This window comes from Coturnix japonica, chromosome 12 (genome assembly GCF_001577835.2).
Source record: "Coturnix japonica isolate 7356 chromosome 12, Coturnix japonica 2.1, whole genome shotgun sequence".
NCBI lineage: Eukaryota > Metazoa > Chordata > Aves > Galliformes > Phasianidae > Coturnix > Coturnix japonica.
This window is the reverse complement of record NC_029527.1, coordinates 14289607-14433785: the sequence shown is the minus strand read 5'-3', so window position 1 is coordinate 14433785 and position 144179 is coordinate 14289607. Positions and strand designations below refer to the sequence as shown.

The following is a 144179-nucleotide window of genomic DNA, read 5'->3' as shown; positions in this document are numbered from 1 at the left end:
TCAGTTTTGTTTTTTTCTGAAGAAAAGAAAAATGCTTAATGTGTATCCTCAGAGGCTCATACATGTTGCCAGCCTCAGGAGCCACCTGAGGTGGCAAAGTTTCCATTCTACTTCCACATCTTACTTAAGATCTCTCTGTAATGAAGGGAAAAGAAACTCCAGGAGCCTAATGGTCCCTGAGGAGCATTCCTCCCTCTCATTGACTTCTTGCCAATGAATTTGGGTTAAACAGTTCCATTTCATTTTCTTCTCTCTCACGTCTGATCCAACCCAATATCTGCTATTTAATTTTAACAGCCTCAAAGGCTATATAACTTTTCCTTTTAAAAAGATTGTTTTCTTGCAGAGCATTTCATTATGAGGTCTGAATCATTCAATCCTTTCATTTTGTTTCTTTTGCACTGCCTTTGCCTCTTCCCTTCTCTCCTGGATTGATAATAGAGAATAGAAAAGACATACACACACAAATATTAAAACAGAAATACTTCTTCCATTTGTGCCTCACTCAGGGCAATGCAGCTTCTTATTCCTTCTTCTGTGAAGTGTCCAGATGTCAGCTGAAAAGCCAGAAGTATAAATAAGAAGCTGTAGAGCTTCTTTTCAGACATTCTTGAAACAGGTGAGCTGTGGGCCCAGAAAAGCTGTAAACATCTGTATTGAAACTCGTGATCCACAAATCTGCTATTGCTGATTTTACTTTAGAGATAGAGGAAGCCAGAGAGGATGACTTCTTTTTCCTGGGAGATACTGGGAGAATTTTCCTCTCTGTCACAGAGCTGTTCAGCTACTCCAGTGATGAGCTCTGCACTAGACAGATGAGATAGGAATGCTGGCATTGGAGCACTGTGTTAAACAAGCTCTCTGATTACACTCGGCACAGTTCCTCTTTGAACTGAATGGAAAACTTTATATTGATGGGATGCCTGATTAATAGGGATTTATAATATAAGCTCTGTTAATGGCACGAATATATAATTCTCATGTACCTGTATGTGATGATGTCTTTACTAACTTATTTTTCGTTGGTTAAGTAGTGAATTCTAGTGGGGGAAGCTTTACTGAACAAAAACTCAATGGCCTGCAAAGAACACTGCACCACAATTTGCAGCTTTGTTAAATAGTTGCTTTAAAATTCCTTCAGATAAATAGCAGCTGCGGGAGAAATCAGATTAAAACACGTGTATATCCTCAGCATTGGAAAGCTTCAGAATTTGCAGCTTCACTAATAGCTTACAGTGACAAAGGGTTTCCTCCTGACATTAATGCAGTACCTGTTTCAACCTGAGTCTGTAAAGCCAGCTCAGGACGTGACACTGTGAAGTTCTTATGTCTTTTCTATACTTTTTCTGGGAGTGCATGCTGCCAAAGTTAAATGCTCCTGATTTAGCCACAGTGCCACCCTAGTGCTTGTACCCAAGGTATACCCATAGGAAAGCAAATTCACCACTGAGTGAACATTAACTGTTTCATTTTCTATTCCTTCCTGCCCTCTAGATCTTAAAGTCATTCTACTTTGATGAGGCTTACTAGAGCCCCTCTGCTTTGTGCCCCCAATAGGTGTACCCACAGGTATTTGAAAATACAGCTGACAGAATTCCAAAGGAAAAAAAGAAAAAAAGAGAAAAATCACATGCAAATTAGTCAGGTTTTCAATATTCAACTAATTACATATTTTATTGATAGGAACAGAAGGAATCTATGTTCCTGTTAAAGCTTTTTGGTCTGGTATATTGGGGTATTGATCATAGTTGCTGAGAGATGTGGTTGCCTTTGTGGGAGATTGCCTGAATAAAGATTTCAGTACTGGGTTTTCCAGCACTTAAAATGTTTCATTACTCAAGATCCTGGTGTATGAAGATTCTTTCAGTAGATGTGTTTTGCACTGAAATGTAATTGAAACATATATCCTGAGCAAGAGATGTCTTATGCTACAATGAAATAAATACATTACAAGTTAGACACCATTCATTTTGAAATAGGCAAATGGCTTGACTATTAAAACACGACGTATTAAATCAGGCACATCACTTGGAGCCCAAAGATTTAGGCACTGCATTGTCATAAATTTCTTTTAAAAAGACTATTTTGCACTGCAAAATTTAAAGCCGAAGTATTACTTACATTAGATACAGCATTTGGAGTATAGCATGACAGAACTGCCAAAGTGGATTCCTTCTAAATTACTGTATTCCTTCATTAAGGTTGAGTCTATGTTGGTGTTTTTTTTGGTCAGACAGTTTTGTGTGTGAAGCATGTAAGTGTAAGTCACAGTGTAGGAGGAAAAAGGGGTGACAGGGAATGAAATAAAGAAGGAAATGAATTCTCAATAACAAACTGAGTTTCATTAGTGAAAATATCTGTAGATTGTATTTTGGCATTTAGGTCCATTCTTAGAAACCTTTGTTTATTCCACTTTTGTAGTTCTTTATAATTGTAGAACAATTATTCCAAAAATAAATGCTTTTGTAATTAATACAGGCACAAAAGAGGAGGTGCTGTCTTAAAAACTAGAACCTCATATTTACTTCAAATGCTGATGTTTTAAAATCTGCACAAATCTGCAGACAGCTTTCATGCTTGGGCTTTAAACAGTACAGATAACTGTCTAAATTAATATCCATTATTTCTTTTAAGTACCGCTTAAACGAGGTGAGAGCAGTCTTAGGCAAACACTTGATTAAAATGGTTGTCTCCATGTCAGTCAAGGCTAGTGTGTTTGCAAAGAGATGAAGCAGCACGCTGATTTATTCACAAATATATCACAACAATCTTTTTTTCTTTTCTTTTTCCATTACTAGATAGTAGCGCGGTGCAATATTTTGTATGTCAAAATAAGAAAATGTTCTATCCACATTCCCTTCCCCAGGGTTTGAGTTTGCCTGTCAACAGACCAGAAGACAGAGCTGATAATGGTAAAGACAGAATTCACTTCTCTGAAAATAACTGCATATGAATTCTTCATGGGAACAGTCCTCAAAATACCCGCAGGCTGGGACCCCAGCCCAGCCCCGTACTTAGCAGTCTGGTTGTGACTTGAAGTTGTACCTTTGTTTCACTAGCCTCACTCATTAAAAAGAAAAAAAAAAGTAGATTTGTTTTCTTTCTAAAATTCATAGAAATGCAGCTCATAAAATTTCAAACACAGATTATTTTCATCTGTTCCGATGAAGACAGAAAGAGGTGCTGTTTTCTCTTTTAGTTGTTGGTTGTGTTTGGGTTATTTTGGCTTTGGAAATCAAATGGTGTACCAGCTGGACAAGGGATCAGTAAGGTCAGTAAGATCACTGATCCCTGCTCCCCTGACCACGGTTCCTGCATAGCCACACCAGCACCTCCCCACCATGTCATGCAGGGCAAGTCTTCATGCTGTGGGCATAGTACTGTTTGCAATTGCAAATACCTTTCCTTTCAATTTAAGGCCTCATTTGAAAAAGAGTATTACTGTTTCATTGTATAATTGCAAAGCAACCCTAAATCCAGAGAGAAATGGTAGTCTGGTGTTAGGAAGCATTTGGAGAATCTAACAGTCCCAAAGTGCAGTGTTTTTTGATGTCTTCCCTGATGATTAAGGTCTGAATTTGTGAGCAAAACAGTGAGTGTTTGACCCAGAGCTTCATGTTTGGATTTTCCCAAGTACTTGCTTGGGTCCTGCATTGTAAGACAGATGCTAGATGTCATGGAGAGAAATTCATGGTACTCAGAGAAAGCATCTGAATCATGAAAGCCAATGTTTGGATCTAATATTTATGTCCCCAGTGGGAGCTGTTTCTCTTGGAGCATTGCAAGCAGAGCACAATAGTGAGGTGAATTTGGGATAATGAGACAAGTGGAGTGCCTTCTGTCCCCTCTTGTGTGCTTGGTTGGCCCTTCTTTGCCACATAAATAAAGTGTTCTAGTGGAGTTACAAGGCCACGGGGATTGAACTTGGAGAGGTGGACTGCTGGTGGTGTCCCTCAACAAATATAGTGACGAAGGGTGGCAGCCTATCTGACTAATTGCATAGAGTTCCCAAAGATCTGTAATTAATAATGGTGATCAGTCAACTTGGATTCTTTATATTTTGTCTTTCCTTCCACATGTCCACGATAATGACATAATGAACCATTAAATAATATTAATTATTAGTTAATATTATTAATTAAATAAATAATAACCGTATCCTAGGACAGATTTATATTGGGTCAGATTATCATAGCTCCACCATAAATATTGACTCTGTGTCAGTAGGGGCTTCTTACACTATCTTACAGGCTCACATTTCTCATGCCTGTCTAAGAGCAAGCTCTCCTTCTGTGATGGGTTACGAAACTGTGATGGCAAACAACTCTTTGATCTAGCAGGAAAAGAGATATTAAAAATATCTTGCTGAAGTGAGGCTAATTCAGATTTGAAATTAACATTTTCAGCCATTAAAATAACTTATCTTGGAATTAAACTGACTTTCTTCTCTGTTATCCCCTTGAATCAAAAGCAGTCAACTTTGAGAAAGTACAGCCAAAGAGAATGGGCTTGATGAACAAATTACTGAGCGAGGCTGCTCAGCCCACATTATCCAGTGCGACAGACAGTGATTATAGTGGTTTGATCTGAAAATCAGAGGGTTTTATTATTCTCGCCTATATTCTATAATTTTGAAATTAGTTTTGGAGATGTTTAAAAGGGAAGTTACAACACGAATTCAAATATTATGTTTGAAATAAGCAGCAACTGGTCTTTGCTATGCTTTAGCATGTTACGAAGAGAATAAGAACTGGTTTTACTCCATTTTCAGTATCTGGAGAGAACGTGCAAGACAGTTGAGAAGAAAATGGTGATCTGAGAAAGAGAAATGATGGAAGCTTTCTTCTGGGAAGGAAACTGGAAGAAAAATACTAAAAGAAAATGGAAAAGAAACAGTAATAGGTAGCCCAATAGCATGACAGAATGGTCTGCTGGTTTTAGTGATTTCAAATTTTGCTGTAGTTTCATGCCTAAGAAGTCTTGAAATTTTTGTTCCATGCTCAGTTTTGCTTTTCATCATTAACACTGAAGGATAATTCCTGACTTTATTTTGTAAAGAGAATTAAGAAAAACTCTATAGCTCATGCTGGCTGAAAATCAATGACAGTTTTACTGCTGATTTCACTGGAAGTGGGATCAAAGTTTATAATTTATTTTGTTATTTATCTATTTTTTTCTGCAGCAAGATCCCTAAAATAGGCTAGGGAAGAACTTAGGGAAGGTGATATTGCCCTGCTCCCCCTGTGCAGTTGTAATAACATGGTACGAAAAGGTAAATCATGATTTTGGTACAAGTAACCATGATGTTGATAATTATCAACAACAGAAAGCAAGGCAGCCCACTCGCCTGTTGCTGCCAGTGCCTTCAGGGAGACCATTCAAAAAAGAACAGTCCACCAGTGCAAAAATACATAGTTGTGGTAATATAATGTCAGGATTGTATGAGTAAGACTGAGTAATCTGCTGGCTGGCTGGCTCTAGCCCCTAAGTTAGAGCTTACTGACTGCTTTAACTTGCACATCGAATTCTTTTCCCTAGGCTTGCTGGAAGCATTATACATGCAACTCATGCCACTGGTCTGGCTGTGGGTTTTCTTTTCCTTCTACTGCATCATTTCTCATATTCTTGGAAAGATTATTTTGAGATCCAAAACACATGACAGAAATCATTGTATGTTTCCCCCAGTCAGAGTAAGTGCCATCCTCTAGCACTAACACGTATTCAGTGTTTAAGCTTGTTTTTTTGCTCTACAAACTGGTGAAAATACCTGGGGGAGGTAATGCTGTTCTGTAATCATCAAGGTTGCTCGGAGACATAGTAGTTGGGCAGCCAGCACTCCCTCCTGGGATTCTTCTTTACTGCTCTTGATGTCCCCAGACAGAAACATCGCTTTCCATTGCTTTCTTCTTATTATTCAGTGGGCATCTTTTCAGGTACGAAATGTAAAGGGAATGCTTCTGTAGCTTATAACTCACTCCCAGACACAAAATTCTGTTTTTAACAGAATAGCTGTGAGATCCGTACAGTTTTATATGTGCCATGCAGATGTCAGACTCTTCATTATTTGTCATTCATGTTTAAATTTCTCTATTAATACCATCGCCAGAAGGACATGCTGTCACCAGCTGAATTCACTGAACTTTCAGTTTTTACCAGAATTTCTCTGAAGTTTGGGTCAGCTTCATGTTAGATCAGGATTTAACAGCTCTTTCCTAACCTGAACTTACCTCTGTGTAATTGTAAGTTGTGGCTGTTTGAAGTACTCAGGAAATTATTTATGCTCAATAGACGGGATTTCCTAAGAAACCGAAGAAAGGTGGGCATTAAAATCTAATCAGACTTTAATGGGAACCAGGTACTTCAACACAATGAATAGTTCAAACTTACAGAAAATCCTACAGACTGCAAACTAGGCTAACAGCTACAAAATGTGTGCATGGAGACTTCCGCATCTTTCTGCAGATGCCATTGAAAAGATTGAGGTTGTTTTCCAAAATACACAGTGGAGGAAAACAAGCGTATAAACATAATAATGGCAGTCTATGAAAAATATAGCAAGGGAAATTTCTTTTCACTTTATTCCCAGCAAATGGAGAGAGCGTCAGTCGCTTTTCCTGCAGCCCTTTGGGATGGAAATTTTGCAGAGCTTTTTTCAAAATGTTCTATTCTTTGGTCCTAAAGGAATTCTTAATCAAGCAAAAATGACACCTGGATTTACAGCTACTTCCCTCCCTCTTCCAGTCGCACTCGCTCTTCTTCCACTTCTTTTGTTAATGCTGAATTCATTCTGAGAAGCCTTAGAAGCAGAACTGCGCCTGATATTGGGATTTTTGTGGGTTTTCATAAAGCATACATTTTCCGAGAGTTAAGGAAGCACTGCAATGTTTGCTTGCATCTACAGTCAAGATGTATACAAAAATTAATCAAAATGGAAAGTATGACACATGCTGATGGTGATGGCAGTAGAAAGCTAAGGTCACTGAAGTCAGTTAGCAGAATGGCGGTATTTTTTGATTACCCTTAGAGTGAGGTATCATCTTAATTTCAAATGTGAAAGAGCAAACAGCAGTTACTGCGAAGGGTCTAGTTCTTGCTTGGTTAATGTCACTCCTTTGTTGACTGAAATCAGTTGATAATCTAGCTTGGGGATTCAGGGGAGAGATTCCCAATTTATATTAATTTAAATGAGAGGAGAATCATGCTCAAAGAGTGTTTGTGCAGCAAACGGTTTCTACAGATATATTTCTATTAATTTTGCTTGGAATAAGTGCTTGTGTGATAAAACATTGCTCGGGAGCTTTACTCACCTGCACATCTTTTCAGGGTTTGAAAAATAGTACCCTTCTATTTTCAAACAATATGCAGTAGTTCAATGGCAAAGACAAATGCACGCTGCAATGTTTAGACTTAAATTATGTGATTCTGGAGGTCTAAATGGAGGGAACATGCAGCATATTTCTCATTCATTGGAGATACGATCTGTGTGCATCCGTGCTGAATCTCTCATGAGTTTTTACTCACACCCTCCTGCCAGAGCATATTTTTACAGTAGGTTGGGTTAAGCCTTTGAACAAATTTTGTCTAAATCCTCAAATGAGGATTTTGATGCCCACTGAGGTGCTGCTGGAGGCAGAGATGGTGCTTTGGAGCAGCACACTCTGAAAGCAGAGACCTTGCAGCACCAAATCTCTCCATGGTGTTATTCAGTACAGCTACATGTAGGCACCGTGATTTGTGCCAGCTCAAGACCTCACATTTTAGTGTTCCTGACACTGGCCAAAAGCAAAGGCAACCTCACGTGCCCCCTTCTCAGCTCTTGGATTCCTTGGTGGTCCCTCCCTGCTTTTAAATTGACTGCTCATTTTTTGTTTGTTTCCTGAGGAGAGAAGCATCCATTTCCTTACACATGAAACATCCCAAGCACACCCCTAGGTCCCTTTCTGAGGCACTCAGTTCCTGAGCTCCTGGGTGCATCATGGGACTATAAGAGGAGAAAGCACAGAGCAAAATACAGAAAATGGCTCATGTGTGTCTGGGCAGGAATTGCAGGTGCACACCCCGGTGTCATCTGTTTCCTTCCTCTGTTCTGCTGAGTGTGATACTGCAGGTGCTGAAATATCATCAACTTCACACCCATTAACTGGTCTCCAAAATAACCAGTGAATTGTTTTGTTGTTGTTGTTGTTGTTGTTTTTAAAGACAACAGCAACTTGTATAGACTGTGTAACTGCAAAACCCAAATGCATTAACTCATTGGAGAAACTGGAATTATACACGTTTATTGCAGAACCCTTAAACGCTGCTTCTAATTTCATTCCAAATGTGTGTCTTCAAGTGCAATGCACAGCTTATGTAGTGCAAATACACAATATCACAAAGTGATGTTTATTTCCATAGTCCCCAGTCTGCAAACACTTACAAATACATTCAAGCTCAAATCTATGACTACTCCCACCAGTTTGTAAAATTAAGCGCACACATAAACTCTCCCAACATCAGAGCCTTAATTTGTGTTCCCTTGAACTGGCAAGGGGCCCATATTCTATGTAACTTTAATTCCACCAGACAGTTTCTGCGCTCAGAGAAACGCATTTTAAAAATGGAGTGTCTGTATTAACAAGCACTTCTATGAGCAATGAAACTAATGAAGCCTGCTTTCTTATGGTTTTGTGTCTTGTAGTTGGATTCTCTGGTGCCTAATAAAGTGAGAACTCCATCTGAAGTTTTTCACACAGCGGACACATTCATAACATCTTCCTGTACAGGAGAAAAGGGACGGGACAAATGAAGGTATTTTGCCTCTTTTTTATTAAAACAACTAAAACATGCAAACAATGTGAGTTCCTAATGCTGACTTTTCTTCATTTTTATTTGTGTGGAACTTGGAGAAATGTCATATTTTCAAGATGAGCATTGGTGGAAATTGATCATGCAGTTCAGAAGCTATCAGGAGGAGGAGAGGGCAGCATGATGAAGTTGATTCAATGGGTCTTGTATTTTCTTAGGCAAACAGGACTATAATTTTTAAATTCCAATACACCAGTTCCAAGGTGTACTAAGGTGGCAGTTTCGCACGAAAAGAACTACTCTATTACAGTATCAGTAATATACAGTTCTCACCTAAAATGAGTGTAAGCAAAGGAAAGAACTAAAAGCCTTTTTTAAGCATCATATCTAGATATTTCATATCAAATAACTTTCAAGTTTACTTTGGGTCATACAAAACTAAACTCTTGTGTTTGCTTTGTGGACAAGCTGAACTTCTTGGTTCCTTTCTCTGGTTATTCCCTTGGGGAGAAGTGTATATTATGAAAACACATGATTACAGAAAGCCGGGAAGGATTTTCAAATGGAGAATGCCCATATCGCTTGAGATTTCTGTTTCAAAATGCTCAGCAATAAGCCAAGACTGTTTGAGTTTGAAAAATGCTATTAGGCATATTCAATATTAACATCTCAGGCTCCGGCAGGAAGCCTACCATTGATAAATAGACACTTCATTTGAACTTGGCACAACCTTCAGTCAGCTCTGCGTAACTCTGGATGGTATAACAGATTGTGAACAGAGCAGAATACATTAAAAACAGATCAGGTGATAGCAATTCAGCATCTTGCTAATTTCAATATAAAATATTTCCCCACATACATGAGATCATGTTTACTCCAGAGATAAGTGCCATACCTGGAGGCTTTGTTATGTTTAAAGAGGCAATCAAAATGTAACCAAAGATCTCCCTGAAAAAAAGATATCTAAACCTTGTTTCTCCCCTTCCTGTAATATCTGTTAATACATTTCAAAATCATCCGATGTTTCTTATCTTCTTTACTTTGAAGGCTCTGTATGTCACAGAAAATTTCTCTCCTTGTACAAGTTAAAATGTCTGATGTATTTTAACTGTTGCAGTTGTAGTTTAACACAAAGGCCAGTGAAATCTTCCAGGCTGTACTGTAAAATGAATACTATTATTTAACATGCATATTTTAATAGCAGTGCAAAAGCATCTGAGAGAAACTAATAGGAATTAACAGCTTAAGCACAGTTTCAAAACCCTGGATTTGCATCTTCTCTTAAATCAGATTCTTCAAACTAAGCTGTAATTTGATTTCTAACCCAAGTCTGGTGGCTATAACATCTCACCTGTCTCTTTATTATTAAGATATTACACACTTGAAAAGCCAGTTTCATATCAAGTTCTAGCATATGGGAAAATGGAGAGGAATGCATAGGCCTTTTAAAAGATGCAGAGAGGAGAGGTTGTAAAAGGTGATGTTATCTATTAGAAGAACAAAGGAGGAGTGATAGCCCTGAGATGGCTGATGGAAAATCAATCCCGTAACATGCCATTAGTCTGTTAATATCAGACAACTTAAGCCTGGAATCCTTGCTGTGGGTATAATGCAATATTCAGCATTTGGAATACACCTATGCAGAAAGTAAATTAACTGACTTTTTTTTACATACATAAAAAAAGAATAACTATAGAAGATACAGCCTCAGCTGACCTCTCTATTGCAATCTGGGCATATCATTTTCAGAAACAAGGTACATAAAGGCAGAAGAATTTCATTCACGCTTTTTAGCCCATATAGTCCATGATCAGCAAGCATGTGGTAGAGAAAGGACTTCATGGCAGAGATATCTGTTGGTCTGTCAACAGACACTCAAAGCCATGAGTAGACCAATCCTGACACAGGTGACTATAAATCTTTGTTAGCAAAAATATTTCTGGATGGGAGAAATAAACCCTCCCAGACCTCCATAAAGCGCATAGTTCGACCTCTACTCACTTGCTGCTAAATTTACAGTTTTAGCAGAGCTAAATGCAATCTGTGGATGACAGTGTCTATAGTGGCAAAATATGGCTCTAATAACACTTGTAGCAGACAGACTGTACCCCACAGCCCCAGCGGCCACAGTAGCCAAGAACCCTCAAATCTTCCCAAACATTCCCAAAACTGTAGGGAATTCCCACTTTAGAACCAGTTGCCTATCTCCGGCAATGTTCCAACACAGACCAGCCAAAAAAAGCTGGCTCTTTCTTGATAGCCTTTCCAGCAAACACTTCTTTAACACAACCTGTGGATTTCAAGCCTTGGCTGTCTTGACTTCATTTCTCACTGCCACCCCCACACCTCTCTGTGTATTGCAATAAGTTTCATTTTTCCATCCTTCCCCACATCTCTCTGGAAAGGCAATTCATTTCCCAGGAACAGGTAATGGCTCTCTGAGCCCCAGCACACTGCAGCTGCTTGGAAAAATAGTCAAAATCATGACAAGTGAGCACCAAAATGGATGAAGGGTGATGCATCTTCTTTATGATAGAGATTAACATTCAGTCTGTCCCACATATACCATGTTTTCAAGAAGTCTACTGTGTGCAGTATCTCTATAAGACTCTTTCAAATGCATTTGCATGAAGCCAAATTGCACGTGTGGTGGTTCCTTCTGGTAAGTAGATTCTGTAGAGCATAAAATTCGTCTTCCAGAAAAACAAGCATTTTCTTAAGCTTCCTATATTTTAGCTAGAATGGCAAATTCTTCATCTTGCAGTTACAATATCACACTACCTGAAAGTTTTGCTTCTTTTTTTTTCCTTTTTCTTCTTTCTTTTTTTCTTTCTTTTTTTTTCTGGGGCAATAGAAAAGTAATTATGTTTTAGTGACCAAAAAGAGTATTTTTTTCATACGGTTTGTAAGTTCATGGAGGCTCTGACAGAAGCAGGGATGGAGTGCCTGGGAAAGGTCTGCCACAGTTCCGAGGGGACTCCATCAGGGTCTGTTTTTATTAAGTTTAACACCAACTATATTTCTTATGGAGTTATTTCCCTCTCTGAGGATAATTTGTCAGAATCAGACAGGCTATTCGTTTCTCCCCGCTTGTAAATACCTGGTGTGTGCTCCATCACCTGCACACTGTTCCAAACTACAAGGGGACTCATAAAAACATGCAAAGGTCTTATTAATAACTACAGAATACTGAGTTCAGGGTTTTTCATACTAATTTTGAAGTGAAAATTATTGGCTTCCTTTTTTTTTTTTTCTTTTTTTTTTTTTTTTTTCCATGCAAAGCATTTTCATGCCTAGTCATGCACTTTGTATGGCCCAATAATCTTCTGGATGCTTCGCAACAACCCAAAAAAGCCTACAAACTGGTTTTCATCTTCTGTTTCTCAATGAATTTTACTACCTAAGAGATATAGTCAAAACATTCTTGGAACACCAAATGTTCCTGCCCTCCAAGCAGGAATTAACGTGCTCTTGACTTAAACTGATAAATAACATACACATCTACCTTTCAGGTTTGTGTCTGTGGTTAGAACAGTGCTCTCTGCTGATGGAGACCACTGAGCTGTACTCCTGTAATGAACTGCCACCAATTTATGCTCGCCCAGGCTGTGGCTGAACAAAAAGAATTGGTATTTAATTTGATGTAATACTTGAGGTGAAATGCAGGTTGTGAATGCATAAGAAACAACATTAGTGAATGGTAGATTTAAAAAAATAAATCTTTAGTATTCAACTAAATTTGTTTTTACTATTAGTAGAAGGATAGGCTAGTCTTCATTTACAGAAAGCAAAGCTAAACAAAATTCCTTTGCCTCAAAATTCATTGAAAACATTGCTGTGGGACATAATTAAGCTTCTATACTTCAACTTTCAATACAGCCACATTTCTCAAGGCTTCAGTCCCACAGAAAATTTGTTCCTTCTTGGCTTTATGTAATGGATTGTTTGCTTGTCCTCATAAAACCAAAAAAAAAAACCAAAAAAAAAAAACCAAAAAAAAAAAAAAGAGAGAGAGAGAGAGAGAAATGAAAAATACCCTTTGCTTTCATTGAGTGTAATATTCACCTCTGCCTGCAAAGGAATGAAAAGTAAAAGTGTGCGTGTTTGTTTATGTCTTTGCGATATCAGTTTGAAGCGGGTGAACATCAGATCCAGAGCTGCAGATGACTGCTGTTATGATTAAAACTCCTTTTATGAACAGGATCACTTCAAACCAAGGCAACTGTTAGATTTGGGCCATATCTTTATTAAGGTGGGCTTAAATTGTCAGGGTCAAACAACTCGCATTTCTGCTGTTCATTTCCCTCTATCTCAACCCATCCTCCAATGGAAACGAAAGGGCAGCCTTCCAGGCAACTTATTTTTCAAAAAGCAACAAAAATAATTTAAAATCCTCTGCATAAAATTTACCCTTGAAAAATCACAGCTGGGTACATCAGTGTAAAGCAGCTTGGAAGCCAGGAGATTAATCCGGTCTGTAGATGCAGCCACGTGTTGGGATACTAGGAATAAAGTTGATGAGAAAACAGTAATTGTTTTTCTCAATTATAGGGGAGATCTGCCATTGAACTCAGTATACTCTGAAATCCACCCTAAATTTGCAACAGAACACAGGCTATAAGTGGTACAATATTAAAACGTCAGAACACAGGTCTGATTTGAATGCTCGATCCCTTTGTTTGCCCATCAAGCTCTAGGTAAACTGTAGCATTGAGGAAATAAATAATAAATTATGACAATTAATAATTGATTGTATTTCTTGATCTCACCGTTTCACATTCAGCGACCTACCTGGCCTCCTCTAAGACTACAAAGATTACCTGTCAGCAAATATCTTCTAATGGTTGCTTTTACCTCTTGTTTACTGCCATTGTTGACCCCATTCACATCCTATAATGTAATTTTAATGGTGCCTTTGTAATCAAGGAGTGCATGTGTCTAAAGGAACTGTAGCTAAGATTCAGAACAACTCCAAAGCTTACACAGCAGCTTTGCCTGAATGCATCCTTTTTCCCCTTACATTAGGAGTACAAATGGATTTAATATTAGTTGAAGTAGTAAACATGTTAAGCATACGGGAGTCATTGATTTCAATGGAATTCACTGCAATTCAATACTACTTTGGAAATTTACCCATATGTGCCCAGAAACTGGTTTACAGGAGGAGCCTTGTTCTGCTACTGTTGTGGGTGCAGGAGACATAATAGGATAGGCACCCAAGAAGCACATGCACTGAACCCACACCTGCCCTTAGGACATGGCTTAGGCACACAGATCAAATAGCCACAGCACATAGGATTAAGTTCAGAGATTTTTAGAATAAAGTCAGTAAGTAGCAAAGAAATGAACAAGAAAAACTTGTGTCATTTTCTTTTAAATAGCTCACAAAATTATCTCTAAAGTCAGTACACTGCAGCAATAAGCTCTTCTGAAATTAAATGATAGTCACTAAGAGAGAAATCTGCAGTAAAAACTATCCAGAAAGAAATTGATTCTGTATTTGACATGAAATTGCATTTGTGAATTTAATATTGCTGATAACATCTATTATGCTTGACAACTTGCTATGGTTCTTATAAAAATACAGTTAAGGGAAAATTTATAAGAAAACAAATACTGCGCATATTAGCAAACTGAAGTAAACTTTCTTCTGAAAGGAAATGTATGTTCACATATATATCTGTACATGTATAAGTGCACACACTGCTCATGCTCCCTGTCTGCATCCATGTAGCTAACTTGATTATTTATGCATGTATATCCTGAGCTTTTGCAAAAATGGAAGCCCATGGATTGTAGCAGATTCCACCACTGCTTAATGGATCTCTCTGATTAGAGGAAAATGAGAAATCAGGAGGAGGAGGCTCGGGGGGGGGAGGATTACCCAAAGCTACGTAGTTGCATAAAAATATTAACAAAGCTGGCAAAATTGGTTTCCAAATCCAAACAGCATCACAGGCCTGCAGAGCGGTGCTGACAGTGTTATATATGGGGTGTTCCGTGCTAATCATCTCAACACTATGTCCAACAACATCCACTTCTACAGATGCGTAGACAGCTATCTGGAAAATGACATTGGTGTTTTGGGAAGAATTAAATAATCTTGAGTATATGACCTGTATAATCCATGAATATACCAATGTATAATTAGGAAATATACAGAAGAGTTGTTACTTGTTTAGAAAAGAACAGATAGTGCTTACTCTCATCCTACATTCACTGAAAGTCTCCACAAGGAGCAATCTCCAAAAGAGACCCTTCCCCAGTGGTAGTCAGCTCTTAAATGGGGTCTAGGAGAGGTGGAGCTGGGCTCCACCCCTTCCAGTAGCACAGGAGAATTGCCTTCACCTGTGCTCCCAGGGCTGACTTATTGCTCACCTCAGGTGGTTAATCAGAGGTTCAGGCCGTGATTCAGCAGTTCCCATACACGATCCCACAGAAGGAAGTGCAGGGCTGAAATGAGGAAGCTCAGTTTTCTCCTAGCTCAGGGGTGTCTGAAATAGAGCTACAGCCCCCAGTCTATAATGATAGAAGCATTCATTTCTGCAATGCCTCCTAGGCTTTGTTGCAAGTCTTCTAATACAAACTTTTGCAATTTAAGCTATTGAACTGCTAGCAGTTAAAGATAGTCAAAGTGAAAGCAGCCATTTCCTTCTGCTACTTGTCATGCTGACCATTATTGTCTCATGGTTCCTTGGAAAAGGTCTGAATCCACCCCTGCATCTTCTTGTGTTGAATGGTTTTCCCTTTCCTAGCACAATGCCAATGAACAGCAAAAAAGAAAACTGAGCAATAGAGCACCACCATCTCTGGTAAAAAGGGATCAAGGAACATTGCCCTTTAACTACCTGCTTAGCAATTAGCAGAATAAAATTGCCTTTTCACTTGGGGGTTCAGCAGCTTCTAGAGCCTTCTAGCTCAGCTCCAGATGGATGAAGTGAGCAATAGTCGCTCTCAGGAGTGCTCCTTGGTCCGCAGTGACTGCAGTCTGCTTTGGGAAGCATGCCCAGGTCCCCCAGCAATGTGATTTAGCAGTTGGGAATGCGGTGCACACAATCTCTGCAGTTTAATTACAGTCAAATTAGTTAATTAATCGGGATATCAGCTTAAAATAGAAAAAAAAGAAAAAGAAAGCTGTATTTTCCTCTTCTCTACACCTCAAGACTCAACTGATGAATGCATAAAGTAGCAAGGTGATAATAGCTGTTAGCTCCTGCTGTGCACAGGCTTCATTAAGCTTTTGCTGAACTCTGTTGGTAAATCCCTTCATCCCATTCATCAGCAGATAGTATGAATCTGGCCTAGCTATTGATCAGCCTGTTACTCTGGTAGCTGAGCTAGTCAAAATCCCAGATATTCATCCTCACCATATGCCAGGAGAGAAGTGCTTTTCTACTTTCTTGCAGAACTGCTGAGCCAGAGACTTGCTGGCTTCTGATTCCAAACTGGTTACCTGAACATCACAGAAGATACAGGTGAAGACTAATGTCTGAAGTCAGATGTGCAGTTTATGATGGACTAGGGAAGAAACACAACCTTACTAGCCTCAGACCTGCATCCCAACCAGTGACCTGCCCTTCCCTCCTACTCAGGAGAGCAAAGTTTTAGCATGGAGATAAGGATGTTCTTCTGTTTTAGCCTCAGGGTCATAAATCACTGAAGCGGTTTGGAATGAACCAGTAACCCAAACAAAATTCAACATTGTATTTTCAATAACTTTCAAGCTAAAGAAGCTGAGATGCAACTCAGTTACAGAACAAACTCCCCCTGACTCACACAGAGATACTGTTCAGCTAACGCTTGTCCTACACTTGCCTTTAGCATCCCCAGAGGAAAGATTTCTTCCCTTTTTCACTAATCATGTCTGACGTGAAGTTGGCCAAGTGAGCTCTGTGACCATGTCAGGGGTATTCTGAATCAGCCTCTCCACACGCAGAGAAAAACAGATGGAGACCCAAAGACCTTCCTGCCTCGAGCAGTGGGTTGTTGTCCATGCTTCTGTTCAGTGCCTACAAAATGCTACCCTTCTGAGGCAGGTGTATTATTAAACACAATCTTCACAGGTGCAAATGATCATAGAAAGTGCAAAGCAGTGCCTGCATATGTAGCTGAACCTACTCTGGCTTGCTGCTGCTCAGAGGTGGAATATATGTTTCCTGCTTGACTTTATTACCTAAATTGCTTTCTCAGGTGAACCAAAACACAAAGGAGAGAAAAAAAAATAGATCAGGTCAAAATGATTTATTTTCATATTTACTGTTTCCCACCAGGGTGAAACACCCAGCCCAGTTCAGTTGTATGATGTGCATTGGAGAGGTAACACCCGCAGTGTGCTCTAGGAAGCATAACTGCTCTTCTCCCTGGTCTCTATTTAGGCTGTAGTTCAGCAGTTGCTTATGCAGAATAAGGAGAAACAAATTTTCAATTTCTTTTCCTCTCTGAAGAAATTTAAATCCAATCTCATGTCTGAGATTTCCCTAATCACCACCATCTGTGTCTCTCCAGTGCTTCCCTACTCTGTTTCTGCTCTTGATAATTAGGTAAATGGAGGCCGTAACAGCACTTGGAACCAGGTGGTGCACTCCTGATGGGGAAGTTGTACAGAAAAAGAGGCAGTAGTCCACATGCAGACTGCTGGGCACTTCTCCCTGCCTGCTGCCCTGTATCCAGACAAGAGAGCATTTTCTTTCAGTATGCAGTTAGGCTGCTGCTCGAACCCCACCTTCATTAATGGCAACATCATACGCTTCTCTTAGACAGAATCACCTTCCTGCCACCTTATTCCCTGCTCCCATTCTCTTTGGGCAGCATCCTGGTACAGCACTGAGGTAAAGCTTGGGCAGCAAGTGCTGGGCAGGCAGCTGGGAGAGGATCACTACTAAACACACCACAGCTGTGGGAACAGCCAAGCAGGAATGATCACATGTGTGTGCTCCAGAGCCTGATTACAGACTCCTGAGAAATAGTAAGGTGAAAATGAGGTTGGGATGTGACTGAAAATTGTTGTGTTGGAGCTGAGCAGACTCAATGCTGAGCCATGCGGCAGGCTGAATGGAGTCCTTCAGCAGTTTAGTACAAATCTTACTGTGATAGGATGAGATAATGGATTAAGAGAACCTGATTTACTCACTTTGCTTTTGGTGAAGCAGTCGTGGATATGCTTGTGTAATTTCATGTGCCAAGCAGAACACAGAGGTGCTTCTGAAAAAGTGAGTCTGACTGAGGCAGTCTGGATCCCCTTAGGTTTTGGTGTTTGGGGGTTTTTTTGTGGTTTTGGCCTTGTTTGAAAAAATAACTGTGTTATGAGCTCTATTGATCTTAGGAGCTCTTTGCAAACTGATCCAATCTGTGCTAGTGTGGTTGGGGTATGCTTGAGCTTTGCCCGGTCTGTGCTGGAGGAGCTGCCCTTGGTGCGGCTGGTGGGCAGATCTGAGTAGCTGGGCCTGTGGTGGGAGCCAGTGCTGGGTCTGTTATGCCTCTGGCTTCTTTCCTTACCTGCTGCATGGTGGGAAACATGCTATATCCTGCTGGTTTGGTATTATAGATGTTTTATTCCTCTTTCAGTTTTGCGTTGCTCTTATGCCTGTCTTGACCGCAGCAAAAGATATTGAGCAATGATAGCATGCAAAGGGCCTCCAGAAGCACAGGTGGAGGGCTTCTGCTGAACTGAGGAGAATTTTAATTAGCATTTCTCTCTGATTTTTTTTTTGGTACCGTGTATGTAAATTCCTGCCTGAGGAATCACACTGAGATCTCTCTGTGGTGACAGTGAACTCTCATCTTCCAAAGATATGACACAGAGACAAAACACAAAGCAAAAATCACTTGTCTGTTATCTGGTGTTTTTTTTTCCCAGCCCTCTGGTAAGAGAAAGATAAACTGTACTTTTCTGTGTTGTGGAGTGATAGGAGAGAGTGGTCATAATAAGCAGAAGGAACTGTGCAGCTTCAGTGCCATGGGAGCGCTGCCCATGTCCCTGGATTGTGCTGCTGGAGACCAGAGCCAGCCATCTCCTGAGGCACAGCTGCAGTCATGTTATCTGTTTCAATCTTGAAAAATCTATTTTTTCTCGGTCTTGTTTTGTGGTATTCAGCTAGTGCATAAATTCTGTCCTTTTTCTCCTGTTTTTATGTCGTGTAGGCTTAAAAAATAAGTTGCTGTGTAGCCAATATGGCCATTAAAGGTTGCACAGCAGCAGAAAGTGAGCAAGGAGAAAAATGGGAACACTAGAAAGGTATCAGCACATGAGAGGCTCTGCTGCTGTCTTCCTCTTTTTTTCCCTGTCTTCTTTTCAATCCTGAGAACTGTTGTCCAGAACCAGAATGAATCCTGTAATTTCCCAACCCAGTTGCGTGGATAGTGACTGGAGCCTGGAGATGATGCTTGACTTTGTCCATGGTGTTAGCATTTGTTTCTATGAATCCTGGAGTTCTGTTCTGATTCTTTAGCTGGCTAACCAGCTTTTCTATAAAATCTGACTTCAGAATCTTATTACCACTGTGATTGCGGCCATGTATTGCTGTCCCTTGAAGCAGTCTTTTTCTTCACTGGGAGCCAGGCTGAAAAAAGTGTGTTCCCATGGTGTTCCTCTGTACAAACTGCGCCTTTCCAGCCCAGGGATGCCCAGAAATTCTCCCCTGCTTGGCAGCAACATGCACTTCTAGAGGGACAGCTATGAAACATCACCAGCTGGCTTAATTGAGAAGGTTAATCCTCTGTTTCAATGTACCTTTAGCTTCAAAAACATTATGTAGATCTTCTTACTACACAGAAAAAGAAGTAGTAGTTTGCATAAACTAAACTGTGTACTTTCTTTAATGAACAGTGACAGTATGTATGAACTAGTAGCTCCAACAACAGATCAGAACGAGCAATATATGTGTTTTGCCTGAGAAATAAGTATGGGATGGATACAATCAAAACATACTGAACAGTATATGAATTTACTTGGAAAAGCTTTGTTGTAGGGTTGGGACAAAGGATAGGTGACATCTCCTAAATATAAAGTAACAATTTGAAATTTGAGTTCTGGAAGTTCTGGTTAAGTCTCTGTATTATACATGCTTCCTCATGGGACTTTCAGCTCTGGTGCTTAGTGTGCTGTAACAAAGCATACCTCGATTAGAACCAAAGGTTCTTCCAGCTTTAGCTCAATAGAGCCGTTCTCAGTTCTCCATGTGCTGGCCATCTGGATGGCAGCTGCCATACCCAGGCCTTACTTTTGTCCATTATCTTACACCTTACAATAAATATTTGCTGTATATTTGCCATTATTTTGCATATCTTCCCATATTTTACAACGTAAGTTTTCCATTGGTTGGATCTTCACTGTAAACACATTAATCATCCTAAATTCTTCACGGATCTAATTGCTGGGTATACGCTATTTTCTGGAATTAATGTGTATTCAGATATAGAAGTAGGGGGAAAAAAAAGTAAAAACGTTTAACTTTGATTAATTAAACTGTGTTAATTTAACAGATGGCGCGTTCTGACACCCACCAGGCTTAGGCTTAGATTTGTGGTACTTTAAAGAGGGATCTCTGCCCCTATTATTATATGAATTCTGAATCTCTACACAGCCCACAGATGTTCAGCTCAGGCTGGTTTTTGTTTTGCTGGCTTGTTTTTGTCTTCAGCTCATGGCTGGTAATGATCAATTCAGTTCCGGGTCTCACGAAGGTTTTATATTGCTGCTTTATAAATTGAATCCTTGCTATGGTACCACTGTATTGTTGTTCTCAGGCAGATCTTGTTTTTTAAGTACCATTATAGAAGAACTTAGTATTGAATCACCTTTCTACCAGTAAAGAATTAATTAGCCTGGTGAACCCCTGCTATACTTGGATTATTTTGAGAAGAACCTTTAGAGAGTTCAGACAAATTACAAAATTAATTTAGAAAGACGCAAGACTTTACAGGTTTTCTAGCTGGACTCTCCTAACAGCTGTTTTCTGAATGCTGCTCACGCTGACCAACCCCTGTGCTTGTGTTCTCAAATACTGTGGGGTAAATCATTTTACTTACAGGTGTATGCTTTTAATTATGTCCTATGCAAAAACAGCTGGTGTTGGACTCCTCTAGGGTGCACTGCTACACTAATACCCATATTCCTCATGGCCCCTGCAGCATTATTAAAAATGAGCATGTCCCCAGGTTTTATTTACTTCTAAGTTGCTCCTACTTTTCCAGTTGTTGTAGAACCATCCAGGAGCTGCCAATAATTTTGTGCTGTCAAGGCTATGCTTACACAGTCTGGAAATGCCAAAACAATCACCAGGGTTTCCAGGAAGCAGATTTGTAAGACAACGTGTTCCTTGCATGCTTTCTGGCCCACCCCTGACTAATGGATTCATTACCCATTTGTGTATATGTGACAGAAAAACAAATAATGAAATAACTTCATCACAAGGGAGAATGTAAGGGTAATGTAATGCATTTGCTTAAAACGATGGATTTGCAGTGAACAATGTTATACAAAGCAAAAATACATCAGGGACTCTCTTGAGCTTGCAGCTGTGAGCCTGCAAAGATTTCTCTGTACTGACACTGCTGTAGAGGGGCTGGTGTGACCTGCTCCTTGCTTGTCCACTTGGACACATCACATCCCTGCCTCCCCCCTACCTTCCGCCTCCCAGCTGGGCTCCCTGGGACAGTCTGTGAACTGTCCCTACTCTGGAGAAGTCCGTCTGTCAGCCCCATTAATTAGTCCTCTTCTACTCATAGGCTCCGGGCTGCTTCCCTTTGTTTTCTGGAGCTCTAAAAACTGGGTAGTGCTCTCAATACCTCTCATGATACATAAATTATATAAGCAGTACCAGCTTCTTTCAAGATTTATGACATTGAGCTTGCTTTGAGCTCTTTGCAGAGTTTACAAATGACATAAACACAACAAAAGAGAGATTTGTGAGCTGGGTTGTGCAATGCTCTACACATGCTCCTTTATATTTAGGAGAGCCCTTCAGGGCCCCCTTCTGTAAGCTGATCTTGTAGGTTGTATAGATCCTGTTGCAGGCAGCAAAGCTGCTGAAATGTAGACTAACCCTGTCCCCCAGAGCAGCTGAATTACTGCGAGTGGTTCCACAGACACAGCCCTGAGTACCGACCTCTGTGTTGAGATAAGCCAAGCTGTAACTCAAAAGCAATGCAGCTTGCAAATCATCTGGGCTCAGCACTGTGCAATAAAGCAGCAAACGTCACTTTTCTTACTTCTGAATTTCAACCAACATTTTGTAACTTATGTTCTGGAATGAATACATTTATGTGCAATAGTGAGGGCCTTTATTTGTTTTAAGCTTATGTTGCTTTGGAAGGCATGTCACCGAACTAAAAATGTTGCCTCTGTAAACCAGATTTACAGGAGGGCAATGGGACTCCGGGCTGCATAACATAAGCTAAATTCACAGAAATGGGATGATGGAGAATACAAATGCATGTATTCAATTTAGACTTTGGTGATTTCTCTTAGTGAAGTTCAAAGGTTGTTATCTAGTCTTGAAATCATCTGGTCCTTTTGTACTTGAACCCTAGTAGGGAAGAGGCCAGGGAAAACCAGTGTTGTGACATTGGTCGGATCAGAGGAAAAATATATATGGTGAAGGAGAGACAGGGAAAAGGGGTGTATCTTTTCTTTTACCAAAACTAGTACTTGAACACAAAGCAGATCTTGAATGAGGAGGAATTTATCTCTCTGTAGATTACTTAAACATACTGTAATTATTCAAAATCAATAAAAAAAATGATGTATAATGAAAACTCAGAAATACGCAAATAAATGCTTAAAATTTTAGGTCAGTGAAGCAATAACACTACTTAGGGTAGTTAGTCAGGAAGACTGATAGAAACTACATCATATTCTCATGAATTTTCTCTAAGCTAGACATAAAACAAGAGCTAATAGTTCATGTGACTCTGGGATAAGTTTGGGAATTGTAATTTCTTTGCTGAGTCCCATTCCATGCAGGTAGCTAAATCCTGCTGTGCTGATGACAAGCCCTTGTAGCACCGTGTTGTTGATTTGAAAAGCAACCCTTGCAGGATGCTCGACTGACAGAGATGCTGTGATGAGTCTGTGAGGAGGAAAAAGTGAAACTGTAGACTTAATTTAACTCTTTAAGATGCTATTTTGTGTTACATGCTCTGGGAGGGGGTATGTTTGGACCACTTCAGTGATTTTTATTTTGTTTCTTGTGTCAATATTGCTAATATTCCTGTTTTTATTAAGTTGCTCCAGATTTAGAAGGAACATAGATCATGTATCCCAGATGTGTGCATGCCTTTTGAACCAGGACTGTGCTCTGGGTCCACATGCAAATCAGTTTTCCCACGTTGGCTAGACATGTCAGGTCTCAGAGAATGTTGGTGCATTCAGCAGTTATAAGGGAAACTGTTAATCACAGCCTGAACCTCTGATTAACCATCTGAGGCAAGTGACAAGTCAGCTGTGGGAGCACAGGTGAAGGTAATTCAGCTGTGCTCCTGGAAGGGGTGGAGCTTGACTGCACCTCTCCTGTATCCCATTTAAGGGCTGACCACCACTAAGATAGTGTCTCTTTCTGGAGATTACTCCTTTGTGGAGTTTTTGTGGCAAGCCTTGACATCAGTGAGCATCCATCTCAACTGAAAGCCTCAGTATTGGTGAGTCTTTCCCTCTGACTATTTACTCTGTATTTACAACTATATACTTGTATAATTCCTACTATACAGTGGTTGTGGCATTTGGGGCTTCTTTTTGTTGGGCTCTTTTTAATCATCAAGAACATATTGAACACAATAGTCTGTGCTGTGGCAATGCAGTTTTAAGCTAGGGAGGCTTCATTACTATATCACTACACAAAAGCCTGGTTTTAAGCAGTTCTCTTAGTACAGCTATTATTTTGTCTCTGATATTTACATCATATTGCAATGTAAGCCCACAAAACTTCCACAATACAGATATAAAACCCTTGATTGCTAGGATTCCAAGCCAAGTTCCTGTTTGGCTAATGCATTCTGTCTGTTTAAAATTCACACTTCAGTTTCCAGTTTGTTGTTGATTGGGCTCTTCTTCACTTTCTTGCACTGAGCCATCTGTGTGTATTTAAGCATCCCCTGCGGCCCCTCCTCCAGAACTGCACTGGAGGGAACTCGCTATGTTAAGTCAAACTCTGTGCCCTGCTATCTTGGCAGCCACAGCTCGTGAAGTCATTTTGTCTGGTCCTGAGCCATGGTGGGCTATATTGCTCCCATTACTCCTACTGCAAAGCTCTTCCAGTCTCTCACTACTTTTGTGATGCAAACTGACCTCTGAAGGCTTGACTCGCTAAAGAGCTTGCTTACTTGCTTTTGGACCATCTCCACTTCTGTATTTTAATATTCCAGTAGAGCGTGCTTAACATGCATGTGAGCATTGCCACAAAAGCAATGCACAGTTTAAATGTCCCAGGCAGTGTGGTGAAAAGGTCCCTCAATACTCAGAGAAGGAAGTCATTAAGATACAGCTTTTTCCTTTATCCTGAACTTTCCATGGAGCTGTCAGCAAATGCTTTCCTCCATGTGATTCATTATATACAGGGGAGAGAAGTAAAATACAATTTCTGCTTCTTGCTGAATATGTTACTGACAAATAGTTTCTGAAAAGCTCCCATGCATGATTGCAAGATGCTGTCTTGGAGCTAACTGTAATTCATGTTCTGACTTCATGGTAAATCTCTAGGAGTATTGTTTGAGTCTTTCTTTTCCTTCCATGCTGGTTATGCTCACTAAGCATGGAGGAGAAATCCTCCTGTGTAAACTCTTCTGTATACTCTTCTTTATTGTAATTAACCCAAGTCAACAATACTGGTAGGAACCTACTCAAGCCATTCCTTACATGCTTAACTTTATTTATGTTGTCGCAATTTGAAGTCCTTTCTAAACAGAAGATAATTATCCAGAAAACAAATAGAACTAGAAATAGCAATGCTCTGCCCCTGTTACCTATCATTCTCTGCTGACCATCTGAAAGCTGCATCCCAGCTATGGCCTTTGAGTCTTCTGCTGCAGAATATGGCTCTCTTCCTGTTCTGCATCTCCAACAGCTTCCTTAGTGCTGAGCGAGTTGCCCACAATAAATGTCTTTCTCTGCCAGCTACACAGTTTATATTCTTAGACTAGATTAAAGCTAGCTCAGATATATTAGGTAGTTAATAGGAATGTAATTCATCATATGTAAGCTTCATTTGTGCTTAAAAATTGGTTCAGAATACTTTCTAATAGCAGGGTCTGTTTAGCAATCGAGGTGCTACAGTGTTTAAAGCTTTTAGTGTACGTAATTCACTAGTTTTCAAGTTCTTATTTAAAGAAGTGATCGAAATGAGGAATAGAAAGTAATACAATTCATTTCATGAGAAATTTTGAAATGTAGTCTGAAACAAAGCATCACTTGTTTTATCTCAGTAATAACAGGTGTGACACTGTCGGTGTCCTCTTTGTGATACCTGTGGAAGCAAGTGACATTCATAGCCAACTGTCAGCTCTCCTTTCCAGGACAGTTACTTGTTACCTGCTTTGACAGCATTTCTAGAAATAAATGAGTTTATGTATGAAAGAATTGTGCAGTAAGATGCAAAACAAAACAAACAAAAAAAAAACAAACAGATCTCAAAAGCAGAAAGGGAAGTAAGGATGACAAGCAGACCAGGAAAAACTGCTGGTAATAGTTTTAGCAACCAGTTTGTTGCTGAAGGAAGTTTCTAATCTCTTATCTCAACAGTGGAATGCAAAATAAGTATCACACCTTAGGAGCAGGTCAGTGTGGAGGGTGATGGTCAGCTGTCTATGAGAGCGGTTGAGATGGTTTTTATTGCTATTTTGTTAATTCCTGTTATTACCCTCATATGTGCAACATGCAATGCTTTTGCAGCCATGAGGAGGCTACTGAGAGGTTGCCAGTGATATCTGGAGGTGGTGGTCCTGCTGGAGCTGCTGTTCTGTGCTGCAAGAGAACCTGAACTCTCGTAAATGGATTTATAATTGGGCAGAGAATTACCACAAGACTGCTGGGGGAAGAAAATATAGTTGTGAAACGTGTGAGATTATCCCTGAAGTTTAGTTTTGCTCATTTAAGGAAAATAATAATGGGGGGAAAAGAGTGCAATTAATGGCTATGAAATAGTTCATTTAAGTTCAGGCTAGGCAAGAAATAACTGAGGAGAAAATGAAAGTTGGATTACTGTACGATCAGTACTTTGGTGCAAGGTAAAATTGTAATTAATGCCATTGCTAACTATCTGAAGTGTCATTTGGTGTCTTTTGCTGTGAACAAAACCCTTGAAAGACAATTCAAATGCTTGATACAGGAGGCAATCATAATTTCATCTGTAGGCTCAGTTAATAGCTTGCAGTGATTGTATGCATCTCTACAGTGATGAGAATGCTTGAGCAGTGTATACAGCCATTATAAAACCCAGGATGGAAGTAGAGGTTGGTTTGCAGTTGCAAAATGGTAACTCTTACTTGCTAAAGTGGCCAGAACAGGCAATGCCATTTATGAAATCTGACCTATCTGTAGAAATGGTCTCATAGTTGGTGCACCCTTTTGGGGAGCCTGCAGAGAACTTGGGAGGGAAGGTGTTGGTGGGGAGTGAAAAGGGAGAATATATTTAGTGTCAGTGACATGCTGGATTAAATTCTGTAAGGTTTAAATGCTGTTACGACTTTTTAAAGAGAATATCACTCCAGAGATATGTAAATAAAGAGAAAACTTCAGTTACTGCAAGGACTGTCTGAAATATTTAGTCAGCCAAGGAGCTAAGATAAAAGCAAATTACTCATTTGGTAATACTCATAGCTGAAATAAATAAAGTAGTTCTTAAAAACCATGTGGACAAATTCCTAAAAATAAAAGCAACAACGTGCTGAAAGCATTTATTCAATGTGTTATATCAGAAAGCTTTTTAGAGACTGAATGCTTGTAGGTGGGTTGATGTGGAAGATTACTGCTCTCTATTTTGAGCCTCCCCATAGCAAAAACACCAGTGAAGTAGAAAGAGACCAACAACAGCTAATAGTGGTTGGATTTTCTTTGTGGTAGATTTAGTTTGGAGCTCACACTGTGCAAACATCCAAACTACATCATGTGTTTATGGATAACTCAAATCTTATAACAGCACTGATCTGTAAGCATAAACATACTTGGAAAAATTTCACTTCCATTTGCCTGTTTTGGTATGTTGACTACACAAATAAAACAGGTGTGTGCTCATCCCTTACCCAAACTTAACATTTCTTCCATGAGAATGGGGGCTAAGTTCTCTAATGCAGTAACAGGGACTCTTATCTTCACCTAGCACTTATCTCTTCTTTCTATCTTGTTTTTTATGAAGTTGCTCTTTCATTGGGTGGAGGCAATGGAATGTGTCAAAAAGAGGACGGGTCCTACTAAGTCCTGTTGCTCGGTTTTATAACATCAACATGGAAGGAAATTTCCTTTTAAAAGTTCTTTTTTATTATGAGGAAGATCAGAGTATTGGAAATCTCCTGGTATTGTCAGCGCTCAATCCCATTGAATAGACCCTACAGACTTCTCTAATTATTCACAAAACATTTTGAGCAGATGTCCATAAAATGAATTATCTGCTGTCTGCCAAAAACTACTTCTGCCAGGCAGCATTGCAGGTAAATAGAGAGGTTGAAAACATGAATAAAACATGAATAGAAGAGCTTAGGGCATTTTGAATTCAAAAGCACCAGTGGAATCCATAGGGGTGTAGTAGGGAGCCTCTTGTAGGAAAATATGTAGAAAGGACTCCACCTTGGAGGAAACACTCTTAGTAAGTACTTCATCCTCTTGGTGGAGGCACTACTATGCCAGGTAACAAACAGCACTTTCAGGTACGGTATGGCAGTAGTTTTCTGTGTTTGCCATGGGACACCAAGAGTCTGAACTTCCAGCATCAGTCTGAGTCCTGTGACTCACTTGGGCCAGCAGCTTGGGTCACTAAATTCAGTAAAAGTTGCAAATTCTTGTAATTCTTCCTATTCTGTTGTTTGCAATGACATCCCCGTGTAATTTAGCCTTTGTTTCAGTAACCAATTAAAAAACTAAATCTCCAGAGTGTAATGCTTTCCTAATTAAGGCAAGCTGTTTTGTGTTGCTAGGATCACAAAAATGGAGCATCTACCGTATGAATAAGTTGAACACTGCAGCTACTAAAAAAATCTGTGAATAGAAACACCTTTAAAGAGGGGTATTTAAAGGAATCAACCTTATGCTAGCTTAGATAGCATGATTTCAGGCAGGTTATCTATAGAATAAAACCAAAGAAAATATCAAATGTTTTAGAGGAAGGCAGTTTCCAAAGGCTTAGTATCAAATTAAAAAGTACTGCATTCTGTACTGCTTTACAGAATAATAAAATAAGTAAAAAACACTGTAGTACTTCAGGGAAAAGTACTGTCCTACATCCAAAACAAAATCTTGTCTTGTTGGACAAAATGGTCTGGTTTTTTGTTTAATTTGTTGAAGGTTCATTAGCAAAGAAAGTAAATACAGGCATAAGATGTGAATGAATAATTCTGGCATATGGGAAAAGTTTCCACATAAGAAAGTGGAAGCATGAGAGGACAGAATGACGCAAATACTGTGAAAAGAAATAATAAGTAGGCAGGTAACTTCATAAATAACAGATCAGACAGGGTAATACTGGTGCCTTTAAAAGCAGTGATAAATTAAAGCCATGCAGAAGCCTGTTTCTTTGCAGTACTTCTGACCTATTCAGTGGAGCCATTGTACTTCCTAATTCATACAGGATTATACATAATTGGGATGTGCAATTATAACAGTTGGGGTTCAGAAATGACAACATTCTCTTTCCTTCGGGGATCTGTAATTTATTCCATCACCTTGAACTTACTTTATACAATATGCCAAAACAAAACCTGCAAATGTTCTCCTAAATCCTGCTATCTTTGGTTCATGCCGTATATGTAACAGAAACATGTTGAGAAGATTAAAAATATGGGGAAGAATTACCATTTTAATACTTGTCCGTAAGGAGACAATAGAAGGTTTTCAGCCTCAGTAAATCCACTTTAATTTATGTAAATAGTTCAGGCAAAAATGATTCTTTTGCATTGTCTTCGTGAAAGCAATAGCAGCTAGAAAGGTCAAGTTCCATTTATTTACCAAAATGGATCTGGTATAAGACAAGACAGATAGTATGAAAAATCATGGGGGTCGTGTTTTGTAGGGATGTCTTCCCATTCTTATCCACCAAAACATTTCCTTACAGTGTTAACTCATGTAGAGTCTTATGCAAAAACTGCTAGGTGAAATATCTGTGCTTGCAGTAGTGTGGCTGCTGCTGTTTCCCTGAGCTTTGAAATTTCCAGCTTGGAGACCAATCTTACATTTGACTAATGGTTTTCTCTTTGTGTTGTCTCTCCAAGCTGCTGAGATATTCTTTTCTTCAAACACTTATCCTAATAATCTATTTATACAGAATAAATAACCTGTTGCCATGGGCAACCTGAAGCTCTCAAAAGGAGGTTTCCTAAAATAGGAATTTCTTGGGCAGAGAGCGGCTTGTACAGGTTTGGTTCTTTCCAACTGTTCCTTTGTCACTGTCTTTGCTCGTGGCACTCCTCCCTATGTGATTCAAGGGAGGAATTATTTTCATATAGGTCTTCTGCTGCTATTAAAGGAGCAGAAACTGGAAAAATGTCTTGCTGGGGTGTTCCCTGAATGTTACAGAAGTTGGGCAAGAGCCATGTGAGCGGGAACATGAGAATCCAACTTATGTGAGAAGGTAACTCTAGAGTTAGCTTGTGTATGATGACATTAAAGTATGCTGGAGAGTTTTGTACAGGAGTGTTTGAGCTATGGGGCTACACAGTTATCTTAAAGAGAAGGTAATAGGAGGAAGATTATCTGGCTGGCTTGTTGGAAAATAGGGGAAAATTTTGTTTGTTTTCCCAAATAGCTTTATTTTCAGTACAACATTGCACGTGTTTCTTTGTACTTGAATGGTTTTGGCTACAGAACATGCAGGTATGCACATCTTATGTACTTTTCCAGGGTCAGGGGAGTGTACTAGTATATGTAATATATGGCACCATTGTCTTCTGATGCTACAATGAGCAGTGCCCCTTTCACATAAGGATCCAAAGAGGCACTGGGGTGCTTTCCTGCTGAGTTATGCAGGATTCCTCACATACGATCTGCCAGCCTTTAGTTTTTGTTCTGATGCTTTCTATCTTCCTACAAAGGCAACTTGGCTATGCTTTAGCCCAGTGCAAGGGCATGGCTTGCGCTGTTGTGCTTTTTATATGTCAAAAATCAAAGGTGTCAACTCCTAAGTCACTGGCTTGCCACTTTTTTTGCTCCATATGAATTCAGTTTACAATGAAATGCTTTGGAACAAAGCCAAAGATAACCTTGAATGTCAAAAATTGTATTTTTAAAGTGATTCTGGATGCATGGGCAGACAAAAAAGTTCCTCCCCTCTTCAAAGTCATGATGGGGAGTATGGTAATGTAGTTTGCATTGATTTCCTACCAGTTACTGACAGCTAGCAGGACTCTCTCTCTCTCTCTCTCTATATATATATATATACGCACAAGATTTTCCACAGTACCTGAAGAATAAAAAGTTCTCTACATTAAAATAAAGTTGTATTCTCATGCAGATGATCTGTCCTAAAAATAGTATCCATGTTATGTGTGTGTGATAAAACTCAATTTTGTATGCTTTAGGGCTATGGCAGGATTATAGTAAAAATGAAACTTACACATAAGCACATACATGATGCCATAGATTCTGATGCATGCTTAAGTGCTTCCTGGTTACTCTTTACTAATTAATTTATTATACAGAAGCAGCAGAAATGCTGACTTGCAATGTGATGACAGTAAGGTTGCTCTAGTTCCAAACTACCCTTGTGTAGTACCGGTGTGCAGGTGTATGATGAATGAGAGTTGACAAGCTTCTACAATGAATACTTGAAATACCAAAGCAAAGACTACTGAAGCGTAAAAGAAATACTGTACCTGGCTATAATTCAACCCGGCACTCCATTTACAAATGTAATAAGAGTAATAGAACAGATTAACTTTCATAGGAAATTACAGTTTGTGCATTTATACACATGGTTTTTTTACAAAGTTCGGTTTATTCTGGGCTTTGTTTCTACACTAAAGTTATCTAAATGATTTCAGACCATTGGTAATGCTGTGGAATTCTGTACACGGTGTTTATAATGCTGCTTTCTGCTGGGGACTTGGGTTTTGCAGTAATATCTGCCTTTTGGGCTTAACCATAATACAAGCAGTGTAAACTGCAGTGCGTGCTCATACCCTTAACGTCTGTAAAGCCTTTGGGGCTGTGCCTAGACAGTAGCTGTAGTCATATGCAGGGGTTTGCATGCTAGAGGAATATTCTCCAAAATCTGGTTCTATATGGAAGTGACTTAGATGCAATTCACTATTTGTTCGATACCATAATGTGAGCTGTCCTCCACAGCTGCTTATTTTATGAGGACTAAGTGATGTAAAATGAATCCTTCCCACAAATTGTGTGGTTCACTGAATAAAAGAATTGCTTGCATGCAGGAAGGTGTTTCACTTTCTCAGGCTACAGAAACAAGGGCAAGGACAGCTCACCCTTAGGATCCACTTCCGTCCTGTTACCCTGGACTCAAGCTGAACTGATATGTCAGTGGTGTGAAGACTGAAGCCCATATGCTGAGTCCCTGGGCAGTAACTGCAGCCCTTGGGGCTTCCTTTCTTCCTGGCCAAACCTCACAGACTTATTGCTCTATCAAAAGGCACAAACAAACCAACCCACCAAAACAAGATCAGTGAAGGGGCCGTATTATTCAAATGGTACTTAATCCAATATAACAAAATGTAATTAAGAAAGGAAAAGAGAGAAAACTAAATCTTTGTTCTGCTTCTTCCTTCCTCTCAGCTTCTGCTCCATGTTTGAATTCTACAGAGATTTAAAGTAACCCTCATTAAAAAGATACTATCAATCGTATCTCCAACAGCTTCATTATTTGTGTGGTCATAGCCTGTCAAAGCTGGAGCAAAACAGTGTATGAAATCCCCTTTGTTTCTTGTTGCAGATCCAGGAGCACAAAATACAGCTTGCTCTAGCTATAATTGCTGCCTTGGATTTCAATTGGCCACTTCCTAGCTTTATTCACAAGACAGCTTTATTGCATTTTGAGATCTGATTATTAACTGTCATGAAAGTCTTGCTGCCAAGGAGGACTGACATCCCCAGTACTAGACATGGGGAAACTGTCATCCAAAAATGACATAGTTCCCATGCTCAAATATCACAGCTGTTTATAATGCCACTGTGGTGGTCCATGGCCACATCAGTGCTAAGAGATGTCAGAGCCTTGACTGGAGCTGCATGGCCATGCACCTGCTGGTGAGGTGCCAGAGTGCATCCTTGAAGTAGGTTTAACTAGCTGCTGGCAGGAGAAGTGTTAGAGCTGCCTTGTACATCCAATGTGCCTCACAGGAGCTTCCTTGATTTCACATCTTCAACTTATAGCTGTGTGTGTCCTCATCCTTCATCAGTGGTGAGGAGTATTTTGCCTCGTATCACATAGTCTGTTTAGGACCACAGAAAAATACCAATACTACCTGTTAAAATAGTTTAGTGTTTCCTCAGACTTTCAAAGTATTTCATACAAATCTTCCTCTTCAAAACTTTCCCTTTCTTTTCCCTGAAAAGCCCTTGACTATCTATGACCCCGGTGTTTTCTAACTGTATGTGTGTTTATCTGTATATATACACATATAGATACCTATGCTTTTTTTTTATTGCTTGTAAAGCTGATACTTGTGTTTTGACTTACCTCGACTGAAAAGAGTGGGTGCATCAAAATTCATGTCACCTGCTTAAGGCTCTGTACCTTCCCTAGTTTTCTTCTATGTTTGTTCCTTGTAATGCTCAAAATGGGTACTCTGCCTTTTTTCTCCCAAATGGCTCCAGAGATAACATTGCAACAGGGCCGGGTTCTCTACCTGACTGCAAAATTGAATGCTTCATTTCCTTATATATTTGCCATCATTCAGCTCTGTTGTAAATTGTTCTGTGTACTCCAAGTAAACTTTGTACAGCTGAAGTGTACTTCAAAACCTGTTGATCTGAGCTTGCAAATATCCTGGTTCTGGAAGTCCGGCTCAGCTCCTGTGTGCTGAGCATGTGCATGACTTACACTCTAAACCGGAGGTCCTTAACACAATGAACCACATCTGTTGGGGGAAATGATGTTAAACATTATTGCTAGCCTCTGTGCTAAGTGCATTAACTCTGAGGATATGCTTATTAAGGCAAGGGAGGGTATTACCAGAAAGATTCATCCAATAGTCAAGATTTGGATTTTTATTCCATTATCTAACGCCTAGATTTCAGAGCTCTCGTAATTGAATTGGAAGTAGTGGAATCTAAGAGAAATGATTATAAATGTGAGTACACAGGCAATATACTGCTATTTAGTAGAATTGCAAGTGTTTTGGGAGAGTAACTAAACCAACACAAGAGGAGAGAATCCAAATATAATTAACTTTCATTGGAATGAGTGAAAAAGCTAATGAGGGAATTTTGAGAAAAGCTTTCAGGGGTTTAATCTGGATATCATGGGTAGGTGCATGAATAAATGAAGGAAGAACACATTGCTATCTAGAACTTAAAACCACCTGTAACCCTCTGTGTGTTTTGGTTGTTTTGTTTTATCAAGGAAAAAGAATTTAATGTCTGAAGTCAAAGTTAGTCTCAATCAATATGTTCAGGGCTCTTGAGAAATTTTGAAAATAGTTTCCTACTTGTAGTGATTTAGGGCAGTCAGGCATGTAAAAAGATTGATTTGGTTGTGAGAAATCAATGACCTCCCCTGCTAAGATTCCCAGCAAAATGAGAACTTGCCAATTACAATGGGAGTTTTGATAAGGCCAGCAGGAGGAGGATGCTCCAGACTCAAAGAAACAGCGCTGCAATGTAATAGCTATTATTTTTTGTGCTGTTAGGGTATGAGACAGAAGCTAAGAATGATATTCTGAGCATCTTATCTCAAAACTCCACAATCTTTCTCTTGTGGCAGATTAGCAGTGCTGATACAAAGCAAATAAGCAGAGCTTACACATGCGATAATCACCCTCCACCTACTGGCGATGTCTGCAGACCTCTGCTCAGCTGGTGATGGCAATGCTCTTTCACTGCAGCCCTTCAAACCTCTCATCAAAACTCCCTCTGGCCATAATGCTACGTAAAATATGATGGATGTGTCTGCTTCTGCTCCGAAACCACCATTTAACAGGAGTACTGATACTTTCTTACTCTTCCAGCACTGTGGTCTGTCCTGTGCAGTGCTGAGCACTGCTATGTGCCACCTACTGAAATGCCTGTTGTAAGGATGTTCCAAGGCTGGGCATGAAGCGTTGAGCCCTCAGTGTAATCAAAGGTAGAGCAGCGTGTGGGGATTGAGGACCCACCCCCCAAAAAAAAACTCGACTGCTGTGGCTTTATGTAGCACTCAGTGATTCATCCAGAAGGGAAAGCCCATTCCTTCATCCTTTTGCCTCCTGTGAGCAGCGTTTGAGAGGAAAGCCAAATAGCTGTGCCTACAGGATCTCACAGAGATTCCTAAAAGCTGATAATAAGGCTTGACAGTCATGTCATAATTGTTAACAATGGTACTGGAGATATGCCAGCAACCTCACACTCTTGCTGCTTCTCTGGATGAGAGGAATTGCTTCATAGCTCTAAGTCTGCAAACCAAGTTTGACATAGAGGGACATTTCTCACACAGGGAAATACAATGCAATGCATCTTATTGTGTTGTATTACACAATAGCTTTTAGGATAAAGTAATGAAGAAGAAGAGACTTCAGTGGGACTTCATTACTGTTCTCTATACATAGAAATACATTATACAGCTAAGAAAGCTTTTAGGAGTGTGGTAGAATGATCTGATGGAAGGTTTAGCAGCAGGTATTCGGTATGGTCCACTTATTTACCACCAGTAAAGCCAGGAGTGATTGATACAAGTTTGCTGATGAAATCTTACCCTTTGAAAAGCCATTGCTCATTCTCTGTTGCCAGCACCATGAAGAGAAAAGTTTCTTAAAGTGTAGTTGGGTGCTGTTTGTGCTGCTCTCCTGTACTGCCATTTGTCCTGGTTAACATGCACCCAATAATGTAGCTGTCAGAATAAATCATGGCAAACGATACTTTTTCGTATGGGTGTCATGAATTTCAAAGCTCAAGGCTCTGGGATTTTTTCAGGCCAAAGGAGAAGGTTAGTTCCTTCTGAAATTTGTTGACCCTCAGACAGCCATAACTCTTAGCGCCGTTCACTGAAAAAGGAATCAAAATACAAATCAACGCTATAAAAAGTGGCATATGAGAAAATGTCCTTTTTGCCTCTGTTTATAATGCCTTTTCAATGGCTTTATGAGAACTGATATAAGCAAGCTCATGCAGACTTCTGCAAAATTTGTTGATTATTATAGACTGTTGCTTACCTTATTGTGGAAGCTGTCAGTAGACTTATTTAATGGGTTCTTTGTCCTTGTCATGTGGATTTTTGATGAGCAGTTCATCAGGTCACACTCCAAATCACCGGGGGTCTCAGTAGAATTCTGGAAAATATATTGTGCATATGCTTATGCTTTCTCCTAAACTTGGATAATTTCTAGTCAAGAATTATTACATCAATTTCACAGCGCTGCAGATAGAGTCCTGACCACTCCAATTATCTGTCTACTCCCGAATATAGCAGCAGTAACTTCAAGCCATCATAAAAAAAGTTTATTAATTTAGCTCCACTGAGAGCCAACCGTTTTACTGCAGTGCAACAGAAATCTATCTACCACCATGTGAGAAACCCTTAGCTATTTTTCTCTAAGCTTGGCTCTCTGAAAGGACTTTCTAAAATTTGCAAGTATGAATAGTGGGACCTATACAGAATCTGCATGAAAGCCTTCCTAAATCCCTGCAAGAACAAACAAGCGTCTAAGGCTAGAAGCTGATATTTTCTTAGTCTCAGAACAGTGTTGGTTGGTTGGGAACTGCAGCAGAGTTTAGCTCTCTTTTTCTCATAATTTCTAAGGACTTTGAGTTTGTTTGTTGTTGTTTTTTTACACGCTTATTGGTGTGTGCTGTTTACCCTTTGAGCAAGTTTTTGCCAGTAACTCTGACAGCAGTAGCAGAATATAAACTTCCAAATTCACTCTTAACCACCTTCTTCTCAAGACTTTTCCATCTCAATATCTTAAATGCAGCTTTCTTTAAGGCCACATCCAGCACCTACGCTGTTTGGTATTCCATTGTGCTCCCAGATTGTACAGTTAGTTGGAATGCCAGGCAGGCTGGTGGAAAGATAAGGCAGCAGTGAGAAGGGATGCCACCAAACAGATAAATCTGAACATAGAATCACCCAGCTGGAAAAGATCTCAAAAATCATCAAGTCCAACCTCAGCCTAACCATAGTACCTTAACTGCAACAACCCTCTGCTAAATCATATCTCTGAGCACCACATCCAAATGGCTCATAAACACATTCAGGGATGGTGACTTGACCAACTCCCTGGGGAGCCTATTCCAGTGTTTAACTACCCTTTCTGTAAAGAAGTGCTTCCTAATGTCCAACCTAAACTTACTTTGGTGCAACTTGAGGCCATTTCCTTTCACCAGTGAGAAGAGATCTAATTCTAATTAGAAGCATCTAACAGCCAATGCAACACAGAGCCTTCCTTTGTAAAGGAGCTTCAAGCACCCAGATGAACTGCTGCAGTTCCAAAATTGATTTGGGTAAGAAACAGGAGGGGAAGTTCCTCACTTAGGCAAAATAGGATGCTCACCCCAATGGAAGCAAGTATCAGAGGCAGGGGGAGCTCTCAGAAGGCTTAAGTGGACTGAGCTGCCTCCAGCATGGTACTTGTTCTCTGCCTTTCTTATGCCAGAAATCCTACAGGGATTCTCTTTCCTTTGGCAGATAGGTGGGTCTGGAATGTGGTATCCTTTTTTGAAAGGATTGATTTGTTGACAGCAAGACTGATATTTTTCTGCTAGGGATATACTGACCAAAATGTTAAAGTAAAACAAAATTCCCTAGATTATGGAAAGTTGGCTGCAGCAGCAGAAACAGCCATTAAAACTAAGCTTTCTTTACAGTCTGATCCCCCCTAGTTATTTCAGATGTAGAGATTCTGATGTGCTCTTTGAAAATGTTAGTTGTCATGAGTATAGAGATGCAATTATACCAATAGCTTTTCACTTCACATTTTTTGCTGGTCCAGCATCTGAAACCTGGAATTTGAAGTCTGTCTCTGAATCATGTAAGACCACTGCCAGAAGTGGCAGCTCCATTGCCATAACTTCACCAGCTGTGCCTGGACCAAGGGGAGTACTCCAGTAGCATGATGCAGGATTGCTGTACCCAGAGCAGGGCTCTTGGGGTCTGCAAATCACCTTAATGTGCCTGCTGAGGGTGCGGAGCCTCATGTAGTGAATGTCAACTAATGAAAGGCAGGTGGGGTTTCCTCTACTGTTCTTAGGGGTTATGCATGAGCCCATCTAGCAGTCACAGAAACAAAACACAAAAGCACTGACCCAGATTAGCTGCTCAAAGTGGAAGATGAAAACAAGCAACTCCTGTCCATCACTCCCAGCGCTGCTGAAACTGATTTGAGAGACACGTACCCGAGCACATTGCCCAGAGTAAAGGCCATGCTCCATTTCACATTAATATCAAACTTATTTTGAGAAGTCAGAAGGTCTTCCTCTGAAGTGAAGATGAGCTATTGCAGCGCATGGACTATTACTAGTGCAGATGCTCCAGGTTATGGAAGTGCAAAGACAGATTCCTGGTGTTTAAGTAAAAATATAAGCAACGAGGCAAAATGGAAGCTAGAGAGGGGTAAAAACAAACATGTAAGAAGGAACTGATGTGAAGTAACAATCAAAGCCGCTTCAGTCAGTGAGTTTTCATTTTCCAGTTGTTTCAGTAGGCTTTTAATCAGGGTATTAAAGGAGACAAAAATAGACAAATGGAAATCAGAGGTGTAATCAAAATGTGTACATTAATTTAGAAATGGGATGTAAGATGGACATATGTACTTTACATGATGATTAATTTGACACTTTTGAAGATACTTTGAACAACAATCACACTTTAATTAGGAGAGAACATAATAATCTAATAGGCTTTGCAAATTTCTGTAGTAGGCTAACTATAAAATACGTTACCTATAAATTAAGGTTCAAAAGGTGGCATAGGCTCAGAATATTAAATACCATCATCTTTCCCTTAGTTGATCTACCAGTTATAGCAAAATTTATTGCCAATCTGGCTGCAACATCTGCATAACTGAGGGACTTGTTAAAGAAAAATGAAACTTGTCTTTCTGCCAAAGTTTGGAGAGGCTTAAACAGAAATTAATATCTGTAAGTTTTCCTGGAGCATTTTTGAGAAATGATCTGGCTGGCAATACTTGCTGCAATTTGAAGGGGGTTGAGGAAGACATATTTCACAGTGGGACTAAACTTGCTGCATAGAAATGGTGATGCTTTGATATGTTTACTTTCAGAGTTAGGTACTGTCGTTAAGGTGCTAATCAAATACCTTTAACAAAACTAATCTGATTTGCGGTCTATGAATCTATGAAAATGGACCGTAGTCATTGTGTTCTCACAAAACCTCTCACATGTTGATGCTAAATATAAAGCAGGTGGTTGATATTGCAAAGCCCATTGTTATGTGCAAGCATAAGGTTGTAATTTGGATAGCTCTCTCCTTTGCATCATACACTGTCTGTCTAGTATGGCTATTGGAGAAATACTGCAGGAGTAGGAATTCCATAGTTGAGATGGCCTTTGAGTGCACATGTGGTGCTTAAACATTAATAATTTGAAAAATCAACTATGACGATGTATGGAGATATTGAATTACAGTTTTCTTTCATGTTCCTGTCTATGAGGGGAGAAATGTGTTTGAATGTGTGCATGGCCCATTTTTCATAGAGTTCACTTTTCTTAAGAAAAGTCCAGCTTCAGAGGTGGATATTTGTTGAACAGCAAATCCAGAACTCATTCAAGTAGTGAAATTTGGCTGAAATTCTGTGTATGCGTGATATCTTAACTTTCACTTCCCAAACTTCCAATAAAGTCACAAAGGAATCTGTCTTTAAACAGCCTGGTACTCCTTCAAGGATGAGCATGAAGCAACCTGGACTGAATATGCTAAAATTCCCACCTTGACAGTTGACCACTTCCATTTTCTTTCAGAAAGAGATCCAGCTGCTTATAGTTAAACATGCTAATAGATCTCTTTCTGAAAATTTGGAACCCTCAAGTTCCTTTTAATTACTAGATTAAGAGACAAATAGCGTCAATTTATTTAGTCACTCGGTGGCATGCTGCTTCTCCTTTCATCACTGAAATATGATGCCTACAGTTTCTACTACTTGTGATAATAGATCCTGGAAAAGAAAATAATCTTTACTATTAGATTTTTTTTAAGTCTGAATTTGCTATTCTTAGTGCTCCTCACTGAGAACTGGGCTGTCCTTCATTAGCCATCAGGAGGCACATATTGCATTTACTGAGCAATATTAGACTTGCTAAGAGAGATGCTGGAACTCCAAGCTCAGAGTACAATTTCTGCACTGCACAGACTTTGGAGTCTTGAGCTTAAAATTGCAAGGGGCAGAGAAGAGAATCATTTAGAAGAGAGCAGTCAATGGTGCGAATTTAGATCCCAGCTGACAGTGCTGGGGATGGTTAAATGCTGAGATACTGAATTCATGACCTAGAAAAAGAAATGTTGATTAGCCAGTAGTTGGTGGAGCTCCAGCAACCATGTTGCTGAGCGCTTTTTTTATCTGATCAAATCATTCCATGGGCTGTAAAAGATAGAGCAGAGAGATGACTTGAATATCTCCAACAGTGTACAGACCACTTTTCATTCCTGTTCAAACTGTGGGAAACTCAATCACATAATTTGTGAACAGTCAGGACTGTGAACCATGGTTTCTGTTCATAAAGCTTTGGTTGTTATGACACCTTCTGGTTGTAAATTTCAGTTAATTAACAGTAATTATTTTATCCAGAGCATCTTTGAGGCAACAAGTAAAGGTACCATCACCTTCTTCTCATGCAAGTCCTTCTGTACATGCAAATCTGTCATGCCCATGAGGACAGGTCTTTTCTTCCTGACATACTGACATAGAACAGAACCAAGATGCTTTGTGGCTGTGGAGTTTCAAACTTACATAGTCTTCCAAGTGCCAGTCATGCAACTCCTTCATGCATATTTGATTTCTGCCTTGAGTGGTAATATCCTTGCTTTTAACGTATGTGCATGTTGTGCAGTTGCTGTGGGAACCATATCTTTGAGGCTTCATGATTTAAAAAAAAAAAAAAAAAGTATTTATAGGTTCTATTTATTTTGCTTATGAATCAACACGTTAATATTGATGCAATGGAAGAAGAAAGGAAAACAAACTTCTGAACAGAAAGCACAACATCAAACACAGATCTGTTTGTTTTTCTCTACAGCAGAGTTCCCACAACAGGAACAAACGCAGTGACAGAAAGGGAAAAAAATATGTATAAAACAAGAGAAGACAAAACAGGATAAAGCAAGCAGCAGATAGCTGAGTAGTTTAATTTAAGTTGTTAAGACCGTGTTTACTAGTCATGCGTTATGAGATTGCAAAGTATCATGGCATTTTCTGCTGGTTCTTACTGTGAGGCCCCAGGCTCTGAAGCTCACCGAAGATGTGAGGTCAGTGCAACAGTCTGCTTGGTGCTGGTGCCATGTTGATCCCTTGGGTGTGGGTGGTCACTGCAGGAGGTTCTGGGGTGGCCAGCCAGGCTTCAGGTTTTCCTGAGCTCCCCTGAAGGAGGACAGCAGAGGAAGGATCCTGTATGGTCCCTCTATGTATTGGGGTGTGAGGGGAGCTTAGCTGGGCTGGTTTAGCATTTCCTTCTCAGATGTGCTTTTTCTGTATTGTCATTGTGTGAACTACAGCTACAGGAGGTGTGTGATTTCAATGAAATGTGAAAGGAAAAGGGTACTTGTGCAGCTGAGGGGGGTTGGGTGCAAGCTTGGCAGGGCTGGGAAGCATTGGGGGGTGTGAATATGTATGAGACTCTAATTGGCTCCCACATGTAATCAAGGTGCCTACAGTTCTAGGAACATCACCTAATTGTTGAAACCAATTACCAAGTTGGAGTCTATTAGATCCCCACCGTCCCATGCAATTCATTCCAAGAGCTAGGAGAGGAATTGCCTGTGAGAGCTTCCTGCAGATGGGAGTGTCTGGGGCTCCTGGGCTCATGGTAGAGAAGGTCACACTGATGTCCCAGCATCGCCTCTTGATTTCCTTCGGGTCACATCCTGGCGTTGTCTCTTGGTGTTCTCATGATTCAATAGGTTGTGCTTCCCTGGTGCCAGGGCAGCCTGGTGTTGCTGTCAGGCCTGGCTGTGTTAGGAAGCACCCTGAGCAGCAATAGTTCATAGAACTATTACTTTTCCTGAGCTTGATGTGTTCATTACTACAACATTCGTGTGTTTGCCCAGGAAATGGTTGCCAGGCTGTGCTGGGGCTCTGTGGGCACATTAGGCCTGGCAGCGCCCAATTCTTTGTAGCATTTGAGCATGCATCCCTCCTCACCTTTCCTCTTCTCCACTGTTGCTGAATATAGGCTTGCTGGGTTTTGAAGTGTGCAGTCCCAGTGGTTTTGCCTGCCTCCTGTAACTATTTTAATCATTTCTCACTTCTTTTTTTAAATCCCAATTAAATTTTCCTTGTGGTTTCATGCAGAACATAAAGCTGCTTTTTTTTTCCCCTCCCTCTCTCCCCTCCCAGCATTTCAAGTCCCTTTACCTGCCTCTCTGATTGTTTCCCTCTGCCTGGTCCTCCTGTTTTCTCCACTGGGCCATTCCCAGTGCCATTACCCACCCATACTGCTGCATCTTTCCTTTTCACAGTAATTGAACTTCAAGGCAATAGAAACGTTTTTTATCTTTGACATATCATGCAATACATTTAAAAAAATGTTTTTCACTGATTCAGTGGAGATTTATAGTAGATTTTAAAATACTCCTTAACATGGAAAATTAAGGGACTTTTTATTATTTGTCCAGAACAGAAATAAAGCTATGTCTGTTTGGAATGCATAGCAATCCAGGGCAATGCTCATGTCTGACATAGTAGTATTTACTTCTATTGTAACAGACAAGTCAGCAGAGAGAACTCTGCTGTAAGCACAAGAGCCTACCCCCTGCTTCTGTGTATGATTACAGCTTACAGTGTGCTCTGACAACAGAGCACTTAATAGTGGACAAAGATTCCCAAAACCCCATGCTATTTGTCCCTACCTCATTTCCAGATTCAGTTATTTACGAATAAAGCCAGTTACAGGGTACATTAGAACTTAATTCTATGATTAATGATTTTGCTTCCGCTGGTAAATAAACTCCCTTTCTACTAGAGAGGGACAGTGTTGGAGCCAAAACAAGGGGCAAGAATATGTTGGCCTCTTCATCTGCTGATTATTAAGTTTTCTGGAAGGTAATTATTTTCCTTCCTCTCTAGATCTATGTAGATCTATAGAGTCTGATATCCATTTAATCTGTAGTCTGTAGCTACCACATCCTACAAAAGGCAGAAACACGAGGAACCTGAAATGACGTTTTTTCCCACTGGGGCTCAAAGAAAATTGTGGAGCAGACTTCCAGGCCGTTGCTGTTTTCCACACGGACGTTACAGCTATTTTAGATAAGATCGTTGTTGCCGCTGTATTGAATGGATTTTATATGATGGTATAAATATGTCAATTAGTATTTCAATTAGCATCCGTGACTAATCCTGCCCACGCTGGGAAGTTGCAGTATGCAAGTTTCTTACCAAAGGGTATATTTTTGCTCCTTTGTTATTCAACTCCAGTGTCAGTTGGTAACTTGAATAGTGGAGGATAGGACAGAAAATTGAGCTGTCTTTTTCATGGGAGGTGAAGGATTGGATAGAAATGTTTCAGGAGAGGGCGAGGTCCCAATTCTCCTGCACTGTATGAAATTCTATGTTCTATTACACATTGTGCATCAACTCCTACAGACTTTCTTTTAGATGGTTGAATGCTCTAAAGTTCCTATGAACTTTGTAAAGGATTTTGTCATCCACCTTTGTTCTCCTGCTCTCTGGCTGATTGCTTAGATCATTATAGTTTTGTTATATTGCTTATTATTAATGCCATAGACATACCATCCATGCCATCACCTTCATGTATGGCAAGGCCACCTTGTGTTGCCTTAACAGTGTAAATGGTCTTCTTTTAACATAAAATCTTGTGAGTAATTAATCTGCTGATGTTTCACAGTGAAAACAGCATAGTCTTCAAGTGTAAATAGAGCCAAAGCAACAAAAGGAAACAGGTGTCTATGGTGTTCTGTTCTGATACCCCTGGGAAGAAGGGCTTTCTCATTTTTCATTATTTCTATTTTGCCAGTAGAGGGCACAACTGCTTAAATCACACACTCAATACGCGGTGTGCTGTGCTAAAAGCAATTAAAAACATAAAGATATGTACATCTATTTCCAGTAATGAACACGTAGGAGAGTTTTGCTGTGTTATCAGGAACTGCTAACAGCACAAAATGTTAAAGGTTTAAAGGATGTTGTGTTCCAGAAGTGTGAGAGTGTTTGGGTTTTGCTGTGGTTTGCTGGCAGAAAGTGATGTTTGGGGCAATGCAAAGAAGGGAAAGAAGGATAAAGAGATAGCAGTGCACTGGTTATAATACAGTCTTACTGAATTACTTGAGAAATCATCAAACACAAATTAGCTGCTTGTGAATTCTGAGAATTAGAAGGCTGGGGATTTGTGTATTCCAATTTATATATAAAATTCGGCAAATTTTATTTAAAACAGCACTTCCGCAATGGGAAATCAATTCTTGGGGTAATTATTGCTTGTATTATTCTATCTATCCTTGGAATGGGAATGAGAGAGGAGGAAAAGCTGTGGGCTTAAAAATGCCAAAAGAAAGTTGAGCGTTGTATGCACATCTCCTGATAGTCTCAGCTCAGTGCTTCTTCCCCGGTTCAATAGATTAGTGGCTTACCTAGAATTGTAAAGGAACAATTAATTAACAGTTTAACAACATTCAGACACAGACGTAAGTTTCTTCTCCTTTCTGCCCAGTGTCTACAAAGTTTTGAAGATATCTCGTGCAATATTTAAAGCTTTTTTTTTGTCTTGTTGCTTGCTTTTGCTGATGTGCTGCAGCTGAGGAGCAGCTTTCCTTCTGTCTGCAGTTCCTCTTGCAATACTCTGTGTAACTAAACAGAGCAGCAGAATAACTTACAGCTAGCAATTGCTTACTTAATAAGCATGTGTTCCAACATCTCCAAATCCCTCTCAGTCTTCACACGGGGTGTCTCTATGAGGGTGCACTACAATGACTTTCCAATTGAAAACAAGGAGAAACAGCCGTCTGGGGACCTCTTCCTTCCTGGAATGTGTTTTATCAGTGCAGGGACACAGTGCAAACATAACTTAATGGCTTTGGGTGATTAAATATAATGTGAATTAGAAACTGCTTTTGTTGGACCTTGTAGCTGTGTGCATTACATATATGAAAAGAATGTTGATGATTTTAGAATAGTTATGCACAAATGCTAATTAAAAGCTCTGATTTCTGTATTTAGAATTGGATGCCGATGCATTCCTTAAGTATTTCCACTACAATCACCATAACCCATTTGGGCCCACTAGGCAACAAGATGAGCACCTGAATGCCCTCAGGATCTTCCTTTTTATATTAGAATTTTCTAAGGATCTTTTACAATTGGTTTCAGTATATACAAGTCTGCAACTGCCCTCATGTTGAGATGCAATGACATTTTGGTTGGAGGTCATTAATAATACTGTTTTCCTTATTGTTTCTGTTCAAAGTACGCTTGCACAGAGCTATTTGTATTCATTGCAGATGCAGTCTTCCCATCAGGGTATTTATAGATCTCAAAATTATTAGTGCTTGATTTAGGAAAGCATTCTTAAGCCAGACAGGAACTAAAGCATACGTTTTCATAGAGACAGAGGTAAATACTGGCTGAAATACTTCACTGAATTCAAGTTCCTGGGACACTTTCCATCTAGTTTACTGTTCAGGTATGCTGTTTTTCCTTTCATTTTATTTTTTCATATGTCTGTAGTATTTGCATTCTGGTTTTCCCTGCCTGCACTGGATCCTGCTGACAAAGCTTAGCATTAAGTGCACTTACTTATTTTCCTTCAGGCATGTTTGGGATGCCTGAGTAAACTCATTCATGAGACCATGTGATGCTAAAACCCAAACTTACTTCATCATGTTAAAATTAGAAGAGTCAGATGATTTTCAAGACCTACATAGAGATCTACACTGCTGGAGCACAGCTCCATGCTTGCACAGAGGATGCTATACAAGTAGCCGATGGGTGATGTGATGAAGATAATTCCTGCTATTTGGGTGTCATGATGACTGCCTTGAACTTCCCAGCTAGAACTGAAAGCTTTAAAGGTGACTAAAAGTCAGCATTGCATTTGGAAATAAATACTGCGTGTTACAGAAATGAAAATATGTATTCTTGTAACTTGTGCTGAGCATAATGAAAAATCATTCATGCTAAGAAGGGAAGGAGGAGTAGCCGACTGTTTCCTCCACTCCTCCATCATGATCACATTTCAGAATGCTTTTAAGGAGTATTTCTTCACTGCTCAAAAATTTACTAACCACATCTTTACTGGCAAGGGCTGTCTGTGCTTTGGTTTCTGTCTTCCACTCCTTAACTGTAAACTCCAAGTGGTGCTTTGGATGCATTTAAGCACTGGGTGTTCATCTCCCAGCATGAGATTGGAGTGGTTTCCCATCTTGTGAGAGCCCTCGTGCCAGGAGAGCTCCTCGGGATGCTGTGAACAAATACCCCGCTTCTCCACTGCATTCTTGGTGATATCAGATTTAGAAAACGTTCTATATTTAGCAAACTGCTGAACAGCGTGTGAGGCAGTTTGTTTGAACAAAGGATGGCAGGGGTTGTGGGAATATAATTTTGCATTTAATTCTATTTGATTAGGAAAGCTACCAGTCTGTCATTTAGCTTTCAGGACGGCCTTAAAACGTCTTTGCCGTCCACCGAGTCACTACTCAGGCCTCCAGGCATCAGGCTTGTTTCTGCTTAACATTTCAGCTCAAGGTTGTCGGTTAATACATAATGATAAGAACAGATCCATCGCATTTTAATAGATATCACAAAATCAGACAGAAGTACTGTGAGAATAACTTGATATATAGGGAAGTAATTCTATTTTAATGCCTAGTAGCTGGAGATGTTCAGATTACTGTAATGTTATTCAAATGAACAGCTATTAATAAACAAATATTTCAATGACACAAAAGTCTGCAACAAAAACAAAATTAAATTACCTGTTTATTGGAATTGGCCTTCAATCGCTTACTCATTTCTACCAGGAAAATGTCTGTACGCCTGCAAATATCATGCTCTCACTCTGTCCTCTTTCCCACAATTCGCAGATTACTTTTATGCCTCCATCGACCAATATGTAAAATCATTTCACCATTTTAATTTTCTCTCTCTGTGATTTCAAGATATTGTATATCAGTTTGCACTCACTGGGCACTTAACCTTCCTATTATCATTTTCTTTCTGTATCGTGCTCTGTAGTGTGATAACACAATTCACTTTCTTTTATCAGTTTTGTGTTAGTCACTGTGGTCTGATCTATGTTCTGGCTGCATTAAGGAAATTTGCATCCATATAGCAACACCGCTGTGGTTATCACCAGCGTAAACCTTTAATGCATACAGCTGGTGTCAGGGCAAAGCAAGGCTTTCAGTGCTGCCATTTAATCCAGTCACATAATTAATTTCCTTAATACAGACAGGGCTTCTTATTAGCCTCCCCCTCCCAGTCCTTCCCCCTGCTGCTCCAAACACCATTTGCACTCTGTTTATTAGCACCGACAGGAGCTCATGGAGACAGGGAAATGAAATTTTTAACATACTGGTGATTCAATCAATTGCATTTGATGCCAAAATAAGAGTTACCATTGACTCCACTGAAATCAGGCTAGACTGTTGTGGGATGCTTCTAAAAATATTCCTGGTGCCTCCTCGACATGTGGAGAGTAGTGTTATACAAAACAGTGGTAAAATGCAGATGGCTGTGGGGAGCACGTCCAGCACTGGTGTCAGTGTCACACTAATGCTGCTGCAGTGACTGGAACAAGGACAGAAGGGCATGCAGCTCATGGCCCAGCACAGCCACAGCAGGGAGTTCCTAGGCTGGAGGGGCTCATGGATTACCTTGTGACATACAGATTCAATGTAGCTACTGCATCTGATGTTGGCTGTTGAAGAAATGCAACATGTATTACTTGTCCCTGGAGAGCAAGACCTTGGGAAAGCAGGTATCAGTGTTGGCTTAGAAAGAGAAACATTTATTATAAGTGAGAATGATTGGATGTGCATTAGGCATTTGAGGTTCTGGGAGTACTGCTGGAGAAAGCAGGTTGTTATCTACCTTCAACTGCATCCAAAGCATCATATATTTTGTGTCTGTTATGATCGCTGACATTACTGTGCCTGAAAGTGTGATTGGAAGTTGAAGGCTATAAAAGCTCTTATACCCAAAAAGATGGAAAACTGTGCTTACACCTGCTTATTTAATTCTTAAAACTCTGTTGTCTGGTGGCCACTTCAGGCTCAAGGAACTGATCAGTCTGCTTCCAAAGAAACAGCTTAGTGGTGATTCCGGTCAGCGGTGATTGAAAGCAGAGCATCAGCCTGCTGGCTACGTATCCCATGCTGACTATAGAAGTCTTTTGCAAAGCAATTTGGTTTAAGCTCAGTTTAAGCTCGAGGTGACTTAGTTGGTATTTTTGCCAGTGGATTGGAGAGTTTTTGCAAGTGAAGGTTTCTAGGAGACAAGCTATGATTGATTTGTTTCCTGGAGGATATTCTGGTGGATCTGAGCCTACTTGTTACCGGTGACTAAATTCCCATCTAAAACTTGGAAAAAAAACAAGGTCTGTCAAAGCACATAGCAGACAACAGCAGTGCAGAATGCAGTTCTATAGACAACCTGTGTGCTGAAAACACAGGTGGAAAGCATAACCTGAAAGCACACATAGCAACTATGGCAGTTGGCAGAGCTGTGTGAGGGCTGCAATCAGCAGAGCAGGTGCTCTGATAGCTGCCACTGGTGCCAGCTGACACCAGGATGGAGGTGGTTAATTTGAGTTTCCCAACCAGATTATTAATTATTAACTGGCAAGTTTCTTAGCTGATTTACTTAAATATCATATTCATTTATCTGCTTATATCCATGCCACGCTCATAAATTAAAGTTCTTTTTTTCTATGTTGATCCTTAGGAAGCATTAATTAGACAACACTTCAGCAGAAGCATCGCTGTCCTTCTCATGTGATTTCTGTGACATGCTGACAGTGATGCCTGAATGACAGGTGGGAATGAAAATATCATTAGGCTGGAAGTAACGTGAGACGTTTAATTAAATTATTATTGAATGCCTGCATTAGAGTAGCATTCTGGAGATGGGGACGGCAGAAGGGCATCATGGTGTCAGGTACTGTGTGGAAAATGTGCCATCTAGCCCCAGTCTTCAGTCTGCAAATTGACTGTCCTCACAAGTATATGGGAATATAGTAAGTTTGCAGTGATTCCTGAAGTGAGTAATACAGCAAAAAAATACCCATCAAGTGACTATTTCTGACTATTACAAAATAAGTGAGGGGAAGACTGCTCTATTTTCTTCTCTCCCCAAAGGTTGGTCAGTTCTTTGACCTCACAATCTCATAAAGTGCTTGTCTGGCAAACTTCAGAAAACCGGCATCTTTTCTATGGGAACAACTTGCTACCTGTGATAGGGATTTGAAGTCCTTCATTTAAATAATTACTGAAACTGAAAAATGTATTAGTTGGCAGAGGCAGTCAAAAGGTGGGGCTGGGTGGGAGGCAGACAAGGGCACTGGGCACTGGGGAAGGCAAAGTGCAAAATGCGTTCTCAACATTTTCACTACTATGGTTGGTCAAGCATAAAAAATAGTAGCATAAAACTCCTGCGCTGGTCTGGCACAGCTGATGCTAATATTTCCACGTTGAAAGCCACGCCATAGGTCTGTGACCTTGCCAGCTCTCACATGCCCAAAAGAGCCAGGTGTAATGAATGTGAGCACACCAGGTGTGCAGAGCTGCCCACAGCATCCTGAGCTTTGCTCCTGGTGGACCCATGCACTGCAGAAGTGTTCACAGCTGCCATTGTACCACCTGTGCTGGGCTCTGCTGTGAAGCTGGAGCTTGGCCTTCGTCCTGTCCTGAGCTTAAAAAAGGCAAATTTATGCAAAAGCCCAAAGTGGATTTTAAGACATAGGATGGAGTTTCCATGCTTTAGGCCCTCAGCTGACAGGTAGCAACAGGCTGAGCTCCTGCTTGGTGCCAAAGCTGTGCTGAGCTGTATTAGTCTGCATCTCAGTGCTCAGCTCGTGAGTGGGGAGCTTGTTATATCATAGTTATTCCATCACCTCTATGAGCCCTACGTGATCGCTCTCTGCCCATTAGAAACGTCTGATAGTTTTTCAGAGATAATTTATTTTTTCGACGTCCCTTTCTCAGAGCGGTGCCACGTTTCATTACTGAAGCAATTGCATTTCAGTGTCGGACAGCCCTTAATTACAGCTGTAGACGTTCACAGAAAGGTAACGATGGTCTCTTCGGGTCCTCACAGTGCATGGGATCCCAGGAGCCGTGGCCAGCAGTTGGCACCTGCAACAGAATAGACATAAGGGGAAACGGGGGCAGCGTGTGCTTTGCTGCGCCGTGCATCGCCCAGCGCGGGGATCCTGGAAGGTAACGGGGTTTTGAGAAACGCACTGCTGGCTGTTGTACAGGAGTTGTGCTTAGCTTCATTACAGCTGCGCAGCTGTAACAGCGCGATCACCTGGAGCCAGGCTCAAGAAAACGCCCACCCGGCTCCTGCGCGGAGACCGACGTGAACCTTTGTGTCTGGGCTGGCAGCCCGGAGATCGGACCAAGTTTTTAATACGAGCTCAACACACGCCGGCATCGCGCTGTCCCCCCCCCTCTGCTCCCCCGGGCTCTGCCCGCCTCGCGGCCCCGGGCACAGCGGCGGCAGCGCGTGTGGGCGGGCAGCTCGTACCGATCCCGCCCCGCGCCTGGAGCTCGGCGCTCCCCGCTCCAGAAGAAGCGTCGGGCGCTGCGGGAGCCGCAGGATTTTACGGCGGGGCCGCTCGGCGGGTGCGTGGCTTCGCGTTCGGGCTGCGGGCGGAGCGGGCGGGCGCCTCGGTCCGAGAGACCCGGCCGCGGTCGTGCGGCTGTCGGCGGCGGCTCCGCTCTCGGCTCCGGGGTTATTCGCTGCGGTTACGGACGAGGAAAGGAGAAGCGGCGGTGCGGGCGCTCGGTGCGTGCCCGGGATCTCTCGCTGCCCGCCGGCTGCGGTCGCCCTTCCCAGCACGGTACGTTCCCCTCCCGCGCTGCTCGCTGCGTTTTAACGCGTTTGATTTCGGAGATGCCCCCGGGGCGCGGCGTGCGGCTCTTCCTGAGCGCAGCCCGAAGTTCGGAGCGGTTCTGCCTTAGGGCTGTGCTGTCCGGATTTGCTTTTGCAGGTAACTGTCTGAAATCGAGCGAGAGCGCGCTCTGCTTCTCCTCCTGTCTGGCGTCGGTGTGCAAGCTGGCAGCCCCGCTCTGCTTTTGCATCGCGGAGGGGCCGCTCCGTACCCACTGAATTCCGTCCAGAACTTTTGCAGCGGGTGCAGGAGGGGCTGCACGCGGTGCTCCGTGCCCGTCCCCGCAGCAGAGGGGCGCTGAGCAGAGCGAGGTGACCTTGTTGCTGCTCAGCGAGGTGCCTGGCTCTGATTAACCCAAATCCGAGAGCACACAGCCCGTTTCGGATGGGAAACGAGGCAGCCTCAGCCTCGGGTGCGAGCTGCTTGATCGAGATTGCTGTGCTAATGGCATTGCTGCTGATGTGTGCGTGACATACTCATCTTAGAGCGCTTGTTTGACACTAGAGGAAATATCGCGGGTCCCGGAGCAGCAAACTCTTTTAAACTATTGACTGATGCATTTTGCACGAGAAACTTGAACTCGCTGGAGCTGCGTGCTGGGTTTGCCCAGAGATGCACTCGTTGCTGCTTTAAACGTTAAACATCTGTGGGAAGTTGTGAACAAAATATTGAAACGAGGAGTGGAAATGCTGGGCTGGCTGGGAGTGTCTCAGCCCTCTGTGGGGTTATTCCTGGCAAGTTGGCAAGCGACTTTCCTCGGTAAGCCATGGCGTTTGGGAGACTATTTAAGGGAAAATGGTGCAGTAAACGCGTGTGGCTCTTAGCGGAGCGCTGCTGATCTGATGTCAGGACTGCGGTTAGACGTTGTGCTGTAAAGCTCCGCGAGCCCCGTACAACTCTACTGCTCACCAGTCACCTGCGGGCTCCGTAGGGTTTCTGCTTCTCTGCGTTCTCGATCCTAGCGCTGCCTTATGATGGGAGTAAGCTGCGCTGAGCCGAGGGCGTTGCAGCACGCAGCGGTGTAGCGCTGCTGTGGGTGCTGAGGGCTGCAGGACGGCACCGCCGCCTGTGCTTGGGGACGATCGGTCCCTGAGCTGAGCGTTGGGGTGGAGCTGCTCAGTGCAGCTGCGTGCTGTTGGGGCGGTGAGGTGGGACGAGCGCTGTGTCTCCGGCTCTGTACCTACAGAGCGTGGCCATGCGGTCCCGGGGCTGCACACCCGCACCTGGGGGTTCTGGGCCCGCAGAGCACCTCGTTGTCGGTGCTGGTGTAGAGCGAATTCGTGTAGGCACAAGCAACATCTACATACGTTGTAGCTACCTCCTGTAACGCTTCTGCAAGGGCTTGTACCCCAAACACACACCGGGGAACGTTTGTGCAAGTGGAACGTTTGGTTTCTTGGAGCAGAACTTGCTGTATTTCATACGTTCTGGTGGCAGTGCTGACATGGGAAGCTCCTGCACTTTGGTTTGAATTTTAGGTGTTTTTTTCCCTTTCTTTTCCTTTGTGGTAGAAACTGATTCTACAAGTGCCATAAGTAGTTTTGTATCAGTGTGGAGTTGGTCATTATGTTTTAGGTGCTACCCACAAACGTGGTTTTCCACTGTTCTGAACCAATGAGAAATGTGGTGTGTTGCTGTTATCGGTGAGGAGCCAGAAAGACTACAGAGAGAGGGGAGGAATCATCACTCGTGGGGAATGACTGCACTGAGTTTGCTTCTTGAATATGGGAAAGGCTTTGGATTATTTATAGGATTGACTGGAAACTGGGAAAAAATGGGTTGTCTGTTCATCTGTTGAGTTTCTTGTTGTCTATTTTGATTTGTAACCTTCTTGGTGCTGTCTGGGACTGTCATGTTCTGCTAACAAATATGTTATCTAATGGCTTGATTTTAGAAATTAACATGATGCTACGGTCATGTGAGATGCAAACATGAATGTGTTCAGGCTGAGTACTAGTAAAAGTACAGGTGTCTGTACAGAATGGCTTCTTCAAGAGCCTCTTGTAAATGAATGTGTTGCTTGAAGTCATGTTGTACATGGATGATGCCAAGATGGATTAAATGTCAAGGTACTCTGAAAGCAAGTTGTGCTTAAAGAAGTTTAGAAACTTGTTCTTTCAGGGTGGTTTCCATGGCACACTCAACCCCTGGAAATGAAGGGGCAGAAGACTCACTTTGGTGCTCATGCTGTGAGTGGTTGTGCTGTTGCTGCTGTCCTTAATGAAGCACCTGCAGTGGCAGGAAGTCTTTTTCAGCTCTTGTTTGCAGATCTACAGCTTAAATTCCTGTCAGAGGCAGCCTCTTGTAGCCAAAACAGGGACAGATCAGTCACTGATTTTGCCAATTAAAAACAATTAAAATGCAGAAGCATGAACTTGATAGAGCTGCAGTCTTGTCTAATGCTAACGTCTTCACTTTTGATTTAGTGAAGCTGTTCAGAGTCACAGCCGCTTCTTGATGCAGAATTGAGTATCCAGATTTTATAGCATGTGGTGTAGGAGAATGCATTGGAGGAGGAATTTAATGAATCATTGGTGATGCTTTGTCATGCGCCTTAACTCAAAAAAGGATTAGAGAGGGGCTGCAGGACTGCATGGAGTGAGATACATTCCTGTTTAAAGACCTTGATTTGGTGCTCAGGCAGCCACATCTCTCACATGTCCATTGACACAGATGAAAATCAGCCTCAAGCTGGTGGTGGTATTAGATGGCCTTTGCAGCAGGTGTTCTAGGAGGGTTTGGGTAACAAAAGTGGAGGGGAAAAGATATTTGACTGCAGTCATACAATCATTAACAGTCAGAAGGACCATCCGGATCATCTTGTCCAACTGCCAGCCCATCCCCAAGTCAATTAAAATCTTCTATCTGTGGATTTTTCAGTGTGTTGCATGATAGGAAGAGGTCCTGATACAGGCTGAAGGGAAAGGGCAGAAGTTGAGTAATTCCTCCAGATTCTTAGTCTTGTTCTTGGTCGAATGAAGAAAGAGAGGTGTTGGTTTGGAGTAATGAGGATGGTTGGTCCTTTTAGTGTCAAGCCAAAATGTGCAAGTTGAAATTTAGTCTGAGAAAAGGTTGATTAAAATTGAGCTCGTAATATATGTAGCAGTGGTTTCATTTGGAATAGCTGTTGATTTTACACTCTCGAAGAAGCACTTTTTAATGTATTAAAGTAAGATGTTATTCTTCAAAATCAGTGAGAGCTTTCATCTTGCATAGCTGATGTGTTGTTGTTTTTTTCCCAGCTATCACTTTTAAGTAATGGTCTCTTGAAGAATAAATAAATGGATCAATGTAAGGAATAATTAGCTGGCAGGGCTGCTGCGTTTCCAGCTGAGTGACGCAGCAGTTGTTGCTGCTGAAGTGCTCAGTGCTGACCCACGTCCCATCTGAAACCTGTTTGTGCTCTCTGGAGAAACTTATCTGGCAAGAATGGATGGTCTTTGAAAACAGCCTGTGTGTATTTTAATATTTTGAAAATCCTGCATGTTGGAAACACTCTGTTTGCAACGTTTGCCCTGGTGTGAAGCACAAAGCATTTAAAAGATGAGTGGTAGAACCACCGGTATGGTGACCCCCCCAGAAAATAAGTCTGAATGGAGTTCTGAGCTTTGGAGAAGAGAAGGGAAAGACAAGGAGCAGGATTGGCTGGGAGGTGCTCCTTGCTTGGCTGTTTGTAGGGTGCTGGATGAGAACAAAATGGAGGGCTCCTCCATCAGGTGGTTATACTGCAGACTTCTGCCATGGGTGAGTGCTTGTGAAGGGCTGGGTGCAGACATAAGGATCTCCTTGAGGGGAAATGCATAGTGTTTTATTTAAAAAACAGCTATTCCTGTCTTTGGTGCACTAACTTGTATGTACATATAATGGGTTTTTTTCCTCTTGCTCTGCTGAAATGTCAGTGCCATGTTTGCTGTTTGGGGAGTGTGTTTCAGTTCAGCAGGCCCCGGCAGTTCCAAGCAGTGCTGTCATTCAACGTACTCAGGTCTTTTATGAAATTTAAAATATAATAAATTATGGCTATTTGTAGTTGTAGACCTGTATTTGGAGTAAATTGTTGGGGAATATCAACTATTTTTCCACAGCCTGACTTAATGTAAGGCATGGCCAGTGTCCCTCCTGCTCGTGCTGAGGTCAGAACAATCATTTTCAGCCTTTTGCACTGCTTGACTACATAAGGAGCAATCCAGTCTAATCCAATCCAGAGCAGGTCAGTGAATGATAAATGTAGTTTAGCTTACAAGCATACTGATGTTCACAGTTCATTTACAGAAAAATCATGCATCTCTGTTTCTGAAGACTCTCCATTTGTTAAAATCAGCTTCTCTTGGAATTCACAGTACAACGTGAGATGAAAGGAGCTGCTTTAATGGCGTGTTATTGGGGAGATATTTTACATGTAAGAACTGGTATATCAGACTGCTGTGATTCATGCAGAAGCTGTAATCACTGAATCTAACCAAGTATTTTAATTTCATCCTGGCTGAAGTAAGGTTTATGCAAATATCTAAATGTGCCTTTTTCCCCACTGATCCTTTCAGTTAGGTTGGTCAAATGGGCTGCATGTATATCTGTGAGAACAGGGTCTGGTCTTTGCTACCTATTACCTTAGGAGTGCATCAAAGAAATAATGGTTGGAATAATGATGGAAGAGAGCTGTTGGCCAGTGAGTGAGCCCTGGTGGGCTCGGGCTGTGTGTGGGGTGCAGGGCAGCAGTGCTTCCTGGACAATGGGGCTGTGCCGTGGCGTAACTTGCATCTGCAGAAAAATGTGCCCAAAGTGCATACATCCAAAGTTTGTGATTCAAAAAACGCCAATATTTACTACAATAGCCACTTTCTTCATTAAATAGTAACTTTTCTGTCACTTCTAAGAGTACAGTGCAGGTCAGCATATGTGCAAATGACTGGTAGGAGAGTCCTCTGCTGCATCCTCAGTTATTTAACGTGTCAGCCAAACGTGTTGATGTAGATTGTAAATGATAATAAAAAGAAAAGGCTGTGCATGCATGTATCTTTTACTAGGGTAATTTGTAAAGCACGGGATTCTGCTAGGTCAGTGCCTGACCACCAGCAGCTCTTCCATGGGAGTGCGCTGAGCTCCTGGAAGGTGCTTCTGGATAGTGAGTGCTCTGAAATCTGCTCTTAAAACTATATAAACAAAGGTGTATAGAAGCCTAGCAAGCAGGCTGGAAGTGATAGAGAGCTATCAGCATGTTCTCTCATCTGTGTGTACATACTTGGTTATATATATGTATATATATAACCTTCAAGGTTATTCCACTGACTTTTCTGTCTATAGTCAACTTTTTTTGTTGCAGGAAACTCTCAACGTTCCTTACAGTAAGACCAGAGGGTATATTTAAATAGTTTCAAATAATTGCTGCAATTGATACTCTATTTTAAAACAGCGTGATTTATAAATGTAGTGGTATGAGTCGTGTGGGATGATGATTATACAGATAATTATTGCATGTTATCAAAGCACTGAGGGTTTGAAAGTGGGATTTTTTTCCCCAAGTGTTTCCACAGTTACTGCAAAGATCAGTGTTAAGTCTCCTCCACAGCTCCTGCTGGTAGCTGTTCTGACTGTGTGTTTCTTCCCAGGCATGCTGGCCATCTATGAGCCCCGTGACACAGCCCCACATGGCAGCTGTGCTGCAGGCAGGTGGGATCTCAGGGCTGCAGTGAGGATATTTCCTCTTGCTGTAAAGCAGTTAAATCATCAAGTCATTAAAGCATTTTCTGTTATTTCCTAACTAGCAGGACACTGGGCTTTCTTAGAACAGCTTCATTAGAAAGTTGAGTGTGATATTGTGTATTTCCATTCATCCAGGTGATGGTGTTGAGGGCTTTGTTCCAATAATGCTGTGGCTGTTAAGTCTCTCCATCCTCTTTTTTCCATCCCTTCTCCTCTAAAACATAACCCTTTGGAATGCTGCAGGAAAGGGTAGTTGCAGAGGAACCAGAAGTACATTGGAGGAACAGCTGGTCCTCTTCATTTCTTCTGGTGCTGCCAACTGTGCTCATGAGAAGGACAGGCGAAGGGCATGAGGATAGGACAGAGGCTGCTGTGAGTGCTGTGCTTTGTCACAACCTTCAGGCTTCCTCCCTCAGCGTCAGAGCAAGAGGAGCCCCTGGCCCATAGCTTGGGAGCCAGGTGCCCATCTCAAGACCTATCTGCTTGTGTGGAACTGAGGCTGTGGGTAAAGAGCAGAGCTGAGATTTTGCTGGCATTGGTCTTGTTGTGGTTTACTGTTGTTTTTGGTTTTGTTTTTCTTCTACAGTGGGGCATCTACCTTAATAGTTGGTAGACCACTGCTCCCATTCTGAATTGTAAATACCTGTCCTTGAAATGTATGTGAAACTGTTAAGCCCAACAGTGTCACTGTCACGTGAATCTGGGCTTCGTTCATTTCACTGGTCCGCACAGTGCAATTGTTAATGGTATCAGTTGAGTTCTCCTTAACCTTGGGATTTGAGAATAGAGTGCCTTACAGTTATTAAAAGGCAAGCTTTGCATTGAAAATTTGTACTGCATCATAGGGGAATTTATTTCAACATTGATTGATTGGAGTTAAAACAAGCAAGCAGCATTGCTGCCTTTGAGAGATGCCTGTTAAGTGCTGGGTTTGAGCAGTGCTGCTGGCTTCTGGACCATTCAGGTCTGCATCTGGCTTTTTAGGAAAACTCCTAATGTTTTTGTACATGAGCTGGCATTCGTTATATATTAGTGCTGGCTCCAACCCTTTCCTTTCCATCTGTCCTAATTTTTGCTCGTGTTGACTAAATACATTGAGTGTGTGTTTTTTGACTGAAGATGAATGTATGAAAATGAATATCTGCTTTGGATAGTCCACACTGAAAGGATAGACTCTGTAATTTTTCTCTCTTCTTTATTATGAGATTACATGCAAATATGCAAATTGGTTAGCATAAGAACTTCTACAGAGTAATGGGTGTAATTTATTTGGGGTTTCCAAGTGTTCTCATGTAGCTGCCTTTCCAGTGAAGCAGAAGCTGCAGGATGCAGGGAATTGAAGCTTTCCCTGGGATTGCTGCTCAGGCTGGTAGGAGAATAGAAATATTGGCTTTTCTCTTCCATGTGTCTTTTCCAACCTCTGGGTCTTATGAACTGGACTACTGACTTAATGGCTTAAATCAATGGCAAATACTGCTGAGCAATACTACTGCAAAGTTTAATGGAAGTAAAAGCTGTTTAGCTGTTCTGTAAGTCAGATTAGCAGAGGTATAAAGTCAGTCCTTTTGAGATGTAGTGGAAAGCTGGTGATTTCCTATTAAAGGTTGCTAGGAATAAGTTGGTCAGCGGAGAGCAGTGGAAAGGGAATCGGCAGCCCAGCCAGGAGGTGGATTTCTACCTTGATCTCCCGTGTGTCTGTTCCCCACTTATGACCAGAAATACTTGCTTTGGTAGTTAATGGGTAGATTATCTGTTAGATAAAAGGTCAAATTGTATGGAAGTTCTCCTAAAAGCTATTTACAGTACCATCTGTGCTTAATAATGCCATTCCTTCCTTTTTCTTCTGTTGCCAGTGTCTTTCTAGTTTGCATCACTGAAAACCTCTAAATGGGTCAAATAATGTGGGATCTTCAGGGAGATGATTTACAAATTGCTCCAGCCTCTCTCTTCAAATAGATGTGCTTGTTGGATGGGCTGCGTGTTGAATGGAATGGATAACTGCCAGCTGCTTTAAGTTTGGGGCATGACCAGGATAGTATTTGCTACTTAAAAATGAGATCCTGTATATTAACTTGGGTGTTACTCGAGTGGGACTGAGAACCGGAATATGGAAACAGGGAGAAAACTGTGTCTCTTGATGAACAAATGCAATGCTTAAAAGAATAACTAAATACTTAAGAATCCCTTTAAACATTGAGTACTGAAATATGCAAAAATGTTGGAAGTATGCAGGTTGGCTCTGTAGGTTGGATAAGTGTTTACCATTTGGTCTGTAGAACAGCACTTCTGACAGACTACTTGAAACACATCCCATTACCAGGCTTCCCTGCCATGGAGGGGCAGTGCTGCGGGGATGGTGGGGCTCCCTGCTGGATGTCCCCAGGGATTTTATGTCTTGTTTTCCTTTTGAATTAAAACCTGAAAGCCTTAAAATGGAGAAGTGCTTCTTTGATTCTGCGCTTGAGGAAAGTGAATTGATTCGGTTTTTTTTTTTTTGTGGTTTTTTTGTGTTTTTTTTTTAATCTGTAACCTGATTTGGAACAGACAAACTAAACCAACTTTAACAGAGAGGGCTTTTATGTTTAGCAGCCATATGCTATACTTTTTATGCATCAGTCTCTAGGTCTCACATCTTATCTTTAGGATTTCTGGTGTTTTTTTACCTCTCCTGTTAATTCTGAAGCAAGCTGCTGAGGTCGGGTGGTTGCAGATGATGTTTTCATATGAAAAAGGGGATGGGGAAGAGGTCACAGCAGAAATGAGAGTTTTATTTACAAATTTGCAGAATTCATGAGCTAAGGCTGAGTTGTAGAGTTCTTTAACACTCTCAACCAATACAGAAGACATAAGTTTTTAAGTTTCTTTTATGTGCAGTTATTGCTTTGCAGGCTGAAAAGCAGTTTTCTCTGTGTTTCTTTCTTTTTTATATTCTTTTCTTGGATAATAGCTTGGAAACAGCTAAGGAAGACAAAAGGATCCAGTAACTTATTCTATAACCCTTGAATTTGACCTGCATCAGCCTTGTGTCTGTTCACTGCCAGGTACAGGGGATGCCAGCTCTGCTGCTGGAGATGTGTTGGTGTGGCTGAAGTCTCACAGCGGTGAATGCTGGGGAAAGCAGAGCTCTGGTTGATAAGGCTTGTGGTGCTTCGTGTGGGGTCTCCAGCTCTATAGTCCATAGCATCTGCTTGGGCATTTAAGCTTACATTTTTAAGTAACACGCACCTCCCCTGAATAAAGATTTATTGATTGTACAGAGATGTTCTGTGTACTCATTAGGTTTGTGTGTGCATCATTAGTGGTATATGAATAGCTTCTATTGGTACACTGAGAGTTTTCCACCAGACAAGGTATTTGCTTTGTTGCTTTTATCATTCAAGATTTTATTATTCATGCCATGATAATAGTAATGAAGAAGTCATGTGGACTCATTGGATGTGACCAAATGACTATGTGAGCTCTTGATGAAGACAACCCTTCCTTTAGGGGCAGGTTGGATGTTGACCAGCCCAGCCCTAAGAGCAATGAGCTCGGTTACCTTCTGGCAAGGTAGCAGGAGGCAGCTGCTCACTGCAAAACCTGCCTCCTGCTTGGGCACTTACTGTTTAGCCTTATTTCCTAGTATTGACTAAGTAATAGTTAATCTAGCCTCTTCTGGGATAAAAGCTAACGTAAGAGCTAATTATTTTCCTTTGGTCCTTCTCCCCTCCCCTCTGTTTGAGATCTGCTGTATTCCTCATTACTTCTCCCTGTCTCATGTCTTGCTATTCTATAAAGTTATGTTGAAATTGTAGTGGGAAGAAGTGTTGACACCTTTCAAAGAATTAGCCAGGGATTTGTGGAATCGAGTATGTTTACTGAAGTAGTCACATGTATACAGTAGTTTTCCTTTCACATCTTCAGGTTCATCTGCTTATGGATCTTCCAGTTCATCAGTTTCTCACTAGAATTCTAACTATTGGAGTTTCAGTCTTGCATTGACCATCTCTGCTGTTGTATTGCTAAAGAAAATATGGATCAGTGTAGAGCTGTGTTTCTAGTGCTTTGAATGATGTGGTTTAGTCTAGTTGAGAATCCTTATTCCTTGGTAAGCTTAAAATGCAAACAGAAGAGGTGCAGTACTTAACTGAGTGGCTATTACATAGTAACAATTATGAACAAGGCTTCCTTCCCTCTTCTCTGGAGAACAAAATAATGTTGTGGCTCTTGCTTGGCACTTTTGTTTCATATGAAGTCCTTCTGTACTGTATAACTGCGGTTGGCACTCAGATGCTACATTGTGTATTTCATCAGGCACTTGCAGAAAGCCCTTCTGCACATCTGTTCTTCAGTGCTGCTGGCTTTGACTTTGTCCTGCCCCAAGAATGTTTTTTGTTGGGATCCACTGTGGGCTAATTTTCATCTGAAAATAAACCAAATAGTTTATCAGAAGTCCATTCTCTGCCTAAAATATTTGGAGTATTTATGTGTTGATTCTACAAGCATTTCTAGATGACTGTAAAGCAGTTGCTTCATAGGCTCTGTGTGGAAAATGTGAAATGATCTCATTTGTAGTCCAAGATACCAGCCTTATTGTGCAGATACCAATTTTGTAAGAGGTAAGAATCAAGGAGAACAAATACATCACTTATGTCCTCTGCTGAACTGGATCTAAGTGTAAGATAGATATCATGCATGCGTAGATAGATATCATGCATGCGTAGATATTTTATTCCCCTCCTTTCTTTCTGTGGGGCAGAGTAATAATACTCAGGAGGCATTGTCCCACATGTAGCTCAGAAGCTGTGTTGGTATCGCTGAATGTACTTCAGAGTTGGGAAAGTTGCATAAGCTCCTTATCTGAAGCTAAGCAGCTTAAGGTAGTAGCAAAGCTTCACCACCTCTCGTTTCCTGCCTTGAAGCAATTTTAGCATGAAGTCATCTCCTTTTCAAGCATCTGAACATCTCAAGTCCATAGGTTTGGATAATGTGCATAATTAGCTGCTCATGCCTGTCAGTTTTCCTGACAGAACGGAATCAGCACAGTGTAGATGTGGGTTCTGTGTCCTTCCATCTGCATAGCTCACCACCTGTTCTGTGCCCTGCCAGTATTCTGGTAGTGGAGCCGTGCTGCTCCCTGACACCCCTTCCACTGAGGGAGGTTCATGCTGGATGTTAGGAAATAATACTTCTCTGAAAGAGTTGTCAGGCATTAAGTGGGATGGGCTGCCCAGGGAGGTGGTGGAGTCACAGACCCTGGAGGTGTTCAAGGAACATTTGGATGTTGTATTGAGGGATGTGGTTTAGAGAGAACTATTGGTGATATGTGGATGGTTGGACTGGATGATCTTGTAGGTTTTTTCCAACCTTGGTGATTCTGTGTAGTGTGATGAGAGTTGTATGGTAGGCCTCAAGCATAGAAATCATATGTGTACTCTATCTAAACTTGCTTCAAAAATGAGTTATTCTTTGATTATTGTGTTTGAGATTTTATTATTATTATTATTAGTTTATTTTGTAAAGTGATGGACAGATCACAAGTTTAATAATTGTTTTCTGCAATACAAACCCAAGAACAGTAGCAGAGTCTGGAGATTTTGTGTCATGCTGCTCCTTATCTCTTGGTTCCCTTCAGCAGTCAACTGAGGGACAAGTCTCAGTTTCCATCCGATTCTCAGAAAAAGTGGAAGTACATCATTCTGGGGCTTAGCACTGACAAGAGTTATTTGCCTTCACTTTCAATTAGAATCTCATACAAATTCTAAATTCATAAGGATCCACATCCCCTTTTGGCTCACTCTTCCTTTCCAGGAGATTCAACAACTTGTCTACTAAGTCTGATAGTAATGAGCATGTCCCACTCGGATTAATTTATGGCGGTCCTTGGGAAGCAGTAGCGTATAATGATTTGAGCTAACTAAATGGCACCCATGAAAATAAATCTTTTCAAATACAAACAGTTCTGTTTTAAGAACTCTGGACACTTCTATCTAAAAGCTGTTATTTCTAGAAGCAAAATTGCAGTGAGGCTTTGTCATCGATTGCCAAAGTTCTGTTAGGGTGTTCTTCTCCCCTGCTGTTAAATGTATGTAGATCCAATTAATATAAGAATATGAAAAAAGTCCTGAAGCTTGCCTTAGCACCAGTCCTGGAAAACTTCCTTTATTCCTTTTGTGTCGGTTGAATTTAATGATCTCGTTGATCAGAAAAAGGCTTCTAAAGCCTTTGAAGAACTGAAAATGCTTCTTATGACTTGGAAACATGAGCACTGTAGGCGTGGTTTCAAATAATTTTGCACAAGGCTTTTCCTAGAGCAGCTTATGCCTTATGTTCTTGCTTTAATAATACCTCATCAGAGCCATAATCTATTCTTGGGAGTCAGCTTTAAGCTGAGTTTGAGTCTTCTCCCACATCCTGTGCAATGGAGGATGCAGAGGCTTCTCAAATGCTTGCAGTAATTGCAGCAACTTTTATGCCATGTATTGGGGACCTGACTATTCAGAATTCATTTTCAGCTCAAAATAATTTGTGTCTAGGAGTAAGGGGAAGACCCCGCCTGATACATGTTGAGTACATGTATATGCTCTTCACATATCAGGTACTTCCTGTTGATGAGAGTGATCACAGAAAACTGAACATTTGGAAAGTGCTAATGGTTGCTTCCTCTTCATCTTAGGGGTGTAGGAATGTGTTATGCAGAATTATCAAGAAGCCTTTGCTCCAGACACAGGGTGATGCACGTTCCATCGCAGATGGAAGTTGTGTATCACTAGGGATAGCTTTTTAAGCCATATGCCATGTCTGCAGTGCAATTGTCTGCTTCTGTTGTCTATGGCATTTTTCTGATGCACAAGTGTTGTTAAAATACATACATATATATGAACAATTTCTACTCAGTTCCTTAAATGAAAGGTGGTAGTGAATCTTGTGAAAGGGAGTAAAGAAGCTTGCCTGCTGGGGAAGTGCTGAGCTTTCTAGTTCAGTGCATTTATTAGTTCTTAAAGAGTTATGAATTTAGTTTGAGGTCATTTTGGAAAGGCACTCTCTCTTGGTCTGCAGTACACGATTAATAGCAAGAGCAGTGCCAAATACATTAAGACACAAAGTGAACTTTGGAGGGCCATAAGAAAATAGCACCTTGTGACATCAGGGACTTGTTGCTATTTCCCTGTTAGATGCTGTGGAAAAGAATGTTTCTTCTCTATGAAGAAATAAAGTAAAGTAATGTTTGAGAATCAGAGGAAAAACGTAAGCATTTTAGCGAGAAAAGCATCAAGTTTTGTTTTGAGCATAGGTATTTTGTAGCTGCATTTCCAACTTGTTTGGGCAACCATGAATGATTGTAGAACAAGATTATAATTGAGATGAAATAGAACTCCTGAAGCTGAAAAATTAAATCTGGAGTTTTCAAATTCCATGCTTTCTGTTTCTTTGACCTTCCCATGGATTTGTTTTCCTACCAGGACATTTTGTATCCAATAACTCTTAATGCTTTACAAAGCAATTAACCTCCTTCTCTCATCTTCTCCTCCTCCCTTGGTTTTTGGATCCTCTGTCAGCCAGAGATTTCCTAATTTGGATTTAGTTCCTTAGTCAGAAAATTGATCTTTCAGTACATCACGTGTTCCTAAGTTCATCAGCACTGAATGTTATCTCTGTATGTTCCGTTTAGCTCTCTGCTCCTTCCAGGAGGTGTTTTTTTAACCTAAGCTGACAAACTTACCCAGCAAAGCCAGTGCAGTCTTTATCACATTTAACCTTGTGCTGGTATTTAAGGAGATCTTGTTAAGTAATTCTCACACTGCTTTTGTCAACCCTTTATTTATTCTCTTTAACATACAAGTGAAGTCTTGTTACCTGAGAAGGGCAAAAGAGATGGTTTGCGGTCTAGCATTTACTACTGCTCTTTTTGGCCATTGACCAGATGTGGCTACCATTTATGTGCGTTAATCTTGGGATAGACCCTGAAGTTCTTCTCCTAGTGCTAATGGAAGAACAGTCCGTTGAAGTTTAATTTCTTGCATTCTATTTCATATTACAGTTATATGTTCAGCATCAGTTTCTTTGCTTGAGATGTAAGTCACAGTGATATCTGAATTAGGATATCTGAACTGTGTGGAAGTGAGGTAGCTGGCTGCCACTTAACTGCTGACTGTTTCGTCCTTCCCCCCTTGTACTTTCTGTGATAGGGTGTCTGGATGCTGGTGGTGAGTTGTGCTGTGTATGGGGCAAAAAAGAGAATGAGGAGTGGAGGGGGGAGTGTTCTATTTAAATAAAATAATAATAAAATACCATGTTCTACTGTCTTAATAGTAACTATGCTATAGTTTCATTCTGTTATGCAGTGCACTGTCACCTTCAAGCTAATCAGCCATAGCAACCTACTGAGCATCTGGTAGTGCTTTGTCTTATTCTCCAGTGGGTGACATTGTACCTGTTCATACACTTTAGGTGTGTTTTTCCTGTTAGAATCTCATTTTGGGTTTATTGTCTCTATCACAAGTCCGAAATTTGACCAAAATATACTATTGAAATTTTCAGGCAATATCTCATACTTTCTCTTAAATAAATTAAAAAAAAAAAAAAAAGAAAAAAAATAAAAAGAAAAGAAAGCATAAAAGTGCATAAAAATACTTAAGAACTTTATCCATACAAGAGGAAAGTCTCAAACTGAATAACTTTAAAAGTGAAACTTCATAGACATCAGTGCAGATTAAGCTGCCTAGGTCTCAAATAAGAAATGGGGAGCTGGAGGAAGGAACTGAAACGGGTTCAGATATAACCATTCAGCCATGACTTTGAGCTTTTCTTTCCTTTCATATCAGTGCTCTATCCTGCAGGGGATTATTTTCTTGCATGTGACTTCGAGTGTGATAATCACAGACTTAGATTAAGGGTACCTGAGGCAATATCTCCTGGAGCTCAGTTCTGTGCTGAAATTGGTGACTTCTTCCATCAAACTCCTCTACTCCCAGGCTATGGGTATTTTTAAAGAAAAGACTAGATTGCGTATGAAATGTGTGTTTATATAAGTTTGTGTGTGTATACATTTTTCATAAAAACATAGAATTTTTACTTATTTTGCCCTTGCCCATAACACAAAAGGCTTTACACAATGTGTTTTAGGGGGTAAGTTTAGGAAATGCTTGGAATGTTTTTGCAGGTGCTTGAGACTGGGCTGCTGTTGCTCTCTGGTATTTGTTTGCTTCCTTGGTGCCTCAGTTTGGGTAAGTGGAAGTTCCTGAATTCCAGTTCCCAGCATTTGAAGCCTTTCATTTGAACCCTTGCCTGCCCCATCCTCTTCCTCTCTGTAGGTACTGCGTTCCATTGGGGTGCTGTAGGGAGACCTGACCATTTCCCATTGGGATCGCCAGCCAGCTGCCAGCAGCACTGGGTACTGGTTTGGTCTCAGACATGATGAAGGGTACAAATAAACTTCATTCAGGTCAAGGAATATCAGATTATGAGATTAGTGCAAGCTGTGGGAAGCAGTGAGTTATATTTTGCCAGCCATGCAAGATAAGATAAACTATTAAAATAATGATTTGTATGAGATAGAACCAAATATATTTTGGAAGAAATGCTGTGTTACATGCACCTCACCAGGCAGTATCCTTCATGTGATAGTGCAAAGGCTACTTCTATTTCTGAAGCCTGAACTACTGGCTCATTGGCAGCATCATTAGCATCCCAAGGCTCACAGTGCTGGAGGTCAGCAAGAGCTCTGGAGAAGTTACAGTTAGCTTTTGGCCATGGCTGAGTGTGGAAAAAATACAAATGTTTAAAGTTTAATAACACTTTTGGGGGATTTCAGACTTTTCTTTGTGCTGAATAGACACGATTCCTCATTATTGTAGGTCGAGAACTTTTACAAAGAAATTTCAACCTGAAAGTCTTGATCTGCTAAAAATGCCATTCTGCCTGCATAAAGTGGAGGTATTCTTTTGGTACCAGGGAAGGCATTTTACTTGGAAATTCAAAGTGAGATTAATGGTGAGTAGAGCATGGAAAGTCTGTGTGAACACTGCAGCAAACTCCAAATCTGCTCCTCAGAGCTCCATGGCCAGCATGAGGCAGCAAGGCCAGAATCTGATCTTTTATCAGCAGCATGCATGCTTGAAATCATGTCTTAGCTGATGCCTGTGCACTTAAGACTGTCATAGAGTAGGGCACATGAAAGTCTGAATATTTGCTATTTCATCTGTGAGTGGAGATCTTTCTGCTGTTACTTCACCTCTTCTGTTAACTCAAATACCATGGAAAGAAAATGTCAAATATTTGTTTTCAATGTTTCTGATTAAACTGGTTGATTACGTGCCATTTCATGGACTGTGCTAGCTTCTGCTGACTTGCTGGACAGAAAAAGGTTGATATCAAGATAAGGTTGAAGGAGTGAGCTGTGTAAATGTGCTTTCTCTTCTCATCCATGAATTGGTAAATATGACTCTGTTTCTCTTCAGTATTATATTTTTTGATCTGGAAAGATTAACTTGCTACCAGTGTAACACTTTCACTGTATCAACACAAAAATAGACAAACCAGGTTTGAATGATAGTAGCTAAACACATTGTCAAACTTGATTTTACTGTGTTCACAATAACTGTATTTCACGTGAGTTGGGAATGGAATTAATATTGCTTATAATGACTTGCTAATTTGAATTTTTATCACATAATTGATTTAATTGAAATAGTTGAAAAAGATTCCGATAAACATTCCCCTGTTCTTAGGGGAAAAAAGAAAAAGCAAAGCCGGTTCCTTTGTAAAGCTTTCCCATAGGTGTACCAAAGTTGATTGAGGCAGGCAGTCCCTGCAGGTGGTCGGACTGTGTGCAAAGCAAAGACCTCTGGCTAGGTTTGAAGAGGCTCTGAAATTGCTGGCATAGAGGTTAACCTGCAGAACTGTAGAAGCTAGTGGTCTTAAAATAGTGTAGGTTTCCTAAGGAATTTTAAGATAAATTACATTCCCTAATTATTTATTTTGCGAGTTTTCTGCTTTTATTGACATGAAATAACTGCCTGTGGTAAAAGGCTCAGCTGAGTTCTGTGGTGCTACAGCTCTGCAGGAGCTGGGTTCAGTGAGTGCTGGTGTATTCAGAGAAGACCTCACGGACAAGAAGAATACATGAGGTAGAGGTGCACTGTGATGCTGTCTGTGGAGAAGAGATTAGTGTACAGTGAGAAAGGGCATCCAGTTATTACAATTACTCTTTGTTCCACTGTGAAAAGGAAAGGCTAGAAAAAGCATAGGGCTAGGGAAGATGCTTTATAAAGCAGAACCACCCTTGCAGTCCTGTATCCATAAAGCTCTTGATGCTTGTATAAAGTACAGAGGATATATGGTCAGCTAAAGCAGGGGATTGCAACTGGAAGAGTCGATAAATAGAGTAAGATAAGAAGTTGTGGTAAAACTCTCTGCAGAATGGTTGCCGCTACTTTTCTTCTAAGCTTTTGTAAATTCATTTTGTTAGAAATGTCTGCGATGCTTTTAATTAAGTCTCTGCTAATGACGCACTGCAGATGGCTTTAATCCTACCTAGGGCTTGTTAATAGTGGAGTTCCTCTCAAAACTTTCCTGCTCATCTTTCTATTCTTACAGTCCAGCTTCGTCAGGATGATTTGTCTATTGCTGATATCCCTATAGGGACAGGGAGGCTGAGTGAGAGCCACAGGCAGCCTAACAACTGCTATGAGCCTGCAAAGGCTGCTTGCTAATGAGTGGTGCTCCCATGCAGCAGTGGAACCAAGATCTAATGAGCCCCCAAAGGAGCTGGGCTGATCGCGGTTTTCCTTGGAGCACCGTTTTAAACTTTTCTTTGGAACAAGCCATTGTATTGCTTAGTAGGGGTTTTAGCTGTATTTTGTCATGCTTCTTAGCTTTTAATTGGTTAATTCCTATGTATCTAGAGTCTAATTGAGGTGTTTCAGATGGATTTGCGTGTGGTGCCAGTAGAGGCTTGATAGCACTTGTACTGTATCTCAGGTTTTCAAAGCCTTGCCATCCTCGACATGAAATTACTCGGAATCACTAAAACTAATGTGGTGTGGAATAAAGAATGTGAAAGGAAGAATAATCTTGAGCAGCAAGCGTTCTCATAGTGAGATCTGCTGAGCTGCTGGATAGCTTTTGTGGTGCTCCATAAGGTGAGGCACTGCTGGGCACTGCTCAGCAGGCTGCCACCAAAATACATCAGCAGGTTTTTTGTGAGCTGGCATGGATCTTGCTTATAATCTCAAATACTGATTGCAAATGCTGTCACTTTCATAAATGATCTTCACAGAAGATTCCCTTCATAGAATCATAGAATGGCTTGGGTTGGAAGGGACCTCCAGGATCATCAAGCTCAACCCCCTGCCACAGGTAGGGCTGCCAACCTCCACATTTAATACTAGACCTTGTGTAGCAGAGAAATACAAGGAATGAACTCTAGAACTTCAGCTGCAGATAGAAGCTGCAGTGGATTTCATTGTGGGGATTGCCAACTCTGACACTGGATGAGATCTGCTTTAAGTTAGTATTTCCACACATGTTCACCATTTTTGTCTCTGGTTTGTCTCAGTGGACTGACCCCAGAGCTCTGAGCTACTTCGGTATCAAAGGAAGTCCTAGGGAGCAGGAATACTATGGGAAGACTGGCTTGATAAATTATGTACAAATGGAGGCTTTCATAGTGGTTTTTATTGTATTTCCTTTGCGTTTTAAAAAGACAAAAAATATTGAATCTTCGAATCTCTGACTTTTTCACTGTGTGTGGTAAATACACCATTACTTTTCCATGGCTACAACGCTTCCATCCATCACTGGTTCTTGTCAGGGTTTGAATGTGAGCTACAAGAGGTAGAAACTTGATTAAATGATATGGAAGATTGAGAGCCCACCGTGTGGGTATTTTTCATTGAAACAGAGTGTACTGGTTGCTTTTTACCACTAGTAATTGCATTTTGAGGGAAATGAGAAATGGATATTTTCAATTATTTCTTTTCCAAATGATGTGGCTACTTGAAATTGCTGAGGGATGGTTCACATTAATCTGTGCCTCTCATTTGTATGATGCTGTGTGGAGATGACTTTAACTACAATGTTAATCTCATAATTTATCAAGATGAAATTTCTTTTTTTTTTTTTTTCCCTTTTGTAGTCAAAGATTACAAACTCTTCCTGCTCATAGTTTGTATTGGGCTTCCCAAACAGGTCTGGGGAGTTCAAATACCATATGTAAATAAAAATCCCCCCTTTGGAGGACTACTGCTTTTTGACTGCTGTACTCAGGGTTGTAAGAATTGAGGTTGCTGCATAAGATTACTGACTCCTGAACCTCTTCCAGACTTTGTTTCTGCTGGACTTGCTTGTCCATCAATTGCTCTGCTATGTGATGTGTAAGTATGTAGGCTTTGGAAAGCTAATCTTGAAGGAGGAAAAGCTGAAACTTTCTGTGTATGTTTGTGCTTTCATCTGGTGCCATCTGTTTGGCTGGTCATGTTTTCTTGTTGTCCTGTAGTTGGGCTCATCTCTGAAAGACGAACGTATAATGAAGAAATCTGTTTTGTTTTGTTTTTTCTAGTATGTTTACACCAATTTCCTAGGTTTGCATTCTTAATGTTTTGAAGTAATCAACTTGTCATGAAACCAGTGCTCTTGTAGGAGGAAAGTTTCTCATTCTCCAAAATAGAGATTTACAGGTTTCCTCTGTGTGTTCTTTTGGTAGCGGAACCAAACGTTCAGATACTGAAGCTGCTGCTTATCTTTATCCTCCTGGATGATTCTATATGGTGTGCCAAAACTCTGCAGAGGTGATTGAAGTCCTTCTAGTTCCAAAAGCACCAAGATGCCTTTGTGGAGTCCAAATGTGCTATAGCCATGTACCTGTTGACCCCAGGGCATGTTGGATAAGAAACAGAGCTTCCTCTGGAAAGCCCTAGGCAAACATACAGTGCAGCTGGAGCCCAGCAGCTTGTGCTAGCACTGATTCATCAGTCTATCAGTGTCTTTGTGCATTACTTGTTAATACTAGTCACTAAATTATGGAGGATGCTGCAGAAACAGCATGCAGAACACAGCAGTCCTGAGGCTTCCTAGCTCTGATGCTTTGGGATTTCGTTTTGAACTTAGTTCTTGGGTTGCATAAGGTACTTTTTTCTCAGCAGACTGTGGCCATTTCTTAAACTGTCGTGAGAAAGAGTGGGTGTGAGGTAAACTATTGTCACACAAGTGCTTCAGGGTTTTGCCTTTAGTACAGAAGAAAAGGAAAAAGCATGTTTGTGTCACACAGCTGTCACTTGAGCGAAACCCGAGCAAAGCCAGGTCCCGGGGGTCACATCTGCTGCTCCAAGCCAAGTCAGTCCCTTTCAGCAGTTGCTCGTTCTGCATGCAGCCTGTCTGCTGTGTGCACTTCTCTACGTGCTGTCAGTGTGAAGTGGGCAGGGGGTGGTGTTGGGCAGTATAAGAACCGCCATTCCTTGTGCTGTGATGCTGTGGATGGTGGGAAGAGGATGCTGTCCTCAGCTGAGGTGATCCTATGTGTGATTGCCTTTCTGGGGTGCTTAGCTTGCAACTCAAACACTGCACTCACAGAAGTATGAGAAAATTTTAACTGTAATGTGAAACACACTGAAGAGGGAAACAAACAACAAAATGTGTTCAGATTTGTGGACTGGCACCTTGAAATTAATGGTTGTCTTTTTTTGCCCTTAATATTTCAGTGCGCTCATCCATCAGCTCAGTGCCAGGGGGAGTGATTTGATGCAGGTCTGATCTGTGCGCTGCACAACCTCCAGCTTTGCCCATTCACTGTTCTTGCAAAAAAAGGGATACTGTGGATGTGATGCACACGATGTAAAGGCCACAGTTGTCACACAGTTGATAAAAATGTATTGCACAGCTTGTGTAGGAAAAAAAAAAACAAACCAGAAGTAAAATAAGAACATTGTGCCCCAGCACATAGAGCTTGGAAAATCCTTTGTCATTTAGCCAGAAACAAAGGTAGAAATGGAAGCTAACCAATTATTTCACAGCTTATCGCTGCACCTGATGCACTTCAGTGCCACATGCTGAGATTCTATTTTTTTAATTCTATTTTTAAATTATTTGTGGTTGCTGCATCTTCCTCTTCAGACTTCTGTAATAGCACTACGTACATCAAGCACGGGTCTGGAATAGCAAAGCAGTAAGAGAAAGGGAGAGTGGATGTGACTTCAATTAAATTGGTTACTGCACGTGTTCAGGTTGTTGTTAGTGTGGTGTGTACAAAGCAAGGAGGATGAAAGCTGTTCTTTAACAGCTGTTTGACTTCCAACTGCTATACTGTGTGTGACTGCACCTCATGTATTTTCTCTCCCTTTAAAACTCTATTTCTTACAAATGGATTGATGTTGCAGCTAGAAAATCAGTGTGCCTGTCAGCTGTGCTCCTGCTGGATTACCTAATTTGTGACACTCCATATCCATACACGTGTACTTCTCTTTGGGGTTCAGCCACAGGAAAACTGAGGCACTGCAGAGCATCTGTCCATTTTCTATTTGGTAAAACAAGCATTTACAATGCAGGCAGCTCTTAAATTTGAAGTCGATGTTCATCCTCATGTTTGTTATTTTAACAGGTTAAACCTTGCACATGGAAGAGTAAATGTGCGGTTCACCCGGAACAGAACCAAAGTTACTGAATTGAGGCAACTGAAGATGCTGCTGCTGTGGAAACAGCTGTTCCTGGTGTCACTCGTTGGCTGTCTTGGAGGTACCAATCTACAGTACTGCATGCTAAACAATGATTTCAAATACTGAGAGTGAATGAATTGAAATAGCTTCTCAGAAGTTACTCAACAGAGCCCTACTTTTAAAGCCAGAAGATATTTGATAACATTAGGTATACCATTAGTAATACATGCATCGTGGATACATTGATATAATAACTGCAGTATGTGTTTCTGTTTAACTGGAGACTTTAAATTCTTGCTGTTGCTGGGGATGATTGCTACAGCTTTTGTCAAAGCTTCATTTACTGTAGAATGGGTTTATTTGTGAGGAGCGCTGCTGTTATCACTGCACCAATCAGCAGTTCAGAGGTTTGCTTTCCCACTCTGCCAGACGATTCCCTTCTAGTTCTCAGTGCTGGGAAGCTGTGCTGCCTTTCAGGTCTCCTTGTGCCCCGTTGTCTAATTCAGGACATTGCTCTCTAGCTTCCTGAGGTCACTGCTCAGAGCAGCAGGAGATGTTCCAGACTACTGTTGTACTGTGTTCAGCACATGCTCTACTTGCCCATCTCTAATGATGCCACCACGTGTGTGAGGGGAAGGAGGAGGTCCCTATGCTGTCCTCAGTGGTGATTTATGTTCATGATGGCAACATCAATATTGTGAAGGGCAGACATAATGATGCGTGTTCTCCAATAAGTCAGTGCCACGTCGATGATTTTATTTCCTGTAACGGTAGCACTTTTCCTGAATGAGGGAAGCTTTTTATTGTTCTAAGTCATTTTGTTTGATAAAGGTCTGGGAAATTCCTGAGCATGCAATGGAAACAGTAAGAAATTTCCTCTTGGTGCATCTCCTTGCTGCATAGAAGGGGCTGGCTGTAGGACTGGAGGACAGACTGGAAAGCAGTGATCAGTGCTGTCACAAATGGGTCTGTTCCTTGGGGGATTTTATCCCTGTGAATGTGGTTACACCTGTTCTTCATCAGGCCTATGTGGAAGGTTGTTCTGAAGAGTGAGATGAACTGGCTGTTTGGAGTTGAAGGTGTCCAGGGTGATTTGAGAGGAGGGATCATAGTATGTACGTGTGTGCTTTAATAGAAACAAGAAAATATTGCTCAAAACATAAAATAGTTCATCGTGTGGACTGTAATCAGGGTCAGCTGCATGTTTCTTCGCAACAACTTCGGTGAGAGGATGGAAAGGGTCTGCAGTGCGGTGGGCAGACCATGGTGGTACAGCAGCGTGCTGCACAGCCTCTTTTCTCACCTCTCCCTCTCCTATCCCTGCACCCTGTGTTCATGTTTTGGCTGCCATCAGTAAGTGGTTCCCTGTTTTGAACACAGCTGAGAAAGATTTACGATTTCATCTTTAGGTGATGGTTCAAAGGGCCAGAACTGGCTGAACAATATGGCATACCTCCCTGTAATCTGAAAGGTACTAATATGGTCTCTATTAAATCCAAGCACTTTTTCCCAGAAAAATAAGATTCCAATTGTATTTTTTTTTCTTTTGCTACTTCCCAGTTTGTTTTCTGAAAGAGATATTGGATGTTTCTGACATTGAAACAATCTTATAAGATTTGCACAGAGTTACTGTTTAAAATTGAAGGGTTTTGCTTAACTCTTCTTTGAACTGCTGGGAACACGTTGTTTTTAGGTAGACGCGGCCTTGTTGCTGCTCCCAGGCTTTTCCCATGTCTGTATATCCAGAGCTATGCCAAGCAAAAATCTGGTTCCTGATGAGCCCACAACAGGGAAGGAAATAGCAGCAGGGGTGTTTTCTCTACAGGTCTATAGGCACTGTTTTATGACATTGCTTCATGCCACTTGTTCCTCTTGTTCTTCCGCTTTAGCAGGGCATGCATGCAGCAGCAGTCTTGCTCCAGGCCAGAAAATGAAGGTTTGTGAGCAACTGGAGTTAGCTAAAAGCTGCAGCTATACTAGCCAAGATTTGGCCTCCCCTTGGGCTGTATCTGGAAATACTTCAAGTTAAATGTGTGTGCAGACTTAGAACAATTTGAAGGATGTACATCCACTTTCTGCTGTGCCTATTGCTATGTCTTTGGTATCATTGGGGAATTACTTGTAAGGCCAATTAGCCACTCCAGGATCTGAATTAGCACAATTTGACATTATAAATGTCAGCAAAGCAGTTTGGTTTCATAGAATATATGCATACATTTCTGAACCTTACATGTAGCTTTGGAGCATTTCTAACTGCTCAGTAGAGTCATTATTCAATGAAGATATGTGATTTGTTAGTTAGAATATAGACTAAGCCAAAAGAAATTCCAAGTAATTAGCTGACGTAATGAAGGATCTGGGGGGTGAAGCTAGAACAACAAATAGAATGTGAAGATTAAAACTAATTAGCTATCCAAATATTATTTTAAGAGTAATCTCTCTGGTTTTGACCTGCTAGGTATTGGTTTTTGCTAGGTTTACAGTACTTAGGAGTATGAATATCTTTTGTGCAATACTAGCTTGCACTGGTGACTTAAATCACAAATATCATTTCAAGTAGAACAAATGATTTCATTATCTTCATGGTTGTGCTGATGTTAAATGAGTATTGATACAATAAACAACAACAAAGACTGTTTTTTAATCTGTTAAAACGATTTATTTCTTCAAGCTTTTCATTTGATAGTAGCCTTTTATCTTTCTAACCATACAACCTTATTTTTCTGTAGTTTTTTGTTTATAAAATGTAATACCTATCCTTTGGATCATAACAAATATCTGAAACACAAACAGTATAAAAAAGGAAAAAAAAATCCAATATTTAATTCACAGATAACAGAGAGTAAAGGGCTCTTTTTCAAAGGAACAATCATTTTACTGTAACTAAACTCTTGCTATCTTTAATTGCAAAGCTTGCAAATCTTCTGGATTGTGTCAAATTTAAATATGCTCTGTAATTTTTAATTAAAAAAAAAAAAATGGAGATGATAAATGAAATCAGTTCAGACCAAGGAGGATCTGCTGACCCTTGCTTGGCACAGAGTTTTATTATAGAATTAATAAAGAACAAGCTGTAGGCATTGCTAGTTGGAGCCTTGCAAACAGGCACGTGGAGTATGGACTGCAAGGTCTGTGGAACTTCTTGAGTGATGCCCTCAAGAAGTGCCCTGAGATCACTTTGACCTTGGCAGTGGTTTGTGTGCAGGTGTATATAACCTTCAGGAAGCATGAAAGGTTTTTCTCTCATCTGTTGAAGGGCTTTTCTGACTTTTAATCTTATTTTTTTTATTGTATGTCACCTCAGTTCTTTTCAGTCATGTTTTAAAGCAACTTAGATGAGAGCAAGTTTTGTTTCTGCTACCCATGAGGTAGTCTTGAAGATACAGAATGAATGTACCAGTTGAGTTCCTGGGAGAGGAAGGAGGAGGTGGGAGGGGAGGGAGTGGAGGGAAGAAAAACACCACAAAAATAAAGCAGAAGTAAAAGTGTGTTTCTGTGTATACTGTGTAAGTGTAATTGCAGAAAGGGATGCAGTATGAAAGGAATTTCATTAGCTGCAAATTGTTCTGTTTGCATATCTCAGGTTGGCATCGAGTATTGTGGAGTTGGCAAAGTGAATGTCAGAGTTAATTGTAAAATGTTTGTTACTGAGATAACTACTCTACTTGTAAAATGCAATGACCATTGCAGTAACGAGGAAAAAGTTGGCAGATATTTTGAATACTTTGAATGTTGCCTTTTTGCTCAAATTGCTTGAATATTATTAACAGAGCTTTGGAGCAGTAAACTTCTAAAGTCTACCCAAGAATCAAGCAGTTCAGTTGTTTCAGGACCAGTTTCAGTGAGAGCTCTCTGTAAACATGAAGCAAGTTGTAAACAGTTTGGAGGATATTACTTCTAAGCTATCATCATGACAGATGAGCAGGTATTCTAACTTGCTATAGAAAACAATTTTTCTTACATTCTTCTAAAACCTACCTGCAATTTAATGTTAGGAAATAACAGCTTCAGAAATGGAGATGTTGCTGATCTTGACTTATAAGTCTTGACATTCTCTGTCCTTACAGATAACATATTTCAAATTAGATCCTTTATTACAGTGTGCTGTATGGAATTGCTTTCAGTTTATCCTATGTGGATCTTCAGTTTATCAAAGTGGGGATGTTGAGAGTATCTAATGGAAAGGGGGGGGGGGGAAAGAAATAAGGCCCTTGAGGTTCTGTTTATTGGATTGTGTTTGTATCGGTATAACTAATGATCCTGCAGTCTTTTTGTCTGTGTACCTTAGGGATAAGAAGATTATGATTCAGCATTACATACATGTGTCAGGTTCCAAAAAAGGGAGAGGAATGTCTGTCTTTATGTTCCTTCTAACTGAAACCATTCTATTTTTTCATGAACTTCAAAAAAAAAAAGAAAAAGAAAAAATGCTTGGTTATCATTATGAAACTTCTCTGAAGAACAAACTCAAAGATGAGCGGAATACACAAAAGAACAAACAAACAACAAAAGCACTGAAAACAGACGAGAGCAGTTCCCAGAATCACTGAATGTTTAGACTGAGAGAAATCTCTGGTGGTTGTCTCATCCGACCAGTGGGAGTGCTGAGCTGAGCGATGCACTGTGGTGAAGCTGTGAATCTTTTCCAGGAGCATTACGGCTTTTCCTGACTCTTCTGTAGGTTTTCCCAATCCTTCCAAGTGAAATGACCATTTCACTGCCCCTGGTTCAGGGAGGTGGTTCTTCCATTCAACCATACAGGCGTCATTGTCTCAAGAACCTGAATGTGCTCAAACACAGAAACGTGATGTTTACTACACTAAAATACTTTTCTTGCACTAGTAAAGATACAGAGTGCTAAGATGACCGTGTCAGGCAGTCTGTACTTTCCAGTGAAGCATTGGAGCGTTAGGAAAAACAAACCTCTTGTCAGTGTTGATGTGCTACACTCCAGTTTGAAACTCCACTGGAAAATTAAATAGGAAAAGATAGAAAGGCAGAATGCGAGTAGAACCAATTAATGTTCTTTCTCTGTCCAGTCTTAAAAGTGCGTGGTTGGAGCAATGATCATGTTGTCCAAATGTTCATGAAGGTCATTCTCAGTGCATCCTAAATAATGATCTGCAAGGAGAAAAGGAGCGGGTAGTTTAACATATAAAAACCATTTAGGCTTTGAAGCCCTTTACAGCATACTCTGTTAACAGGGTTACTTTTTTTTTTTTCTGATAACTCAGATCCCATTTGCATTTGAAACCAGATCGTATTATTATTGCTTTAATGCCAGTTCAGGTGTTTTCACTGTTTTCACTTCCATTTTTCCCATTTCTTTTGTCAGTCTAACTCTTAGAGAAGAACTTGGTTAAACTGCCAGGCCCCACAATGTCATGCATCAGACCCACTGCTCTCCTCTTTGTTACTATTAAGTTTAGGAGGCTCAGAAAATTAGGAGGTGTGGTTTTCTTTTTTTTTCCAAGAAGGAAAGTAACAAACCTTCTGTTTTCTTCCTAGTGGAGGCTCCTTGGACACAGGCAGAGTGACAGCTATACCTTCCCTGTGCATAGATACGCTTTTCCTTGAAGTTATTAATAACTTCCAGTAATTCTCTGGGGGAGTTTCTGTATGGGTAAGAATCTATTAGGAGTAAAGCCATCATCATTTAATACTGTGGCATTCTTCTTGTTAGAATTTGGTATTCATTAAAAATTACAGTAGTCACAGTACCAGCCTATATATCAGTGAACAGATTTTTGCATATTAATAGTAATGTTTTTGTATGTTATACATGTATAGTCATAGGGTTACGAATGCATCTATGCCAGTAGTGACTCAGTGAGTTGTTTATCTTGGAATCCTTATAAGGGAGGGTTGGTTACATTGATAGGAAATACTTATTTGCTTGTTGAATGAAAAAACAAGGAACTAATCTCAGAGTTGTGATTTTCTAAGTTCTGATGTCATGAGCACTTTATACAGATCTGGTAACAAAAAACAGAATTTCTACTGTAAATCTGAAAAGGTCCCACTCTAAATATTTCTTTGCACTTAAAACCAATATACCATCAAGCCTAATTACCACTCTGTTATGTTGAGCAAGGGATCCAGCAGGCATCCTGGCATGTAGACTCCAGAGCCAAGATATCTGCCCCACTGCAGGCATTTTGCCTTTCACTTATAGGATGACAGATGGTGGTAGCTTACTGAAGACCTAGTTTTACCTCTTGAGATGAATCAGAGCAGATCCTACTTCCACCTTCCTTCTGCAACTCTTGCTTTTAATACGAATGCAGTCTTGCACACTTAGTGCTGTGAGCTTCTTCCCTTTTTAGCCTAATGATGAAGCACACTCTTGTTAAGGATAATTTCTTACAGATCTTTTTCATTCTTTGGCCGTACTCAAGAAGACAGGGAGCAGTAACAGTGATGCTAATCCATTCACTTTGAATTAAGTGAGGGAATAAATATATTCTCCTTCATTATAATAATCTTTTTTTTTTTCTTCCTAGCTGTATATAAAATGGGAGCCAAGTCAATGAAAAGGCTGTTGACTTATTGGACTTTGTGTTCAGTGAGTTTACACAGGTCTGCATTTCAGTGGTGAGCGTGTTCTGTCAGGTACAGGGCATAGTTCCTTAAGAGTAGATAATGTTGTAATACTGAAACACTTCTCGGAGGGAGACCTTAACATTTTTACTTCATGTTCTGAGCTGAAGAACACTTCCTCTTGAAAAACAGCTACTTCTTGCTATAGGTACTGATTTTTTTTAAAGCTGAATCCCCACCTCCAAACAATTGATACTTTATTTCAACGTGACAAATGCTGTTCTTGCATTTAGTAATTAAACTCATCGCAGATTTTTATGATGTTTGATTGGAGAAGTTTTGGTAAGTGGCAGTTTTAAATTTTACATCAATTACTGAAATGTTCAAGTGCTTTATTCTGCAATAGAACTGTAGTTTTGCAAAGATCATAGAGCATGAAGGCTGCACATCTGTGTTTATACACTCCTGTCTTGTGCAGTTTTGATACGAGTTGGTGATCGCTTCCATTGCCTTGGTGCCTCTGTTTGCTGTGTCCCTAATGGATAGATCATTATGCTGTGCATGGCTGTCATCTGACTTCAGTCTCAGATGCCTTGGGGAAGGTAGCTTCTGAAGGTAGATAACCTGTCCTTAAACAGCGTGTGATGGGCTTGTCATGTTTGCTTAATCTTTGTTGGTTAAACAACAGCTGTCATTAGCTGCTGTTGAAGAATAGATGATGACCAGGATAGATGAGTAATCTCATCTATTTGAGTGATTCCTTGTTTTTTGGGTAATACTTTGCTATTGGTTACCTGAATAACCTATCTGGTTGTGCTACTTGCTTTGGGAAGGCTGGAGATCTGCAGATGAGTCAGGCTATAGAACTACTAAACCAGAGGAGGGGGGAGTCCTTTTCTCTACCAATAGAGTGATAGAAGTCAATAGAAAGGGAACACTGGGGACAAAGACGTCCAGTAAAAGTCTGTTGTGCTTAATGCAAGCTGTATCAGCCCCTTGGGAAGCTGAGGACATTGGCGGAGTGATGGGGCGGGAGAACGTGTTAGAATAGTTGTGAGTAATGGTTAGAAAAGCTGGGAAGTAGTCAGAGTTTGAAATCTAAAGCTGAATAATTCGACAGATGTTCAGGAAAACAAGAGAGCTGGGAATAAATACTTTTATTATGATAATGATTAGAAAAAACCTTCCAGAAGAAACTGCTGTGATTTTGTGGTTCGTAATGACCGTGTTGAAAATTAATGTTTTAGATTTTTATTTTTTGGTAGGGTTGCATTGCTGCCAGCCTCTTGCTAAAAGCATGATTATTTGGGGGCTGGGGGGGGGAGGCACAATTACCCTTGTTGTTCCTTGTTTAATAACAAATGGGATAATGTTAGCCTTTAACTTTTCCAATGCTTTCATCGGGGATCAGAACACAATTTACTCACTTTGTTTATAGGATAAAATAACAAAAAGTTATAAAACCAAAACCTAACTTCAACTTTATTACACTACATGCTTGAAGATCTAAGGAAATGAAGACTTGTATTATTGTATGATTAGCACCATTAAGAAATGGCAGTTTTGTAGTGGGATGTTGGTTTTTTCTTCCTAGATAGAACTGTTCTGGCTTCCTTGTCTAATTTTTTGAAGTCTTGAAGCGAAGTCTAAAACATTCCAAACATATGCCATTTGGCAGGAAAGTAGACCTTTCTCTACACTGGGGCTGCTTTCTGTCTTGGAAGAGAAGGCAGAACATCATTTTAACATGACACCTAAGTGAATGTATTTCGTGCTTGATTATCCTTTACCCTTTAACAGAGCTTTTGAGGGTCAAACTCTCAGGACCAGCGGTGAAGCTTCTGAATGCAGAGATGGTTCTGTTTGAACCAGTCACTAAAAGTAGCATTGATGTTTTAAGCCATCAGGGAAGAGATACCCTTAGTAAAGAAAGGGTGGTGCGGAGTAATTTCATGCGATGGTAACATGATGTTAAACTGGAGTTAACTGGATGCTACACTGCAGTGTGAAATGAGACGCCTGGATTACTGCCTTCTTCTACTGTTAAGAACTGCCCAGGCCCCAGACATCCCCTGGGGGTGGGAGTTGTGCCTTGCACCAAGGGCATGAGCTCTGCACATCAGCCTGTGCCTCTTTGGTGGCCTGTAGCAGGAGGCAGAGGCTGGTAGACAGCACTGTAGAATTCACTGCCTTTTCTCAGTTGTTGTGCAATGAGAACTTCAGTGTTTTAGACCTAAATTAAAAGCAGCTTAATGTGCACAGCCAAGTTCAATTAACAGATATTTTATCATGTTACTCATACGACTGTTTATGACTGGAAGCAAACAGAAAATCCCCAATTAGTTTAGTTTAAGATTCAGTTAAGGATTTTCTCAGGCTTCTTGAGGTGGCAAGTCATGCTGTTGCTGTTAGTAAATAACTGAATTGTCAATTCTGCAGTATTGTAACAGGCAAATAGTGATGAAGTCTTAGTAACAGGCAGAGGATTTGATTCACATTGATGTGAATGTACCCTGACATAAGTCTTGCAGTGGCAACATAGAGGAGCTTCCAATCTGCTCACTGGGCATTTTAGGAGGCTGTTACGTAGCGAGAAGAGTTACAGTGCAAATAAGAAACGGTCTTTTAAAGCTCTGCTGTATGTTTAGGAAAAGTTTTTCAGCTATTTCACTCCAGATTACTTTCTGGTCTTTATGTTGCTGGGGATCATCCATCAGTAGAGAGACTATGAATTGAGCCTCTTAAGGCTTCATCACATTTCTCATTTTTAAGGTTCACTGTGTAAGGAGATCATTTGCCACGTTATTTAATGAGTCCAGGCAGCTATGGGGATATGTAATGAAAGGAAATGGATTTTCCCCACATTCTACTGAATGTAACAAAACATTTATCCTGCATCAACTTTAGATGTGTAGTAGCACTCTGTGTGAAGGCTGACTTCAGAACTGGGGAAGCTCATTCCTTTTCATGGTATTTCATGCTAAAAATGCTGGCGGGAGGAGGAGGGGAAGGTGGGCCAGCTGTTCCTGCCTTCAAAAATGTATAAGAACATCTTTTGATTGTCTCTTGGGAAAATGAAATCAAAATTTATTTCCTAACCTATGCAAAATGTTATTGCAAGCCACAAATGGTAGTTTAAAGACAGCAATTTATGTAGCTGAGCTTACTGTTTATATATGTTTTGTATATAAAACATAAAGATTTGTCTCGCAATCAGGATCTACATCTGTAGCATTGATGCAGAGTGGACAGATTTCAGCTTTTAGTCTGTAAATGTATGACAGCACACATGCCTTAGAACCATGTTGGAAAATTATAATTCTATTTTTCTTAAGAGTTTTTGCATCTTGATCTGAATTACGCTGTTGTTCTATAAATAGTGTTTGAAGAGAAAATGCAATCTACATAAAAGGGGAAAGTAAATGAGGGAGAGAAAGCAGTTGTTACAGATCATAACCTTATCAGTTGAGGTGACAGTTTCAATTCCATTGGAGTTCTTTCTAGTTGTCATCTTTTTTTTTAATGTTGGATTTAGTAACAGTTTTTGTCATTTTATTCCCATAGCAACTTTTTTTTTTTTTTTTTTTTTTTTAAATGAGAATCTGCTCGTCTCCTCTTATCTTACAAAGCTTGCACATGAATGACTTGTGGAGGAGTATGGTGAGGGTAGAGACTTTGTGGCACAGAAAATAAGGAAAAGAGCATAGTGGATATATAAATAAATGTATGGACTTCAGGTTTGTGTCCAGTGCTCCTACCTCAAGCTTTAGCACAGGTAGACAAGTGAGACTGTGAGCTGCTGAAGGATGGCATCCTGGTGGATGAGCTGATGGCTGCCATTTTGGCTGAGAAGGGGAAGAAAATATTCAGATTTGAAATTGTTTATGTTGCACTCTGAAAACACACCCTGCAGTTGACACACACCCTTTCTCCTCTCCATTTCTTCCTTAGAACAAAGGTGGAAATTCCAAGTTGGTCCTTGACCAGTGGCAAATTGCTCTGCAGTTGGGAATGTCCTGAGCTGGAGGGAATCTCTTTTTCCTGTGTATCATGGGAACAAGGCCTAAAATTAGGGAGATACCATCAGCTTGTACAAAATGGTTCCTACCCTTTGTGTGTTAGTTGCTTCTGCTCTCAATCATAAGGCACTAAATGAGGTTGAAAAAAGAAGCTGTAGCTTCATTGCTGTACATCTTCTTTTCATATTAAATATTTCACTTAATTGGACTTAATATAATGAGTGTCAGAAATGAAGAGGCATGGAAGATCGTCAAGTAAATTGATCCAAATCAAAACTTATCTTCCACAGCTATAACAGAGATGTTTAATTGGCTGTGGCTGTAATCCCTGAAGGCCACAACTTGCTCTGAAGCTGCATTTTTGGTTACACCATGTTGAGAATAACTTGTAAATATCATAGCTCTGTATTTTCTTACTGTACATGTTCAGGCTCTGATCTGCTGCCAGCCTGCCAACTTTGCCTCCTGACATTTGCTGTCAGTGCAGCTACTTGCTAAGCATAGTGGGTATTAACACCAAATTGATGAAACTTGAGCTGTTCCTTTTACGTTGCATTGCTTGTATCTTTATCTTGTATCGAGATATGTTTACATAAATGTTTCTAGTAGAATATGCTATTGAATGGTAAGGGAACACAGACTGAGTTATAGGGAGTGTCATTTTATAGCCAAGCAAATTCTCCTTACTTATGAGAAGAGAAAGCAGTACCTGTGTTTTATTTTCCTCTTATTACCTCTCTCAGCCCTGCAAAGTGAGAGTTCTTCATTCTTTTTTATGAAACTGTATTTTTTCAGCCCTCGGCTTTTTATTAAGTTGTAGTTAACAATATACTTCTGAGGATTATACCACCCTACACAGAGCAATTTGGCTTACGCTGGAGATCAATCTGCAGATAGTGTGTCTGTTGCTGAGAGATTCTGCTCAGATACCTGCAAAAAAGATTTGAGGCCCCACTGCGTTTTTGGGGGGCAGCTCCGTATGGTTGTGTCTCCATCTATTAAACTCACTTTGATAGTGCTGGGATTGTATTTGTTTTCATACATAGAACGGCAGGTAAGTATTTCTGGGCAGCGTTTTTTCACATACCCTGATTGTGTTGTCAAATAGTCTGATGCTGATTATATTTATCTATGCAGTTGCTTGCTCAGGTGTAATCCCTTGTTCAGCCACATCTATTCATCCACTGAAGGATGTGCACATTGGTACATCATGGCATATTAAAGGTTTACCGCAGCCTGCCACAGCTGTCATCACTTTGACCCCTCAGTAAACCAACAGTCTTCCACATAATTTTGCTTTCATTCAAGTGTGATGCCATTACTGCAGAGGCAGACAGAATGCAATTCTCTGAAGATCTGGTCTCATTCCTCCCTTTTCCGAGGAGGTTAACATGCTCAAGTGATTGCTGTGCTTTCTTTTTTCACTCTTTCTTGCTGCAAGAAGAACAAAGAAGAAAGCACTGAGTGAACTGTTTGCATTAGACTGGGGGGGACGGACTAAAGTGGAGGGGTGAACTCACCTGTTGGTTAAAGGCTCTTTAACACTTCCATTTAAGATATCTCCATTTGTTTCCTTAGCACTTTTTTTTTTTTTAATCTTTTTTATCAAGAAGTTGAACAGATTATTTTTATTAGTATTTTTAGTTCATTATTATTTTTTCTAATACCGTTTACTAGAGAAGTAAACAAGTCAAAAGCTCCTTATGCAAAGCCAGCTAAATCACATTCAAATGTTAATGTTGGATGGAAATTACCTGAGTTTTATCAGGGTATTTACAAGGGGTACCACTTCAAAACCAAACAAAACTTTCTCATTCCAGTTCTGAGCTTAACTGTGGGACCAAACATACTGACTCCATTACAAGGCTGATATCCATTGCTTCTCACATCTCAGTGTCCATTAGAAGACGTAGGATTACAGGCTGGAAAAGCACTGCCACACGCTGCAGCTGGTTTTGATTGAGAGCAAGGCACTTGAGCACACCACAGTACTTGTCTGCCACACACCCTGAATTTCATTGATGTGTAGATATATAAGGTGTCAAAGTAGATCAACTTAGAGTGAATTCTTATCACAAAACATTGCTTTGTGTAATGAATTTAATTTATTCAAAGTCACGCTTGCAAGGTTCTCCTATTCTTTCTCCAGACAATGAAGTATCAGATAGCAGTTAATTTTAAGCAGGACCAAATGCAGTTTTATCACCTATTTACCTCTTTCTTTAATTGCTTAAGGATCATTGTTCGTGCTTTTGCAAATCAAAACGTGGAATTTGTTACCCACAAGAGGATTAAACTTCTTGATTTTAAATGTTATATCTGGATCAGAGCAATGATTAATACTGAACATGAGGCTCTGTAACCAAACTGACGCCCTGGTGCACATCCCAAAAAAGACTATTCTGATTTATGAAGGTGTATGAGAGGCAGAAGTATATGTGTCACAAAGCAAATGAAATTTTTGCTTAATAACAGTCAGCAGATCTTCAGTTCCATTAGGGCTGATTAGCATGTGTTTGTGTGGTGGGTAGGAGTGGAGCAGCTCTTTGGTGGGACGAAAGGCAGTATTTACAGCACTTAGGTTTGAGAAAGTAATCTGTGCAATGGTTAATTGTGTCTTTCTAAGATCAGTGGGAATTGTTGGATGGTCCATGTTGATCTCCTGCATACTGCAGTGCAATTTAACTCAATATTTAACCGTTATCAAGCAGGTAGTTATATACTGCTTCTGGCCTGTCCTAGTTTACCTGGTTCCAGCTGTTGGCCTTTGTGTTTGGTCCCACCCCAGGAGTGATTCCATGGGATGCTCCTGTGAATACCCGCTGCAAGGCATTCACATACAGGTGGCACATGGCTGGTGGCTGCTGCAAAGACTCTTCTCCTCCTGCTGGGTACTGTCTTGTTTATTTCTGTGGCACACATTTGCTCCGTTCTAAATGAGTTCTTTTATTGACTGCTGTGAGTCTGTTGATAGGGAGGGTACAAGTGTAAGGATGCTGCTTACAGTGACAACATTTCAGCTGAGATACGTGGAGCTGTTGCAGCATGTGTAAGTCAGCATCGCCATGTGTGTTAAAGCAGCTGTGAGGATGCTCCTCAGGCTTCCTTGCATGGCCCACTCGGAACACCAAGTTGCTGCTCAGCAAGAGCTGCCATGCATTCAGTCTGCTGCAGCACACCGTAGGTGCAGAATAATTTGACATCTTCCTATGAGCATTCAGACTCTCAAAAGCTAATTAAATACACTCAGTAGTACTTGAGGAAAAGAGGGCTTTCTAGATAAGAAAAGGCTGCTCTAATAGCAAGAAGCTGGGAGAAATCATTCCCTCCATGCTGAGCTGCTCCAAAATGAGCCCAGACCATCAAAAGGAGCCAAGCATTTAATACTGCAGCATTTCCTTCCCGCCACGCCTTACATGGAGAAAGGAAGATCCCTGTCTAGTTCTTTCCATAAAGATGTACCATTTGGCATACCCAAGTTCTTGATTGGTGCCTGTGCTTGTTGTTTGTTGGCATTTCTCTGTGGTGCTCACTGCGTGGAATCTAGCATGGCCATACAGAGGAAGAGCTGCTTTGTTTTATGGTTGGACCCTTGCAGCAAAAAATGAAATCTCTGTGGAAGAACAGGGAAGGGGTAAAGGCATTCTATTGTAATGAATGCTGTGATTGTAATCCAAGAGTGAAGAACTGACGGAATGATTTTTGAGACTGAGTATAAGGAGATTAAAGAAAAAATGGGGAATGTGCTGAGGCTGAGTGTTCAGATTTCAGGAGATGGTGTTGGTGGGGGGAAAAAGGCCTGAACAGGGAGGCACTGGGGAGAATAAGAGACAAGGGAGGAGTTGCTGTGAGGAATAGCAGGAATGTATGGGATCTGGGATGGTTTGAGTTCCAGTTCCTATGGGAGAGCGAGCACGTGGCCTTGAGCTGGTGCAAGTACACAGCAGTTCTATGTTTAAGCAGTTGTATAATTGGTAGTGAGATTGTTGTTTTTCTTTTTAAAAAAAGCCTTTTTTTTTGTTTTTTCACATGGCTGAATAACATTGCTGGCAGTGCAACAGGGATGGCCATGTACGTGTGTGCACAGTTCAGTATTCAATCAAGCAAGTTGACAATCTTATTTTTCCTGAACGTTTGTCTCAATAAAACTTGGGCTCATGGTTCATTTATTAGAAACAATCCCAGTCTCAGGGAAAACAGTGTAGAAAAAATCCACCTGGAAGCTATTCACCTGCGAGCTGTTTGCAGAGTGTCGGTGAAGGGGAGGGCTGTGGGCACTGCTGCTGTATCTTCACAAAGCCTTTTGTTTTTCACATTTTCACCCCCTACATAATCCAGGGAAGGCTTTGAGGACAGTAGAAATGTCTCTCAATATATATTTAGCTTGTTTCCTGAAATGAAGCTTTGCTGCTAGCCTCAACAGCTAGCCTGTTGGTGGGAGAGGAATAACTGGAGCTACAGTGGAATGTTAAAAGAGCAAGAAAGACCTGTCTGAAGGTTGAAGTGCTGTTACCTTTGATAATCTGATCCTCAGAGAACTGTCTGCAGACTGTTAAAGTTGAGGGTTTGCTCTGTAGGTGGGGAGCAGTTTCACTGGAGCACCACAGTTCCCTTTGGGAGACATGCTTTAATTAGTCATGTTGGAGCTAACTATTTGTCTTAAGCCAGGTACCATGCGTGTTTTGGGATGGGAACTATAAATATTTTGAAGGTCTGTGAATCTTACGTTTGAATGCTGACGAGTTGGTGTGTTTTTAGGTGTGAAACAGCAGCTGTGGTGTGACATCTGTTGATAGCACACTTAGTCATCTGCTGTATCTGTTATTTGTCATCATTACATCTGTTACAGTCCACATGGCCCTGATCAAAGCTGGGTGGCTTTCTGCCAGGTTCTCCAGCCCAACAGGGGCAAGGGAAATGGATTTGGTTACCCATGTTCTGGTAATACGAGTGAACACCCAGCTGTATTCAATAATGTTTGTTGGAGCATACCTCCATTTCTCTAAGGAAGGGTGCAGTCTTCAGAAAGATAAAGGAATGAGGTCAGTAGCAAAAACAAATAAATCTCATTGTATCAGCATATTCTCGGTACTTAAAAAGTGGCCTAAGATGTCTTTTATTTATTTAGAGGAAAGTCAAAATGCTGCCACTCAAATAAGCAAACAAACCTTCAGGTAATGAGTCCCAGATCTGGCAGTGCATTTATCCATCTGTTTAACTATTACAGTATGAACAGTGCTCAGCTGTAGTTCTTCAACTAAAATGTGATGAATAGCCCAACAGTTCTTCAACGCTGAACCCAAATCTGCTTTGTGGTCACGAGTAGTTAATGATAGAGGTGCTTCAGAGACTGTCAGGATATTCTTAGAGTTGCTTTTAGGAAAGCTTTAGGGGGACAAAATTGTTTCATGTGCAAAGTCGGCTGTAAGATAATTTGCTTGAGCAAACATTGTTCTCTCCTGAGGTATTTCTTAAATTGCTTGAGTTGCTTTGTTCAGTGCTGTGTTTGAGTAAAGGGATAATTCCCAGATAATATGAATTTTGAGAAGGTGTATTTTTGGAAATACCTGAGAATGTTTTTCCTTCATTTTTCCTTCAAAACAGACAGTGTTATTTTTCCAGGTTTTCTTCAGTGTATTTTTTTTTTTCCCAATGCAAAATGCCTTTAAAAATAAAAATCTGTTCATCAGATGTTGACTCAACTTTTATGCTATTGATGTTCGCCTGCTGCTATTTTTCTCTCCTCTCTCTGATCTCTTCCTTCTGCTCCATGCAACCCACAAAAGTATTTCATCTCGCCTCTCCCTTTTTTTCTCCCTTAGTGTTGCAGTCTCTTCTGCCTTTTTGTGCGCTGGTGTTTCATGTTCGCAGCACTCTGATATACCTGTGCCAATTTCTTTTTAGCTTTTCATATATGTGTTTATGTAACTTTATGATTTCACATGATTCCCATTTAATCAGTGTAATCTGTTTCCTGTTGCATGTTTTGCTGCATGCCAGATGGCTCAGTAGTGCTGAGCAGTGCAGGTGCTGTGTCAGTTTACTGCTCTGAGTTGTTGCAGTTGCAGCAAGGAGCACTTGCATCCTGTCCATCCCTGTGTGACTTGATGGCCAGGCACTGATTTCATGCATCGGGAACAACTTGCAGGTCCTCTGCCACACGCACCTGAAGGATTTCATTTAATTAGCAATATTTCTATTGATATGAGATGCTGATTTGAACAAGATTTGCTAATTGAGACTACAGAAATGTGAACGTTGTGAGGGATGTTTCAGGCTGGGAAATCGAGGTTTTAGTAGTATCAGTTTGTGTATAAAAGATGCCTGGAGGATGGGAGACAGTGACCTGCCCCTCTGCCCAGTCCCGGAGCCTTTAGAAAATGAAAATGACCAAGGCGTCTGTGGGGAGGCAGGGCTCAAGTTGCTGCCCTGTGTCAGAGCTAGCTCTGAGCCCAGGAGAGCAGTGCTCTGGTTCTGTTGCTGCTCCTGTGGTATGGAAGTACACAGCCTTGTACTAAAATGAGGTCTAGAGAATATTCCAGTGTGTTTATATAACCCATTGTGCAGTTGCCTTCCTACAGATAAACCTTCTACTATAAAATGAAAGTTCAGCAGTGTGCCACAGCATTAAGAGATTTCATAGAGGCTGCTGTGAAATTATATGATTTCCCTGTAATAGCAGCATGACAAAAATGAAACCATGGAGATAGTTCTCTGGTAGCCAGCAAATTTCTTCTCCAGTGACAAATCACCCAGTTTCTTTGCTTGCTTTGAGTAATGTTCAGTTTTGCTCTGTTAACATTTTTCTTCTCTCTCCTTTCCACCTCCAACAATAATTGATGGTTATAGAGGTAATGTGGGGAGGAGGGATGTGAACAAAAGTTATTTTTACAGGATTGATCCGAAGCCCTGTGAAATCAGCAGAACAACTCACTTTTTCCATGTGCAGCTCTACTGAGCCTGTTCCCAGTGGGTCTGCAGGCACTGTTAGTGCTAGCTGGCCGTGTCTCCCAGCTCTTCTGTTAAGCTGATGGAGGTATTGTTAGGAAAATTATTCCTTGTATACATTGTTTCCAGTGTTTGTCTCGAGAAGTATAAAAAACATGGTCATAAAAATGCCTCAATATTGCCAAATTTGGGTTATTGAATAGTGGGGAAGAACATTTGCTTGTGCATGTAAGTAGTGTGGCTAGTGGTAAAAAGCTTACCCCAAAAGGAACAAATTTGTCTTATTTTGTCCAGAAGTTGTCATTAGCAATGTAGCTATTACAGCATGCTTGGGCTGTTATTCTTAAGAGCTGAGGGACTGTTATTTCATTTCTTCTTAAGTAATGTGACTTGTACCAAGGCGACCTTGTTGTGCATTAGTAGTTCATTATGTGCTGGCACTGAACAAAGTCCCCTCTGTAGAACTGCGTATTGAAGAAAACAGTTATGATTTGGTTGGCAGGCTCACTTGAGGCACTTGAACATCATACCAGTACAAAATTATACATGAAGTATATTTAACAAGTTCTGCTGCATTGAAGAATAATGAGTCTAATGAAGTAATGGAATAAATATTTTTTTGTCTGTCAAAAGGACACTTACCTTTATAGAGCATTAACCCTTCTAGAGCTTTAGAAACACGGTAGAACTGCTAATAAATCTGCTGTGACAGTAAGTATCAATTGAAGGAAATGTAATCAGATATTTGGGTGCAAGTGGACTTGGAAACATGCTAAATCCTGCTTCTCTCCAGGGCATGGCATTGTCCCGTGCATTACTGAGAAAGAATTTGGTATAACCTCTGGAAACCTCTGCTAATCTTAATCTCAGGCCCTATGGACAGATATGTGGTGCAGTTGTGGGTTACGTTGCACAATATTGTGTAACTCCATGCTGCTGCAAGCTGGCAGTGGGTCTGTCTGAAGCAGCTTTAGTCATCAGAAATTCTGTGCATTTTGCATTACATGGTGTTACATCTTCTCAAACTGTGGATGTTTGATCTGATCTTGCATCATCCATTGCCTTCCTTGATTACACGTGATTGCACAAACCAGGAACATCTTGCAGGATACCTGCTGTAGCAGCAATGAATGCAGGCAGGCTCTGGGCAGAGCTATCAATTTCATTTCTTTCTTACCTGTTGGTATCAGGTGAACACAAGATAAGTGTTATCTTCTGCAGAGTTCTTCGGGTGCTGAAAGCTCTGCTGCTAATTCACAAATACATGTTTCTTAATTATCAGAGGTGTTAATGAACTATGACTTTCGTTCCAAATATATAAATGGTTATTCCAGAGCAGTGTGAATGATGCTCATGTTACTTTTGCTCCATGCTTCTGAAATCTTTCTTAGCATTGTTCTTGAGGCTTAAAAACCCAGCTGGAGTAGAAGGGATATCAAGGTTTCATATCTGCAGTGTTTGAATGAACAAGAACACATTAGATTATTCTGACCAAAAAGGAGAACAAAAGACTTTACAATAAACTTGAATTACATTTTCCTGCTATCTTTTATTGCAATGACAAATGCATTTCAGCTGATGGAACATCCTACACATGATGCTAAAGCACTGAGGCAAAGTTACGTATCATCCTGTGAGGGGAAGAGATGCTGTTACAGGACTCCAGAAGGTCTCTGTTGCTAATTTTAAACTTGATTTGTCAAACTATAAAAAGGCAATAAAAACAGTTAATTATCAATTTACACTGTTCTAGATTGGTCTGTAGCTCTATATTTTGTTTTCTGATGTAGTCAGTTTTTTTTTGTTTTATTTTGTTTTTTTGTTGTTTTTTTTTAACATTTTAACCAAAATATTTTCAGTGTTAAGGTTGGAGACTTTGGGCAAGTTAAGTAATAAAGCTACTTGTTTCCTACAGGAGCAATGGCTTTTCAGATGAAAAAAAGGTAAAAATGGAGCATGATAAATCATAAAAAATGCAAGTAAGAAGTAAAAAGGTGTGGGCAAGGGAAACTAATTAAAACAATTTCAGCACTTCAGTTTGATAGTAGATAAAAACCTAAAACATCCAGTGATGAGTAAGATGATCCATGCGTAATAAATAGCAACAGTTAAAGTGCGACAGGGTGGGTGGTTCTGTTCGGCTCTGAGCTGGAGCATGCTGAGAAGTGACTTGTATATATGCAGGGAATTCTTCCCAAGGTCAGAAGTTTGGACTCAGTTGCATAATACTCATAGAGGATATTATTGTTATTTTGCATGGTAATTTATGATTATTTCTGAAGTGCCACCAGCCAATGCATAGAGATGATAAAAATATCTGAAGGAATTGAGTGATGATACTTGTGCAGCTGTGTGATTAGTCTGGTGCTTCAGCCGCTCTGGAAGGTACGACGGAAAGCTTCCTGCTAATTAATGAGAAATGACTCTTTCATTGTAGCGTGGCTCATATTCTTTGTTTTATGATTGATTCTGCTTTCCTTCATGTTTTCCCCCAAAAATTATTCCTTGGTGACAGCAGCCTTCACTGTAATCAGTGATGAATAACCTCAGCCGCACTGAATGGCACCAACTCAGACTGTAGAGCTGCAGTGGGTCTCTGCATGACGCAGCACAGCACGGTGTGCCTGCCTGAGTCCCAACCAACCCCATCCCACCCTTCCCATGCACTGTGTTGGACAGCACAGACAGCTTCGTTTTTAAGCCAGTGTGGTTGTAAGGAATGAGCATATGTGCTCAGAAAGCAGTGCTAAACTATCTCATTGTAACTGGAGAAATAATGTAAGTAGGTTGCTCCAGAAGTAATGTCTCCTACTTATTCCCATGGAAATAGCATTATTGTGCTCTCTGTGTTTGCTGCTATTCAATAGAGCAAAGCCTCAGCTACAAAACACACTTTTTCACCACAATCACCACCATTAGTTGTGCATTTTTTGCACAGTGAACCTGCCTGCATGCCATGCTTCTAAAAATCTGCACCAGTGAACATGGCCCACTGTTTTACAGCTGTTACAATGGCAGTGTTTCTAGGAAAATGTTGCCCACACAGTCCAACCTTTGCTGTGCTAACATCCACTGTTTGGTCTCTCTAAGCATCAGAAAGTTTAAGTTAATGCCGGTGGTTGCTGACACTTCCATGTCAGATGCCATTTTGTCAGATAGCCCCTCTGCTGCCATTTGTTACAAGGCAGTAAAGCATAACAGAAGATTGGTGGGAAGGTTCAACCTCTACTGCCATCCCACCAGTATCTGCTTGTGATGTTGTGGGCCAACATCGTAACATAAGAGGTATTACTTCTAGAGCAGCTCTCATATAAGATTTACAGCTCACAGTAATTAAGGTGTAAGGAAGGTGAAATTCCATTTAAATCCATTTTATACATAATATATATTTGTGTTGTAAATTTTTGCATCCAAAATTGCAACATTATTTTCATCCTAATATAGAATAGAATGCCTTTTTCTCTTAAGATGTAAGCCATCAGAATAAATGGTCTATAAATCCAAGCAGGGAAAAGTCTTGAAGGTGCAGGTGAAGGTGATGTTGGGAATCTCTGCATATTAATTTCATTCTGGCTGGTGTTCTACAACCCACTTTCTTCAGCTCCTTGTGTGCCCAGCTGGGGTGAGGGCTGTGGGGTGCTGTTAGCTCTTAGTTCCCCTCTTAGTGACTTGGTGGAAGCGCTAGGGAGGGCTGATGGATTTATATTGGATATTTATATTGGTAGAGGGGAGAGAATGATGTGTAAAAGACCCGGAACAAATCTGGAGGCAGACTGTTTTGATCTCCCAGTGCAATCAGTTTAGTTGTGGTTGCTTATGAACTCCAAAACACGTCTAGCCAGAAGATCTGAACTCATTATGTGAGTGAGGACATAGGTCCTTGAGATGTACTTACAGAGAAATTCAATTGGAGAGCTGAAAGCAACCCTTTTAAGAATCCTTCTATGTGCAGTAACAAAGAATAACAGAACAATATCTTATTGTGGCAGCAAATGTATTTTTTTTTTTTAAATGAAGCATTGAAATTCTAATCACTCTTGTTCAGTGTTCAGACTGCAGCAGCTGTTGCCTTTCAATATTAAAAAAATATGTTTTGGGAAACAACTACTGTTGGTCAGCCCTGTATTATGCTTGGTTACAGGCAGCCTTATCTTAAAGACTTCTCTACCTTTTTGAGCATCTCTGTGTATTAATATCCCTTAAAAAGTTAGAGAAAAAAAGCTTTTTTTCCCTTTGCTTACTAGCTGACTTATTAGTGTCTGAATTTTGTCATGTGTGGATTTACTGTGATATGACTCATGGAAATCCTTTCTCCAGGTAGAACTTCAGTGCCAATTTGTATTGATGGCTGTATGTAGCTTTATTCAAGGTTATGGTGGAGCTGTGCTCTGTTAGATCTTGAGTCATCGGTTAGAGTGAATGTTAATTTAAAGTTATAAATATTGCTGCTCTATAATTTTGCATTTATATATTGCCTGCAGCATTTGGTTTCACTCTACACAGCTTAAAATGATCACAGAAGACCAAAACCAGGCAGAGTGCTGGGTCAGTATGCAGATAGCAAAGTGCCTGCCCTACCTGTGCTACAGGGCAGTAACTGGGCAGTGCTGTGAGGGGCTCTGCCCATAGGGAGCGGGTGGAGGGTTTTTTACCCTCAAAAAGACATATCTGCTTTTTGCATTGCTGTGATATTAACATTAATTTACAGCTGGCTAGAGGAGCTCAGAGGATCTTGATGCTATTTTCATCAGAGCCTTCATTTCAGAAGGAACAGTGGCTTAAAGTCCTATTTTTAAGTTATGCATATGATTCCTTTCCAGTTAGCAGAGTTATGGTGATATAAGCCTAGCATAAGAACAAACTTATCCATAGGATGTGTTTAATTAAGTTCTTGTAAATTATTTCACTTTAGTCCTAGTTCTGTCATCCTCTCTTGTGTTGAACAGCAGCTTCTGCAGTCGGTCCAGCAGATCACAGAACCACGTTGTGTCCTGAGTGACCTGATAGCAGGAGTTACAGAGCTTGAACCTCCTGTACAGTAGGACTGTCCCATCTCCTAACATCTCCCCTTTCTTTCTAAAGCAGACCCCGAGAGCTCACGGACGAAGATGAGAAGCACAGTGTCTGTGCGAGAAGGGCAGGGAGTGGTGCTGCTCTGTGGGACGCCGCCCCGTGCAGGAGGTAAGGAGCACTGGGAGCTTCCAGGTGAAGGTGGGATGTCCCATGGTCACAGCAGGAGGGTGGCAGGGAGCTCCATCAGGGAGCAGCAGTGAAACTTCATCTCTCTACAATGAGAAAAAACAAAGCCAAAGGAAATGAGTGCAGGAGGAAATGGCTGTGCCCAGGAGAAGGCTGTCCTATCTTGGGATGCCTTTTTAGTCCTTAGTGATTTCTGTGCACTTAACTTCTCCAGTTTTTATGGTATCTCTGACAATTGCTGAGTATCTTCTAGAGTTAAATTCTGTCCGACTTCACAGGTGCTGAGCCTCAGTGAATCCAGCTTTTTCTGTATCCAGGCAGTCGCAAAGTCCAGATTGTTCTCTGTAATTATTCTACTGTGTGCATGTATTCCTGAAACTGAAGCGTTTTGTAGTTTAATGCTGTGTTGCAGATATAATTAAAACACTGCTGTCTTGAGGGGAAAACTGTATAACGGATTCTTTGTGGGCCAGAAGTTGCGAGTGCGTTTTATCATCTGTTATCTTCTGTCCTGGGTAATTGCTGTTGAGTTTTAAATAATATTTGGAAATAACTGTTTCTTGAGGGAGGTTTTGTTTTCTTTTATTGATAACTAGTCTCGTTATTGAAGGTCGGTGATGTTAAATATTAGACTTAATTGCAGGGATGAAGTAATATAAGTTAAACATTGTGAATACGATAACATAGGTGTTGTGGCCTCTTAAATTTGACAGAGTCAAAGCAGACAGAGCCATAAAGTGACATTTTACAACTGTCTGAGCTTGCAGAATTTTTCTCTCTCCAAATTGATATGTACTCTTAAATCATCTTTATAGCCTTACAACAGCTTTGTCTTTTAGCTGCTGAGAAAATGGGTAATTCCCATGGCTATCTGTAAGAATTAGGGTGATTAAATTTTGCTTCTATATGTAGTTCAAAGTCTAAGTTACTGTGGCTGTTCCCATACTTGCATCCTAAGCGTGTACACACAGAGAGTTGCTCACCAGACTGACTGCAGTTCAGCACAGTGAATGTTGGAGGTATTAAACAGGAGGTGACACAAAACATGCTCGTGCTGGCTTAGGGCTGTGGCTCACATGAAGGAGGTGAGGGTTCTCTCACCATCAGCAGATGTGGGAATGATTGACACTCCACAGTAATTGTGTTATTCATGCAAAAAGAGAGAACACCGAGGGCCCCATGAATTATCAAATGGAATCAAGAATTGGAATGAGAATTATTTAGAATCCTCAGATTTGTGTGTGGGAATTGAAGCATTAACTGTTAAAGTTTTCAGAAGGTGTGAAACAGGAAGAAATCCTTCCTCATCTTTTTCTACTGGACTGAACATACTGCATGGTGATGTCAGGCATTTAGTGACTGTAGAATCTGGCATGATACAAATTAGTCAGTCTTGGATAACATTGATCTATTAAGTGGTAGCTTGTTAGGAATGGCTCAAACAACAACAACAACAAAATATGGCGTGAAAGCCAAGCAGTGTTTTTAAATATATATAAAATTTCTGCAAAGAGAAATTAACGAGTTGTTCCCTCTATCAAGAAGAAATGTTTACATTCACTTTGGTAGGAAAATACAGTAATCTGGGTTAGATGCTGGGGCCATATTGGTGCAGATTATGGAGCAGTGACAGTGATTCACTGATTCACCGAGGAGCTGGTGTTAAACTGAATAGCCAGTAACTCTTCATGGGTGGTTGCTGGTGGTGTTTCCTTTTGTTCTTATTTCTTTTATTTGTTTTAAAGAATGAATTAATTATCCATCTGGGATGGTTTAGAAACAGCTGACCGCAGCTCTATGGGGTTCTTTGTAGATCTGTGGTCTGATTTTTGTTTGGTTCTGTGTTGGTTGCACTGAGCGATCAAAATGAAATGTAGAAATCCTATACAATGATAGTTCTGAAAACTTTCTCAAAAGCCTTGTTCTCTCTTTGCCATTAATGCCCCAAATAATGTTATTATATATTTGCTATCTCTCACAATTTAAGATCTTGCAAACATGATGGAGATTTGCACTTCTTAACTTCTCTGTAAAAAAAAACTTTAAAGAAGAGACTTGATTAAATTGTGGTTATTCCTCTGTACACAGAATTGTGTCTGCAGCACAAACCAATGTTTGCAGCAGAAGAAACAGCAGTTAGTAGTATGGGAAAAAGACATTACTTCCCTTGTACTATTTGGCGTATTTTATGGCTTGCCTCAACTATGGATGTCAATGTGACTAATATGAATATCCTCTTTCAATGAGGAGCAATTGACTTATGCAGTTAATAGTACTTTTGTCCCTTCAGAGTTTGCAGTTTCATGAGGGTATGGACATTTGCCACTTAAACCAGCAGTGAAAGTCTGTTTAACTTCGCATTTCAGGATTATGTGTTGAGCTTGGATTTTAGCTTTGTGTCTCCTAGCTGTTAGTGTTTAGGGGGAGGTAGAGGATATTTGGTACTTCTGCTGAGGATGCACCAAGTGCCTTTATATTCTGGTGGTTAAACTTAAAATGCATCACTGACTACTTCAGTTTTTTCTCAAGAGTTTTGCTGCATTCTCCCTTTTTAGCGTTTCCTGTTTTAGCCATCATGTACCACTGAAAGGGTGACACAGTGAGTGACCAACTTGTAGAGATATCTCCTGCCTTTGTTTGGGGCTTTTTGTTGTTGTTAGAGCTTTACCTGAATGGAGGTATATGTGTAACTTAATGATTATTATTGGGTTCAGATTTCTGAGTAAAAGTATAGAAGGGTATTTCACTCATTCTTTTTTTTCCTCTTACTGGAAGTTGTATTTGAGCACTGATTTTTGATGGTTAAGATGCTCATTGGCCATTGTTCTGCAGAAATGTGACTGTATTTTGCAAATCACCAAGTCATCATCCCAACATGGCATCTAAAACTGCTTTATCTAATTGCTCTGGATGTATATACTCACTGAATTGTTACAGCTCATACCTCTGAGCATTCTGTAGCTGTTCAGACTTTATACTGTGCTACTGAAATGTCTTTGATAACTTAAAGGAGGTCCTGGTATAGCAAACATCTCAATGTCAGATATTAAATGTTGTGAGTTAACATGCAGCAGGTTTGAAAAAAATATCATGCAATGTTGTTTTTTTACGTTCTGCCAAGACATGAAAAGACCAGGCATATGGAGATCTAAAAACGACTTTGCTACTGATTTTGTTCCAAAACCAGCAACTGAGAGCTGACAGAGCCCCAAGTAAAACAAATCTGGAAGTTCCTTCAGGGTATTCCCTCCTATTGCTGCTGTGTGTGTGCCTTGATTATCATGTAGTTTTGTCTTCCAGTATCGTGACTGGTATTAATATGACTTCTATTTGATTAGTACGGTCAGTGTTAGTAATTTGGCAACAGTTTTTTTTGTTTCAGACAACATAATTAATTTGAGATGTTTTGAGTAGTTTGAAGAACACAGTGAGGCATAGGCCTGAACACAGACGACATTATGATTTTAGGGCTGCTGCTTTATACATAGAGAAAAAAAATGAGTCTTAATTGTGGAGATGAAGATTTCCTTGATGGTTATTTATACTTTCCAAGAACTTCAGGCTTGACTGTGAAAGCATTAATTTTATGTTGGTGGATATTATGAGGGATATGAGCATAACCCATAAGAACTACAGTAAATGGCAGGTATGTTGTGAAGCCAACAGAGCTTACAGCTCTAGGAGGAAATTCCACTGGTTTTGTATACATGATTAATGCTGTGTGATATGTGTTACTGTTTAATTCAGTATGTCAGGGCTACTTCTAAATAAACAATGAAGTAGAGAGGTCCTCCATCTAATATCATGCCCTGACAAATGCAGATTTAATTGACAAATGAGACCATATTTGAATGATAGTGATCAATCTAGCTCATACCTTATTATTTCAAAGCCATGACATACTGGTTTGGAACAATATTAGATCACTGAAAAATGGATCCCAATTTATTGCTCGCTGCTTGGTATGACAAATCATTCTCTGAATAATGTCATGTCTATTGCAAATTAGTATTTAGACTTGCAGATTTTCGCTCATGTCTCTGTACTGACATTTGGAGACCTTCATGTCCAGCAAGATTGTGCTTCCTGAATAACACAGCATGGGAAGTATCTCAAACACCAGAAATATTTGGATGCTTTACTTTTTTTTTTTTTTTTTTTTTTTTAATATTTTCCATGAATTTTAAATATCAGTGAGTGATTTTTTCCAAGGAACCAAGGGTTGAGTTAATTTTATTGGCTTTGGAAACATTTCATGCCTTTAAAACAAGGTAGAGTCAAGCTGATAGAACTCCAGAACCTGGTTTCTTTCCTCCTGCTCATCAGTGTGTTTGTAGAAGTTGCAAATGTCCCATTTTTGCACATTTGCTTTTTGCTTTTGTTGCAGATTGTGCATGGCACTTGTCTGAGCATGAGCAATCAATCATGTTTGCAGTAGACACATGATGAAATTTTTGCTCAAAAGTGCATTCTAAAGAGAATACTAAGCTGAATATTGTAAAAACAATGGCCTAAAAAATGGTTCCGTGGCATTCTCGAGCTGTTCGCAATCTGCCATAGAGAAATGGTGTTTTTATTTAAAAATATATATTTTGCAATATTCCTACTGGTGTCATCAGCAGCAGCAGTACAAATTTCAGCTGACAGTTTGAAATCAAATTGCACCTGAGAGACACTTATATTTGCCCATACAAGAGACAATAATGCATGCTCACAGCTGGAGCTTAGAATGATTTCTCTCTGACAGTGTTTTATTCTCAGAACCAGTAACAAACCAATGCTAGAAAGAGGCACCCTCTCCGTATTCTACACTTTATCTAAGTAGTGTTCTAATGCACCTTGGTAAACCTGTGTTCCAGGCTTCAGTAAAACAGGCTGAAATTGATATATCCTTATTGATGTATTTGTGCAATTTCTACAGCTACCTTACACAGAGTGCTTTTAAGCTAGCATGAAAGTCTACAACTCGCATAAGAATCTTGCTGCAAAAGATGCAGGATTTGTTTGGTAAAGGGCAAACTAGATGGGCTGGAGCTCTTCTCTAACTCCATGTTTCATTGGGCTTGAGTGCAGCTCCTTGGTGGGATGTTTGTTGGAAGATGGGGGAGATAGAGAAAGATTAGAAATTACTAAATCATCTGAAAACAAAGAAAATCAGGTCGAGATTTTCCCCTTAGCTGATCCCAGGTAGCTCAGAAATGCCTTAGGGAGGACGAAAAAGAAACTTCTGTGCTTCTGAGATGGTCTTTATCCCTCAGTTGTTACTTTTGGTGTTTTCTCTCACTCTTCATTATCTTATCTACTAAAATATTTTATTTCTCCTTTAGAAACAGGATAATTGATTAGGAAATGATGGCAGGGAGATGTCTGCAATCCCAGCTCACATTTGGAGCTGATCATTGCATTGTTAACAGGAGTACAAAAGTAATTGCTTTTCACAGGCTTTTACCGAGTACCTTCTCCTAAATGAGTAGAAGACTAACAGAAGTTTGCCACTAATTGCTGCTACCACTATTAACATTAGAGTATTTCTCCTAGAACTTCTACTTCCATATTTTCATTAGTTTATGTCACTAATATTTAACATTCAGAATAAATCAGATGGGTTTTATTGGAACAATGCATTAAACTATCATCTTTTTATCCTCTGTTATTAGAGGCAGGAAGCAATTTAAAATAGTTTTAACTATTTCAAATAGGCACAGCTGAGTTGTTAGAGAATGCTCTGAGCAATTACATACAAAGTTCTGGGGAGGTGATTAAAAGAGCAATTTGTCATTTGCAATGGATATGGCTAATGGCTATGTGTTTAAATATTGCTTCCTAAAGCAGTTTCCTACTTTTGTGCATACTTCCAGAGTGTGAACCATTTGATCAGAGCCAGTACATTTTGAATGACATTGCTGGTCTGAAACAATTAGTTCAGAAATGCGATAAAGAGAAACTAATCCATCATCCCTCACAGCTACAGGGTAAAAGAAATTAGGTTTTTAGTCAGCATTGGAGCCCACTGCTGAATAAAACGCAGAAAAGCATTTTGTTAGGCTTTTCCATTAGCATCTGGATATCCTTCAGAGCACCAAGGAGTGTTTAACCTGCTGGCTAAGGAGCACTTCTGCATTACGAGGTCTCATTGGGTTTGAAACTTAGTGCTGGCTAATGGTCATGGCCCACAGGGGAGGGACGGAGGTGGAAATTTCAGCAGGCAAGGCCAGGTTGCTGGTTGTGCCATTTGGGATTGTGCTTAACATGAGGTTGTCTGAGGTGTGATTAAGGAGGCAGTGCTGCCAGTCTTGAACTATAGTGTACAGAGGAAGGCAGGTGTGTGGCCCTTCTGTACAGACAGCTGCACATCACAGCAGTGTCAGTAGTGCAGCCTCCCCAGCATGCAGCTGCTGAGAAGGATGCAGTTTGTGCTGCAGTCCCATTTATCCTCTCACACTCATTTTGAAAAGAGAAAACAAGCAGACTGTTACCATATTCCATTTAAATATGAAAATTGGGTGTTAGCTGAAATTGCAAGGATCTCACTTTAAGCTGAAATATTTCAATATTCTTATTAAATGTGTAGATTGAAATTGCAAGATATTATGTAGGTCTCTGGCACTGCTCTCATTGTTGTGGGTTATTCCATATGCGGGAGTTGCATGCCTAATTACCTGCACAGCATGCTGAAAATTGATCTTTTATATTTTATCTACAAAATAATTCACCTTTTATGCCAGAAAGATTAATGGTATACATTAGTTTCAAATCTGAATGTTTCCCATTAAACTCTGGAATAAAATGAGTTTCTGAGAGATATTCTTCACGTTTTGTAATTGGACTCAGTTTCCCATCATGCAATTTACCTTTTTTTCTATAAGAAAAAAAGAAAAGAAACAAAAAAAAAGCATGAAGCAAAAGAAGAAATAGATGTCAAAAGTTTTAGGGGAATTTCAGAAGCTCTATGACGTCTCTCAGTATTTTTTCCCCTAAGTTTAATTACTGTGGAGAGCGTGACAGCTCTCAGCCAGAAACTCATGGCCTCAACTTAGCGCTCAAGCTGTGTTAGAGTGGCCTACTGGGTAGTCACCATCATGACATCATAGGAAATAGTAACAGAAAGTAACCAACAGCCTACTGCTCGTTTATAGACCTGGTGTGAAGTCTTGCTGTGGCTTGTGTATTAAATATTATTGCATTATTAGTGGTTTAACTATTTTTAAGCAAATGGTTAAGGACTCCCCACAGAAATATGGAGTGTTTAAGGGTTTGGTTTGAGGTTTTTTTGAAGGTGGTGGTTTTCTTCCCAGCTGAGCATACTTAGGCCAGTGTTCAAGGCTGTGGGCATTTTAGTTGCCTGGGAGTATGCAGTAAAGCCTTGAAATGACGTACAATTTATTTACAGTAATAATGTAAAGAGGCTTTTTTCTTTTCAAACCGTATCATTTTTGTCAGTGGCACCCAAATGGACTGTGATATGCAGTTTGCACATGCCAAGGGATCCTGTATTGGAGGACATAACCACTTTCTCTTGCACCTGCAGTGCATAAGATTTTCATTTGTGAAACTGCCATTTGTGTCTGCCGCACAAAAAAACCCCATAAATTTAAACATGATTTATTTTGTAACAAAAATAATTACCTCTTCTTTTTGACTGACTCCAGGAACCGAGCCTGACCTTCTAGCTGGCTGCAGCAGGATGGGCGGGTGGGTGTTCAGTGCATTTTTACCACACGCAGATTAATTTCCTACCTTTAATTAATTTGTTTCCGCATCGCTAGGAGTTCCATACATACAGGCTCAGTACTGCACATGTGCATATGAACATGCACATGGAGCTGTGCTCCACAGTGCTGGCAAATGGGCACTTGTGCATGAGCAGCTTCCCAAGGATGCTCACCCTCCTGCACCTGAGATGTTTCTGCTGTGTGCTGTCATATACTTCACAGTGGGAGTAGAAACTGGGGCAAATAATGGGCCAGTTGTATTTCTTTCTTAGCTATGTCATCTCTTATTACCCTCTCAAAATCAGTGGTACTTTTCCATTACTTTTAATTTTAGCTCAAAGGCAGATAATTCAAAATTGCTGGTTTTTACAGTTTTCCATGTCTTTAATTGCAGTTGGTATCATTGCTAAATTTTCTCTTGACTACTTCCTTGCAAACACTTTAAAAGCCATATGTCATCATGTGGTTTAGGCAGAATTTTAATAGGGAAAATAGCAAGTTATTTCAGCTTCCTCTTCTGTCTATGTTAAAGAATATATTGTACAATACGAATTGCACAACTGCATGAAATAATGCAGATTTTGAGCGCAGTGACTGATATGAGACATCATCTATTGAGAACAACAGCAGACAAACCAAATATAAAACAACTAGAAAAAAAAATCAGCAATGGGAACTGTTACTGAGTCAGCACAATGCACTCCAACATCCAAATGCTGTATTTTCAGGATTATTTATGGAAGCATCAACTTCTGTAACCAAAACCCAATCAGTCTGAAAATAAGACGTTTTGGTCAGTATCAGAACAGTATTTTTCATATTTTTTACTGTTGGCTGTCTTAGAAATCTCATCAGGTGTGAATTATGGAACAAGCTGATGTGAATTAAGGAGGTGTAGAGGAGTGGTCCCAAAGAAAATAACCTTCAGAATGTAGGCTTCAAGTGCATAAACCAAGCTTTATGAATTCTCTGTCTACTTTGTCGTAAGTCTACCTGCATTTTTGTTTTCAGGCTTTTGCTTTGCTGTCATCCTGAATTTCCTTATAGTTTTGTTTTCCCCAAACCAGTATTGTCTCTTACATTCTGTTTGTAAGAAATAAAATTCTCCTACTTTCACTCAGCGCTGTCTTAAAAGAAAAAGGTGTCATTTAATTACAATCCTATTTTTTTTTTTCTCTTCATTTCCATAAGCACTGACATGAACATAAGATTTAACGTTGAACCCAGTCAGAAGCTGCTACACTTATGGGGCTGACCTCCCCCGTGTGCCTTTAGCAACGCTACTTTTTTGTTATATGGGAAGTGGTGTTTTTTCGAAGCTTACAAAAGCTAGAAAATGACCATGGCAGACCCTGACAGTCACACTGGTTTAATTGTTGAATCTTATGTGATTTAAGTTTAAAAACTTAATTTTATGAGATGTTTTCTAATTGAGGTGTTAAGTGCACAGAGTGCCTAGAACAGTATGAGCAGGTTGTAGGTGGTAGGCTGTACAATAAGTAATAATCAAATAATACTAAATAAATAGTAGAAGCCAACCAAGACGCAGCAAACAAATAAAAATTGAGTAATAACAGTAATTTCTAATACCTTATCCATGTACACTCTCCAAATAAGGAAAAAATGCATTGGAAAGCAAAGGCTTCGTTCTCTGAGGAAGCCCAGGAGAGATGTATTGCTTTCATTTATAACAGAAAATCAACTGAAAATTTGTAATTGACAGAAAGGAAGTGAGTTTATGTCCCTTGAGGTGCAACAAGCAAAGGGTGTAAACATAATAAATCACTGAATAAGTTGCTTAATGTGAATTTTTTGTAGAAAAATCAGAATACTGTTTTGTAAAGTACAGTAAATACAGAATGAGATAGTGGCTGTGGGGCACTGGTGAAAGAAATGCTACTCTCCATTTTTAATAGAGTCAATGAAAATATACATATAACGGGAAATTAGGTTTCCAGGAGGGCTCATTCATAGGCTATTGAAGGATCTAATCGAACTGGAATATACTTTGTATGGCTTTCATAACCATAAGGGCTGATTTCAGTGAATTTACTCTCAACCTAACCCAGTGTAATGGTGACAAAATCAAGCTGCTTATTTTCCTCTGAGTATACAGATCTGGCCATCTCTGTTGTATGTTTTTTGTTGGGTTTTAAATAAAATAGTATCTTGAGTTCATCAGAGCAATTAGCTAATAAGTAAGTACCAGAAATGATAAAGCCTGGCTTCCCAAAGTGTTGTGTCTTTTGGATGTCTGAATTTGATACAAAGCTAAAAATGAGTTTATTTTTTTTCTTTTCCTAATGTTCCTCCTTTGATATCTAGTTTGTGTTACAGTTTTCTCAGTCTTAGAATCGTTCTCATCCCTCACTTCTATGATAAAATATGGTTTTCTAGCCTTTCCCATTTAGTAAGACCATACAAAGAGGCAGTGGTCCTTCTCAGACCCCGTAGACCTGCTCCATCACTTTATTCATTTCCTTAGTTATTCTGTGGTTGATGGAGGACTGCATGGTGCTGACTGTGGGGAGAGCCATCGGTGGTGCCTCTCAGTGCTGCACTCTGCTCACATATCCCTCTCTTAACAACAGAGAACTGACACTGCATCTTGGTGTCAGTTAGATAAGAGTGGAGCTATACAGGACTTGTGTTGTAGACTGGATGTGTATGACTTTCTTATGGGCCTCTTGAGGCATATCACAGACATCTTGCTGAAGTCACCCTCTGTCACAGGGTTTTCCTTTCCATTCTAATAATTGCTCTGTCTTTTCATAACCAATCTGTGTTGGCCTTTGTTACAATAAACTCAACCTCTTGTCTTGCGTAGGAAGAAACTTTTAGGTGAGTCCATTGTTTCACTAGAAGTGTGACAAGTCTAGAAGGGTAGATGGTTATTTTCAACAACCAAAAATTCCATTATAATGGAAGTTTAACTCTTGAGAATATAACTGAGAATGTCAGTTGTTCACACGCACTGTTCCGGCAAAATTATGGTAATGGAAGGAGTTTAAATATTGATAGAAGAAAATTAAATGCAATTATGAGCTATTTCATTTGATGCCCTTTTTACATTAACCAGATCATAAATATTTTAATAATTTAATTTCTTGAGTGTTTTTTTATCTGCAGTATCTTGCCTTTTGTTAAATTGTCCTGTTGGCTTAGCGCTTTCCTGGCTGCGTGTTCATACTCAGATATGGGAGTTCTGAAATACTTGATCTTCTTTTCACAACTGCATCCAAATGTCTGCACTTCCAAATGAAACCTGTGCAAAAATGGATCATCTCCATTTTGTAGGGGCAATGCAAATGCTATGAGATACTTCAGTGCCAAGGCAGGTCAATCAAACTATAATCGTTTCCAATTAGCACTTGTAGAAGCTCTAATCTTTTCATAAACTTTCAGCTGAGTGGCGCTTGGGTGAAAAATAATTTCTTGCCTGGGAAACTATTAAAAATTAATTTATTTTCATTCTGTAGGATATGAATGCAACAGGCACACGGCCTCGCACAGGAAGGGGCTTTCGCACAGCTCAGAATTGGTATTCAGAGAAAAAATAATTACATGTAATTTATGCCCAATCTCCTTGATTTATCTTTTCAAGTGCAGTTTTCCTTTAAAGTGTCCATAAAGAACTGCTGTTTCGTGCAGAGATCAAATTTTTGTACCAAAAATGTAGTTTTGCTGTGTGCTGAGCTCTTCCAGGTGTTTATGGATCTCTGGATGTTCTTTTCAGCTGCATTTGCCAGTGCTGTTTCTCTCAGGTATCTAGCTGGGCTGTAGATAATACGTGAAATTTCCATTTTAAGAAAGTACAGTCTCATTTTTCCTGTCTCTTCCCCTGCATATTAAGTTGTAAATGAGTGGATCAAAATGATGATCCTTGTGTAAAAGATTTGGAATTGTTTTCATGTTTTTCTTGAGCTAGAGGATTGGATTTGTTGACAAAGTATTCAGCTTTAGCCTTTTTAGCTTAGTTTGTTTCTGATGCTTTTTTTTCCCCTGTCACTGGTTCTCTGGTCCTGTAACATAGATTTATATATGATATATACATACACACACACACACACACATATATATATATATATATATATATATAAGATGCAGTAAAATAAAGACCTATGAAAATAAAAATGTGGGTAGGGGGTAAAAAAAAACCAAACAACAGCATTACCAAACCTCTTTATTTTTATAACCAGAGTTGTCATTTGCTTGGATCTTCAATGAGTATCCATCATTTGTCCAAGAGGACAACCGGCGATTTGTGTCTCAGGAGACTGGCCACCTCTACATCGCCAAGGTGGAGCCTTCAGATGTGGGAAATTACACCTGTGTTGTAACCAGCACTGTGACAAACAGCCAGGTCCTTGGGTCACCAACCCCTCTCGTGCTGCGCACTGATGGTACGGCTTTCCTTTTCCCAGTCTCTAAATAACACTACTTTCACTGTGCTACAAAGAGCTAGTTTCCAGTGAATGTTTTTTTGTGGCAGTGTAACCTTTGGTGCAGCCTCACAGTATTGTAAGAAGATAAACTGTTTTTTTGTTGTGCATTCCTCTGCTACATCTGTCAGTGTTCTCATTGTAAGGTCACTGCGTGTGAGTTTCTAAACGAAGTGCAAGAGAAATAAATTTTGAATGCAGTGTTATCCAGTGTTTTAGAGAATGATGGCTTCAAAAATGAAAGATGTCTTTTCTCACTTGTCTGGCATAGGTGTGATGGGAGAATATGAACCCAAAATAGAAGTTCAGTTTCCTGAGACACTTCCTGCAGCGAAAGGCTCAACTGTGAAACTGGAATGCTTTGCACTAGGGAAGTAAGTTCTCATCTTCACCCATACTGTAAAGCTGAAGCATGTTGGAGTTTGTTTGCACGACAGGTGTGGGCATTGGGCACCACCTCTTTGGTAGACTTCTCCAGAGATTGAGTTTTGACCCATCACATTTACTGCCTTGGAATAAGGTGTGAAAGAGCCTTGAAGGCACTTCTGTTGTTGTTTAGAATTAAAATGTGTATGTTTGCAGTGCAGGAATTTACGTTTCACTTTTAATTCTCTTGGGTAAGATCAGTGAGTTTTGCAGATGTCCTTTGAGGTAGCTCTACTTTCTCAGTGCAAAGGATCTCTTGTTGAAGTCGGTGACAATTTGGACTGAATTTTACTGTGAAATGTACTTGATGTTTTCTTAATGTTGTCCTTTTTTTATAACTGAAATCAAGATTAAAATGCGTTCCTCTTCTCAGTGACATTTCACACATAATTGATATCTTTTCTCCTTCATAAATGCTTTGAGAATGCATTTATGTTTCTGTAAACGTATTTGGTAACCACTCTGCAGTTTATTTGCAGGCAGATTTGTCAGGTGTTCATAATTTTAAACTCCAGAATGGTAACTTAATCATATGCTATTGCTTCTTTTCCCCAGCTACATGAGGGAAAGTTTTACCTATCAGAGAATAAATGGCTCTTCTAAGATGGAACCTGGGGCTTACCTTGATTCCCCTTCCTTTGAGGACAGTGGTAAATCTCTCCTGTCTTCAGGGGAGGCCAGTGGCGATTTACTGGAAATTCTACAGTGATTGGACATTCAGATACTCGTGAAAAATCTGATGCCATAAATAATAGCATGAGGAACAGAACAGCATATGTAAATCAGTAACCATGCTGTCTGACCATCTGTCATGTACAGTATGAATACTACTTTTAATGCAAGCTTTAGTCACTTTGGGGCTTTATTGCATATTAGTTTAAGTACCTAATTTTTACAATCAAGTGCTTGCAGCGAAGTTGTTTACTGAAATCTCATTATTTTCTGTTTAGCCCCGTGCCTCAGATTAACTGGAGAAGAACTGACGGTCTGCCATTTCCAAGCAAAATAAAGCTAAGGAAGTCAAATGGCATGATTGAAATACCTAATTTCCAGCAGGAGGATGCCGGACTGTATGAATGTATTACTGAAAACTCGAGAGGAAAAAACATTGCAAGAGGACGTCTCACTTACTACGGTAGGAAACTTTTTCTTTTTCCCTCTCTCTTATCCTTCTTTACACATGAAACATAAACCACTATCAATTAGTTTTGGGTTTAGAGCTTCTATAATACTATTGCAAATTTGTTCATAAAAGTTCCTGGCTTCTTGCAGAGAACCAAGATAACCTCTTCACCAATGTTTTGCGTAACGCTTTTGATTCAAAATAATTGCTCAGAGTAATGCAGGAGGTGATTGTGCTTGCTTAGAAAAATGTTGGAATGATATATGTCTGTATTTAACACCTTTAATTGGTCCAATGGTGAAAAAGTAAATTTCTGGTGGATTAGATTTATTCAGGGGATTGTATAGGCCTCACATTTTCAGGAAATAGCAGTTTTATCTTCCTTTAGGAAAAGGTTATTGATGGATTTTGCCAATTCTTTGCTTTCAAAAATAAATAACAAGTTTACTTTTTAAAAGAGTAAACAAATAGGATAATATATTCTAGAATAAGAAATGAAATAATAGGAAATTTAATAGCTGGAAAACTGACAGTCTCTTGTGCATTTAAGACTATAGAGTGAAATGAATATCAGCAAAGCATGATGTTGGTGGTTTAAAGCTAGAACGGTTTGCAACAAAGTGGTAATTGACAATTTTTGTCAAAGCCAGATCTTTGCAAATTTAATTTTCTTCAGGTAAATGGCAATTTAAAGACTGATTCAGTCTTTGATTTGGAATGTTTTCATCATATTTGAGCAAAGATTTTATTTCGTTGTAGTGTGGCAAAGCACAGTGCAAACCTACTGTGACACTGGGTTCTTTGTATGGGAAACCACTGTTCACTGGAACAGGGCAGCAAGGCAGATTTCAGTCAACAATGATTTTAATTGAAGAAGCAAGTTGTAAACTGGGAGGAAATAAGATATTCCTTCCCCCCTTCCAATTTCCAAATAAGTAGTTACATTAAATTTCACATATGCTAGTTATATTTAGATCTTTTAGGTATCAGATAACAGGATGAAAAAGCTAAGATGCTTTCTCTGCCAGTGTTATCTGCAGTTATAAACTTGGCAGTATACTTTTCATCATACAGCTTTTATAAAGCTGTTTCAAAAGTTTAAAGTGAGCTGTGGTTTGTAAGTCAGTTTGGTCACTACTCCTACAGCAGTTCTGGGTCAGAGCAGCTGTAAAGCACACAACAGATAGAATTGGTTTGTTCGTTAGTTCTCATAATGTATTTACGAAGGTGGGTGATTTTGAAGTATTTGTGCTACTTCCAAAGTTCTTTTTCTGTCATTAAAGGGCACTGATCTCAAATAAAAGATGTTACTAATCAATAAAAACAAGCGAGTTGTAGTTCTGAGAGAAGTAAATTGTGTTTTGCAGATGCTCAGTCTGAACATTTTCATTACCAATCCAGAAAGGGATCAGAACCCTTGAATAGAGTTAATATTCCACTATTAATGTGTGCCTGTCCTAGATCCATCCCTAATATGGTTCTTAGACTGAAGAAAATAATGAGACTTGTAATATCATTAATGGTACTCCAACTACTTTATTTTGCTTGTTTTGCTTAATGAAACCCATTCTGCAGAATTAAGTAATTTTTCTTATTTTGTTACTTGCTTTCTTTTCTACAAATAGAATCCCAACAATTCTGCAGTCAGAAAAGGGTAATTTTAAAACTTCTTGAGAATCAGGAGAATTGTTCTTGATGTAGTTTAATAGTGTTCTGTAACCGAAGATAATATGGCAACTGGATTCCCCAAAAAGCTTTAAAAGGAGTTAGGATTAATGTTTTCAAAATGTAAAGTCCATCCCCTGGCAGGTGAAAAAGATATAAGCAAAATTGTGCAATTTGACTAAAAATACTGGATTTTCTTTCCAGATTTTAAAAACTTATTTGTAAATGAGACATCAGGCTGCCCTAAATGACTGTGTGAAATAGTTTTTGCTTAGTTAGTGAACAATTGAAACCTTTCAGGGCCATGATTTAGCTGAGGGTTGTTAGTTAGGGCAGCATGGTCAGGTTGTGGCTGGACCTCATGATCTTTAAGGTCTTTTCCAACCTGAGCAGTTCTGTGATTCTAGACTGTAAATCTTGAATTCTGAATTTGGGGATTTCGGTGCCTAAGTTGTTTGATTTAACAATCAGTTATGTTTACTCTGCTGTCCTGCCTCTTCTTTCCGTAGTGAGTTGTGGTATTGAACTCATGAAGCACTTGAATGTAGACTCGATGTCAGTTGTGCCCATGGTAGTTATCTCAAAATGGATTTTATGCTTGAGTTTGGAAATCCTGTGCACTTCTGTAACTATAGAAAAATAAAATGGCTCTTTTTTTTTTCTTCTTTTTTTTTTTTTTTTCTGGTTTCATTGTGGGTTTTAAATGTAACACCAAAGACGTAGAATATCTATTTGAACAATCAACTCAGCTAAAACAGATTCTGGGTTCTTTCATAACATTACTAACAGACTATTAATCTTCCTTTTTCCTCATGAAGGATTTTATCAAGAAAAGCCCAACATCAAATGTTCAGTTCAGTGTCCCCTGTGCACTTCCAACATGTGTTTAATGACATTTTTCTCCTCGGTGGAATTCAAAATGTGCTAAATATAGGATGAGATTATCTAACTATGAATTAATATAAAACCTGAATATATAAATAATTTGCTTCACTTCAGTAGTACATTCATTTGTCATCACCCTTTTTCACAAAGAGATAATAGAAGAAAGAATCCATGACTTTTCATAGCATGGAAAAATGAGATGAAATTAAATGGTTACATTTTTGCATTTTAAAATGCAATTAAACAACATGTAACATGGCAGAGATATGTAAAGCAATTAATTTAAAGGGTAATTGAAGAAAAATACTCTTAATTAGTGCGTGTTGATTTAATGGAACTCATGCTTGACTGTACTGAGGTAAAATGTTTAACAAGGAGAAAAAATCTGCTGTTCTGCTTTAGTTCTGCAGCAGACTGGATAGCAAAAGGCAATTGTGCTGATCTGGGTACTGATGGTCAAAGCTGGCCAGCAAGGTCGCCCCTACTTGCTTATAACAGCAGCCGTTGCTGCTCACTTGGCAGGATTTCCATTGTATGTAAATACAGACGCCCAGTAATAAATAACCTGCATATAAAATACAAAATACATGGAACAGCAACAACAAAAAAGAACCCTGAAGTTTTGGTAAGAATGTACCACCAAGGCTGCACTGAAGGCACATTACTGCTCAGTGTGGAAGAGCTTCATTGTTCAGAGCTTTTGTCCCAAGTCTGTCTTGTTCATGGGGATGTTCTGAAGTCATTGGCTGCAGAACTGTAAACAGCTGAATAACACTGAGGAAGTTCTGATTGATCAGCTTGAAGTTTAATTGTCAATACTACCTCATAATTTAATGGCCTTTCTTCAGAGGTACTTTGTTCAACTTTTTTGGCATGCTAAATGTTCCCCAGCAATGCAGTGAGTGCTTCAGAGCGTATATATTTTGAATGGAAGTGCAAATAAATAAACAAATAATGTTTTCAGGTATCTGTGAATGGAAGTTATGATGTGCTGCTTTGGGCCTGGTTGTTTTATCAAAAAAAAACCCCAAAAGTTATCAGTTCTTAAATTCACTTGAATCTTTGAGATAAAAGTAGGCTGATCCCTGCTGTAGGCATCAGTATGAGTGTCACAGTCTGACTTTCAGAGATACTACCTTGAAAAAAAGAGGTTACATTTTCTGTTTTTGCAAAACCTTGTGAATTCCCAGTATGCTTCATAGCCACTTTTTCTTGAGCTATGGAAAGTGCTTTTCTACTCTGATTTATTGCCTGACTGCTGAGCTATCCTAAGGTGTTTTCAGAAGAGATTTCTGGATGGGTTTCAGTCTGTAACTTTCAAAGTAAAGACGTGTATAAGCAGACTACATCTAATGTGTGAGCCTTAATTAAGGACCATCCTGTAGTCGTCTTCTTCCAAGCTGAGGTACAGCAGCCTCAGCACTCCCTGGGAGAGCACAGAAACCGTGGTCCTGAAGCTTAGCCTTTCTTGAATGCTCTCATGCTCTTTGGTGTAGAGGACTGAAAAGGAGCTTTTTATGGGAGACTCTTACTCTGAAGGAAGTTGGATTTAAATATTCTTGCTGGCATGCGTCATGGATGCTGAGGACACTGCAAGGTACCCCCAAATTGTTTACAAATTAGATCTCAACACAGCTTCTGAAAAGCATTAGCCCCAAGCCATTGCTTCCAAGAGCTTCAGCCCATTCACTCATTGCAGTTGGTCTTCACTCCTACCAAACCCAGAACAGTTATCGTAAAGGGATTTCTTAAAAATCTAAAAAGAATTGTCTTTCTTGCCTTACGGCTTAAAGGGATTCCCCTGGGTCTAATGAAGAGTGAGCTGTTTTCACTGGGATGGCCTGCCTGGCCTATGAGCTGGAAGAACAAGGTGGTCATATTCACTCCAGGAAAAGATGACTGAGTCTTCTCCCTGTCACTGAGGCTAAATTTTATCAAATTACTCACTTGTATTACTTCATGCCTGTGGGACTGTGAGTTATTACAAGGAATATATGAGGCAATAACAACTGAAGCAAAATACAGGCTGGTGCCTTTACTGCTAACTGACCATGATGCTGATGGCTGACATTGTTTAGAAATTCAGTTACCTACAAGTATTTTGTCTTAAGGGAACCTTTTTCACATCTTTCATGAAGATAGTACTGAGAGTTCCAGAGATCTGCAAATACTCACAGCACTGACTTCTATCCTGATCCTAAATGTTGTGCTACAATCTCCATTAAAAGTAACTTCCAACTTCATGACTTACAGGACATCCTTCCTTTTTCATCTCAGTGAAGGCATGTTGCCCATTTACCTGTTCTGTGCTTAAGGATGAAGGAGTGGCATCTCCTCAGGAAGATCAGGGCTATGCACCAAACCAATGCAGCAGCTCAGTGAGGCTTCATACCAAGTCATTACGGTCCTCCTTCAGAAGCACAGATAAGGCGTTAGTGTCTCCAGAATGAAGCCCGATGTTCTAAGCTGGTGACATTTGCCTGCTGGTGGGAAGAACTCAAGAGCAATCTTTGTTCAGAATCATTCTGGTACATTTGTGCAGGGTGGATGAGAAGGGTGGTGCTGAGATTGGAGCAGTACTTGTCTTCTGAAAGGAACTGGAGATCTACTAAAGCAGGACCTCCTGTCTGCTGTTTTCTCAGCTGCTGTAGTATGGACATCTTTGCTAAGTTTCGGAGCATTGCATGGAATAATTGCCCCATTTATGCTGTCTGTTCAATTTTGAACTCGTTAGCTGAATTATTTTTCTCAAAGAATTTCTGATATTTTCTACAGTAATTTTTAGAGACTTTTAGACATGGAAGATTGAAAAGAGTATTTGTTTTGCTGCTGGATTCCTCGGTCAGTAATTGGAAGAGACGAAGAACTGCCCTCAAGGAAATCACTGAAATCTAAATCAAGGCTCTTGCAAATGATCAAGTACCATGAATTTCACCCACTGTGGCCTTTGAAGCTGTGTTCATTTCTTTTCTGAGTGGTGCTCTTGCTGCCATGCTTCTATTATATACACCCTGGAGAACTAGGAGTGCCCTCCTACTGGGAAATATCTAAAACAAAAAGTCCTAAAATGCAAATTTACAGAGAAGTCGGTGTGTTCTTTTCTCTAATGAAACTGAATCCAAGATCGTGAACTTGAAAATAGACTACAGTTAACCTACTTTCAAGTGGAGATACTCAGCAGATGTGAAATATTGCACATGTATGGATCCTTCAATAATTCAGGTACTGTTGCTTGTTGCATAAATATTTAGGTATGCAAAGTGCAGGAACCGTGCTGACATGGAGGCTTGAGCTTTCATCCTCTTGACACATATGGGACACCTGCTCCAAGTGGCAATGTGAGATAAAGCAATGGCTCTTCCTTTTATTTTTTAAACTCCAATGTGGCGGGGTTAGCTTTCAATATTTAACCAACATTAATATCAGTAAAATAGGCGTAGTATGTTTGTCTGACACGAAGATCAGGTTATTCTGTCTTCTACAGCTGACCTTGATAAAGACAGTGTAAAAAATACATGAACCTCAAATCAGTGAAAGGCATTAATGCTCATGTGGCATAAGATAACTGCAAAACAAAAGGAGTAACAGGAGGTTTCGCTGTCAGCAAGTACTGGTTGAATTCCAAAGCCTCCTAAGTTAGTATCTGAATGAATACAATGTAGTACAGTTTTCTGTGAGAAGATAATCCTGAATATTTATTCGTAAATAATCCCTTGTATCAAGAAGTATGGTACAGTATGTGACCGTGTTGAGATCTTATTGCTGTTCTGAACGTGAAAAAGAAGTGAGAATTTATATGAACGAATCTTTTTTAGTGAAATGAAAACCCGTCCTCATCCAAATGATGATCTGCTGGTCTTGTGCCTTTGGCAATAGAATAGGTTCAGCTCTCAGCTGTGCTGCAGACTTCCCTTGCGAGCATAGGGGAGTCATTAATTTCCCTAGTCTGAATTAATTGCTGCTATAACACTACTGTAGTAGGAAGTTCAACAGGAATTAATCTGACCTTAGGTGCTTCCGTCACTCATCTATAAACTGGTGATGTTTTCATATGTCACTGGCGTCGTCTTTTTTTGTTTTGATTTTAGAGTGTTGGTATCCGTACTTAAGGAAATAAAGGATTAAATTCCAAATATCTATTGTGTTTTAGAAGCTGATGTTTTCAATTTAGTAGCCAAAGCGTTGCTGAAACAAAATATTGTTTACCTGCATGGCTGCCTCTCATGTACATTATGTGGCTTTTGCTGTTGGTTGCAGGAACAAAAGCATAGCCTGTAGCCTCACTGTAATATGCTTAGATTATCCAGAAACAGAGATCCTTAGATTCTCTTCAGCATTAATTTGATGATTTTGGCTGCATCAATTATTTAATTCCAATAATCCTGCTAATGTCTTTGTCTTACATTTACCTCACTTTTAAATTTGTGTTGATTGTGCTCCTGAATTAGTGATTTTAATATTGGTTCAACTAGTTCAGCTTTAGTGATATGTCATCTCAATTTTCTTTTGTTTTACTACTTGCAATAGAAATGTTTAGAAGGAACGGTGAGTAATTTCTTTCATTAGTGACTTGAAACAGAACCAGTGGGACTCTGGTGGTACAACAACTTTTTAGGGTCTTTCTTGTTGATATTTCATCTGCAGCAAAACCACACTGGATCCAGATGATAAAAGATACTGAAATTGCTGTGGAGGATACCTTATACTGGGATTGCAGAGCAAGTGGCAAGCCGAAACCATCATATAGGTGGCTGAAGAATGGAGACCAACTGTCAGTAGAGGTAACATTCATTTCTGAAGAGCACAATGGTATGCAAAATTAGCACTACTTCATATAGCAGTGAGAATTCTGAAAGTCCATGTAAACAGTCCAGATAAATACTCCTTGTACTTCATGTTTGTTCTTCAGGAGCATCCAGATGGAAACATCAAAAGCTGCAATATCTGTAACTCAAAGACAAATTATACTGTAGAGAAATAGCTAAAAGGAGATTAAAATGCAATGGTAAAACCATGGAAATAATTATATAAAGAAAGACTGGAGAAGGAAGTTAATTAAAATTATAGATTAGCAACTGTAAGAGAGGGATAAAGAACTTAAATGGTTGTCTTACATTTGCTATTGGAATTTTGTTAAAGGTAATAATAAAACATTTGCAAACTTCTTGAGAAAAGATGGCAAAATTTGCAATGTTTGAAAGATAAAGAGCAGTGTAACATCGGTATTTGTTTTAATGCTGTTGTTAACTTAATGGAAAGTCATACGTTGGTGACAGGGAAAAATATACTTAGCAGGTCTGCCAGATCAGAGGTGCAAAAAACCACCTGGTACCCATATTGATTTTAGTTCTCACTGTGCATTGAGAAAACTGCTGAATCCAGGTTATTGGAAATGTAAACTAGGGGCAGTAGCCTGTAGCAAGAGGGCATTTTGCCCTTGGCCACTGCTGTCAAGACTGCTCGAATTCTGTGCACAGTGTTGGCACCCAGAGTCGAAGAAAGGACTGCTCAAGTGAGTTCAGTGGATGGCTATGAAAAATGACCTGAACACTGAAAAACAATTCTTAGCATTCAGGGTGTTACAGTTATATGCTCGCTAAAAGGAATGGTGGTGTTTTGTGGACAGGTTCAGTGACAGAGTACAGAATATATTGGTGATTTAAGAGCGCAGTTACTAAATTATATGGAGTCACTGAGGTAATATGCTTTTTTTTTGTACCTCAGTAAGTACAAAAATACTTTCTCTCATTCACATTTCCCAGTTCTCCAGCATGGAGCATTGGTGTCAAGCCTTGAAGGCATGATGTAAGGGAATAAGCATGATTCTGGAAGCGCTTGAGGGCTGTGCGCTGTAGGACTAACTCACTGAAGGCGGGCGCCAAGGAGACAGCAGAAGAAGAATTCTTTGTGTATCATGATCAGTTGTCTTCAGCTCCTGTGATAATCCTCCTTCATGCTGGGTCTGCTCCACAAAAATCTCCTGCTGCGGTTATTCCACTTAACTTCCCTTCCCCATAAATGAATCTTTTGTGAGGAGGAATAACAACAGGAGCTCAGGATGCTAGAAATAGAAACAAGACGTGAAGATTTAGGCTTGTTACTTTTAGGGACTGTTTTGTGCTTTGTCTGACTTGCAATTAACTGGGAATGGATCTGTCACAGAAGGGGCTGAGCTGTGTTGGCTATATGGAGATAGCTGGATTTGCCCTTTGCTGGGGCCAGCTGTGAGTATGAGCCCATAGAAGGGCAGGGTGAGTACTATTGTAGTAAGCCTGATGAGCCACATCCAGGACCTTTGCTAGGCATTGCTGCTCCAGAAAAGTTCTGATGTTTTTGAGAAAATCATTTGTCCTGTTAATTATTATGTCTTTCCCCAAAGGAGAAGCTGTTGGTTTTGTCGTTGTCACTCATTCCTCTTGTCACCCATCCATATCACTCCATCACAAAGCAGTTGCTTCCCACTGAAACTCATAGAGCTTTCCAGGAAGCATCAGGGTGAGAAGCACCCTGTTCTTCATTCAGTAGCCTTGTCAGCTCTAAGGCACTTAAATATGTCTTCCATTTAATGACTGTTGGATTTTTTTTATTTTTTTTTTCCTGCATAGTATCTCAGAGAGCTCATTAACAAATGGCAAGTGTGAAATCTCTAAATAGTGTAAAATGCCAGAGCCATCTGTGTGTTTTGGATGCTCTGGTCTTCCTAGTACGATGTCCACATTTCTGGAGAAATGCAAGGCTATTTGAGAATAAAAAGCCTCTGAAACTGGGCAAGTTTGAAGAATTGATTTTATACACTGTATTGCCAAATCTCAGTGCTGTCATATGGATTATTTTAGAACTGTTCTTACATACATGCTGTTACATCTGCCCCATTTGTTATGTTAATGCTGTCCTATTCGAATTTCTTACTTATTTTAAACTTTTCACAGGAAATAATCATGAGTAAAGATATTTTTCTTAATGTTCAGGGAAGGATCCAGATTGAAAACGGTGCACTTACGATATCGAATCTAAATCTGACAGATTCTGGCAGATATCAGTGCATAGCTGAAAATAAACATGGTGTCATCTATTCAAGTGCAGAGCTCAGGGTTGTAGGTAAGATTTTTTCCTTTCTACTAAATCATAGCCCTCCTCCTCCCTCTCCACACGCCGTCCACCTGCCCAGAACTCCACCTCCTAATGATTTCAGCCTTGTAATTCCCTCAGGCACTGTCAAAATAAACATTTTCGTCAACCTAATATCTTTTTATCTGCAGTGCAGAGGAGTTTACTCATCTGTTTCCAGAGGATTTGCAGTCCAATCATTCATTGCTTTAAAACAGAACACAAATAAATTATTAATTAGGCAAAGAGCAGATACGGAGGCTTGGACACAGGCCTGGAGATGGAGACCTCTCGCAAGGTCTGGCCACAGCCCTGGCTCAGCACATCAGTCAGCTGCACTGACCTTCTGCATTGTGCCTCTGGTGTTCCCAGGGGAGCAGTGCAGTGGGCTGCTCTTGTGGCAGCCTTCCTTGATCGAGGGGACAAGAAGTTGTCACTCTGTCATTCAAATGATGCGTGTGGGAGTCTAGAATAAATGGCAGCCATTTACTTGAGAAAAAGAGGGAACTTGCAGACTTCCACGTGCATTAATATGCATGTGCAATTTCTATCTCCAGCACCGAGTGAAATCAAAACTAATCCTACAGGAGCAGTGCTTTTGGACATGAGTTATTCCCTTTATATTGTATACAGTAACGCTCAATCGGCAGACTGCTCTCTCAGCCTCATTCTCCTAAAATCCTGAATCACCTTACGAATTTCCATGTTGCCATAGATAGAAGCCACGTGCTGTTCTGAACTGTTAGTTCATACAACCCATGCTCATATAGAATGAGCTGTGCTGTAGTTTACTCTTATTATATGTGATCTGTCATTGTACTTTGGCACAAAAGTAGAATCCACCACATTCCTTGAGTTTTAATGAGGCTTGATGCTGACTGCCTTCACTGGAGTTAGGCAAGACATGTAAGCTCAAATCTGATGTAGTGTACTTAGTCATGTTGTATCCAGTGAGTTCCAGTTCCAGCGAAGGCAACATGATCTTAGGTCCCTGCTTAGGTGCCTGCTTCTTTAGGTGACATACTCTGCAAAATTGAAATATTTATGTTTTCTGTAACCAGCATAAAGAAAAGATGTATAATTGCCCCAACAGAAGATCTGGTTGAAATAACTAATTCATTTGTGTTTTTAATTATGTTTGGAAGCTGAAAAGTGTCATGTATGTGCTGAACAGTAGAATCATTAATACAATTCAAGATGCTTTATTTTACTGTCAGTATATCCCTCCTGTTCCAGCTTCTGCTCCAGATTTTTCCAAGAATCCAATGAAGAAAATGATTCAGGTTCATATGGGCAGCACAGTTGATTTTGAATGCAAACCAAAAGCTTCCCCCAAGGCCAGATGTTCCTGGAAGAAGGGAGGTGAGCAGCTACACGAAAATGAAAGGTATCCAGTCTATATTGGTTTACTTGTTTTAACTGGGGAAGAAAAAAAGCCAAAGCAACTCATAAAATAATTTTTAATTCAGTAGTCTCTGAATCGAGAAGATGCGATGAGATCAGTAATTTTGGAGGCTCCCCTGTATGGCTTGAGGGGTCTCCTTGTACCCAGCAACTTGGAACACTTGTGTCTTCTTGGTCTGTGCAGCCATGGCTCCTTCTTCACAGGGCACGCAATAAATAGTCTTCATCTGTTTAAGTGTTGTCAGTTGTGGAATTTTGGCAGGAAATTAGGCTTCCGTCATTATAGAGCTTGACACAGGAGCACAGACTTGGTAGCTGGCTGTGTGCCTGAATGGAAGCACAGTCTCATTCAAAATAAGTCCCGTGTTGGTTTTTCTTTCTTTGTGAAACCTACTGTTGTCTTGTAATGACATCGTATCGCATTCATAAGGAAGTCTGTGACACACAGCCGCAGTGTTCGCTGATGCTATGTGAAGCCCCTCACTTTTTGACGATACTTGGTTGTTTTTTTCTGATAACTTCTGTAAGAATGCATACAGATTTGCATCATGGACTTCTCTGCATGTAGGAGAATTCCTAGCTTTTGTCCTTACATCATTCCTCAAAGAACACAGAGGGAGGTATCCTTCTTGCTCCTGCCTCTGTCGGAGCTGCCTGTCAGCAGCAGATAACCTGTGCTGGTTAGACAGGATATTCAGAACTGTCAGACGTGCACAGACCATGCAGGGCTCCATGTATGTCTGAAGAGTTCTGGTCAGGAGTTGGACTCCTGGAGCTTTCTGGATAGACACCAGACACTGTCTTTGTGGCTGCTTCAAATTGCCTTTCCAAAGCAGCAGTCAGTGATTTCAGATGTGGTGATGGTACCAATGGAAGAAAGTGATATTCAGGTCCTGGCAGTGTTTTGAGCACATGTAATGCTGCCGGCTTACATCTGTGTGTCTGCTTGAAAACACAAATTACACCTTTTATTTCTGCAAAGTGCAGATATTTCCGGAATACAGCCCAAGGTGTATATGGCCCCTCTGTATTTGTGACAGCACATATAAATGGCTTACAGAGGGAATGTAATAACAAGGCAGTGCTCCTGAATTAATCTAAATGGAGTCCACTTTCCTTCAGAGCAAAGGAGGAATGTGATTCTTTGCAGGAAGCATTATAGTTCATTACTGTCTGCTATGAATAATTGCAATTCATGAATTTCTTGCAGTCCTAGAATTCCTCCCATTCAGTTTCCAATTAGCAGTACATTTTTTAGCCATTAACTAAATTTCTGATGGAGAGGTCTGGGAGGGGGTGGGGCAGATGGTGCCTTTTTTAATTGCAGAGAAAGAGTGGAGTGACTTCCCAAAAGGGATAATGCTGGGCACAGAGGTGCAGCATGTGCGTTACCTTTAGGAGAACACCTTTAGAATGAGCTTAATGTGTTTGATTCTCAGACCTGCAGTGTGGATTGAGCTCTCTCATAGAGCACTCAATGAGAAATACACAGAGTCAGTTGGAGTTTGCCTGTGAAGAGCCAGCAGGGCAACTGCAGTCTTCAGAAAGTATGGTGAGCTGTTTGTTTCTCCTGCAGGAGGTGGTTCCTGTGGGGGTACAGCTCTTGCACTGTGCCCCATAGGGACAAGTGCATGTACAGTTTTCCCAATGTATTTGTCTGTGAATAGTTAGAACCACAGTGCCATTGGTTTGGTAGGTTTCCCTGTGCTGTAACAGACTTGTTTGTTCAGCAAAGTGTAGAACAGTTTGTTGAACATCAGGCAGTGGGATGTTTGGGTTTTTGTGTTCATTCATGCAGGTGTTGGAGCCTGTCCTCTCTGGGGGGTGTGCCAGAACAGTCCCATCCCCACAGCACCAGGCACGCTGCATCAGTGCTCTGCTGCATTGGAGCCAAGTGCTACTTCAGAGTATTCCTAGTGTTTTGTTCTATGTGAATTTATGTTTCACTGGGGTTACTGATCACATTACTTCTGTAAAGCCTGAAAGGTTTTCATTTTGATGGCACTGTTGCTTGTATTTCTAATTTATTTTTAAATGGTGCTGCATTTTCAGTATGTAGAAGATTTGGATAATGACTCAGTAAATTTTAATTAAATGAGCTGAATCTCATACGTCTTGTAGAGGGAGGAATGTATAAGTCAAATGGGTTCGAGAGCCTTTGGACTGAGAAATTGCTCAGTGTTAAAGAACACGGTCTTGTTTCTTGTTAGTTTTGCAAGATATTCCATTTATTTATTTATTTTAATATAACTTGAATAAAGAGAACTAGACAGTGAAGAATGGTGGAATGCAGAAAGAATTAAGGCATGTGGAAGAATTAAGGCACTTCTGCATGTAGAGGTGAAGGCACAAAATGGGAATGAAGTGAACTGGGTACTGAAGCAGGAAGTACTCCCCTCCAAAATGCAGCTTTGCAACTGTGCAACAAATCGTCGTGGATGTAATGAAAGTGACAGTCAGGAATTAGTAAGAATGTCTACAGTGCATCCAGATCAGGTACTGACTGTGAGAATCCATGGTTAACTGGCACAGGTCTGTTTATAGCCCTTGTTATGATTGTGTGCATCACTGGGCTAGCAGCAGCTTGTATTCACTTAAGCTGTTCTTTCCAACCGTTTCATATTGTCAGGCCATTTAAAAGTGTCTGCAGTTGTTAAGTTGCATCCTGGTTGTTTTATTCAAATATTATTGTTCTGGAGCAGGTTCTCCTGATAGCAGATCACAGCATCCAGTGTCTCCAGGAGGTGAAACCTTCCATCTTCTCTGCTGAAAGCCCTCATCTCCAGATGGATGAGCTTTTATTTCTTAATGTGCATTTCAAAGAAGAGTATTAGATATTTTAATCAAGGCTAAATGCACTCCTTGCTGGTTTATCTCCTCCAAAAGCAGCAGGCAATACCAAATGTGGTCCGATGTACCCCTTTGGAAGATTTTATATTATGGCTCTAATATATGGCTGGAGAAAGGTTATGATTTTGAGTTGGTGCAGAGCAGTGTTTCATCTATAAGCTCATCCACCTGCATTCCAAGATGTTTGTAAATATACTAAGAGCAGAAAAAGATGAAAAGACACCACAAACTTTACCTTCACTAACAAACATCCTAAGGCAAGTCTCTCAACAAACCTTCAGTTTTAGCATCTTTCACTGTGATGAAGTGATGTCAAGTTCAAGGGGAAAGAAAAGATGAGGTACCGTTCTTGATAAAATATTGCACAATCCGTACAAGGTTCAGTTACTGGTTTTATCGTCTCTACAGTTCAAATTAAGTATTTTTACTTCATTTTGTGTTACAGTTTAAACGCTGTGGTCTGGAAAGTAATGCATTTACTTACTAGTGCTTCAATAGGAGCTTATTTTGGCTGGCTTTCTCGTTAAGTAATCTGATTTAATTTAGTTGGAATTTGCTTGATATATAAAAAGCTGGTTTGACCCACTTTCCACTGATCCTTTGTACTGAAGAGTTATGAACTGGAAAGTAATATGTTTATATTTATTATCAGATCACTAAGGGTTTAAAATATTTGGCTTTTCTGCTGAATAACCTGACAAATATAAAAAGGCAGTGATTTAGTTTGACTATCTGTTATTTTAGTAAGAAAGCCCTGTCATGGGAAGATGAACAAATTTACATTCATTAATGCTTTCATTAATGGCACACAACTTCAAGTGGCAGCCTTGGCACTGGAAGAGCTGGAATCCTAAATCCTGAGGCATCTGCTGGCCCTTCACTGGGTGGGTGGTTGTACTGCACCAATGTTTCCATTTAACACGGTTTTACATAGTACTGGTAATATATGTAAGCCTCTATATAAGGCACTCCCAGCTGTCTGAGCAAGCAGGAGTGAGGGCAGTGAATGCAGAATAGCGGGGATGTTCTTAGACAACGTACAGGAAAGTCAGCAGATTTCAGATTGGCTTCCTGGAGCATCACTTGTCTTCTAATCTCCAGTGATATTTTTCCCAGTATCTGAAAGTCCTGGAAGTACAGTGTGGTCTGCAACTGTAGTAAAATAACATGTCAGTATTGGAAGTATGTGTTCTCATTCTGGCTTTTCTGCATGGCTGGTTATGACCCGATGAGTGAAACACACCCTGGGGTATTGGGCAGAATTAATGGAGAATGTAACTTCAGTTGGCTGGAAGGTCTGTTTTGCCCCAATCCGTGTTCCTAATTTAGGTGGGATAGGAAGATTCTCCTCGTTTCGTCTCTCAAATCAGAAACGCTGAAGTCTACTCCTGTTCTTTTGACAGTAATCAAAGAGCATGACAACATGGACATGAGTTAGGACATTTGGCTGTTGTAGGTATTTCTTTATGCCACCCCTTTGGCTGCTGGAGAAGAGAGTCTTCTCAAAGATTGATTTCCTACCATTTTACTCAAGAGAGAATGATTTCATTTTTGTCAATCGCATTTTGATCTGAGGAGCAAATAGGTCCTTAAGTCAGCCTCCAGTTGTGCTAATGCATGTGTGCCAAAGCATTATTCAGCCAATTATCTTTATTTTACAGGGCTTAAAGTTCCTGCTGTTGGCGCATCAGAAATACGCAGGTCATGGAAAATGAAATTCACTTTGAAAATTGCTGGCCTTCAGCAAAATGTATTGGAAGAACTCCTGCAGACACTGGCAACTCTAAGGGGTGTATTATTGTTCTGTGTTAGAAATCTGGGTCTCTTCCTGGCAGCAGGAAGTTTTATCATAGTGTGCAAATATCTTGTAACTTCAGGTGTACAAAACACGTCAGTTTGTCTAATTTTTGAGCAGAAAGGGCTAGGACTGTTGCTAGGTGTTGCGTTTACATAAGCTGAGCTGCATTTACTGCTTTGTAATTGAAAAAGTAAAGAGTTGCTCTTTCTAATTTGCCAGTAAAGATTTCGACAATCATTTATTTTTTTTCAGAAATTGATTTGTTGTGTGGTTGCTGTTGTTTTTTATTCTGGAAAAAAAAGAAAGAAACTTGATTCTTAACTATGTCTAGGTTTTAATAAGCCTCTTGCTTCATTGGCTTAGATGAGCTAGGCTTTGAGATAGCTCAGAGCACTCTAAAAATGTGTTTTCCTTTCATTCTAATTAAACAATAGACATTTTCTATTCTATAGCCCAGTCCTATTTATAGTTTGTTTGATCTAAGACTTTGTCATCGCTGTTGGGTTTTTGTTTGTTTTTGAAGCTTTTCTGTTGGAAACTGCTTCAAAGTAGAAGATGCAGTGCATGCCATTGCAGTATATACTGATAGGTGAAAAGGCTGAAAACTCCATAGTGTGCTTGCAGCCATAATTGATGTATTTTAACGCATTTTATTGATGTAGTTATAATTATCTACAAAATTTATTAATCATGTCACATTTAAAACGCTTATAAACCATATTCTAAATTTTAATTAATTATAAATGCAACCAGATATTACTTGAGAATTTTCTGGGATGATCCAATAAGCACAAGGGAGGTCAGCTGTCCTACAGCTGATGAACCACAGCCTCCTGTGAAGAAAGGCTGAGAGAGCTGGGGTTGTTCAGCCTGGAGCCTCTGGGGAAACAGGATTCCAGCTTTTCAGTGTATACAGCGGACGGACAAAAAAGGCTGAGGCTGTGGTGGTGGGACAAGGGGCAGTGCTTTGAAACTGAGCAAGTGTAGATTTAGATCGGGTGTGAAAGAAGAAATGGTTTATGTTGAGCGTGGTGAGGCACTGGCACAGCTGCACAGAGCTGTGGGTGCCCCATCCCTGGCACTGCCCAGGGCCAGACTACGTAGAGCCCTGGGCAGCCAGCATTCATTCTCCTTAAGAATCTACCTCTAAATTATGCCACATTGGCTTCTCTGTCATTCTTGCAATACCATTTCTTGTTACTTTATTATCGACATTTTCATGATGAATGAAACTTATCTCAGGTGCCACGATACTGGGTGACATAGTGCGTTTTTAAAGATAACACACACACACACACACATTGGAAGTAATGAAGAAAAACAGTTAAAAGTTGAGCCTAATTTTATAGTGCTTTTCATTGCAAAGAGCTTTGTACTGTCAGTGATGCAGTGGAATGAATCCAGACTGCTCTGCTTTCAGACATTCAAAATGCAGTCTCCACGTGGCCTGGTGATTAGGTGAACTTGCTATTAAGCGAAAGCAGCAGAACTACAGAGGCACGGTAGAATCCCACTGCTGTGGTCTGAGGTTGGTGAAGATGTTTTTGGAGGATCCAAAGGTTGTGGATAAGATCACTGAACCCATCAGACTCTGAGCTGAGTTAAGCTGTCCTTATTCACCAACATCATTATTCCCTGAAAAATTGATTCAAATGCATTGCTTAAAAAATAATGCCATCATAGTGTTGTATTATTTATATTATAAGTCCGTATAAATAGTTAATGACAGTGCAGTTCACTGAAGCATATGTCCTTTAAGGGCCAACTTGCCTTTCGGCCATGAGATGCCATGCAAGGTATATACCAGCTGTGCCTGCCTGCAGTCCAGTAAGTCTGCCCAGCACTGCAGCTGGAATCTTGCCTTGTCCTTGGTCAGCTCTGTAGCATGTGCAGCTTCACCCCAAGCACTGCTCGCATGGAGCTGTTAGGTACAGTGTGTGAATGGCAGAAGAACAAGGAACTTGTGTTTTCAGTTGAGCATCCTGCTTACCTTGTGCCTGGGGCAAGTTTTGAGAAGGAAGTGCTCCCAATTCCCACTAATACTGAAGACTTAATCTGCTTCTTGTAGAGAACTGAATGCCAGCTGGGACAATTTATTGATACTAATTTCCCTCACGTATATTAAAAATAAAAGGAGCAGAAAGGATGTGTATTTAATATTGTACTGAATAAAGAAGACAAAACCCTTGTGACCCTTCTGGAAAAGGGAAGATAGCAGTATTAAGTTTCAGGACATGGCTGCCTTCTCAGATGATACGTACTTTGACGACTGCGTGAGACTTGACAACTAATGCTGTTAGAGGTTTGCCTCCAGTATTAATGTTGTTTGCTGTTCTGCTGATTCTCTTTAGCTGGTTGTGAGGTGTCTGGGACGTTTCCAAACTGCCTGCTAGCTAACCTGCCTACGGGGTTGGCAGCATAGCATCACTGTGATTCATTTGATGCCTTTGAAATGAACTGATGTATCAAGAAACTGTTGCACATCTCTTTTTCCCCAGTTATTCTAAACAGTTATGTATAGTTGTATGGGTCTATATGCAACTGCATATAGGAAGAGCTGGTTGAAGGTTCTGCATGTAAGGATTTGATAGATGGGAGGACCAGAAAGAGGAAATTGAATTATCCTTGCCTTTATGTCTCTCCTCTGCTGTTGTCCAGGATCTCAGCTCTACTGTTGGGATGTTGGTATTCTTGCATATCTATTGGTAATGTGACTCTCCTTTCAGTCTCCTTTGCTTAACTTCTATTTTTTAGGAGTATTTCTGTTTTCTCAGCATTACCCATACTCAGTGTACACCATCAAAACTGTCAAATACCACACTGAACCTGATGCAGTTTGATATACCAATGTAACACAATGAGTATTCAAATGTTTTATCAACAAAAGAATTCCATAACTTTCAAAATCTCTTTGTAATTTTTTTTTAGAATCACATTATTAAAGGATGGAGGACTAAGAATAACTAATGTGACCAAAGCTGATGCTGGAAGCTACACTTGTGTGGCAACAAACCAGTTTGGAACAGCCAGCGGGACAACAAATTTAGTAGTTACAGGTAGGTGGGCTGGAAAAAGAGGGTCAGGCTGACATTGAACTGCAAACTCTGCAACAGAAATCTGCCATCAGATGAATTCTGAATTAGCTCTTTGAACAAACACCAAAAGTGCTGAAAAGTAAAGTGTGATAAAATACATGTTTAAGGATATATAAAAATAATAGGGTTGATCTCTGGTTAGCTGAGAGGAAAGAGACAGAGGGACTCCGTCTTTCTCCCTTTTGGCACAGAGATTTCTTGGCCCTGGGAGCTCAGATGAGGATGTTCTGAACACTTCCTTCCACGCTCTCACTTAGTTACCTGAAAACTAAACAAAGCAAGCTTGTTGCGCTTCTTTTTATTTAACATGTTAAAAAACAAAGTATGAAATTCTTGCCAACCAATAATATTAGAGGTCATTATACATTCCAGTCCAAAAATCTCTTTAGCCCTATGGAGCTGTATGCTTATTTGCTCATGGAAAAAGATGTGGAAGAAGCTCCAGCTGCAGGAGTGCTCGGGGACACCACAGGCAGTAAAATATCAAGTCTTTCAAAAGCTAATTGTGTACATAATTGCTGTTAAAAGAGTTGTTGCCCCTTCCTCTGAGACAGCCATTACTTGCTGCTGGCTGAGATGCTGGCTGAGAAGGACGGGTTCTTTGTGAGCTTTAGCTGAAGACTCTTTTCTCATGATGTTCTTTATTAAAGATGGGAATAAATGCAAGATTTTCCAAATGCAGAATTATCAAATATCCTACTGCATTGCATATCCCATACATCTCATAGACCCAAACAGAATTATTCTGTTCAGTGAAGAAACAGCTACAGATTTTCAGTCTGTTTCTAAATGATTCATGCCCTTTTATATACAAATAACAGAATTATGTACCGAGGATTTATAGAAGGAAATTTAATTTTTGCAGTATTTACAGTATATGATATTTGTTCTGTTTGTGTGATTCAGGAATTGTAAGCTGCTTTTCCTAATGGCACTATTTATGTTTTATATGATATACAGACCCAGATACCCAACACGTCTTACCCTATATAGATTTCCTCTGGTTTCCAGGTTTTGTTATCTCCTTCCTCCACTCCCACCTTTTAATCTTCTCTATGGCTGCTACCACAGCATCCTGTTCCAAAACATATGGGTTATTGCTGAGAACCACACATGCTTCTGAATGGTAATTTCATTGCTGTGGGTTGCAGTGAGTTTAGCTTGGTGAGGTACATTGGTCTGTACACAGCAGGTTAAAAGCTACTTCTTCAGTCTCAACAAACTCCCACTGGTAAATGTGCAACGATACAGTGCTCCAACAAAAGAGGTCGGTCAGCAGCATTTACAGTCCAGCTGTATAATTTGAAGTGACTGTCATTAATCAGATTTGAAGAACACAATAGAACATTAGTGGCAGACAAGTCTTAGTACTACAGAAATCCAATAACTGATTTTTCTGCTCTCAGAGCCTACAAGGATCATTTTGGCACCTTCGAACATGGATGTCACTGTTGGAGAAAGTGTCATCTTGCCTTGCCAGGTTCAGCACGATCCTATACTGGACATCAGCTTCACATGGTATTTCAATGGGACACTCACTGACTTCAAGAAAGATGCCTCTCATTTTGAGAAGGTTGGAGGGGTAAGTTGTGAACTTCTCTTATGCAGCACAGACAGGCTCACTTACTGTTTCCAACACTGCAAAGGTTTTTTCTTCTCTCTTGGGTGTATGGAATGTAGTAGTCTTTGTTGCAGAGAAGTCATTAATTGAGCTTAGCTTGCAACACATAGCCTGGTCTCCAGACATCTCGTGTTTTAGACCTGAAGTTTTATAGGTGACAGAGGGAGGCAATACTTCACTTTTCCCCACGTGAATAAATAAATAAATAAATAGATAAATAAATTAATAAAAACCCTCTTAAAAACAGGAATTCATCAAAACTTCTCAACCAGTTGTGAAGGAAGTTTCAGAGTATTGGTTAACTCCGACTTCTGACTGTAGAAAATCTTACCTGGGAGTTTGTTGTATGGCACAGAATTAGGGGTAGTTATGGAATACTGAGGTTTAGGTGACTGTTTTTCAAGTCTTACTTGTCCACTAAGGCTGATGGAATCATTTCATCCCAGTAAGTAAAGAAGCCTTCCAGTGCATATTTGTTAAATGGAAATATCTGTGCTTAATTTCAGCTTTGTTGATAAATATGGCAAAAGGAAAATAATTTTGCAGTGGATGGAGATCTGTGTAATGATACTGTACCACGACTGGGTCTTCCAGATGGTTAGAAAAATATAGGATATCTCACTGTTGTACTACTCTTCTTTGTTAGATAAATGATTTATACAGAGGCTATGGGCAAACCAAGCAGATTTTGGAGCTCAGAACAGATTTCCTCTAAACTGCTTCTGGTATCACCTGCTCATACAGCCCAGCAATGGCTGAAATCATAAGGCAGTCAGGAAAAGCAAAAGCAATTCCAGCAGATGTTCGTACCGTGCATGAACTTCTGCTTATTGCTATTCTGTGTAGCACTGAGAAAGGAAGGTGACCTTGCTGTCACCTGGGCTTGTCCACACTGACAACGATTTAATCTGGCTTGGCAAGAACATGGGCACTGCTATTGGTCTGCAGAGCTATGGCAGCTGAGTGCCTTCTGCATTGGAGCTTTTTGCTGCTGCAAATCTTCCCCTCGATACTTCAGGATGCTCCTCCAAAGCATCCACAAATGGTTTAAATGCAGCGTTATTATTTCAGTGTTTTATGCTTCGGTGCAATTATTCTGTTTGATAGTCCCTCTGCCTAGATGTTTTAAATCTAGTTTGCTACAATTAGTTCATGTAGAACATGATTTGCTTTGTGTATCCGTTGTTGTTGCTGGTCATTTCCTGAATATCCACTTCCAATCAAGTTAGATGGATTTCTAGATTGCCTCTTGCATAACTTTTAGGGTACTGGAGGCAACCAGTGATGGACTGTCCTCTAAACGTTCACATCTTTGTTTTTAAAGAATACCTGATGTTGTATTTGTTATCACACATGGAAGGGAAGCAAGCAAAGTTTTTTCAGCCTCTATGTGAGACATTGTAATGCTCATCCTACTCATTAACTGGAGATGTTGGCATCAGGGAATGAAACTCGAGCTCAAAAAGAAATACTTGTGACAAAATGGCGCAGCTGATTTGCATAGAGTTAGAGATTTATCTGAGATAATGGCAGTCTCTGTGAAAACAAATTATTATTGAAATATAAGGATCCAAGCAGAAGCAATTGGTGTGAGCATAAAAAATAATTAATTGCTAAAGACGATGGGTTGGAAAGATCGTTGATTCTTCTTTTCTGGAGACCACAGCAATCATGGCTTCCCTTTCTCCCAAATCACTGTGTTCTCAAGGATCAGTTGTGGGCGGAGAGCTGGGAATACCCGCTAAGTTGTGCTCAATGAAACTGCTGCTCCAGAAATTAGAAAGAGGGGGGGGGAAATGAAATCTGATAGACTTTTCACCTGGAAGCTTTGATGTGAACAGGACTGAGGCACATCGTTCAGCTGCCACATGGGGAGGTTTTGAAGCAAACCGGTGACCAGAAGTTTAGGATTGAGTGCTCTATTCCAGTAAAGTAGAAAACAAACAATAGAGGGTCTGTAACACCATACGAAGTTACAGCTATCACTCACTCAAGTTTTTTGCCTGCTTTCTTTGATTCTCATCAACCACATGGCATAAGGTGAGAGAGGGCAAAGGAAATGACCAAAGTTTAAATGCACAATGAAAAAAGAAAGAAGTAGGACCTTAAAATCAGGGCAATCAGCCAGAGAGCTGCAGAGGCATTATGCTTAAATCCAAGTGTGATCACAATGCAAAGTAACTTGGCAGACAAACAGCCGGGGATGCAAGATGCTCAGTGAGAGGGGCTCAGCAGCACAGACCCAAGACTCATACTGTACCTTTCTGAGTTTCTTCTCTAAGCCTTCAGAATGGACCAGGTTCTGCTCTGTTGCTTTACCTGTTTTAACTCTCTGAATATCTTTGATAATTAGACTTACATATAAATTCTGTCTAGAAGTCAGATTGGATGATGGCTACAGAACTGACATCTTTCTTGTGGCTTGGAGGCAAGCAGTTGGTCACAGGGAGCTGACTTTCTCCATGGTTCTTAACAGCTGTCTGCAGGTGTGTTCCCAGTGCTGGGCACCTGTGCTGCTTCTCATACAAGGAGAGGCACTAACTACAGTCTGACCCTGTTTACAGCCATGTAGCACGGAGCAACTGCTGGGTAATAACCTGCTGTCCTGCGCCTGTAATTCTGGGACAACTTTATCTTAAAGTTTACCTAGCCAGTTTATCTTAAACTTCGTCCGTTCGGGGTGATATTTTCTCCACTTCCAAACTGTGATCTGAATATTAAATGATATGCTAATTAATTTAACAAGTTCGTATTTTGACAGAGTGCATCAGGAGACTTGATGATTAGAAACATCCAGCTGAAACACAGTGGAAAATACGTTTGTATGGTGAAAACAGAAGTAGACAGCGTGGCATCTGCAGCTGACCTTATAGTACGAGGTAAATTTCAGCTTCTGTTACTGTGAATTGTGTTTTCTTACTGTTCTGTGCTTCAGATTGCAGAAACCGCTGATGTAGATTACAAAACCTGTTCATCTATGACTTACGTGGCTCTGCATTGAAGTTAGGCTCAGCTTTAGATGAAACTTGCTTCTTCCCAGGAAAAAAAAATTAAGAATTGAAGAATAGATTAAGTGATGACATGACATCTTTTCTCCTGACAGTCCTTCAAGCCACCAATGAGTGGCTGTACTTCCTTCCCTTCCCTTCCCTTCCCTTCCCTTCCCTTCCCTTCCCTTCCCTTCCCTTCCCTTCCCTTCCCTTCCCTTCTCTTCCCTTCCCTTCCCTTCCCTTCCCTTCCCTTCCCTTCCCTTCCCTTCCCTTCCCTTCCCTTCCCTTCTCTTCCCTTCCCTCTTTCCAGAGCAGGAATGCTTGCAGAGCTAAGCATGAACTGTAGCTTTCGTTGTTGATGATGCAGCTACATTTACTGCACAGGAAAAAGCAGTAATCCAGAAATCAACGTGATGCAATCAGGTTTTATTCAGTGTATTTCAAAATATGCCAGGTATTTTATAATTGCCTTTGTACTGTTAGTTACTTCACCAGTTTGCTGGTGCAGAATCAGCATTTTTGTTAGGCTGCCTGGAATCAGAGCTTTTCCAGAATGCAGCAGGACATTTGCCTGACTGAATTGTCACTCTTGGTGCTGGTCAGATGTTCTGATGAAGAATTGCTACAGTGCTTCATACACTAAAGCAGCTGCAGGTAACAAATAGGCGGACTACAAAGATAGCATAGTAGATTAAAAGAGGACATCAAGGACCAGAGTAAAAACTAGATAAGGTGGAATGGAAAGAAGAATCATGCTGAACAAAGGTCAGGGGACTAAAAAAAAACTTGCCATCTGCATAACAGTTCAGGGTTACTATTTCAGAATTATCATTTCAGATGCAAGTATCATTAATATTAATAATGTTAATAAATCCTAATCCAAACGTTTACTTCTTCCCACAGTACTATATAGAATGGGTATCCTTACTGCAGTATTTGGGATTCCCAGGGTACTGGCTTTACTAAACACCACCTATTTTTCAATCTTTTCCTAGGCTCACCTGGGCCCCCTGAACGTGTGAGAGTGGATGAAATAACTGATACTACAGCTCAGATCTCCTGGCAAGAAGGCACAGATAATCACAGCCCGGTGACCGCTTACACCGTGCAAGCAAGAACACCTTTTTCAGTTGGCTGGCAGCGAGTTACCACAGGTAAAATGCATTTCTCGTTATAGGTTCTATTGAAATACGAAATGAAATATGAAATGGTCAGGATACAGCAGGTTCTTAATTCTCTGCTTCTTTATTAATAGTTCCAGACGTGATTGATGGAAATACATTCACAACCACAGTGGTGGATTTAAATCCTTGGGTTGAATACGAATTTCGTGTAGTTGCCAGTAACAAAATAGGAGGTGGAGAACCTAGTTTACCCTCAGAAAAAGTAAGAACTGAAGAGGCAGGTTAGTGGGTTCTTCTATTTGTCTTTAATACAAGCATCTTGAATATATTACAACAACAACAACAACAACAAAAATCACGTGTTTGGCTCATTTCAATTAAGCTTGGAATTTGTATCAAATGTAAAAGTCTGTAACTAGTTTGTTAGTGACTATTTGTGTTCAGCTTTAGAACAGTTTATTATATCCAAATATATTTCAGCTGTATTTAGCATGGCAAACTCTCTGTTCAGTCAGTGCTGCACAGTCTGAAGCTATAAATGTCTGGGGAAGAGGTGAGTTCTGACAATTTCCTCTTCCTGGTATTTGGTCAGTGTACACCCTCCACAGTACTAGCATGTAGCTCAGAATGCACTGATTGAAATACTAAGTGTTAATTGGGATAAGGCTGTTGCCCAGCACACCTGGTAAGTTAGCCCTGTTGAAAACTCAAAGCATGCCACTAATTTTTAGATGCTCAGTAAACATTTAAAGTAGAGCACACACAGGGTTCCATTTGTGAGGTTCTGCAAATGCTCAAATGCGTGTCTGCCCCATGCAGGTTCTAAAGCACTCATCTCAATTTGCAAAAGAAATAGGAAAACTGGAGAGTTAGCTCCAGAGAATGAGGTTAACTTGTGATATCATCTCATCTATTGACACGGTGTCGACAGCTGTATGTTTCTTTTTCACAGTTCCTGAAATTCCCCCAGCTGAAGTCAGTGGGGGAGGCGGCAGCAGGTCTGAACTGGTCATAACATGGGATGTAAGTTTTCTGGCAAGCAATTTTCTTTAGAGAATGGTTGTTTTCATTGAAATGCTTCTTTAAAGACGATTTTTCCTGGCTGCAGCAGCTTCTCATCTAGGATGTATATGAGCTCGGTAACATTCTGTAATGTGAGCTGTGCACGTTTGCCTTCCCAGTTTCACTTGCTACTGTTTGACTGCAATCAGTAAGAAATTCAGTTAGCTTGTCTAAGATGATTACTTTTCTCTCAAACAGTTGTCAAGGTAAAAGGGGGCAGGGAGGGATGAGAAAACGAAGAGCTGGTTGTTGCTCAGAGGTTGAGCCAAAGTGCAACTTTACAGATTGTAATTTCCTACCATTAACTCAAGATGCCTGAGCTAAAGGATCAGATACTGTTTCAAATTATGTATCCTATTTTAATGAGCTATAAGATGTTACCATGCTACTTCTTACTGATATTAGCAACTCCGTGTTGTTACTTAATCAAATCACATCAGGGGAAGATGCAGATTATTTAGTATTATTATTATTTAGTACATTATTTATGTACTATGAATTGTGACCAGAAATTGAAAAAAATATGTTTCCTGAAGTGTCTTAAGGCAGTTTACTTAACTGGAGAACAAGAAATGTGTTTGAGAGCTGCTCTTCTCCTGATGTGTGGATAGTTTCAAATGAAAGCATTTCACTCTATGGTACCAGAGTTTATTGTTGATGCAGTGATCCCAAATGCAGACCAGAAACAGTTTGCAGCTGCATGCAATACATTCACAGCAGTGATGTTTTGCTCCTTCCAAGCTTTTCCAGTGCGGTATGTAACGTCACGGGCTTCTGTTGCTGGTTGCTTTTCTCACAGCCCATCCCTGAGGAGTTACAAAATGGAGAAGGATTTGGATATGTCGTCGCTTTTCGCCCCTTTGGCACCACAACATGGATACAGACCGTAGTCACCTCTCCTGACACGCCCAGATACGTCTTTAGGAATGAAAGCATCTTGCCGTTTTCACCATACGAAGTCAAAGTTGGTGTCTATAACAATAAAGGAGAAGGGCCTTTCAGTTCAATAACCACCGTTTTTTCAGCTGAAGAAGGTATGTGATTTTCTGCATATATTTAATATGTTTTATCAGATAATATGGCGACAGTTGATATAACTGAGGTCAACTTGAACATGAACATATTTATTTGCACCATCACCTACGCTGCTCATCTCTTCAGTGCTGATTTCCAATTACAGAGCCTACCGTTGCCCCCTCGGGTGTGTCTGTGACAAGCCTGTCCTCCTCTGTCATCGAAGTCTCCTGGAAAGCCATTCCCTGGAAGATGAGTAGTGGAAGGCTACTGGGTTATGAGGTAACGTCATTTAAAATGCTCCTCCTGTTCCAAAGGGCTGTGATCCAGAATGTCTTCACACGCATAGCTTGTGCCAGACAGCCTGGTTCCTGACCTTTCTTCCGGGCTGTGGGTCTGAGCCAACACTGACTGCTCTGCAGTGCAGGCTCTGGGGAGGATGTTCAGCCAGCCTGAGCCTTCTGCGCAGTACTTTTCCATTTCTGCCACTACTCAGAAGTCAAGATTCTGTTTTAAAAAAAAGGGGGGGGGGGGATAGTATTTTTAAGGGGGTGGGTGGTTGTTGTTTGAAAATCAAAGCAAACAGCTATTAGTGCAGAGTACTAGCCTCTACCAATGCCTAGTTTATAGAAGGTTACCACCCATCCGGGCTTTTTCTCTGTACCATCTTCACCCAGAAAATGAATGTTTTCTTCCATATATCTCTGAAATGGGACCAAGAATGAAACTGTTTTGTTTCCTGTGATGGGTGCTGTGTCTATCACTATTATTAAACTGACTTTTTTTTTTTTTTTTTTCCAGAATTGCAACTATTTTGGGAGCTAAGATTTGTGGACTCTGACTTGTTTCCTTTGTAGATGAAGCAGTGATTCTCCTCTGGTTGTAATTCTTTAATTCAACTAATGTCTAATATTTCAGTTTTGCTTTTTCTGCAGTCAAAAGGGCAGCAAGCATGAAAGGCAGATGGATGAGCAAATTATGTTGAAACAGCATATATATTTTGGAAACTTGAATGTATTTCTACTTTTTCAGCTGCCAGATACGCACCTGAAGGAGTCAAATGCAATGACACTGCATGGAATTGAACATTTATCCAACATTTTAAGTAGCTCTGTTCTGTATCTACTAGGTGAGGTACTGGAATAATGGAGGAAAAGAAGAATCTTCAAACAGAGTTAAAGCTGCAGGGAATGAAACATCAATAAGAATAACAGGTTTGAAGAGCAACTTAGCATACTACACAGCTGTCCGTGCCTACAACAGTGCTGGAGCAGGTCCATTCAGTGCCACAGTGAATGCTACCACAAAAAAGACACGTAAGTATCACAGCTATGAAGTGGGGAGAGACATAATGGTGTGTTAGCATCTGCAGGCAAATGAAGAATAGATGCATTAGTGGGAATCACGATGCACATAAGTGACCTAAATCTTCATACAAAATAGAAGAGCTGGGCAACTAAGTCAAGCACAGATCCTCAAGTTTTTACCCTCTGTGACTTTAGTACAATGAGTACATAAAACTCAAACATACCGGCAGAGCTGAGGTAAGATCATTTCTGCATAAAAACTTGATTATTCTTTTAGTGACTTAACAAATGTAAAAAGAAATAATTCTGTTAGTTGGAAAGAAGAGCAATGACTTATTGCATTTCTCAGGGTTCTCCAGGGCATGGCATTTGGATGATCCTCACACAATTCTTGCAAAATAATCATTCACATCCATTGTTCTCCCTTAGTCAAGTAACACAAGGGACACCTTTCCTATTAAAAAAAGGAGAAATTAAGCGGGAGAACAGATTGTCAAAGACTGTGCTAATTTTTCTACAAATAAAAAGTATATTCAATGTGTTCTTGCTTTGTGATACAACTCAAAATCAGGGTAATCAATTTTGAAGTAGTTCTTCCAGATTCAGAAGAAAGTATCCCTAAATCTGCATGAAAGGTCAAACTCCCTGGAACAGTCATTAATGTCCATCTGCTGAAAGGAGTTGTATCATCGATATTATGAAACTCTAATCTCACGGTAACTTTATACACAGAAACAAGCATCACTCACTAGCACTGAGGACTGACCCAACTCTGATTGATATTTATTGGCATTTAAATACATTATACATACAGTTACTGTGAAGCACCTCAAGGAGAAGTTTTTTAGATTAGTCTTACTTAGCCTTTACTACATAAAATTGCAGTTAATTGTGGAGGTTTCACATCAGTTTACAAGGTGAGATGTTATTATTTAGTATTCAGGAGGTCTTACAACAAACTGTTCTGTCTCTCAGCTGTAATAAAGAGAAATATTAGTGTGTATGAGTAACTTTAAGCATCTGATGAGTCCTGGAGAAATCTGTGCAGCTATTTGCACACTTTGCACTGAAGATAACTATTTGGTATTGGCTATTACAAACTTGAAGCTTATTAGAGATTTGGGTAGCTGAAGCAAAGTAGAGCCTTTTCCATCAGTTCTGTAAGTCTGTTCTATAGTTCCTGTATAAGTTTCTATACAATTTCTATATAATCGTTCTTCATTCTTTTAGATGACATTAATAGTTTGTTATGGATTTAAGAGAGTGACTCATTTCTCTCAAATTCAGCTTTAATATCTGAGTGTGTAAACTTACCTGTATCTGCTCTAAAACTCAAATCTCAGGAGAAAAACGAACTCCTTTTGCATTTACAGAGATTAGCTATTAGTGCATCAGGTTGAACCGTATCTAGTATATAGAACAAAGCAAACACTGCAAAAGAACAGATCTTGGAATAGTTGTTTGACTTCAGTTATTTTATATCTTGGCCTCACATTCTGTGTCCACACAGTGCTATGCAATATAATCAGGTGCTTTATGATCTGACTGCTAATGGAGCTATGTATGCAAATGAGCTTAACAATAAAGGGAATGGAAAAAAAAAAAAACAACCAGAAAGCCACAAATGTAATTGCAGGCACAGAGCTGTGAAAGCACTATTAGGTGTTAACAGTGGATACGTTCAGCATCAAAGCTTGGAGCAGTCCACCTAAGCAGCAATAGCCTCCACTAGGTGACAGCAACAGTAAATTGTTTCCCTTAATGCATTTAGAAATATTTTAATAGTTCAGTGGTTCATTGCATGATCCGCTTTCTGGGAAGTCAACTTGAAGCATCTGAACAGGTTTGTATTTTACCCTTCCATTGAGGTGTACAGCCAGAAGCACCGCACTCCCTTTGAATACAAGTCTCAGGCTGTTAATGAACACCACCAGAAAAACACCCCCAAAAAAACAATAGGCTTGTTTAGCTAAAGGCTCGTTAATTGTTCCAGCTGCAGCTCCTGAAACCATACAGACTGCATTTCAAAATCATGCCTCCAGTTAACAGAACAAAAAAATCTTGTCACCTGTTTTTATATTTCAGCCATGTTGAAGTCAATCAGGAGAGCACGAGGGTCTGAATATTCACTAAAACTAAATCTGTTTATTGTGGAGTATTTACTTATTCTTCAAAACATACTACAAATAAGAACTGTCTGTTATCATTGTTGGTTTCATTAGAGTATGTTCTAATTGATCACCCGTGTCCTAAGAAATATGCTTTTGTTTGACTGCACTTAATGAAACACCATCAACAGATAATGCAACTTCAGAAATAACATTTATTTGCTATTCTGTTTTTCTTTCATTCTGTTTTTCCAATTTAGTCTCTGAACCATAAAGTGTACAAATGACGAGGCTGTATTTGACTTGCTTTTACATCCGACACGTAATGACAATCAATTACCTGAACTGTTATTTCCTATTGTAGAATAAATCACTAATGCCAATTAAATTAAAGTCATGCTTTTATTATGTATTCAAAGCACCCAGTCAACCACCAGGAAATGTTGTGTGGAACGTTACTGACTCCAGAGTAATCCTCAACTGGGAAGAAGTGAGAGCCATGGAGAACGAGTCTGAGGTGACTGGGTATAAGGTGAGCAAAAGAGCAGCAACTACAGGAGAATCTGAAAGCAGCACTCCCTTCCTTACTTCATCTGTTTGCACCCTCTGTCTCACTTGTGTACATCAAAATCATATTCAAACTGTGTCTCACAAACCATAGTCCTTTCACCATTAATGGTACACTGAAGCTTTCTATTGCTGGCTAAGTAGATTTTTTAGTACCAGGCATGAAGTTGATATTCTTAAACCTTCTTCTTCTTACTTCTGTGAGACTTGCTCCCTTTCTTCTTAGAAGTTACATTGCTGCATCTATTCCAGAGCTGGTCAGTGCACAAACATACAAGTATTTAAATACATCCTTTATACTTATGAGAATTGTTGAGGATGTTTTTGATCAGTGCACAGATAGACCTCATGTGCCACTTAAAGGTATACAAATGTAAGTGAAGATGTGACTATGCGTTGTTCTGGGATGTACTGGCAAGAAATAATGCTGAAATCTTACCTGGTTTCACAGAGGTAGCCAAACAAAGGGAATCCAGTGCATAGCTCCAAACTGCATACTTTGTCTCCCACAGCAGTTCAGGTTTCTCTACTAGAAGCATACCAATAAGCTGAATTTTGATAATGCTGGTTAATTTTACCCAAGTAAAAGCATTTAGGGCTGTCATTTTTTTTTAACCCCAGAAGCAAGGGCACTATAGTTAACAGAAAGCTGGTTTGTCAAGCAGAATTTCCAACAAATGACATTGAAAGCAGCAGAGCAGCCGCAGCACGGGTGTTGTGGAGGGCAGCCAGATGGTTGTGTCCCTCAGAGCTTTTTTCAGCACAGTGTGGCATTAGGGAGCATGGCCCGAGGGTGGCAGCGTGTAGCACACAGCTGAAGGTACCGAGAGGCCACTGTCATTTAGATGGATTCAGGGTGAGGATCCTGGTCTGGTGATGGATCACCATGGATCACCAAATTGCAGTGGCCCTGCATTTCTTAGCATCCGTTACTATTGCCATTATAGTTTCATACTGCATTGGGAAACCCCTGACTTACCTGCTTGTCAAGTTTGCAGAGCTCTGCCAGGTGCATGAGCTGGATGTCAGACCAGAAGAGAAGCTGATGTTGCTCTTGCTTGTATCCTTAAAACAGGACATTTTCTGTAGTTAACAGTAATGACAGAGTAATTTAATTAGCACTTGTGGAACATCTTCCAACACAGTCCCATCATTTTCTCATTCTCACTAGTTCTCTCCTTCCCCATATTAAGCATCGGCAGCATCAGTTGATCTAGATAACGACAGGCTCCAAATTGTGGAGTAATCTATGAAGCAGTGACAACATCTCTCAGCAGACAGCAGAGCATACTGTCACACATCCTGCCATTTCAGATTAAAGTTAGGTGAAATACTTTCATTCACATTCACGTCTTTCACTACTCCCTTAGGTACTGAATGTAATTGTGCCCTGTAATATTAACCAAAGATTAGACCTTTTCTCTCAACACCTTCCTAAGGCCAAACCTTCCCATCCAAGAAACATGAATAAAAATTGCATACCAAAGCCTGCTGGGAGAAATATGGCACTACAGACTTTCAAAAGATGCTGTTTGCTTTTGTTGCAGGTTCTGTACAGGACAAGCGGTCAGAACAACATGAATGTGCTGAACACAGACAAAACAACAGCTGAACTTCTGCTGCAGTTAAATGAAGATTACATTATAGAAGTAAAAGCAACAACTGAAGGTGGAGATGGCACTAGCAGTGATCAGATCCTGATTCCCAGATTAGCCAGTATGTTGAAGCTAAACTGCTGTTTTGTCTTGTTTATGTTCAGTCCTCACCCACTACCAGAACCTCCACTGTACCCACCCAGTACAGCAACATATCTCTGCCTTTGCATGGTGCTGCATTATTAAACGTGCAGGTGACACAAGGCAGGTGTCACAGGTTATCTTTACAGGAATTGAGTCCTTATTGATAGGAGAACAAAAATTAAAGCGTGTATGTAGTATGGTAATAAGGTATTAAAAGGAAAAGCAATTAACAGTCTTCCTGCCCTTATGCATGACAGACTTCATTCTACCAAACTGGTAAATTACCATGTAAATTGGTATTAAGAAACATTTTTACTTCTTTTTTGTTATAGTTGTCTTGACAGTAGAGACCATTAATATAGCTTAAATATTTTGCAGTACATTTCCATAGCTTAAAAATACACTGTTTCTATTAATAAGTTTTCAATGTTTATCAAATATAAAAACCAACAGTAGGGTTTTTTTGCTTAGTATAAAGTAAGAGCAATGATTTGACACAGCAGACAGTCGTGCTTTCATTTAATCCTGACCTTTTCCGTCTGTCTCAGGTATGGATGCAAGAGGCTCGGGTCCATCAACCTTGAATATCTTCAGTCTATCCAGCATCTTACCAACAGTGTTCTCCTTCTCTCTTAATTCAGTGTTGTGATGATGCGTTTTCATTTGCTAGGAAAAACAAATTATCAATCAGTTATTACAGAAAAAATGCTTTTTTTTGTTGTTGTTTTTTAACAAACAAACAAACTGCAGTGGTTAATGCATGTTTTTCTTCTGATGTGTTTTTAAATTCTTTACATTTCACTGTAGGTTGAATTAAAAATATCATGTAAAGTTTAGCAAATCCTTTAAAAAGGAGTCTGAAATGCCTTAATACTTGAACCAAAGGAGTTTACATATTATGTACTTCAGCTACAGTGTAAGAGTTGAAAGCAATGGCACTGTGATCAATTACAAGGAAGAGCTCAGCTCTATGAAAAACTCAGTTTTTACAGTGACAATGAATTGCTTTGAGTATATTATACAGTATTATGATAACATCATTGTACATACAAAAGCTGAGAACAGAGCGTGCAGTTTCAATCACAATGGAAGACATCAACTACTTGGTAGTACTTTAAGACAGTGCCATTGGCTTGCTGCCCTTTATGTAAGTTATTCTGAATCTAACAAGAAATCAAAGCTAGAAGTTAGAAAAGTCACACTATTAATGTTAGTTTTGCACAGTCCACATTGGGGTGTCCGAGAGGCAGAGCTTCCACTACTTCTAAGAAATGATCTCAGCCACGTTTCAAAGAAGGCTCTCTTTTATCCCAGCGTACATCTGTGTGCTCTTTCCAGCACTTGACCTTCCTCTTAATCGCCTCTAAGGTAATTTCCTGACATCCTTACCTTACATTCAGTACATAACCAAGTTCTCCCACCTTTGGGATCACTCCTATTGCCCTTCTCTGCAATCCTGTCGGTGTGTTTCACAAACACAAGTGCCCATTTGCAAGCATTACTGAAATGCAGTTGCACCATGGCCTTATGAAGAGGAACTGTTACCACCTTCCTACCTTGTGATGTGGTGTTTCCAGATATGCAGCCCAAAATTATCTTCTTGTCTGCTGCACCACACGCGCTGTAAATTCAATAATACATTCATAAATCTCTTTCCAACTGCTCCTTAACCAGTTCAGATTATTTCACGTGGTCCAGCACTCTAATACACCCCATTATTATCATCTAATTCGAGTAAATTTATGGCAATACTATAGTTTAACATTTTAAAAATACATCAAGGTTCTCAAGCTTGCTACAGTGAAATCTATGCTTTCTTTCATAGCAATACCTTAAACCTGGTATACCCGACTGTCACCATTGTGAATTTAGACCAGTCAGCCTCTTAGACATATCCATGGTACTGCAAGTGTTCATGTGACATAAAGCATATCTTAAAGACCTTTATTTTTTATCTCACAAAGTTATTACAGCACACAAATATGAAGAACCAGGACTAAAGGTATCATAACACAACAGAAATACTTTGATTTGCATTCAAACAGATTAGCATCACATCCAGATGAAAATAGTGCTAGCTGTTGAAGTAAGAAAGATCTGTATATACTGTAAATATATAGTTATAAATGGCTAGTTGCTTTTCAATGTGGCTAACCAGTGATGTTTGCAGACACTTGCAAATAGGGGGGAGGGCGGGAGATGGAAAACAGGGGTTACTAGTAAGTGTATAGTTCTGTTTCCTGCAACAAAGGGTGAATCTTTCTATTCTTGTTTCACAGAATTCCAGTCCACGTTCCTGTATTGCCATTTTCATGCTATTGCAGTGTACTATTTAATTTCTAGTTATATATCTCCATGAGATATGTACCGAGTACTTTGTTTCATATTGAAAAGTTGAAAATTTCTCCTAAAACTTCCAGTTGTGTGTGTATCCTATGGTTATCTGTATGCATTTTTCTATTCTAATAAAATATTTATTACATAGAGGGATACAAGACTATTTCAGATCTTAGTGCGTGTCCTTATTGTGCACCTAAACATGGGGATTCACTGCAACTAAAATCCTTGTCTGTGTTCCCCAGAACATTTCTGCTACCTGATGCTTCATGGCAGTTTCCTTCTCAGCAGTTCTGCTGCCATAAGGTTAAAATCCTCACCTGTATGGCCAGGTCTGCTCCTGCAGAAAGGAAGGCAGGAGGAAGAGGAGGAGTAAGGGCTACAGCTGCTGAGCGCTGCCTCTGCCCATAGTTCTGCAGCCTGGCAGATGAAAACCCACCTCACTTTCCTTGGCTTGGTTTCCTGTCTACCCAATTAGGCTGCTTCCTCTCCTCTGAGATGAAATAGAATGTAATTATATTAAAGAAGAGTTGGTTCTTTTAAATAATTTACTTAGTATATCGCTATTTATCATTAAATTGCATGGTGCGTTCTCCCCTGCAAATTGCCTATTCCTCACATACCGCAGTTTCTCATAAAGCTGGTGACTTTCTTGCACTAAAACCCGCTCAGTGGGAACATGAGCAGAACAGAAACCATATTTTAAGCTTTCAAAGCATGAAGCACCTGGCTTCTACCTAACCTACATGAAAGGAGCTGATCCAGATGCTGCAGTAAGGGCTAATAATTATCCCAACATGCTTATCAGTGTAGATGCAATAGCCAAGACCAAAACCATTTTTCTTGAGTAACGCATGGCTTCTTTTCCAGATCACTGTAGCTAGACGCATGGCCTTGCTCTGTATTTCATCCTGTATTCACATTAGCCTTCCTTTAAGATGACCTCTGTTCCTAATCTCATTTCAGTTCAGTTAATATTTAATTGTGATCATAAGACTGACTTAATGCTCCAGGGAGAGTCAGGGAAAAAAAGTAATTACTAGGAAAATATTGAAGGAAAACAAAGAGTCATTAAGAGAGGACATGAGTTCCCACAGCCAGCCTACCCTCATTGACTTCTCCAGAGCAGTTTCTGTTGCTCAACAAGTTCAGGAATTCAGTCGTGGGGAAGAAACTAAAGAAAAAAACAACCAATCAGATTAAACAGTGATGAAAAACATGAATAAAATCACTTGTATGAGGCCAGGTTTGCAGTGCTGGGACCTTGCACCAAGCTTAGTAATGGTTCTGGTGCAATGTCAAGGCACCACAGAAAAGGGACCAAAGTAACTTAGCTTAAGGTGTTACCAGCTGTACCTGGTGTCCTCCAGCAGCTGTAACCATTTGGGAGCCCTTACTGGGAC

The 144179-nt window shown here is 40.2% G+C and overlaps 1 protein-coding gene and 1 long non-coding RNA gene across 5 annotated transcripts; one reads left to right on the top strand and one right to left on the bottom strand.

Moving 5' to 3' along the window:
• The first annotated feature begins 49892 nt into the window (after positions 1 to 49892).
• On the top strand, positions 49893 to 142939 carry LOC107319982 (contactin-3). Of its 4 annotated transcripts, none has more exons than XM_015875402.2 (21): positions 49893 to 50099; positions 71640 to 71773; positions 94284 to 94382; positions 106312 to 106515; positions 106826 to 106928; positions 107931 to 108115; positions 115298 to 115434; positions 117622 to 117751; positions 118997 to 119147; positions 126741 to 126868; positions 128314 to 128489; positions 131290 to 131407; positions 132514 to 132672; positions 132774 to 132923; positions 133595 to 133665; positions 134504 to 134738; positions 134885 to 135000; positions 135848 to 136034; positions 138553 to 138665; positions 140248 to 140416; positions 140988 to 142939. In XM_015875402.2, exons 2-21 carry the CDS (start codon positions 71719 to 71721, stop codon positions 141086 to 141088), a joined length of 2787 nt encoding a protein of 928 aa, XP_015730888.1. In that variant the 5' UTR covers positions 49893 to 50099; positions 71640 to 71718; the 3' UTR covers positions 141089 to 142939. The 4 variants fall into 4 exon arrangements, with proteins under 4 accessions (XP_015730888.1, XP_015730884.1, XP_015730887.1 ...); XM_015875398.2 differs by lacking the exon at positions 49893 to 50099 and adding an exon at positions 50109 to 50317; XM_015875403.2 differs by lacking the exon at positions 49893 to 50099 and adding an exon at positions 51012 to 51127.
• On the bottom strand, positions 135009 to 141064 carry LOC107319983. Its single transcript, XR_004308773.1, has 4 exons — positions 140970 to 141064; positions 139680 to 139783; positions 139140 to 139229; positions 135009 to 135225 (listed from the first exon to the last, which is right to left on the bottom strand). It is a non-coding gene; the product is annotated as an uncharacterized LOC107319983 (long non-coding RNA).
• Positions 142940 to 144179: the final 1240 nt, after the last annotated feature.

Coding starts and splice junctions, on each gene's coding strand:
- LOC107319982 (XM_015875402.2), top strand. CDS start 71,719: ATGCTGCTGCTGTGGAAACAGCTGTTCCTGGTGTCACTCGTTGGCTGT. Junction 71,774..94,283: donor ACTCGTTGGCTGTCTTGGAG/GTACCAATCTAC, acceptor TTCTTTCTAAAG/CAGACCCCGAGAGCTCACGG. Junction 131,408..132,513: donor AGCTGACCTTATAGTACGAG/GTAAATTTCAGC, acceptor ATCTTTTCCTAG/GCTCACCTGGGCCCCCTGAA.